The 137,199-nt window shown below is 45.2% G+C and overlaps 3 protein-coding genes across 5 annotated transcripts; 1 reads left to right on the top strand and 2 right to left on the bottom strand.

Moving 5' to 3' along the window:
- The first annotated feature begins 34,978 nt into the window (after nucleotides 1-34,978).
- On the top strand, nucleotides 34,979-46,870 carry GRM6 (glutamate metabotropic receptor 6). Its single transcript, XM_054583369.1, has 10 exons — nucleotides 34,979-35,491; nucleotides 37,862-38,078; nucleotides 38,378-38,513; nucleotides 39,068-39,222; nucleotides 40,349-40,489; nucleotides 40,588-40,788; nucleotides 42,347-42,492; nucleotides 42,574-43,197; nucleotides 45,670-45,981; nucleotides 46,673-46,870. The coding sequence occupies exons 1-10, from the start codon at nucleotides 34,979-34,981 to the stop codon at nucleotides 46,868-46,870; spliced, it is 2,643 nt and encodes an 880-aa protein (XP_054439344.1).
- A 12,326-nt stretch (nucleotides 46,871-59,196) lies between these two features.
- Nucleotides 59,197-86,543, bottom strand: ZNF454 (zinc finger protein 454). Its single transcript, XM_054583368.1, has 4 exons — nucleotides 86,469-86,543; nucleotides 82,461-82,587; nucleotides 82,013-82,102; nucleotides 59,197-61,102 (listed from the first exon to the last, which is right to left on the bottom strand). The coding sequence occupies exons 1-4, from the start codon at nucleotides 86,499-86,501 to the stop codon at nucleotides 59,769-59,771; spliced, it is 1,584 nt and encodes a 527-aa protein (XP_054439343.1). The 5' UTR covers nucleotides 86,502-86,543; the 3' UTR covers nucleotides 59,197-59,768.
- A 4,384-nt stretch (nucleotides 86,544-90,927) lies between these two features.
- On the bottom strand, nucleotides 90,928-111,200 carry LOC129078557 (zinc finger protein ZFP2). 3 transcript variants are annotated; one of them, XM_054583342.1, is made up of 6 exons: nucleotides 111,132-111,200; nucleotides 108,753-108,846; nucleotides 101,669-101,799; nucleotides 101,285-101,375; nucleotides 98,233-98,378; nucleotides 90,928-94,067 (listed from the first exon to the last, which is right to left on the bottom strand). In XM_054583342.1, the coding sequence occupies exon 6, from the start codon at nucleotides 93,988-93,990 to the stop codon at nucleotides 92,596-92,598; it is 1,395 nt and encodes a 464-aa protein (XP_054439317.1). In that variant the 5' UTR covers nucleotides 93,991-94,067; nucleotides 98,233-98,378; nucleotides 101,285-101,375; nucleotides 101,669-101,799; nucleotides 108,753-108,846; nucleotides 111,132-111,200; the 3' UTR covers nucleotides 90,928-92,595. The 3 variants fall into 3 exon arrangements, with proteins under 3 accessions (XP_054439317.1, XP_054439318.1, XP_054439319.1); XM_054583343.1 differs by having other exon boundaries at nucleotides 101,669-101,793; XM_054583344.1 differs by lacking the exon at nucleotides 98,233-98,378.
- Between the last annotated feature and the right edge of the window lie 25,999 nt (nucleotides 111,201-137,199).

Below are 137,199 nucleotides of genomic sequence, written 5' to 3'. Positions count from 1 at the left end.
TTGCCCTGTGCAACTTTTCTCTCTGGCTGTTCCTGAGATAGATCCTTTCAAAATAAACTAGTAACCTAATAAGAAAAATGTTTCTCTGAGTTCTGTGAGCTGCTCTAGCAAATTAATTGAACCCAAAGAGAGGGTCCCTTGAACCTCCAACCTATAGTTAGAAGCACAGGTAACAATCTGGACATATAACTGACATTTGAAGTGGAGATAGGGGCGTCTTGCAGGACTGAGTGCTTGATCTCTGGGGACTGAAGCGTCTTGTCTTCTGGGAGGCAGGTCAGGTTGAGTTGAATGGCAGGACACCCAGCTGCCATCGGAGAATTGCTTGGTGTGGGGAAAGAGCCTACACATTGGAAATAGAATAAGGATTATTAGGGTTTTATCATTTAAATCATATTTAACAAACTCTTCACTATACTTAGGTCAAGAGCCTGTTCTCATAAATTACAGTCAAACATTTTTAAAGTTTTAGTGTTTGTCTTTATCTGTGTAGAATTAATTTTGCATATGACATGAGGTGAGGACCCAATGCCATTCTTCCTCATTACTGCTGCCCAGTTTTCCTAAACCGCTCATTCATACTTCATCCTTTTCCCTATGATTGGCAATGCCAGTTTTTCCACATATATGGACATATATGTGGATTTCATGTGTATCTTCCACATATGTATAACATTTTGAGGACTCTATTACAATGCTCCTCGCACTGATGTCCAGAGTCACTGTCATCTCAGTACCATGAAGGGATTTACATGGACTTCAGCACATGGGTTCTAAAATTTATGTAGACAGTCAAAGGGCTAAGGATAATTGTAGGGTAGGTGGAGGTGGTCTGGCTCCCTCGCCCAGATGTGTGGGTAACTGGAGGGAGCAGCTCCTCACAACTTTGAAGGAGTCCGATAAAGCAGCGTTCCCACAACCGTGAGCCTGGGTGCGATAATCTGCCCTGTATCCTTGAGTAGGCTCGTGTGCGCAGCTCATGCTAGGTTACTTCACTTACTGGCCTGTAGCTTGCTTTGTTTAGGGCTAGTATTTAAGGGGTAGGAGCTTTGGATGAGGTGGGGAGTCGGGGCACCAACTTGGACGCAGGCTTGTGGCCTGTGTGATTTCCCCGGACACGGGTTTGTGGCTTGCGTGACTCTCCCGAATAAGGGCATGTCAAGCATCCCCAAGACTCCACACATCTTCTTCTGTCCACCTCAGCTCCAAGTGGACCCGCCCAGCCTAGAGAGGCTGCAACACAATAATCGAGCACTCTTTGAGAATAAGACAAGTGGCCAATCACGATGTATTACAAAGCCAGAGCAGGGACGATTGGAGGAGCAGAGCGTCTCTTGGGCGTCTCAGCTCCTCTCAGCCCCCTGGGCTGTCTGAGGGGCCTGGCTTTCATACTCACGTATGATGCAATGTTGCATCAGCCTCTGATTAATACGTTGTTTTGTGCCACCTGCATAAGCCCATGTTGATTATGTAGCTCTACTCTACTCCGCCTGCTCTGAGAGGGTGGAGTTACCCTTCCGCTCAAGCACCTGTTGTTTACCACGCTAGGCTGCACATTCTCGAGGAGGGGGATCATCTCCACGTCATCGTTCCACCTCGCATGCTCTACACATGGCTTCTTAGTTGACAGGACTGACACGTCTTCATTCAGTCCTGCTCTCCACATAGACCTATAACTAGAACCGAATCCCAGTAGCCCCTCAAGGTGAGGCACAAAGTTTTAACCTTCCAAAAGAACTATTGTGTTTTCTAATTTATAAAGATGGAAATAAGTGGGATGGATATTAAGGATGTGGGACAATGGTGGAAGGAACTTAAAGTTGGATCAGACTGAATTTATTGATATGAGCTCACTAAGCAGAGATTCAGCCACTAGTGTTACAGCTGAGCGTTAGAAAGGGCTCTAATGGTTTGTTTGGCTAAAATATGAACCAAAATGTGGTCCACAGTGAAAAAATTTAAAATGCCCCACCTGCCTTAGTTTGATGTAGGGGAAGGGACTTGAAGACTTAAGAGAGATTGGAATGTTAAAGTGGGTTTGTTGTTTAAGACCTACTCATTCACCCTGGGAGGGTCGAGAAGACATACTGTCCACCAAGACTGTGAGAAATAAATTTCTGAGGGGAGCCCAAGCTTCCTTTAAGAGCCTTATAGGCCGGACCTTAACAGTGGGAACTGTGGTCCCTGACCTGGGAAGCCTACATGCAGTGGGAGTCCTGATTCTGGGTTGGAGGGGCCAGATGGTGGCGCTCAATCGCCAAAGGCAAGGTGGGCGGGGTTCACGTGATGCGCGGCGGAGTCCAAGCAGCAATGGGAGCAGGCGGAGGCCCTGGCTATTTAATCATGCTGTCCCTAGAGGTCCAATGGCCAGGAATCCAACGAAACTCTCATTTCATCTGTATCAGCAGAAAAGTTCTATGTCAGGTGAACCAAAGGCCAACCTAAAACATAAAAATGGAGTCATGGCCCCTCAATCAATTCCCGGACGTAAGCCCGTTCACAGACACAGAACCTGCAGAGTGAAGGAGGGGCTGAGCCCCTGAGGCAAAGGCCAGGACACTGCCAGCAGCCTGCACTGCTCGCTGTTCCCCAGCTGCAGTGTTTCGCCTGGCCCAGCGTGCACGGAAGAAAAACAGCCACTGCGGGGACTGCTGCACTTGGCTCTGCACCGACACGAATTCCAGGATACGCGAAGGGTCGCCGCGGTCCCCGGGTCAGGGCAGGGGTCTGTGGAGTTCAGACGATCAGTGGATTTTCAGCTCAGGTCTATCTCACGGTGGGTCCGGGAGGTCCCTCTGATGCCAGGCGGCTCCCAGGGAGGCCAGAGGAGGCCTCAACACGCCCAGGTCCTTGTCGCAGAACAAGAAGGAATTCGAGAGCATGGCAGAAAGATTTAGCAAAGTGCAGTAAACTTATTAAAGTGATGGTACACACTCCAGAAGTGAGAGCAGGTGACCCCAGAGAACGAGATGCCCCAGGGGGGTCTGGGTGGAAGGTGTCTATAAACTGAGCAGGGAGGGGCCGAGAGAGTGGTCCTGGGTTCTGACTCTGGGGGGACCACCCTTTCACCCGTTACCAGGGCTCCTCTCCAGAGAGCAATTTCTTTTTTCGTCTTCTCTTTTTTGGTCCTCTCAATTACAGGAAACTGGGGAGGGGGAGGTCACGTCTGGATGTTCCAGCCAAGACACAGAGGGGAGGGGCAGAGCTTGAGGCCGTTGTTCCTGGCTCTAACGTTCCTGCCTCACCTCATCTTGCGCTTATTTTCCAAGTTCCGAATGTGCGACCGGAATGCGCATACTCAGCCGCTGACGGAATCCCCACATTGGTTCCTCCGCTTGCACAGCGAGGGTTGTTACAGCGGGAAAGGCCACGTGAAAGCCGCGGGCCTGGGGAACGGTCAACGGGCTGCAGTCTGGCGAGAATGGAAGTACCAATGGCCAGGCCCCCTTGCAAGATTTGGGAGCCATTGGTGTGGGATGAAGCCCCAGCATATGTAACGTCATAAAGTTACTCAGGAACTTAATGTGCGCTCAGGACTGAGAGCCCCGGAAGTGGTTCACACACGGCAGGACTGCAGCCCTCTGGCCTCGGCTGAAACGGCCAGCGGCCCCCCCAGAACGCAGCCGGGGCTGCAGGAAGGCGTTTCAATCAGTGGTCAGGTTCAGTGTGAGTTCACTGAAGGAAAACTTAAATACACGGAGCACAGGATCAAATTGTTCCTGACATTAACTGATTTTACAAGCTCGTACAAAACTTTATTTGATAACCTAATTAAAGTTGTTTAACCTCACTATTTCTAAAAGAGGGTTTTGCTGTAATAAAAAGAGGGACAACACGTAATCTCATATCTCCATTTGAACTCAGGTTTCAATACCACGAATATGGGTGACGGGGCGTGATGGAAGGTCTGATATCACGAGGTCCGACAGCAGAAGGAAGCGGGTGCGGATTCTGCACTGCCAGCGTAGCGCTGGGACCTTGCGCAGGTAGCTCGACGTCTCTGAGGCCCTAAAATGGAGACAATAATACATGTTTCTCAGGAGGCTGCAAGGATGAAATGCAGTGTCATAGTCAAAGCATCTTTGTTCTGTTCTTCGACACTGGAACTACCTGGGGTCACTCGGGGTTGCCCTAAAGATGCTCAGGGAAGGGAGGGAAGAGGCAGTGGGCACAAGCCCCACCTGGACTCTCCCGGGGCGAGTGCAGCACCTGTTCTACAGGAGGCCACCCTGAATGAGCGATCAATAGCAGGCGTTCCTCACTCGGAGGCTCCACCACCGTGGTCTGATACTTGCCATCTCTTTTCTTGGACTGTAAAGTGCTTGACTCTGTCTTGCTCTATTTTGAAGGCTGACTAGCTTGGCCTGTCGTCTTCCTACAGGAGGAGCCCTAATTAGCAGTTCCCACTCCAGGCCACTTCACAGGCTGCTGCCTAGCCATCAGCGGTGCCCAGGGAGGGGGCGAGGTCACGTGTCCCCAGGCATGCCCAAGGAAGCCCTCGGAAGGGAGTCATGGACACGGGGGGCTCCCTGGCGAGCAAGGGTTTTGCGTGGCGTGTCTAGCACCCTGCTGCGTGTCCCAGCCAGCAGGAGTTCATGGAGCAGCCGCCAAAACATCAAAATGCTCCCCCGGGTCCATCTGGTTAAATAAATGAATAAATAAAATACACATGGAACATTGTGGGGAGCGGGGGAAGCAAAATAAAACACCCTTTCTAGGTTGTGTTTGTGTGTGTAGCTATAACTCAAAGTCCCCACCAGAGGGCAGAAAGCTTAAAGATGATGGAATTTTTTTTTTACATGTGAATAAACCCATCGTTACAGTAACTACTTGAAGAGATAATTATAGATAGCTTTTATTGCACATTTCATAACTGCCAGGAGCACCCTTAAACACTTTCTATTATTTAATTTATTGATTGTATTCTCTTCACCTAGTTCATAGCACAGGTTATGATCAGGCAATTGTTAGCCTGTTTTTCATTTCTGTCCCTCCATTGGACGGGAAGTTGCATGAGGACGATGTCTGTTTAAGTTACTATTCTGTACTAACTAGTGAGTCTGGATCATTGTAGTAACTGAATGGTTGTTGTTGAATGAGTAAATGTGAGTGAATTGAATCTTAATCTCAAAACCAAAATGGGGCTTTTGTTATTATAGCACATTGTATTTTGTTATTAGCAAAACTCTTTCAAAATTTGTGAAATATATTTTAGGTATTTGAAATTAATTATTAAGTAGTTGCCTCACAGTGTTCTCTCAATAGCTTTTTTTAAATTTTATGTATTTATTTTTAGAGAGGGGAAGGGAGGGAAACATCAATATGTAGTAGTCTCTCGAGTACCCCCATGGGGGACCTGACCCATAACCCAGGCGCGTGCCCTGACTGGGAATCGAGCTGTGACCTCTCGGTTCCGAGTCCAGCACTCAATCCGCTGAGCCACACCAGCCAGGGCTCAATAGCTTTTATATCATTTATACGTTGGGGAAAATGTTCTTTTGTAGAGAGTGCTAGGCATTGCCAAAACTAAAATCAGTAAAATCCCTCTTTAGAAGAGCTTGTCCTATTAACTTATATTGATTAGAGGTATTTTAATTATTTGTGAAAAAAGGAATGCCACATTCCTGGAGGCCTGGCAGAGGTAAGTGCCACAGTCAAGAACCTAAGGGATGAGGGCTAAAGGGGGCCAAATATATGGTGACAGGAAATGATTTGACTTTGGGTGGGGGGCACACAATGCAATGTGAGGATCATGTATCATAGAATTGCACACTGGAAGCCTATATAATCTTATTAAACAATGTCACCTCAATAAATTTAAAAGAAAGAAAAGAAAGAACAGAAAGAATGGAGGGCGGCGATTCCCACCACACCCCCACTTAACTCTCCTGTCCTGCCTGGACCGTGGGACAGGGGACAGGGGACAGGGGACCGTGGAGGATGGCGGTGGGCTACTGTGGGCTCACCCCGGTCGGGGCTCCCATTGCGGCCTCGGCAGCAGGTGCGGTTCCATTGCGGGAGCAAACCGACCGCTCCCCTGGTGCCTCGAATGCAGCTACGGATAGAGGAGGTGCCATTTTCCGCGTCCCCGTCTGTGGAGACCACAGCCGCAGTCCGCTTCCAGCTGGCGAGGCCACGGCACCCCGTCACCGCCCTGTCCCCGGGGAACGTCCGCCCTCCAGCCCGTGTCGTCACTCGGGTCGCAGGGCTCTTGACCCGCATTGCCTCCCACCGGGCAGCACACTGTCCATTGCAGTGACGGCGTTAGGCCGTTTGGACCTCGTGAGCAGGAAGCAGCAGCTACTCTGGACTCACTAGCGAGACCGCTGTGTGCCGGAGAGTGGAAAATAAATCCGACAAGAATTCAGGGAACTTCTTCCTAGAAGTTCGGGGGTGCGGGATATTCTCATATATATCGCTCCATCTCTTCTATGGTGAGAATAAATTGTTGCATCTGGCCTTTCCTACAACCAGAAAAGGACACACAATGCCCAGTGGGCCTCTCTGGATTTTGTCTCTCATTTGGGTGTGTTACTTTGGCCCATTTACCAAGGGGCCCGAAAAGCGGCTGGTGCTGAGCCGGCCCGGAGCAGGGGGCGGCCCTGCTCTGTCCAGGCTGCGCGCCTGCGCTCCGCTTCCGGGCCGTGGGACCCGGCGGGTGCCGTGTGCTTCCCGTGCAGTGGAGGTAGGCGCGCTGTTGCAATGACTGTCGTGTTCTGATTTACAAGGAAATAAACGCTTGGCATGACTCATCACTGAGTGCAATATTTTCGGTAGGCTTTGGTAGATGACTTTATCAGGTTAAAGATCCCCAGATTGCTACATTTTTTAAATCGTGAATGGATATTGGATGTCATCAAATATTTTTCCTGCATCCATTTATATAATCATGTTTTTTTTCCCTTTAATCCGTTAATGCAGTGAATTATATGAATAAATTTTCTAAGTCATTAATCTGCTAAAGTGCATTTCTGGGGCAAACCAGACTTGATTATAATGTTTCTATGTATTTCTGTTTGCAAATGTTTTATTATAATTTTGGGGTCTATGCTTCTTAGTTAGGTTATGAACTCTATTTCTTGCCCCAGCCATGTATTTACTCTCATAAAACTCATTGCTAAATGTATTCTTTTTTCTATTCTGAAATTTTTTTTGTGAAGAAATGTGTTCTGCTGCAACACGTACTTCTGTATGGTGGATTAATTCCATTTGATGGGAGAGGTTTCTTGGTTTTTATAAGATTTTCCCCCAGCACATTAATATTTTACACTCCACATAAAAGGGTCTAAATGCAGATAAACCCACACAGCTGAGAACATTACAACTAAAGTAAATAGGACTGTTCCGACACCCCTTCGCTCTCACAACCTCTCAGCTCCGGGTGGCCCCGGCTCTTGCTCAGGGACACTGCTGGGTGGTCTTCACGACTCAGTGCCTGCACCCTCCACCAAGCCTCTGTCTCCGTGGTATTTCCACCTTCCTTCACAGGCAAAGTGCTCTCTCTCTCTCTCTCTCTCTCTCTCTCTCTCTCTCTCTCTCTCTCATATTTATGTATCTGATAAGACCACATCTTTTTAACTATGCTATTATTTTTTTAATACGAAGTGGCTTTTGTTAGTATTCTGGTTCCAAATCTGCTATGGTTTGAGTGGTTTGTTCAAATACTATTCTTCCCATAACACCAGTTATTTTTTGTTGGCATTTTTACTCAACACAAGAGTTTTCAGGGATATGTATACAGCGGCCCGGGAGAAACGCCTGTATTCATTCCTTGATTAATTTGTGCCGTTCCTCCGTACCTGGAGTCTCCAATTGCTGACTCTTGTGCCTGGTAGATATCAACATTGCTTTATCACAGTTTTCATTCTGGTTGCTGCCCGAATATCACCTACTTATACAGGTCTTCTGTATATCTAACTCAGTATCCATGTACAAAAATGTGAATTTGGACCTCCACCACACATTATATACAAAAATTAACTCAACATGGATCAAAGACCTAGATGTGTAATCTACAACTGTTAAAATCTTACCATAAAATCTAGATGTAAGTGTTCATGATCTCAGATATATCTCCTTGAATTAGTGTTTTGGGTTTCTTCAAATAAACACCCAAAAATGAGGTAGTTTTATTTATAATTTTTGGAGGTAACTCCATACTGTTTTCCATAATGGCTGCACCAGTCTGCATTCCTACCAACAGTATACTAGGGTTCCCTTTTCTCCACTTCCTTGCCAGCACTTATTGTTCATTTATTGATGATAGAAAATTCTGAAAGGTGTGAGATGCTCTCTCACTGTGGTTTTAATTTGCATTGCTCTGATGATTAGTGATGTTGAGCATTTTTTCATATGTCTGTTGAGCATCTGTATTTCCTCTTTAGAGAAGTGTCTTTCAGGTCCTCTGCCCATTTTTAAATTGAGTTGTCTTTTTTGGTATAAAATTGTATGAGTTCTTATATATTTTGAATATTTATCCCCTATCTGATGTATCATTGGTGACTATCTTCTCTCAATGAGTAGGTTATCTTTTCATTTTGTTTTTTTTAATAATTTTTTTAAGTCGTTACCTGCGGATATGTTTATTGATTTTAGAGAGAGAGGAAGGGGGGAGACAGAAAGACAGGAACATTAATAAGAGAGAGAAATATTGAGCTGTTGCCTCCTATATGCACATAATCAGGGATCAAACATACCACCTACGTATGTGCCCCAACTGAGATTCAAACCCAAAAGCTTCTGGTGTACCGGACGGTGCTCCAACCCAGCAAACTGGCCCCAGGCTGTCTTTTCATTTTATTGATGGTTTCCTTTGTTGTGAAAAACTTTTTCAGTTTGATGTAGTCCCATTTGTTTATTGTTTCTTTTGGTCCCTTCCCCAAGGAGATGTGTCCAAAAAATATTACTAAGAAAATGTCAGAGAGTTTACTGCCTATGTTTTTTTTTCTAGTTTTATGGTTTCAGGTTTTACATTTAAGTCTTTGACCCATTTTGTGTTTATTTTTGTATGTTGTGTAAGAAAATGGTCTAGTTTCACTTTTTTTGCTTGTGTCTGTCCAGTTTTCCCAACAGCATTTATTATATCGACTGTCTTTAGCCCATTGTATTGTCTCGCCTCCTTTGTCATCAATTAACAGACCATATAGGTGTGGACTTATTTCTGGGCTCTCTGTTCTGTTCCATTGATCTATCTTTATGTCAGTACCATGCTATTTTGATTGCTATGCCCTTAGAGTGTAGTTTCTTTCAGGTAGCATGATACATCCAACTTTGTTTTTCTTTCTCAAAACTGCTGTTGCATTTTGGGGTCTTTTGTGGTTCTATATAAATTTTAGAATTATTTGTTCTAGTTCAGTGAAAAATACTGTTGGTATTGAATCTATAGATTGCTTTGGGGAATATGGATATTTGAATGATGTTAATTTTTTCTATCCATGAGTGTGTATATGCTTTCATTTATTAGTATCTCTTCAATTGCTTTCTTTAATGTTTTATAATTTTCTAAGTACAGGTCTTTAACCTCCTTGGTTAAATTTATTTTTAGGTATTTTTATGATGTAATTATAAATGAGATTGTTTTCTTCATTTCTCTTTCTGAGAGTTCATTATTGATATATAAAAACACAACCAATTTCTGAGCTTTAATTTTGTACCCTGCTACATTACTAAATTCATTTATCAGTTCTAATAGTATTTTGGTGGACTCTTACAGTTCTCTCTAGATAGTATCATATCATGTGCAAATAATGGCAGGTTTCTTTTTTCAATTTAGATTCCTTTTATTTCTTCTTCTTGTCTGATTGCTGTGGCTGGCAATTCCAATACTATGTTGAATAAGGGATGTGATGGTGAATATTCCTATATTTTTCCTGATTTTAAGAAAAAGCTTTCAGCTTTTCACCATTATTATGTTCGCTATAAGTTTGTCATACATGGGCTTGATTATGTTGAGGTATGTTCCATTTATTCTCACTTTGCTGAATTTTTATCATAAATGTGTGCTGGATTTTGTCATATGCCTTTTCTGCATCTATTAATATGATTTTTATCTGAAATTTATCCTTCATTTTATTTATGTGATGCATCACATTAATTGATTTGCAGATATTGAACAAATCTTTCATCCCAGGAATAAATCCCACTTGATCATAGTCTATGATCTTTTTAATGTATTTCTAAAATCAGTGTGCTGCTACCTTGTTGAGGATTTTTGCATCTATGTTCATCTGGAATATTGTTCTGTAATTTTGTTTTTGTAGTGTTTTTGGTTTTGGAATGAGGGTAACACTGGCCTTACGAAATAAATTTGGGAGGTTTCCTTTCTCTTCAATTTTTTGGAGTAGTTTGAGAAGGATAGGTGTCAATTCTTCTCTGAATGTTTGGTAAAATTCACCATGAAGCCAACCAGCGCTTTGTATGTTGGGAGATTTTTTTATTACTGATTTAATTTTATTAATAATTATAGTCTGTCCAAATTTTCTGTTTCTTCTTTATTTAATCTTGAAAGATTTTATGTTTTTATGAATTTATGCATTTTATTTTAGGTTGTCCAATTTTTGGCATATAATTCATTGTGGTATCTTCTTACAATCTTTTGTATTTCTTTGGTGTCAGTTGTCACTTCTCCTCTTTCATTTCTGGTTTTATTTTTGGAGGTCCTCATCTTTTTTCTTGATGAATCTAGTTAGAAGTTTATCATTTTGCTGTCTTTTCAAAGAATTAATTATTGGCTTCATTGAACTTTTGTATTTTTTTCCTTAGACGCTTTATTATTTCCTTTCATCTTCTCACTTTAGGATTTATTTATTCCTATTTATTTATTTATTTATTTTAGTTCTTTTCAGGTAAGGTTAGATCGTCTACCTGAGATTTTTCTTGTTCCTTGAAGTAGGCCTGTATTACTATAAACTTCACTCTCAGGATGGCTTTTACTGAGTGCCATAGGCTTTGCATCATTGTTTTTTCATTATCATTTCTCTCAATGTATTTTTTAATTCTTCCTTTATCTTATTGTTAATCTATTCATTGCTTAGTAGCATGTTATTTAACCTCCATGTGTTTATATGTTTTTCATTTTTCTTCTTGTGATTGATTTCTTGTTTCATACCATTGTGACCAGAGAAGATACTCGATATGATTTCAACCTTCTTAAATGTATTGAGATTGTTTTGTGTCCTAACGTGGTCTATCTTCCATGTGTGCTTGAAAAGAATGTATATCCTCCTGATATGGAGTAACATGTTCTTAAAAAACCTGATTTCTGGTCAAGATGGTAATGTAGGCAGACATGGCTCGTCTCTTTACACAACCACATCAAAATTACAACTAATATATAAACAAACCATCACACAGGAATGTCAGAAATCGAGCTGAATGGAAGTTTGACAGCTACAGTATTGAAGAAACCACATCCATCCAGACTGGTAGGAGGGGCACAGGTGCGGAACAAGCTGGCCCCACACCCGCATGGATAAAAATTAGGGAGGGATACCCTGAGAGATCAGTTCCAGACCCACACCAGGCCCCCCAGCCCAGGATTCCAGTGCCAGGAGGATAAGTCTCCACAGTTTCTGGCTGTGAAAATCAGCAGGGATAGTCGGCGGAAGAGGCTTCTGGGGCCTGAAGCAGCTCCTCTTGGGGAACCCACACAGGGACTCACCTACTCAGACCTGCTCCCTCTGAGCTGCAGCACCGGGGTGGCAGCTTGAAGGGCACCAGTGGTGTACAGGGAGAGACTGAAGTGTGTGGCATGGGGCAAGCAGAAGCTGATGTCCCTTTGCTGAGCCCCACCCCCACAGAGCTGGTAAGCTGGTGCCATATCTGAGACTCGTCAACCTGGCAAACACTGTGTGACTCACCTTGGAGATTCGCACACGCTCCACTCCACCCAACTCCCAGGCCTACCCAAGCTGCTTTTTCCATAAGCATGGCTGGTTTGGCTCCTAATCTTATCAAACAAGACACAGTTGGGTTCAGTGAGTCCTAGCAGCAGCCAGATTAGTCACAGCTTGGCTTCAACTTGGAATCCCCAAGCCCAGCACAAGTAGCAGCCGTCTCAGATTGCTTTACAGCTCAGGCAGGGTACCCCAGGCAAATCACAGATGGGGGCTGACCTGGGGCTGCATCACCCAGCAAACTCCAGGGCCAATACATCCAGTGGACAGCTACAGACCACATCAGAATACCACCATCCTGACTCTGCACAGCTGATTCTCCACAGAGGGTGGATGTTGGTGGTGAGTGGTCACAGCCAGTCCTTGCAGCTGATTGACCTGGGTAAATCCCTCCCATTGATCTGCCAATAGCAACCAAGTCTCCACTACAAAAGGAGGGTGTACTCAGCCCACGCAAAGGGTGCAATCTGAGTACTCAGCTTGGGTGATAGGGAAGGATGGGCCACTGGACTCTACAGGACACCTACTACATTAGGCCATACTACCAAGACATGGAGTCATAGCAGCTCTACCTTATACATAGAAACAAAGCAGCCAAAACAAGGAGGCAAAGAAACATGGCCCAAATAAAAGAACAGGTCAAAACTCCAGAAAAAGAGCTATACAAAGTGGAGATAAGCAATCTATCAGATGCAGAGTTCAAAACACTGTTTATAAGGATGTTCAAGGAAATTAGTGAGGACATCAACAGCATAAAAAAAGACCCAATCAAAAAGGAAGGATACACTAATTGAAATAAAGAATAATTTACAAAGAAACAACAGAAGAAGGAATGAAGCCAAGAATCAAATAAATGATTTGGTACATAAGGAAGAAAAAAACAACTAATCAGAACAGAAGAAGAAAAAAGAATCCTCCAAAATGAGGACAGTGTAAGCAGCCTCTGGGACAACTTCAATAAGTCCAACATTCGCATCCTAAAAGTGTCAGAAGGAGAAGAGAAAGAGCAAGAAATTGGAAATCTATCTGAAAAAAGTGAAAGAAAACTTCCCTAATTTAGTGAAGGAAATAGACATGCAAGTCCAAGAAGTGCCGAGAGTCCCAATTATGATGGATGCAAAGAGGCCCACTCCAAGACACATCATTAATAAAAGATCAAAGTTTAAAGATACAGAGAGTCTCTTAAAAGCAAGAGAAAAGAATTTAGTTACCGGAAGGTTGCCAGATGGGAGGAGGAGAATGGATGAGGGTATTAAGAAGTACAAATAGGTGGTTACAGAATAGCCATGGGGATGTAAAGTACAGTATAGGAAAAAGAACAGCCAAAGAACTTACCTGCATGACAAAGGATATGAACAACAATGGAAAGATTGCCTAAGAGAGTTGGGGGTGCTGGGTAGAGGAGGGCAAAGGGGGGAAATCAAGACAACTGTAATAGCATAATCAATAAATATAATTTTTAAAACCCCCAATTAAATTATTCTGGTCCAGTGTGTCATTTAAGGCTGCTCTCTCCTTGTTCACGTTCTATCTGAATGACCTATGCATTGATGTCAACGAGATGTTAAAGCCCTCTGTAATGACTATATAGCTGTTGATCTCTCCCTTTATGTTCACCAATATGTGCTTTATGTATTTAGGTGCTCCTATGCTGGCTGTGTAAATGTTTAAAAGGATTACTTCTTCTTGTTGAATTGATCCCTTTATCATTATGAAATGTTCATCTTTGTCTCTTGCCAGTCTTTTTTTCACTTTCATTCGAATCAAATAACTTAGTTCATCCTTTTACTTTCAGTCTGTATGCATCTTGATTAAGTGAGCCTCCTACAGCATATGTGAGTCTTGTTTTATTACTCATACAGCTACCCTATGTCTTTTGATTGGAGCATTTAATCCATTTACATGTAAAGTAATTATTGATATGTATGTTGTTATTGCCATTTTATTATCCATATTTTTATCTTCTTTGTTTTCTTCTTTTTCTTCTTAAAGAAATCTTTTAACATTTCTTATAATACTGGCTTGGTGATTATGAACTCCTTTAGCTTTCTGGGTGAGGTAAGGGGTCTGGGATGCTCTTTATCTGCCCTTGATATTCTAAACAATAAATAGCTTGCTGGGTAGGGAGATCTTGGTTGTTGCCCCTTGCTTTTCATTACATTGAATAGTTCATGCCAATCCCTTCTGGCCTGTAAAGTTTCTGTTGAGAAATCAGCTGATAGTTCTATGTGAGCTCCCTTGTAGGTTACTGACTGCCTTTCTCTTGCCTCTTTTAAGGGTCTCTCTGTTTTTAACCTTTGGAATTTTAAGACGCATTATGATGTGTTTTGATGTATAACTCTTTGGATTCATCTTGTTTGAGACTCTGCATTTTTTAGACTTAGATGTCTATTTCCTTTGTCAGATTAGGGAATTTTTCAGTCATTATTTCTTCAAATAGATTTTTAGTCCTCTGTTCTCTCCCTTCTCCTTCTGGTACCCCTATGATGTGAATGTTATGATATTTGATGGTGTCCAAGAGGTCCTTTAAACTATTCTCATTTTTTAAAATTCTTTTTTCTTTTTGGTGTTCTGATTGGCTGTTTTCCAATTCCTTGTTTTTCAAGTCACTGATTCAATATTCTGCTTTACCTACTCTGCTGTTGATTCCCTCTATTTAATTCTTCATTGCAATTATTGTATTTTTTATTTTTGACTGATCTTTTTTTATGGTTTTTATATCTTTGTGTAAGTTATCAATGGGTTCATCTATTGTTTTTTTTTAAATATATTTTATTGATTATGCTATTAGAGTTGTTCCAATCTTCCCCCTTTGCCCCTTCTGCCCAGTACCCTTATTACCTCCAGCAACACCCCCAACACACACACCAGTTTATGTCCATGGGTCGTGTATATGTTCTTTGGCCTCTCCTTTTCCTATACTATTCTTAATGCCCCCCTGTCTATTCTTTACCTACCAATTATGGTTTTTAATCTCTGCACTTTCTGCCCCATTCTCCCCCTTCCTCCTCCCAGTGGATGATCTTCCAAATGACCTCTATGATTCTGTTCCTGTTTTGCTTGTTTGCTTAGTTTGTCTTTTTCTTTTTAGATTCAGTTGTTGATAGTTGTGAATTTCTTGCCATTTTAATGTTTATAGTTTTGGTCTTCTTCTTTTTAAATGAGTCTCTTTAACATTTCATATAATAAGGGCTTGGTGATGATGAACTCCTTTAACTTTATTTTTTTGGGGAAGCACTTTATCTGCCTTTCCATTCTAAATAATAGCTTTGTTGGATAGAGTAATCTTGGTTGTAGGTCCTTGCTTTTCATGACTTTGAATACTTCTTTCCAGCCCCTTCTTGCCTGTAAGATTTCTCTTGAGAAATCAGTTGATAGTCTTATGGAAACCCCTTTGTAGGTAACTCTGCTTTTCTTTTGCCACCTTTGAGGTTCTCTCTTTATCTTTAATGCTTGACATTTTAATTATGATATGTCTTGGTATGGTCTCTTTTGGGTCCAACTTGTTTGGGATTGCCTGTGCTTCCTGGAATCGTATGTCTAGTTCCTTCACCAAATTAAAGGAGTTTTCTTTCATTATTTTTTCAAATAAGTTTTCAAAATTTTGTTCTTCCTCTTCTCCTTCTGACATCCCTATAATTTGGATGTTAGTGTATTTGGAGATGTCCCAGAGGCACCTTATACTACCCTCGTTTTTCTGGGTTATTTTTCCTTCTTGATGTTCTGGTTGAATGCTTATTTCTTCCTTATGTTCCAGATCATTGATTTGAATCCCAGCTTCATCCACTCCATTGTTGGTTCTCTGGAGATTTTTCTTTATTTCACTTAGTGTAGCCATCATTTCTTCCTGGATCTTTTTTATTTTGTTGATGTACCCAATGAGTTCCTTGAGTATCCTGATCACCAGTGTTTTGAGCTCTGCATCTGTTAGGTTACTTATCTCCATTTCGTTTAGTTCTTTTCCTGGGGTTTTTTTTTTTTCCTGTTCTTTCATTTGGGCCATATTTCTTTGTCTCCTCAATTTGGCAGCCTCCCTGTGTTTGTTTCTGTGTATTAGGCTGAGTTGTTTTGACTCCTTGTCTTAGTAGCATGGCCTGTTTTAGAAAAGGCACCTGTAAATTGTATGGGGCAGAGCTTTAATCACCAGGGTGGAGCAACCTGCTTCACTGCTTTGTTGCTCTGTGCAGAAGGAGGGCTTGGAGAAGGGACAATGCTGCTGCCTGGCTTCTGGAGGTTTGCCTGGCACTCACCCTGTGTGCCTGGCTGCCTTCCAGCTGTTGCCCTACTGCTGAATACCAGAGAGTGTGTGTCTGCGTACATTTTAGGTCCATGCAGGCCCTTTAAGTGGAATCTCCTGAAACTCCAACAGTTTCTTCCACCAACATTGAGCACTCTTATGAACATTTTTTTTAAATATTGACTTTATGTTTATTGTTTATGCTGTTACAGTTGTCCCAATTTTTCCCTCATTGCCCTCATCCATTCAGCCCACCCCCCCTTCCAAAATCCATCCCTGTACCATTGTCCATGCCCACAGGTTCTTCATATATGTTTTTTGGTTAATCCCTCCACCTTCTCTCAAACAGTCCCCACTTCCCTCCTCCCCTAAATATTGACTTTTTTTCTTAAGTGTATTTCATTCATTATGTTATTACAGTTGTCCCATTTTTTTCTCCCCTTTATTCCCCTCTGCCCTGCACCACCCCTCCCTCCAGCATTTCCCCCCAATTTAGTTCATGTCCATGGCTCATACATATAAGTTCTTTGGCTTCTCCATTTCCTATACTATTCTTAACCTCCCCTGGCCTATTTTGTACCTACCATTTATGCTGCTTATTACCTGTACCTTTTCCCTCATTCTCCTCCCACCCCCTCCCCACTGATAACCCTCCACGTGATCTCCTTTTCTGTGATTCTGTTCCTCTTCTAGTTGTTTGCTTAGTGTGTTTTTGTTTTCATTTTTTAGATTCAGTTGTTGATAGGTTGTTATCATTTTATTGTTCATAGTTTTGATCTTTTTTTTAGATAAGTCCCTTTAACATTTCATATAATAAGGGTTTGGTGATGATGAACTCCTTTAACTTTACTTTTTGGGGGAAGCACTTTATCTGCCCTTCAACTTTAAATAATAGCTTTGCTGGATAGAGTAATCTTGGATGTAGGTCCTTGCTTTTCATCACTTTGAATACTCCTTTCCAGCTTCGTCTTGCTTTCTTTTGAGAAATCAGCTGACAGTCTTATGGGAACTCCTTTGTAGGTAACTCTCCATTTTTCTCTTGCTGCTTTTAAGATTCTCTCCTTATCTTTAATCTTGGACAATTTAATTATGATGTGTCTTGGTGTGTTCCTCCTTGCGTCCAATTTCTTTGGGACTTTATGAACTTCCTAGACTTGCACGTCTAGTTCCTTCACCAGATTGGGTAAGTTTTCCTTCAGGTGTTGCAGCCTGTCTAGATCGAGCAGGTCCACTTGAGACTCAGATAGATGGAAGAAAATGTGCTGAGCCATGAGGATGCTTGACATGCATTTGTTTAAGGGTGGGCGAGCCACACAGGCCACAGGCCCATGTCTGTGTCTGCATACGCACTAAGAAGCCCCTACCTTCTTAAGTACTAGAAGGAACAAAGCCAGCTACAGGCCAAAGTCTTAGGTAACATAGCATGAGCTGCACGTGCAAGCTAATTTCATGTAATGGGAACCATTTATCAGACACAGTCTGAAGGCTGTGAGAACACTGCTTTATCAGACCCCTTCACGGTTGTGAGAAACTACTTCCCTTAGTTACCCAGACACCTGGCTGAGGAAGCCCGACGGCTTCCACTTACCCTACAATCCACCTCATCTGGGTTCCTCACCATACAATCTATGTGAGGATATCTTCCACAAAGTTTCTTTGGCGAGGGGGGCAGAGCCCTGTACCCATAAACCACAACAGCAATATAGGCTACAGCAACAGGCAAGTGACACGCAAGCACTGCCACCCAGGACAACAAGGACCCATCGCCATTGAGTGGTTAGGGATGCTCACGATTCCTGCAAAGGATTGCCTGTCAGGTGTTCGGTGGCACAGGTCTCAGAGGCATTATAATGCCTGTAAAGCTTGACTCACATTGTGATGGACATCGGGAATGTATACACAGCATTCTGCTCCTACTAGGGCACACACCCCATCTTGGGATGCAGTGAGCATATCTAAAGCTATACAATTCTGCAAGGCTATTTTTTTTCATTGATACACTTCCTCATTTAACAGGCTTAAGGAATCATGTGTTGCATTCAGCACACGAGCAGTGTGCAAAGCCAAAGCAGTTATCTCAGTTTCAGTAACTATGGAAGCAGCTTGAGGAAAAAAAACAACAAAGGGATAGTACCACCAGGGATTAGGCTTTACCCAGTGTTGCACTTTAAACGCTTCCCAATTTGTTGGCCAGCTTACAAGAGTTTTCTGAACTTGAGCAGGTGAATAGGGCCATTCCCAAGTAGAGTGACCAGTCCAGTTTCTGGGCAGGTAAGGCCACCCATGTGAGCCACACACCCAGAGGGCTCTGGTATGAACTGCAGCCTATGCACCCTCCTCGCCTCCCAGAAGTGCTCCAGGGCCAGGACACAGACCTGTTGGAGCCCGGCCCACCTGGGCTTGTCCTTCGGGGCCCTCAATGCAGAGGGGAGCTGGTCCAGCCAGCTCCACGGCTGCAGCGGTGAGCCACCCCGAGCCGTCCCATACGGAGTAGCCACTTAGGGGCTGGGACCGGTCATGCTGCTGCTTTGCCCCAGCGTAGACATCAGTCCAGGCAGCATTCCCCAAGGGATGTCCACTGTCCCACTGGTTCTGGAGCCAAGTCCGATTTGAGACAGAAGCAGGAGAGATGAGCCTGGAAGCCCAGAAGACGTGCTCAGGGGGATTCTCATGCAGACCCAGCACGCTGATTAGTGGGCCGCTGAGGCACAGGTGTGAACCCCTATTAGTGTTATTCTGTACCCTAAGGGCAAAAATACAGAGCAGTTAAAGGCACCAGTAAGGGCAAGTCATGACCCTTAGGTAATATACAAGGGAGCTTCTGGTCAGCCAACAGGACGGTGGCTGTCAGAGGAGGTCTTCCTGGGCGCGAAGACCCGACCTTCTGTGCCTCCATGGGAGGCTCAGCACCTATTTGCAGTAATAGGGGAGAACTCATGATGGGCCATAGGGAAATCACAAAGGTGCCATGAAGCAGCATTTCATGGTCGGGCTGGCCCTGGTTGTGTCACCTTTAAGACTGAGGGCCAGGTCCCCATCACCCAGGGCACTATTTGCAAATTCCCCTCCACCCCTTGTCCCCAAGGGACAACAAAACCACCCAACGCATGTGAGGGGCTTTTATTTCCCAAGTCCAGGTCCAAGCGGCTGTTTGCCCTTGCTCCAGATTCTCTGGAGCGGGCAAGAGAATCCTTCCCTCCTTCCCGTGCCTGGTTTCAGCAGCGTGTCCTCCGTCTGCACCTGCAGCTGAACAGGAGCTGCAGTCAAGGGGAGAAGTGCTTCCACCGGCGCAGGCTCTCCCTCCAGCTCCTCTCACTCCCAGCCCAGAGGACAGTCCGTAAGCATTGCATCCATCCCCTCAGCGTGCGGGTGGCGGCTACGGCTCGCAGGCCCTGCTTTAAGAAACCACCGTGCCATTCAATCATCCCAGCAGCTTGGGGCTGATAGGCCACATGGAATTCCCAGTCACTCTGCAGGCCTCGAGCCCATTGCTGTACCAGGACCCCAGTAAAATGCGTCCCCTGATCACCTTCAGTGACTAAGGGCCGCCCATAAGAAGCACATCACCGCTCAGGGGCAGCTGTTGCTGCTCTCAGATCTGGGTGCCACGTGGGATAAGCAGCTAAGAGTCCGCGGCTGTGTCCACACCTGTAATAGCGTCCTTATATCCCTGGGAACTGGGTGGGGGCCCAGTGACATCCACCTGCCACTGGGCCAGCAGTACCTGTCCCCATACCACCTGCCCACCAGCTCCCACAGGCCTCCGGGGATGCTCCCAAGAGCAGACAACACAGGTCTCACAAGCTTCTTGTACCTCTGCTAAGGTGACAGGTAACCCCCAAGTTTTGATAGTGGACCACATAGTCTTTTGCCCAGCATGTGATGGTATAGCCACTGAGCTACTTCTCTTCCTGAGGGACTGGCAGGTATTGTTTCTAGCCACCGCACCTTGGATAGAGTGTCAGCCTCATCATTCCCAAGGGAAGCAAAAGGTGCATGTCCAGTAACACGGAATACAATGATTTGTTCTGGTGGCCTAACTCCCATGAGTCTTGCCACAAAGCCTGTCCCCACAAGGGCCTGTGCTAACCATCCAGCTACTTGTACACCATGTAGAGATCCATCGTGTTAGCGCCCTGTGCACCGCCTTATCTGTACATGCAGACAGTCAGGGGCGATGCCTCCTTAGTAGCCACGAGCCACACGGCTCAGAGTTCCGCCCACTGGCTGCTCTGACCCACGCCAGTGTCAAACCAGGTTGTGTCTGTCTCTGGTTGAATGTCTGCAGCTGTCCACATGGCCAGCTACTGGACCCCTCTGTGTACCATGCATCTGAGGGAATAGGTGCCTGCCCTTCGTGGAAGGGGCTGGCTTCCATCTCTTCCATAGGGACAGGAACAGTAGATTTTTCATCTACATAAGTGACAGGACCTAGCACTTCCTGTAGCTCAGCCCATGAGCGGCTAGTGGACAGAGTACGCCTTTGTTGCAGATAAGCCCCCCACTTAGCCAACATGGGCATCTGAGATGTCCGACTACAAGGCTTGGCCACCCAGTCCCGGACCCACCCTGCAATGGGATGGGTGGTCCTGACTGTCACGGGGGCGGTTCCCGTTACACTCTCCATGGCCAACAGGGCAGCGTAGACCGCAACCAGCTGCTTTTCAATCATGGAGGGCCGTACCTCTGCTCCCTTCCATAGTTGGGACCAGAAACCCAAGGGCTGACATAGCCTTTCCGATCGCTGCCACAGACCCCATCCAAAGCCTTCCTGTGGCACATGCACACCTAGCTCATGGGGTCTAACAGGATCCAGAGCATGCAAGGCCTGGGGGCACTTAATGATGCACTTTATTCCTTGGAACGCTTGTCCCGAGGTTGGGGTCCAGCCCCAGTTTGCTCCCTTCTTCACCAGAGCATACAAGGGATGGACGACCTGGGTCAGGTGAGGCAGGGAAGCTCTCCAGTACCCAGTAGGCCCCAAAAATATCTGGAGCTGTTTCACAGCGGTAGGGGTCAGACATGCCTGCCCTCTATCCATCACTGCATCAGGGATGACTTTTGTCTTACCCGAAAAGACAGTCCCTAGGAATTTGACAGACATTCCAGGCCCATGCAGCTTGGTGTCGCTGACGCCCCAGCCACGTGACTTCAGGTGGGACAGCACTTGCGGCACGGCTTTCTCTGGTTCTGCAAGAGAATCGCTGGTTAGCAGAACATCATCAATGTGATGGGACGGGCGCACTTCTGGAGGCCATGGCCACTGAGCCAGGCCCTCTGCCACAAGCGCGGGACAGACGGTCCGGCTGTGCGCGTACCCTTGAGGGAGCCCTGTAAAGGTCCACTGTCGGCCATCCCAGGTGAAGGCAAACTGATCTTGACTCTCCAGAGCAAGAGCAACGGAGAAAAAGGCATTTGCTAAGTCAGCTACAAAGTGGTTGGCTCCCAGCTCATAGTTAGTAAGTCCACCAAGTCCATCACCGAGGCGCCCGCTGCATGCAGTGCGGTGATGACCTTACTGAGCTCCCGGCAATCAACTGTCATTCTCCAAGTGCCATATGGCCACACAGGAGAGTTAAAAGGACTCTGAACTATTCCCACCTTCTCCAACTCTCCTATAGTGGCAGTAATTTCCTCATGTGCCCCGGACAATCAGTGTTGTTCACTGCAGTCACCCACCATGGAGGTGGCAATTGCACGGCGGGGGTTGGAGGGCGGTGATTAGCATGTCCCCGCAAAACGGTTTTTACCACTCGCACCCGCAAGTGAAACTCTCCTGCAGTGGTGTGTAGCCACGGACCCTGCAGTACATCTGCACCCAGAGTGTGCTCAGGAATGGGGGACACATACAGCGTATTGACGGAGGGGGGCGGCAAACGCCTGATACCCAGAGAGAGCTGTACAGCCTTTACCCTCACGCTTTGCCCCCATAACCATCGACAGAGAGCTCAGGCCCTGAAAACTTCTCAGGGTTTCTATGTAACGGGTATATTCAGCTCCTGCATCCAAAAGAGCTAACACTAGCTGAACGTTTGCGCAGGGCCAATGAATAACCAATTTGGCATGCAGCCTTTGGCCCCCACCCTTCCCCTGAAGATGGGACCCTTAGCCTCTCCCCGAGCCAGAAGTCCAAAGGATATCTCCTCCCGCATCTGAGGGGTTGGTGCAGCCAGATGATCTTCCAGCCGGACCACTCGGGCTTCTCAGGGTTCTCGGGGCACACTCCCGGTTCCCCCGTCAACTTTTTCTTCTTCTGGAAGCGTTGGTCAGCTCGAAGCTGCTTCCAGAGCTCTAACAGGTACACATTCGGCTTCCTGTCCATCTTAGTGGAATCGACTCCAGCCCGTAAAGATCTGACCACACTTGTGTTCTGGTCACCCGCCCGAGGACGCTGTTCGACTGAGGAACAATGGAACTCTGAGACGCTGGGCGAACAGCTTTTGGCGGCGGCAAGACTCCGCCTCCCCCAGAACGGCCACTATTGGTGTGGCGTCATTTGTGCGACAACCGACAAACAGCGAGAAAATCGCCATCAAAGAGCCAAAGGAGGCAGGAACGGGGGTGAGTGTGCTGGAGCGCAAGACCCCACATTCCAGCTGTGAAACATTCGTCGTCAGGGCCCTGTGTATTGGGATTGAACATGGCCTGGCGCATGCCGACTCCTGCAGGATTTGCACTAAGTCCACAGAGGCCTGCCATTTGCTCACCATGCCTGGCATGTCACCCGCATTTGCCCAGAGAGTACGGATAGCCCGCTCCATCAAAGAATGGGAGCCCTGCCCCGACCGTGCCTCCGTCTGTTCTGCAGCCGCTGGCGCAGGGAGAGGTGTGTTGCGATGGACGCTAACTTTTCCGTCTCAGAGTCAGTGCCCACGATACCGTCCACCCCAGGTCCCACAGGCACAAGAGCCGTGCAGCTAAGGGATCCCCCGGTCCCTGGAGAAACTGATTCGCAAGATCGACCAATTTGGCCTGCGTATAGGGCCGATATGTGGAATGCTCTGTCATCCGCAGGGACCAGCGGGATGACCGCCAGGTGCCATAGGCCGGTGCATCTGCATCTTCTGTACCACCACAGGCCAGCTTTCCAGGAACTCGGTCCCACGTCAACGTCATCTTCCTCTGACTCCAACTCGTCCGCTGCAGCAGGAGATGGGGGTCGCATCGCTGCTCCGCTGCTCGCAGACCTTCTCCCAGGGCACCGATCCCGGCTTCCTCTCATCCAAGGAGCTTCCATAGTTTCGCTGCATTGCGAAGCGCCGCCTCTTTCTCAGCTCGCAAAGCTGAAAGAAACACCTAGCCCATGCCCCCCTCCCCAGTGGCAGGGCTGGGCCACTCCAGGGTCTCCGCAACCTCCCATAGGGCTTTCTCCAAGGTGTCAGGTGTGCCACTGACATCGAGCCCCTCCCTGGGTGGGGCCTATGATGCCAGGAGGCTTGCCACTGGGTGCCACATCCCGGTAGCAGGCCACCTTTCAAGACTGCCCTCAGGAGAGCCCGAGACTCCATTTCCTACCGTGAGAATCCTGCCGACTATGCCAAGTGTGTTGCAGCCTATCTAGGCCGGGCAGGTCCACTGGAGACTCAGGTGGACAAAAAATCCGCGGAGCCATGAGGATGCTTGACATGCCTTTAATTCGAGGGAGCCACACAGGCCACAGGGCATGTCTATGTCTGTGCACACACCAAGAAACCCCTGCCTTTTTAGGTACAGCTCAAACACAGCCAGCTACAGGCCAAATTCATAGGTAACAAAGCATGAACTGAGCATGCGAGCCCACTTCATGTTATGGGAACCGTTTATCAGACCCAGACTCAAGGCTGTGAGAACTCTCCTTTATCAACCCCCTTCAAGGTTGTGAGAAGCTGCTTCCCTTCGTTACCCAGACACCTGGGAGAGGAAGCCAGCCTGCCTCCACATACCCTGTACTTCACTATTTTTTCAAGTAAGTTTTCAATTCCTTGCTCTTCCTCTTCCCCTTCTGGCACCCCTATGATTTGGATGTTGGAACATGTAAAGTTGTCCTAAAGGTTCCTAACCCTCTCCTCGTTGAATTCTCGTTTCTTCATTGTGTTCCAGTTGAATGTTTATTTCTTCCTTTTGTTCCAAATTGTTGATTTGAGTCCCAGTTTCCTTCCCTTCACTCTTGATTCCCTGTATATTTTTCTTTATTTCACCTTGCATAGCCTACACTTCATTTTGTGTCTGTACTCCGTCATTTCTGTGAGCATCCTGATTACCAGTGTTATGAACTTTGCATGTGATAGGTTGGCTATCTCCTCATCACTCAGTTGTTTTTCTGAAGTTTTCATCTGTTCTTCATTTGGGCCATATTTCTTTGTCTCAGCGTGCGTGCTGTGTTGGAAGGGGTAGAGCCTTAGGTATTCCCCAGGGCTGAGGCGACCCACTTCACTGCGTTGTGACGCTGTACATGGGGGAGGGGTCAGAGAGGGAACAATGTTGCTTGCTCATCTCTAGCCTCACTTTCAGTCACTTCCCCTGCTTCCCACAAGCGAACTGAATTCTTTGAAGTGCTGCCCTGGTGCTGATTCCCAGATGGGTGGGCTTGTGTACATTGTAGGACCTTGTGGCCCTATCCAGTGGACTCTCTTGTGAGACTGGCAGTTTCTCCTGCTGCCACAACCCCCACAGATTTTTACAGCTAGAGGTTTTTAGGCTTTATTTTCCTGTGCTGGAGCCCTGGGTTGACAGCCTGTCCTGCTCCCCTTGTTGTTCCCCCTGGCTTATCTGCACGCAAATGTGCGACCACCCCGTATGCCAGCCACCACCTCGCCCACCCTGTCCCCCAGCCACTGCCTAGCCATGCGTCCTCTACCCACCCCACCCCCAGTTGCCTGTATCCGCCCCTCCTACCGGTCTGGACGAATGTTTCGTCTTTAACTCCTTGGTTGAAAGACTTCCATACAGTTCGATTTTCTGGCAGTTCTGGTTGTTTTTTGTGTTTAAATTGGTTGTTATCCTTCTTTTGGTTGTGCAAGGAAGCGAAGTGTATCTATCTATTCCTCCATCTTGGCCAGAAGCATATAAACAGTGTTTTGAACTCTGTATCTGGTAGATTTCTTGCATCCATTTAGTCTTTATTTATTCAGTTTTTTAAAACTTGGGACTTGTGTCTTTATCTCTTCATTTTTCTGCCTCCCTGTGTTTGCTTCTATGTATTAGATTGATCTGCTGTGTCTCCCAGTCTGGGCAGGATGGTCTTACATAGTAGATTTCCTGTGGGGACCAGGAGCTCAGTCTCCTTCGCTACCTGAGAAGGATACTCGAAGGGTGTCCCTTGTGTGTGTTGTGTTTACCCTACTTAATTGCTGTTGATACAACAGTGGGTGAGCTTGACCCTCAGGCTGACTGGCTGTGAGGACTGGCCACGACTGCAGTGGATGAGGTGTGGTTTGAGGGCTGGCCCTGCAGACTGGGATTCATCTTGGTGGGGCTCTGGGAGCCTACTGAGTCCATCCTTTGGGTGTGTGGGTTCTGGGGCCTTTTGAGGGCCTCTGGGGCAGGCCCAGGCCTGGTGCTTCCTGTGCTCCGCCCTGGGCCATCAAGTAGGAGTTACAAAGGTTACACTTGATATTGTAGCTGCCTGTGCTGGTCTCGGAGGTGCCTAGGAGAGGCTACATTGTGTAATGAGCCTGGTTGCCACCAGTGCCGGGTTGGGGGCCAGTAGCAAAAGGTGCAGGGCATGTGGAAGCCGTCCACGGCTTCTTTGGGGTTCAGGGACCTTTTAGAGATTTCAGGGAAGTTTGCAGGGTGAGCTGGGGCCGGCTGCTTGTGAGGAGCAGCTGACGAAAGAGGTTCTGGCCTGTGCAGAAGTTTGGGGAGGTGTGTTTTCAGGGAATCACCAGGGTAGGGCAGGTTTGACGGAGACACTGATCGGGTGCTTACCTGTGCCTGCGGGCTGGGTGAGGGGAGGGATCAACAAGGAACAATGATGCCTGGCTGCGCTTCTGCCCTGGCCGGCACTGCCCCTCCAGCCCTTGCCCTAATGCCAGACAATTAATGTCTGCCCCATATGGTGCTTTCGAGCTGCTACTTCATGCTAGAGCTCAGAATCAGTGGGTCCTTGAGTGATTGAGTCCACGCGTGGGCCCTTTCACAGGAATGCCTGGACTCCAGCAGTCTTTCCTCTCACTCAGTTGGAATCCCCACTGATTTTCACAGCCAGATGTTGGGGGACTCCTCTCCCCAGCACTGGTGTCCAGGTGGGGGAGCCTGGTGTGGGGCTGGGTCCCCTCACTCCTCAGGTGGGATCTCCACAGCTGAGATGTTCCTCCCAACTCAACTGCCACACGTGGCTGTGGGACCAGTGTGTTCTGTGTTACCCCCCTTCTTCCAGTCTTGTTGTGGTTTCTTCATATCTTAGTTGTAGAATTTCTGTCCAGCTGGTCTTCAGGGGGTCCTCAAGGGTGGTTTTCCTATAACTTAGTTGTAATTTTGATGTGGTCATGGGAGGAGGCAAGCACAGAATATACCTACTTTGCCATCTTGGTCAGAAGCCCTGTCTTCTTTTTAAACATAGGCATTTGTGACAATAAATTCACTCTGAGTACTGCTTTTACTGCACCACATAAATTTGGTATGTTGTATTTTCATTTTCATTTATCTCACGTGTTGGTATACTTGATGGTATCCCACCAGTCTCTGGGGCTCTGCTCCTTTTTCTTCATTTTTTCCCTTTTCTTCAGACTGGACCACCTCAATGGTCCTATCTGAAAGTTTGTTTAATTTCTCTTCTACTTGCTCAAACCTACTGTTGAACCGCTCTAGTGAATTTTTCATTTTCATTATTGTACATTTCAGCTCCAGATTTTGTATTTGTTTCCTTTTTATAATTTTGATTTCTTTGTTGACGTCCCCTGTTTGGTGAGACAGCCATTCTCATGCTTTCCTCAGTTTTTAGATATTTTTTTTTAGCTCCCTAGACATATTTAAAATAGCTGATTTAAAGTTTTTGTCTAGAAATTTCAATACTTGTGCTTCTCGGTAAATTGCTTTTATTTTCCTCATGTGACTGGGCCATTCTTTCTTTGCCTGTCTCATGATTTTTTGTTAAAAATTGGATATTTAAAATATTATAACATGATAACGTTTTGGAATTAGATTCTTCCCCTTCCCAAATGTTGTTTGTTTAGTAACTATTTTAAACTAATTATGTAAAGTCTGTTTTCTCTGTGGTGTGTTGGTAAATACAGTGGTCAGCTAATGAGGGCACAGAGATTTCTTTAAAGGCTTGGGACTAACAAATCTTCCTGTCCTTGCAAAGAGGCCTGTCTTCAACACTCAATTATGCAGCTGACAGCTCCGTCTTAGCCTTTGCTTCCTGCTTCTACAGAGCCTCGGGTTCAGCCAATGTGAGAGCTCAAGGCTTTCTTCTGTCTTCCTTGAGTGTGAACACAAGCTCTGCACGTGTGTAGCCTTCTAGAGCCCAAGGAGGGTGTCAGCGCCTTTCAAAGCTCCAGTGGATATCTCATTTGTCAGCTTTTTCTTTCAAGCTGTTGTGGTTCTCTATTTTTTGTACCAGCTGTTGTCCATCACCTTAGTCAACCTGAATATTGTGACATTTGTTTACAAATTTTTGACAAACACTCTCCAGGGAGAGACGTTTAGCACTAGTTAAGCACTAAATCAGGTAAAATAAAGACGATTCTTTCAAGTGGGGTCTTCCAAGAAAGCACAAAATAATCAAATAATGACAGCTTTGTACCCTTATATTTAGGTGTGTCTCTTATAAGCAACTTAAAACTGAATTTTGTTTTACTCAAACTTAAAATTTGTCTTTTAACTGAAGCATTTAGTCCCATTACATTTATTTTAATTATTGACACAATCTAATTTATTTCTCACATCTTACTTCTGCTAATTGTCCTACCTTTTCCATGTTTTAAAACCTTTTAATTGTGAGAATAACATACATTTTTAAAATATAAGATTGTAAATAGAAGTGCAATGCATTAGTATAAATCAAACACTGGTATAATCCCTCAACACATAAGTATCCTCACTAACCACTTTCCTAGTACAATTGTTTTTTGCATTTCTTTGTGGTTTTACTACTGAGTTTGCATTTCTAAATACTGGGATTTACTTTGTGTGTTTTTTACTATTATATAAAATGAAATCACTGTGTATGTAGTTAACAATATGTAAGATTACTCTGTCATTATGTACAGTTTTAGTTCATTTACTTTTCCATATAATATGCCATTCAATTGCATGAGTATCACAAAAGTTTAGTCATTCTACTGTTAATGCACTTTTGACTTGTTTTAATTTTTTCTCTCTAATGAATGATGATGATACTTTGAATATTCTTGTTCATACATCTATGCATTTATTTCTCTAGGGAATATATCTAGGAATACAACTGCTGAGAAATACTGCATGTATATCTTCAGCTTTAGTCATAATGCAAGTTTTAGTTCTAATACAAAACTGTGTTCTTGAGGGTTATACCAATTTATTCTTTTATTAATAGTGTATGAAAATTCCTATTATTCCCCATCTGCATTAACACATGGGATTTTCAGTTACCAGTGGAACTTCTCTGCTCATTATGGTTTTAATTTCAACATGTCTAATTTTTAATGAGATTGAGTATCTTTTCACATGATTGTTAATATTTTGATCTCCTCTTTTGTGAAATGACTCAATTTTTTTGCCCATTTTTTCATGGGTAACTGTCATTTTATTATTGATTCACAGAAGTTCTGTCTACATTCTAGATACTCGTTCTTTGTAGGTTATGTCTCACTCTGGCTTGCCTTTTCACTCTCCCTCTCGTCTTTTCCTCTAGTTTTATCTTCTAGAGAAAATAATGTAATGAACCCCCATAGACCTATCACCTAGCTTCAACAATCATCAACACTTTATTCTTTTTATCCTGTGATAAATAAAGCTCTTAATTTTAGAGTTGTTGAATTGTAGTTTTCTTCTTTATTGTTAGTGGTTTTGCATTCACTTCAACACATCCTCCTCTAAGGTCAGGAAGTGCTTTCACGCGCGACCTTTCCCCGGCTCCGTGGTCTGCACTTCCCACTGGGCCGCGGCCGCACGTGGAGCTGGGCGTGGCCTGCGCAGTGAGGCCGGGCCCGGGGCCACTCGCTCTGTGTGGACGGCTCCGCAGGGCCGCTGCTTGCCAGGGCCTTTGGCAGGCCCTCCAGACCGCGACCTAGGCCTCGTAGTTGGGGTTCCTGACCGAAGTCGATACGAAGAGTGGGGAGCCCGCTCGCACGCCCCCGTGGCCGTCTCCATGCCCGCTAGGACCCTGAGCCTGGCCCCGCGGGCCGCTGGGGCTGTTTTCATGCCACATCAGCAAAGCTGAAGCGTTATGACCGACGCTGTACAGTCTGCGAAGCCCACACTATTTACTGTCCGGCCTGTATTCGTTTTCTACTGCTGGTATAACAAATTGCCACAAACTCAGAACAACGAATTTATTTTCTTACAAAGTTCTGAAATCCACTGGTGGACGTCAAGAGGCCAGCAGGACTGCGTCCCCTTCAGAGGTGCTGGAGGACAAGCCACTCCCCTGCCGGTTCCAGGTTTCCGAGCCGCGCCCTCCACGCGTGGCTCAGCGCCGCATCTGCAAGGCAAGAATTTAGCATCTGCAGGTCTCTCCCTGCGTCCATCTTCACATCACCCTCTCTCCTCCAAGGACCCCATGATTACAGGGGACCCACCAGGATAATCCAGCGTCGTCTGTCCCTCTCAAAAGCCTCAGTTTAATCACATCTGCAAAGTCCCAGTTGCCACGTGAGGTAACCCCACAGGCCCTGGGGGTTAGAGGTGAGCAGGTGTCGGGAGGGGCACTGTTCAGCTGCCACACTGCCCTTTAAGAAAAGGTTTTCTGCTAAGATCGCGCCTTGACACTGTGTGTATTATGGAGGAATTTCCATGCTATCTAAGTTTCCCAAATTAAAAAAAGTTTCCTGACTCCTGTCTGAGAAAATTCTAAGATTCATTCTGTGGCCTTTTCCACTTTGATTTCTCCAAGTTTGAAGAAAACGTGTACCCTAGTTAAAGTCTTTGCCATTAAAAATACAATTAAGCAGTATCTCTGAACTAGGAAATCTCTGATATTTAGTAAATACAAATTTTAAATGAAGAGTTTTTCAAGTATATATGACACCTAGCATTCCTCATTGCCTTGTGGCAAAGCAGGCTAAAACACAGCCTTATAAATGAATCTTTGGTGCATTTAAACATGTTTCAAAATTCCTCCTTTATCAAAACTGTGAACCCCAGTGTTTATGTTCATATTGATCTTCAAATCCATGGAGACCATGCAGAGTGACACAATAAAAACCGCCAGCCTCACACAGCCGCCCCCGTTTGGTTTATTTGTCGAGTGCTCTGTGCTTTTTTACTCAGGGCAAGATTCAGATTTGATCAAATTACTGTAGGGTTTTCCCTCTGAAAATACCCCCTCTCTGCTTGTATAATGTCATAAAGAGGCAAGCCTGTACCCTGGGTAATTTAGGAAGAGAGACACATTCTGATCCAAGTTCCAGAGATTTGTGTGTGTCATTCCCAGCTAAGCCTGCACCAGATGTGGGCGTCAGGGAGCTGCCGCGGCTGCGCGCGGGGAAGCTTCCTGCTCCATGGCCACAGTGCTCCGCGCTTGGGGTCAGTGGAGAGGAGCAGGCGCTACGCATCCAGGTCGTTCTAGGGGGGCCAGAGTCCCGCGGTCCAGCTGCCGGCTCCGCTGGACCGAGTCTGTGCTCGGTGTGTGCTCTTTACCTCTGGCACCTCATAACCAATGTGATCAGTTGTTACTGTCTGAAAGCAAAGGCCTAGCAGCCTTGGACAAAAGTTCCATTTGCAAAGTCTTTTACCTGGTGTCATAGGCTGGTTTGTGTGCCGAAGCCCAAAAACCTCAGAATGCGACCTTATGTGGAGACAGGGTATTTACAGAGATAATCGAGGTCATTAGGGTCGTCCCAAGTCCAATATCAGTGGCAGCCTTATAAGAAGAGGAGCTTGGATTCAGACACGTGGAGAGAGGGTAGACCACGTGGAGACACAGGGAGAAGACAACCATCCACCAGTTAAGGAGAGATCCGGAACAAATTCTTCCCTCACGGAACCTGTCTCCGGAAGGAGCCAACCCTGCCAGCACTTTGATTTCCAACTTCTCGGCCCCAGCGCGGTGCAACAGCGAGCATCTCCGTCAGCCCCAGCCGGCGGCTCACGCTGCCTCAGACGTGTGCCGAGAGTCCCCTGCTTCCAAAGGAAGTCAGTGTCGGTATCCTCAGGAACCAAAAACCTGCATGTTCAAAATAAACAAGTTGCAGGCTTCCAGGGACTGGTGGGTGGGACACGCTGGCCCATGGATGGGACGAGCTGGCTCCTGGGGGCCAGGGGCCAACAGGAAGCACAAAGGGAGGTGAGGCTGGGGCTTGGCCAAGCCGCTCCCTGCGGTGCATCTTGCTGCCGTGGAGACGAGCCTGCTGCCCTTGGGAGCAGCGGGGGCTCCTCTCTCGTGTAGTGGAGGCGACGGGAGTGTTGGGTGAGAGGCCTGGGGAGGGGCTGGCGTGGCAGGGCAGCGGCAGGGTGGCAGGCCCCTCAAGGCACACCTGCAGGACGCGCAGAGAGGGTGAGCGGGACATTCTCAGCCACGGATGCCACGCTTTGGAGCGTCACTGGGCCAGACCCCATGGCACGTGCACCATTTCTCTCACCACACCAGGCGGAATGTACCCAACAACCCAGTCCAGGGCCAGGCGTGGAAGCTTACCGTCAAACAAACCTGACGACATATTACTGCCAATTAATTGTGTAATAAAAATCCCGTGGTTGTTAAGTAGGGGGGCTAGTCTAAAAAATGTATTTAACATCCAGCTCTGATTAGAAATGCGGAAAGCATACCTTTAATTTAATTGGACCTTGTCCACTGAAATAGCAAGAGCTGAAATCCTGGACTCGGCAGTGAAGGTCATTGAGTTTTTGACCTCAGGTTGTCTGAGCAGCCCCACGCCCCTTGTGCTGTGTGGCCTCAGAGGAGTGGCCACCCCTCTCTGCCTCAGGTGACTCACGAGCGCCAGGTGAGCGGTCACCATTTGCTACTGCATGGGGCTGAATTAATCGTGATCATGTTTCTTCCTTCCTCAAGCCTTGTTTCTTGGCTCTGTGCCCCCCACTCTCCATCCTTCTGCCACCCGCGTGGCCACCCGCTCGCAGCAGCCTCTCTGCTCAAACTCCCGGCTGAGGCATTGGGACGCTGGGGCTCCATCCTCGCCCTCTGGCCGGTACCCTCTGCACACGTGAGGTCCATCACTGGAGACTGTCTACCCACACACCCGCTGCTGCCGCCTCCGCTTTGTCTCCAGCCCCAGCCTCTTCCCTCAATTCCAAGCTCAGAATCCAACCCTAGGCTTGACATATGCCTTCAGATCTCAAGGGGGATTCTCGACATTTCTATGTCCCAGACCAAACTCTCGGTTTCTGCTCTCCATGGCTCTGTTCTGTCTAGGTCCTGGCCCTCATGTTCTTGGGGACACTGCCCCCCACCCCCAGGGGACCGCACTACTGTGCCTCCTCTCTCACCTCCCAGCTGGTTCTTCCCTCGCCCGGGGCCCACCCACTCCCCCTTTCACCTCCAGCACGCGGGTAGGACCCTCTCTCCTGCCTCTTGCCCCTCAGTGAAGGCTTCCGCCCCGGCTCGCTGGTGGTCCGTCCTCACGCGGAGCCACAGGGAAGCTCTGATCCCGTGACTTGGGCCCTGCTTCTGTGGCGTCAGCTGTGGCCCCGTCTGACTAGTCCCCAGCGAGCAGGGAAGGGCTGCAAGGGGCTGTGTGAGCCCAGCTGCCAGCCCACACACCTCATCTGCCAGGTTTGCAGTTTTTTACCATATTTTGCTGTGTATAATGCACACTTTTTTCCCTCAAATTTTTCAGGGAAAAATAATGTTGCACATTATACATCAGTAGTCCTAATTCCATATCTATATAAATGTTTTTAATTCTTTTATTTACGCTTATACATTAAAAGAGTAACTCCAGAAAGCAGCAGCGATGTCCATATGCAAAATAATACCCTGGAATATGATACTGTTTTATTTCTAAATATAAATAAATAAAAATTGAATTAAAACATTAAAACAAAAGATTTGTTTTCCTGAAAGTTTGCGCCAAACACATGGGTGTACATTACACACAGCAAAATACGGTAAATGTCCCATCCTTGACAGCTTGTAAAATGGGTACAGCCACGCTTGACCCAGGCCTCTGCCAGGGAGCGGTGCTCGGACAGCTCTGGGGGCAGGGACAGCAAGTGTTGGGGGAAGAGAGGAGGGTGACGTGGCTTTCACTGGCTCCCATCGCCAGCTATGGCCAAATCCCTGTGTCGCCCTAATCCTCCTTAATGGAGCCCCAGCCAGCTCAGGCCCCGCAGGACGAGCCTGCTGATCCCGTGGCTGAGAGCTCCCCACCTGGCTCCAGTGTGCGCTTGGCTCTCGGCCGCAGAGAGCCAAACCCGGGGCCTCAGGCAGGCAGGATGGCAAAAGTATCTTTTGACCACATCCCCTCACCTTCAGCCCTGAGTGAGGAGATGGGGCAAGTCGGGTACAGAGAGCCTCACACGCTGTGACTCGTTGCTTCAGACCCCAGCCCAGGGAGTCTTTATAAAGGACCGGAAGAGGGAGTCCTTCCGGCTCCCTGTCAGCTGCAGGAGGAGGGGGCGTGAGCGGCAGGGCGAGCTGGCCTGTCCCCTCCCTCTGTGTGGGCTGCTGGTCTCACACCCACTGAGTGCAAATCCTGATGCTCACACATACCAACTGCGTGACCTTGGGCAGGTCACTCGAGGTCTCTATTTCCACACCTGCAAAATGGGCTGATGGTAAAGGCCTCTTTGCAAGATCATTGTGGGCGCATCAAGCAGAGTCCTTGCTCACCTTAAGGGTCGGCCTGCCCACGGTCACTTCCCGCCCAGCCCTGTCCTCCTCCCGTTCAGGTCCACGCATCCGCACAGCCTGTGTTCCTTCCCCTCCCACCCATGGGTTTACTGCAGGGTTTTGCAAGGACAAAGTCGGCAAGTACCTTAGGCAGCTGGAGCAAAAAAAAAACCCAAAAAACTGATGGCCAGGAAAGACAGGAAGAGAGAGGCAGAAAAGGATAAAAGAGAGAGACAAAGGAAGAAAAATTTTCAGAGAAAGACAGAAAGAGAGGAGGGGAACCAGAGAAAGGTGATGGAGATGGAGAGAGAAACAAGGAGACCAAGAGACAGAGACCAGCAGCGGTGAGTAGGAGGCGACCCGAGGGAGTCGGGTCGGACCCTTATCCAGGGACCGGACGGAAGCGGACCCAGGGAGCGGGAGAGGGAGGCAAAGATGTGGAGAGAGCCCTTTCTGCACACACCCCTGCTGCGGGCGCGGGGGTGAGGGTGGGGCGGGCCTCCGCCCTCAGGCGGCCTCTCAGCCCTCCCCACAATCCTTAAATCCTCTCTTGCTGGGGGCCCTTCGCGTCTGTCATAGCTGCGTCCTGACCCGACAGCAGCTGGCACAGGTGAGTGTGGTGACAGAGGGGCGTCTGGGTGTGCGCTGGGGATGCGCCCCCGGCAAAGCGGCCCAGGACTGTCGGGAAGGGACAGGGCTGGTGCGCCCGAGACAGGTGCCGGGGCAGGGGACCCAGGTGATAAGGTTCAGTGGGTGTTGGGAGCGGCCGGGGAGGGGGACGCAGGGGGCGGTTCTGGACCGGCTCAGCCAACGTTTATTGAGCGCCTCTCTTTCCTAGGCTCCGGGGTTCGCCTTTCCCCAGTTCTCCCCGGCCAGGCGCTCAGAGCGTTCTCCGGTTCTGTTCCCGCCCGCCCTCCTTCCGCAGCCGGTGAGCCCATGTTCCGGGCCCGGAGGTCCCCGGAGCCGGCGCTGCTGGCACTGCTGCCGCCAGTGCTGGCGCTGCTGCTGGCACCGGCGGGCGCGGCAGGCGCGGCGGGCTCGGTGCGCATGGCGGGCGGCCTCACGCTGGGCGGCCTGTTCCCGGTGCACGCGCGGGGGGCGGCAGGCAGGCCGTGCGGGCCGCTGAAGAAGGAGCAGGGTGTGCACCGCCTGGAGGCCATGCTGTACGCGCTGGACCGCGTCAACGCCGATCCCGCGCTGCTGCCCGGCGTGCGGCTGGGCGCGCTGCTGCTCGACACCTGCTCGCGGGACACGTACGCGCTGGAGCAGGCGCTGAGCTTCGTGCAGGCGCTGATCCGCGGCCGCGGCGATGGCGACGAGGGAGCCGTGCGCTGCCCCGGCGGTGTCCCCCCGCTGCGCGCTGCGCCCCCCGAGCGCGTGGTGGCTGTCGTGGGCGCCTCGGCCAGCTCCGTGTCCATCATGGTCGCCAACGTGCTGCGCCTGTTTGCGGTGAGGGCTGCGGGCCGCGGTCAGGGTCCATCCCCTCACTCCCGTCCTCGCCCCTGGGGTGACGGAGGTCTAGTCTCCTTGCAGAAATCACTCCAATTCACAAACAGTTGCTTCAAAGAGACCCTGTGGGTCCGGCCAGACGCCAGCCTGAGCCAGGTCCGCCCCAGCACCGCACACAGCCCGCTGTGTGAATGAGGAAACCGACTTCGTGAGCCGACGGCTGGCAGACGAGCAGGGCACACTGGGCTTTAGACCCAACTTGGCCACGTATTCCGGTGCATGGAGGTCCTGACTCTGGACGCTGTGGAGCGCTCCCGGGGGCCAGGAGCAGGTTTCTCCTGGCACCAGGGCCCTCCCGCCAGTGGAGCAGGGCAGGCCTGCGAGGACTGGCACTTCCTCCTCTTTTTGGATCATCATTCAAATTCAGCTTCAAATGCCTGTCTCTTAAGGGGCGGCAGTGGGGCCTCCTCTCCAGAGCGCTCACTTGCTGTGACCAGGCCTGTCCCGGAGGCTGCGGCAGCCCGCTGGGCCCTGGGCCCCTCCTAACGGCCTTCGTGGGAGGCAGCACCACCCTCGCAATCTAAGGCTCAGCGATTCCGGGAGCCCTCGGAACCGGGGATTAGGGGGCCTTTGGCGTTGGGGGGGCGGGGGGGGCTGTCTGCCCATTTACTGGAGTACCCCTGACCCTGCCTCTCTCTGCAAAGAGCAGGGCTTTGCTTCCATCGGCGGGGCACAGCCCCTCTGGGTCCTCCGTTTCTCTGGTTCTCCCAGGAGTGGCCTCTGTGTCAGCTCCACAGCCCTAGGTGCAGGTGTTCCCTGGGACCCCTCCCACCCGGGCCCCCTCCCACCCTCATACCCCTCCTGCCCCAGTTTCTGCTGGGCGGCAGCATGGCTGCAGAGCGCACAGGTGTACCTTCCAGTTGGCACGGAGAGAGGTTGTGTGGCTGCTCGGTGTGTGTGTGGCGGACAGGGGTCTTTGCCTCGCCAGCCTATGTCTGGTCACACCTGTGGGCTCTGTCTCCCTCCCTGCCTGCTGCTCGGTTTCTGTCTTTCTCCCTCTAGGTCGAGAGCAGCATCTCAAAGTCCGGGGCCTCCAGGGTCTGCGCAGGGACTGTGGCTGAGTGAGCAGGACCCTGTGCGCCCAGGGCCCGCTGCTGCCAGCGCAGCCCAGGACTGAGGCGCCGCTGCACCCTGAGACTTTAGACACTGGCTATGAATTTACACATTAAAAAAGATAAAGGCGCAGTGCCCAGAGTGCTGTCACAGGCCTTCTTGGCTTTTTTGCAATTCCTGGTCCAGAAACAAAGATGAGAGTTTCTGAGTTTACTTCCCAACCTCCTGTTCTCCCAGGCATTTTAATTTCCCTAAGGAGGGCCAACCTGGAAGGCTTTTCTGAAGATTAAACCAAAGTGTCGAGAGTGCCCAGAGCAACCGCGGGGTCCAGTAGTGGCACTGCGGCCAGCAGACCTCCTCTGCCTCCTTTTCTCTGAACCCCGCTCCTCTTTGCCTTCCTTGTCTTTCTCCCTCTCTCTCCCTCCTTCCTCTCTTCCTTCCTCACTCCTTCCCTCTTCCTCCTGCTCTGCCCTCCCTTTCCCATAGGCTTTCGCCCTCTGGATTTCCTTCCCGTCCTGCTTCAAACAACCCTGTCCTCCCTAGGCCAGTCCAGCTCCATCCTTCCGGAAACTTCCCCTTCTCTGAGCCTTGTCCAGCTCCCGCTTGATGCTTTCCTTGTGACTGTATCCATCGTGGCTGTGGTTCTGATGCGCCTCCTGTCCGCTAGCCTCCCTCCCCTGGCTCCTCACTTCTGCCCCCGCCTTCCCCTCCCCGCCGAGGCCGCCGGCCTTCTCCTGGGTCAGCGCAGCTCCGCAGTCCCCGCCACAGTCAGTCCCCGAGTCGCTCTCAGGCGCGCAGGCAAGCCCGGGTCCAAACAGGCCCCTCCCTCAGGCCAGACACAGCCTCGGTCCCGGGGCCCCTCCCCCACTCCGCTTTCTGACCTGCCCCTCCTGGGGCTGCCCCCACCCACACAGACTGCCCCTTTGTGTGAAGTGAGGCAGGGTCTCGTCAGGGGCTGACAGGGGCCTCCTGGGCAGACAGAGCTGGGCCTAGAGGCTGGACCGGCTGCAGGCGGACCGACCGCTCCTCCGCGCTGACACACCCTGCCCAACCGGATGGGCCCCTGCGTCCCTCACGCGTCCCCTACTCGTCAGACCCAGTCACCCGGGCCAGGTCTTGCCCCACACCTCTGGCCACTGCCACTGGCGCTCAGCTGCCCACCCCAAACCCTCCATGACGCCCCTGCTTTCTGGGCGCCCGTGACCGCTCACCGGGGGCCGCTGCCCCCACCCACAGCTCGGCGTCCTTCCCCTCCAGATCCCCCAGATCAGCTACGCCTCCACAGCCCCTGAGCTCAGCGACGCCACCCGCTACGACTTCTTCTCCCGCGTGGTGCCCCCCGATTCCTACCAGGCCCAGGCCATGGTGGACATCGTGCGGGCACTGGGATGGAACTACGTGTCCACGCTGGCCTCCGAGGGCAACTACGGCGAGAGCGGGGTTGAGGCCTTTGTGCAGATCTCCCGAGAGGCTGGTGAGCTGGGGCAGGGCGGGGTCGGAGGCGCCACGGGGCCTGCGCAGGGCTGGGCCGGAGGCCCTGAGACAGGGCGCTGCTCTGCGGCGGGGGGCCTGGATGGTGTCTCCTATGGGCAAGCGTCCCGTTCCTTTGGAGGCCTCAGCCCTGCCTCGTGGCCTGGCAGGGGGCCCAGGCTGGCTTCAGCCCTGCGGACCCGTAGCCCAGGCCTCTGAGGATCGCCCCCACGGTCACGCACAGAGGCAGCCCAGTGCGGGGTGGAATGGATGAAAGCTGACTTTGGCATCCTGAACACCCAGGGGGCGTCTGCATAGCCCAGTCCATCAAGATCCCCAGAGAACCAAAGCCAGGAGAGTTCAACAAGGTGATCAGGCGACTCATGGAGACGCCCAATGCCCGGGGCATCATCATCTTCGCCAACGAGGACGACATCAGGTAGGACGGGCAGCGCCTCAGCCGCTGTTCTCCGGAGGCTCTCCCTGGGCCCTGCCTGGTCTTCTCCCACATCCCCCTGCACCTCCTCCCTCCTTCCCCTTCCCTCTCCCTTGCTTCCCCTCTCTGCACATGGTCCCTGCTGCCGTCTCTGCCTGGTGCCCCAGAAATGAGCCAGGCCTGGTCTGGGTGGAGGTGCCCAAAGTCCAGCCAGTGCAGGAGGCCTGTGGGCCACTCTAAGTACAGAAAATGAACGTCAGGGAAGGAAGCCTGGGGGCGGGGGCAGCGGCAGCAGGAGGCTCTGCAGGACGAGGGAGGCCCTTCTTCCGGGCGGCGCGAAGCGGGTCACAGTGCACGGCACAGGAGGACAAGCCGCGGCCAGGGGCCAGCCGGACGCTGGCCGTCCGAGAAGCCCAGGGCCAGGGTCCTGAACGCCGCACACCACATTTTCCCTGATAAATGGGGGTCTGATGAGCGATGTGGAATGGGATGGGTGGAGAGAGGTCCGTTGGAGGAAGATCTCAGGCCTTTACGGGCCCCATCCCTGCTCCCACCAGGAGGGTCTTAGAGGCTACACGCCAGGCGAACCTGACAGGCCACTTCCTGTGGGTTGGCTCAGACAGCTGGGGAGCCAAGGCCTCCCCCATCCTGAGCCTGGAGGACGTGGCTGTGGGCGCCATCACCATCTTGCCCAAACGAGCCTCCATTGACGGTGAGTGCAGAGGTGCCCACTCCACCTCGTCCCCCGCATCCTCTCCACCGTGGCTCCTGGGGCATTCACTTCCCCTGTCGGGAAAACCACACTGTGGTCCAGGCCCCTGCTGAGAGCCCCGGGAGCCCTGATCCTGAGGGGCGGTCAACGCACCCCTCGAAGCGGTGCTTGCATGAGCTGGCAAACAGGGAAGAGCGCACCCACCGTACAGGGAGGAGGATCATTAGCTGGTTTGTGGGGTTTTTGTTTTATTTTTTAATTTAACACACGTATTCCTCGTTCCGTCAAATGCACTGTGATTTCAGGGTGAGGGTGGGAGGGAGAGAGACTGAGGACATGGAACACACTGTCCAGTTGCTCGAAGTAATGAGGTCTCCCCTCCCCTCCCACCATCCCACCTGTGAATGGAAGAATCCAGCAGGGTGTCCACTTCACAACAACTTGATGAGGGACTTCAGGGCTCTTTGTAAAGCTGGGCTCCAGGCTTGGCCACTACGAGGAAGGCAATGGCACAGAAGAGGGCGATGTGGCACGGCCGAGGTGCACAAGGTGGGCACGATGCTGTGCCGCCTGCGGGTGGCCATGCCCGTGGCGGCAGCCGTGACGCCCAGCTCCACCAGGAGGAGGAGCAGCTGAGCCCAACACCCACCCTCATACTCTTTCTCCCCCTCAGAATACTTTCAGTTGCAAGTGGTGAACTAGACTGAGAGTAGTTTTAGCAATAAAAGCATTTCATCACAAGACTTCAGGTTTGGGGCAGTGAGTCACTGATGGTCTCAAAGCCCCGAGCCCTGTTCCCCCTCCTGCTCCACCACCCTCGGTGGCTGCTGTGTGCTTCTGTGCTCATGGCAGCCCATTTACAACGTGGCTGCTGAAGCTCCACCCATTGCATGCTGGCCAGCAGCACCCTACCCGGGAAAGAAGGTGCACATAAAAATCAAGTAGTGAGGCTCTGAGTTTGCATCAGGATGCAAATTCCACCCTGGAACCCTCAGAGGCCTTTGAACTCATGGGCCAGAAGTTGGTCACATGGCCATTCCCAGGTGCAAGAGAGCGAGCGGTGAAGGGACACAGGAGAACGGTGGCTGGCTCGGATGGTGGCCACCCTTCTGCCGCTCCCTGTCAGGGTTTGACCAGTACTTCATGACACGGTCCCTGGAGAACAACCGCCGGAACATCTGGTTTGCAGAGTTCTGGGAAGAGAATTTTAACTGCAAACTGACCAGCTCAGGTGCCCAGTCAGACGACTCCGCCCGCAAATGCACAGGTGAGAACCCAGGGAGGTGAGAGAGGCAAGGGAGAGGGTGGGAGGCCAGGGTGGGCATCGGGGGCCCCGCACACCTCCTCTGGGCATCCCTAGGACAGGCGAGGAACGCATCGGCCGGGACTCCGCCTACGAGCAGGAGGGGAAGGTGCAGTTTGTGATCGACGCCGTGTACGCCATTGCCCACGCCCTACACAGCATGCACCAGGCGCTCTGCCCTGGGCACACGGGCCTGTGCCCGGCCATGGAGCCCACCGACGGGCGGACACTGCTGCGGTATATCCGGGCAGTCCGCTTCAACGGTGAGTGGTGCCGGAGCCCCTATGCGAGTCCTTTGAAACGGGTTTCTCTGCAGGACCTGGGACGAGTCAGGGCCGAAGAGATGGGAGAGGCAGTGCCTGAGAGCTGGGGACTTGAGCCAAGCTCTGGGGGCCCCTGTTAACTCTCGTCCCTCAGGCTTCTGCACCTCTTGCCCCACTTGAAAAACACAGACATTGGGGAAGCTCTCCGTGATTCCTGCTGCCTGGAACTCTCAGCAGGTCACATACGACTCGCGTCCCCACTGTGCAGCGCTCAGAGGTGTCTGGTCTCTGGGGACAGGGCCAACGGTGCGACCCCAGCTGGGCCCCACACCGCCTAGGCAGGAGACGCGAGTCTGGTGTGTCCCCGGTGCCAGCAGAGGGCCTGGCACATGACCAGGGCTTCTGAAAAGGCCCAGATGGACTTGGCTGTGCCCATGGCTTGTGGGGAGAGAGACGCTTTGTGTACATTTGCTCTCCTTTAGCAAATTAACCCTGTATTCTTCCACCAAATATTGAGCACCTTTTCTCTGCCAAGCTCTCTGCTGAACAGCACAACTGAATTTCACTCCAGAGCAGCTCTACAAGCCGGTAGAACAAGCTTCTAAAAGGAAGAAAGCTGATTGTTCGAATTAGTACAAATTCCATGCCAACACTCAGGCTCGTGGTTAAGTCTGAGCTCGTCCTTTCATCTAGACCATTCAGCTGTCTTTTTCCTTTTTGAATTGTGCTAACACACACTCGACGCAACACAGCACATTCACCGCTGTAACTGCTTTAAGGGTGCAGGTCAGCCGCGTGCACTGCTGTGCAGCCGAGCGCCAGTGTGCTTTTCATCGTGCAAAACTGAAACGCTGAGCCCCTGAAACAACAACTTCCTCCCTCCTTCCCAGCTGCTGGCAGCTGCCCTCCTGCTCTGAGTCTGTGAGTGTGACAGCTCTGAGGGCCTCCTATGGGTGGAATCATGCCGCATTTGTCCTTTGTGTCTGGCTTATTTGACGGAGCACAATGTCCTCGAGGTTCATCCAGGTTGTAGATGTGTCTGAATTTCCTCCCTTTTTAATGGCTGAATAATAGTCCATTGTATGGATGTATCACATCTTGTTTATTCATTCAGTCTCCGTGAACGCTTGGGTTGCTTCCACCTTCGGGCTGTTGTGAATATGCTGCTATGAACATGGGTGCACAAATGTCGCTTCGAGTTCCTACCTTCCATTCCTTTGAGTTTATACCCAGAAGTGGAATTGCTGGGTCACGTGGTAATTCTGTGTAGTTCTCTTGAGACCACCTGCTGTTTCCCACAGTGGCTGCCGTTTCACGTTCCTACCAGCATGCACAGGGTACCAGTTTCTCTGCGTCCTGCCTGATTCTTGGCACTTTCTGCTGTTCCGAGGCGGCTGTCCTCATGGGCAGGAGTGCTCTCTCACTGTGGTTTTGGCTGGCATTTCCCTGGTGATGCTGAGCATCTTTGCATATCCTTGGTGCCGGGCCTCGGGCCTCTCCAGGAGTCCGGCGGGGACGGGCTGGAGAACAGGGTGAGGACGCCAGGCTCTCCCTCCAGGCAGCGCGGGAACCCCGGTTGTGTTCAACGAGAACGGGGATGCGCCCGGGAGATACGACATCTTCCAGTACCAGGCGGCCAACGGCAGCACCGGCGGAGGCGGCTACCAGGCGGTGGGCCAGTGGGCGGAGACGCTCCGGCTGGACGTGAGTGGCCTGGGCTGGGCTCTGGGGGTGGGAGGCGGCCTCCAGGCCGGCGGGCTCTCAGGCCCCGTGTCCGGGTCGCAGGTGGACGCCCTGCAGTGGGCAGGAGACCCGCGGGAGGTGCCGCCGTCCCAGTGCAGCCTGCCCTGCCGGCCGGGCGAGCGGAAGAAGATGGTGAAGGGCGTGCCCTGCTGCTGGCACTGCGAGGCCTGCGACGGGTACCGCTTCCAGGCCGACGAGTTCACATGCGAGGCCTGCCCGGGGCACATGCGGCCCACGCCCAACCGCACGGGCTGCCGGCCGACGCCCGTGGTGAGCCTCACCTGGGCCTCGCCCTGGGCCGCCCCGCCACTGCTCCTGGCGGCGCTGGGCATCGCGGCCACCTCCGCCGTCGTGGCCGCCTTCGTGCGGCACAACGACACCCCCATCGTGCGCGCCTCGGGCCGCGAGCTCAGCTACGTGCTGCTCGCCGGCATCTTCCTCGTCTATGCCATCACCTTCCTCATGGTGGCCGAGCCAGGGGCAGCCGTCTGCGCCGCCAGGAGGCTCCTCCTCGGCCTGGGCACCACGCTCAGCTACTCGGCGCTGTTCACCAAGACCAACCGCATCTACCGCATTTTCGAGCAGGGGAAGCGCTCCGTCACGCCGCCGCCCTTCATCAGCCCCACCTCGCAGCTGGTCATCACCTTCAGCCTCACCTCTGTGCAGGTGGGTCCCCAGGCTCCCAAGGGCCAGGGCAGGGGGCCCTGACCGCCACTCAGAGAGCCACCCTTCTGTATGGGAAACACGTATGTGTGGCCTCAGGAAACAGGGCCCTCGCGGTCTCCCGGAAGGGGGGCTCCGGGAAAGGCAGCCACTCCCCCACTTTGTCCTGGAAGAAAAACAGGTCAAAAGTGGGAGCGGCAGCGTTGGCATTAGCTTCATAAACTGAGCCTGCTCTTCCACGACTTGGCTCCCGTGCAAACATAGAGCAGAGAGATATCTGATGGATTTTCCAAAAGGAAAGAATCTGTTTCCAGGGAGGGAGTTACTGCAGCCCAAGCCTGGGGAGAGCGGGCGTGGCTGTGGCGCAGGCGTCCTGTTCAGGAAGGGCCAGCTTTCAGCGTGTGTGCGGCAAAAGCAGAGCGCCTCGGGGTCTTTCTCTAAAACAGCGATACCACAGCTTTGGGCGCGACTCTGTGGTCTGGGAAGCCCTGGGTGTTTTCTGTGCAAAGGGTGCTAAGGGAAAGGTGTGTGGCATTTGCAACACTGCAGAGCCAGCCCAGTTTGCAGGGCCAGCAGACAGCATGCTCTCCCTCCAAGTGAACCCTCCGCCCACCGAGCCTCGCATGGACCACGTTTGTTCCCACCCACAGGCGTCATGTGCACACTATTCGCAGCTGGAAGATGCTTTGTGCACATGCAGGGCGTGTGCTTCCTCTATCACAGCCAAAATCTCAGTGCCCAGCTCACCCCAAAAAGGCATCTCGCTGCCTCCCCGCCTGAAACCCCCACGCAGCACTGAGGGATGCTTAGACTACATTCAGTGCCCTTCCGGCTCACCTAGGGACTCACTTGCAACTTTATCAAAACGGCAGGTGTGCGATGGTCCCTCGTGGTTGTCTCAATTAGCCTCGCCTTCACGGCTGGTGCAGCCGGCCGCGGCGGCGGCCCCTTCTGTGACCGGCTTGCTCCTACACTTCGATCATTTCCTGTTGTTGCATAGCCGTTACTTAACATGTGTTGGATCGTAATTCTTTATCAGCTACAGGTGCTGCAAAATCAGTGCGGTACACTTCAGTTGTTGCTCCTGCACACCACAGGCCTTGCGTTTTTGTTGCCTGTGGGAAACTTCGTTCCCCCACCTGGAGCCTCGCCCTAAGAAACCCTCCGTGCTGCCTTCCCGGACAGTGGGTGGCGTGACATTTTACTAGACCCTTGTTCGTGAAGTGGCTGCCTTTGGGAGAATCACAAAAAGTGTTCCTTCTGGTCGCACACATTACTATAAAGCGCCCCCTCCTCCAGATCACGCAGCCCCGCCCCAGGGCCACACCCCCAGCGGCCCCCACCCCCGCGCCCTTTCCCCAAGTCTGGCTGCCCCGGGGAATGGCCTGTGTGAGTGGCTGGCGGCCCTTCCAAGGCTCTGACTTGATGCAGGGTTTTTTTCTTTTTTTAAAGGTTTTATTTATTTATTTTTAGAGAGAGGGGAAAGGGGGTAGAAGGAGAGGGAGAGAAACATCAATGTGTGGTTGCCTCTCACGCACCCCCACTGGGGACCTGGCCCGCAACCCAGGCAAGTGCCCTGACTGGGAATCCAACTGGCGACCCTTTGGTTCGCAGGCCCCACTCAATCCACTGAGTCACACCAGCCAGGGCGTGCAGGTGTTTTCTTTCCTGCTCCCAGCTTCCCTTGGCTCAAGGTCATGTCCCCTGTCACTGAGGAAATTCAAACATCCATCTCCTCACTGTTAGGACCTGTGTCTTCCTCTGATGACCTCCCGCTCGCTGCCCAGCATCCGCGCCTCACCCTCTCACAACGCTCCCTGCGGGGCCTCTTCACTGGGGCTGTGCAGTGCATTCGCACGTGGTTTCATCGCGTCCTGTGCGACAGTCCTCTGGATCTGGAGAAGGAGGGGGTCCTCAGGACTAGGTTTGCCTCGCTGCTGGACGAAACCAGCTGGTGCTTCAGGCTCGCAGGGCAGAGGTGGAGCTGCCTCATTGGTGGCTGCGGCGAGACACCTCTGCCAGGCCTGGCCCATAACCAGTGGTGCAGGCGCCACTCCCCCGCATGCTAGCATCCTGTTCTTGCAACAGGTTGTGAGGATTCCCCTTCTCTAGATGGACGAGACACATTTAGGATCACATCCCAGATTCTGCTGGCAGTCAGGGCACCTGGCAGGGCTCAGTAAACACCATTGGTAACGAGCGAAGTACGGGAAGGGAACGTCTAGGGGCCCCTCCCCAGCCAGTCCTGACGCTGCCAGCGCGTGCCTCCACGGCAGCCGCCCCTCTGCCCTGGACCGTGTCACAGGCCTTCCCCAGGGACCCCTTCCTGCAGGGCCCTCTCCTCTCCGGGACGGCTCTCTCAGGCCTAAGCCTCCCACCCGGTAGGTCAGGGGCCTCCAGGAGGCCCTAAGCTGCCGGAGAGCTCAGTTGGTGGCCAGTCTGAGCATGCCCCTGCCATGCTGTTGGCTCCTGTAGGTGGTGGGAGTGATGGCGTGGCTGGGGGCCCAGCCCCCACACAGTGTGATTGACTATGAGGAGCAGCGGACGGTGGACCCGGAGCAAGCCAGAGGGGTGCTCAAGTGCGACATGTCGGATCTGTCTCTCATCGGCTGCCTGGGCTACAGCCTCCTGCTCATGGTCACATGCACTGTGTATGCCATCAAGGCCCGTGGTGTGCCCGAGACCTTCAACGAGGCCAAGCCCATCGGCTTCACCATGTACACCACCTGCATCATCTGGCTGGCCTTTGTGCCTATCTTCTTTGGCACCGCCCAGTCAGCCGAAAAGGTCATTTCCCTCTCCCTTTGGTTTCGCTCCCTCACGTGTTTCCTGCCTGTCCATGTCAGGGAAGGGCTCGGTTGTCCCAGCAGCTGGGCCACACATGGGAATGATGGCCTGGTTGCTTTATTCATTCATGCACTTAAATACACGTTCACTTGTTTGTCTTTCCCTTTGCCCTCTGTTTGTCCATTCTCCCACGCTTCTAACCATCAATCAACTCTTCATTCAATTACTTCTTTATATACTTTCCGTCTGCCAGTCCATTCATTTATTGGCCTATTTGCTTGATTATTATTTGTTCATCTATTTGTGTGTGTAGTAGAACATGTGTTTATTCATCCACGCGTTTGTGATCTCACTCCTTTATTCAGTCTCAGTTTGTCCATTCATTTGTACATGTGGAAACATGTCCATTCATTCATGAACATCCTCTAGCCCTCTTAGGCATATGGACCATTTCCGCAGGTGTCACTCTCTGTGAGTGAAGCCCTCTTCCCTCAGCCACAGGTCCACCAGCGCCATGTCACTCACCCTCCATCCCGCCTACACCGGAGCCACCTCTGACTCCCACTGCCTTCAGGTCACAGGGCCTTGGCTTATGCAGGTGTCCTTTTCTGAGTGCTCATTCCCAGGCCGCGTGGGGTGGGGATGGGAGAGAAGGGGGCTCAGTCCCACCCGGTCCCTTTCCGCGGCGCAGATCTACATCCAAACCACCACACTGACCGTGTCCTTGAGCCTGAGTGCGTCGGTGTCCCTCGGCATGCTCTACGTACCCAAAACCTACGTCATCTTGTTCCACCCGGAGCAGAATGTGCAGAAGCGAAAGCGGAGCCTCAAAGCAACCTCCATGGTGGCAGACCCACCCCAGGGTGAGGACACAGAGGCCCCCAAGTAGAGAGGGGTTGAAGGGATGGTCGCTGCCTCTCTCTCTCCTCTCGCTGGCTTCGCCGTGGGAGCTGGGAGGAGTGACTCAGGAGGCCCCGCCCCTGAGGCCCCGCCAGGACCGGCCCGCGGCCAGTCGTACCCCTGCGTTTGTGCACGTGCTGGCGGGTACCTATTCCCCACTGCAGGCTAGACTTTCTGCTCGCCGCGGGAACGGCCACGGAGAGGCTTCTGCTCCTGGTGGGGACTAAACGCACACGCTCTGGTCTGAAGCTGAGGCGTCGCAGTGTGAGATTTTCACCCCTAGGTCGGCGATCGGAACTCGGGGGCTCGGCTGCGTGTGCGGCTGTGTGGGCCCCCGAGTGACATGCAGGCTGGAGTTGGGGAGCAGCAGTTTCCACACGAGCAGAGGCGGGGTCTGTCTGCTAGACGTGGCACAGAGCGATGAGCCTTGGGAGAGGACCCTGCGAGGGAGGGTGGGCCTGCCGGGGAATGCGGGAGCGCGGAGAGACAGGGGGCCGCGGAGTCACTCGTGTAAGGGCATTTTCCTTGGAATCTTGTCCTCCGGGACCCGAGGGTGTCACGCTCAGAATACAGCTTTCGTTCCTGCCCATCTGTGCTCCCTCAAATGACCCCTGACCCCTCAGAGAGTCAGATGCACCAATGTGGTGGGGGTGGTGTGAGAACAAAGGGACGAGGCCCATTTGCCCTCCTCGGTTGCCTGTCAGGGGTGTGTGCTGGGAGTTCGGGTGGGGCCAGTTACAGGGACAGCTGTGTCCATGCTGAGGACTGATTCCAAGTGCATAACATAGGACGGCTCTGAAAACTCTTCTTTCCCAACATGCACTGCAAAGTCCCCTTCACAAGGCAAGCGCAGGCATAGGGAGGAAGACGCTTACACCCACAGATGCATGGATGTTTATTTTTCAGTAATTTTTATTTTTACGAACATCTTTATTTAAGTGATGGAATTTTTTAAAGTATGTTTTATTGATTATGCTATTACAGTTGTCCCAATTTCCCCGCCTTTGCCCTTCTCCACCTGGTATGGCCCTCCCACCAGCATTTTCCCCCCTAGTTCATGTCCATGGGTCTTGCATATAAGCTCTTGGGCTTCTCCATTTCCTACACTATTCTTAACGTCCCCCTGTCTATTCTGTACCTACCATTTATGCTTCTTATTCCCTGTACATTTCCGCCCATTTTCCTCCTTCCCCCTCCCAGCTGATAACCATCCATGTGATCTCCGTATCTATCATTCTGTTCCTGTTCTAGTTGTTTGCTTAGTTTTTGTTTTTCAGATTCAGTTATTGACAGCTGTGAGGTTGTTGTCATTTTAATGTTCATAGTTTTGATCTTCTTTTTCTTAGATAAGTCCCTTTAACATTTCATGTAATAATGACTTGGTGATGATGAACTCCTTTAATTTGACCTAATCTGGGAAGGGCGCTTTATCTGCCCTTCCATTCTAAATGATAGCTTTGATGGATAGAGTAATCTTGATTGTAGGTCCTTGTTGTTCATCACTTTCAATACTCCTAGTCAGCCCCTTCCTGCCTGCAAAGTTTCTTTTGAGAAATCAGCTGATGGTCTTATGAGAACTCCTTTGTAGGTAACTCTCTGTTTTTCTCTTGCTGCTTGTAACATTCTCTCTTTATCTTTAATCTTTGCCATGTTAATTATGATGTGTCTTGGTGTGGTCCTCTTTGGGTCCAACTTGTTTGGCACTCTCTGTGCTTCCTGGACTTGTATGTCTTTTTCCAAATTAGGGAAATTTTCTTTCATTATTTCTTCAAATAAGTTTTCAATTTCTTGCTCTCCCTCTTTCCCTTCTGGCACCCCTATAATTCGGATGTTGGCACTTTTGGAGATGTCCCAGAGTCTTCTTATTCTCTCTTGTGGTTTTCTTTTTTTTAATTTTTGTTTCTTCATTCTGTTCTGATTGAATGTTTATTTCTTCCTTATGTTCCAAATTGTTGATTTGAACCCCAGCTTCCTGCCCTTCACTGTTGGTTCCTTTGGATTTTTCTTTATTTCACTTAGTGTAGCCTTCATTTCTTCCCTTATGCTTTTGCTATACTCAGTGAGATCTCTAAGCATCCTTATCACCAGCGTTTTAAACCCTGCTTCTGATAGGTTACTTATCTCCATTTTGTTTAGGTCTTTTGACTGGGGTTTTCTTCTGTTCTTTTATTTGAGCCATATTTCTTTGTCTCAATTTGGCAGCCTCCCTGTGTTTGTTTCTGTGTGTTAGGTAGCGCTGCTTTGACTCCCTGACTTGGCACACCTGTTATGTTGTATGAGGCAGAACCTTAGGTATTCACAGGGCGGGGCAACCCACTTCACTTTGTGGCTTTGTATGTGGGGAAGGGATCAGAAGGGGGGCATTGTCACCGCCTGACTACTGGAGGCTTGTTCAACACTCGCTCCACTTCCAGTCACTTACGCAACTGGTGCCCCTCTAGCTGCTGCCCTGGTGGTGGTTCCCAGAGTGGGTAGGTTTGCATGCATTCTAGGATCCTGCAGGCCCTTTAAACAGACTCTCCTGAGAGACTGGCAGTTTCTTCCACTGCCCCAACCCCCATTGGTTTTTACAGTCAGAAGTTATGAGGCTTTATATTCCTAGTACTGGAACGCTGGGCTGCACAATCTGGCCTGGGGCTCACTCCCCAGGTATTCCTAATGTGGGACCAGCCGTTCCACTGGCTGCCGCCGCCACCTCGCCACCACCTCGCCACCACCACACCATGTCCTCTCTGCCCCCACTCCCTGGCTCTGCCCGTCCTACCCATCTGGAATGAATATGGCTTCTTTAAATCCTTGGCTGTTGAACTTCCATACAGTTCGATTTTCTGGCAGTTCTGGAAGTTTTTTGTTTTGAGGTTAGTTGTGAACCTTAAGGTTGTGTGAGGAGGCAAAGCGTATCTACCTATGCCTCCATCTTGGCTAGAAATCCCCTAAGTGATGGAATTTTATTTTCTTGAGGTAGAATTGAAATTTAAAGTGGATTCTTCTTACTAGTGTGAATTCCATGGTATCTAATGTCTGGAACTGACTTTGAAGATCAACCACACTTTGTACAACATAGAGACTATTCCCTACACAGAGTCTCCAATGCATGATGGTTCTAACTAGGTGTTTCTGCATTCTTGAAGTTGATAAGGCTTCTCCTTAGGGTAACACACAGGTTCTCCTTCCTCACACATGTTGCATTCCCAGGGCTTCTTTCTCTACTGTGTTAATTGTGAAGTTTCATATATTGGTACATGTTTTCCAAAATTCATTATTCCACAGGGCTTTTCTCCTATGTAGGTTTTCTGGTGTACAGTGAACTGTGCTTTCTTGTTGAAGTCTCTTCCATGTGAGAGCTTTTATAGGGTTTTTTCTCCTGTATGAACTTGTAGAGTCAATGAGCTCTGACCTCCAAATGAAGGTCTTCCTGCATTTACCGTTTTCTTGGCGTTTCTCCCAGTGTGAATTCTCTGATGTGCTCTGAGTCTTGGCTTCTGGTTGATCATGCGTCCCCATTTGTTACATTTTGAGGTTGTTTCCATTCTGAACTCCGAGACTCAGGATTCAGATGATTTCTTAGCAAAAGCTTTTCCACATTGGAAGATGTCTCCCTGTGAAGTGAAGTTTCTGACTCTTGAGTCCCAGTATCCTGCTAAAGACTTCCTTCCACACACCCCCCACATTCATCCCTCCAGTCCCCGATGTGAATTCCCACTGCACCGTGAGTTCTGCTCTCTTCTGTGGCGTTCTCACATCAGCCCACTGCCTGTGGCTGCACAGCATGAGCCCCTTGTGCATGCTGTGGGCGTCCTTCCTTCCTGAAGGCATCGTCATGTTCACTGCACTCATGCAATCCCTTTCTGAATTCTCAAATGTATTCAAACGTTTGACGCGTATGAGAGGGCTTTTCCACCTTCCATGTGTACGTGAGTTCTAGCCCTTTGATAATTTCTTTGCTGTTCAGTGGGGTTCACAACTCTCTGATGGTATTCCTCTATTTGCATGCTTAGTTTTGCGTTGTCTAGTGTCCAGTCAATCACTTTGAACTGCTGAATAAAGTTGCTTTCAGATCTGCAGAGCTCAGAAGGCACTCTGCCCGCATGGCTCTCTGAGGTGGAATGAAAGTTGAGCTGTACTTAGAGGCTTTCTCACACTCATGGCCCCCAGATGATTTCTCCCCAGCATGAATTACACGGTCCAGTGGAAAGGGGTCCTGGATTGGAGGCTGATTCACATTACAATCACAGTCCCTCTCTGCAGTATGAGTTCTTCAAAAGAGAGTAAGACTACATTTGGACATGTGTTTGCTTACTTATTTGTAAGGTTATTACCTGTGTACAACGTTTTGTGACTTGCATAGGAGGGCCTTTTTATACTAATTATATTCTTATACCTTTTTATTAGTGTGATTTTGACACATTTATTACATTTACTACAGCAGCTTTGTCACATTTATTACATTTTGTATTCTTTAGAAATTTCCCCCAAATTCACCACACTCATTGCCTCTCGCTTTATTCAGTGATTCTTATTAAACACATGTAACTTTCCCCCAAAGTGTGACTTGGGTTTTCTGTTGTTTTAAAATACAGTTCTTGATTTGCAAGACTCCTAAAATGGAATAAATGCACAATTCCAAGTGAATCTTCCCACCATCGCTTTCTGGAATGAAACCTCATCAGGAATACTCTGTTATAGTGACATCTTTGTTTCCAAATATGAAAAATTCCCAAGTGTAAGTATTTTCCATCCCTTGGGCTTTGAGAGAGAAGCCTGCTTCGCTGTGGACAGAAGAGCAGAGTACCGACAGCAACGACAGATAGGCTGGGTGTTTGAGAGACGATCTTCCACCCTGTGGAGCGCAGGGTAGGAACCAAGCTGGGATAAAGCTCTGAAAGGGAGCAACAGAGCGGGAGCCCTGGAGGGAAAAGGCAGGCAGGGTGCAGGAAGGCAGATTTGTCCAGGGTCTAGATTTGGACATTTGGAGCCTCATCGCTTTGTTCCTGGATTACTGTGGCAGGATGTCAACTAACTGGTCTTTCTGCCTCCTGTGTCCTACAACCAACATCATTGCAAGGCACCAGCCCCCACCCTTGGGGGAACGTTGCTATGGGCCCTGCCCTGTGCTGGCACCTGCATCTGGCTGTGATTTGGTCTCGTATTTACCTGCAGGTTCAGAAACGGAAATAGCAGGAAGGCTACGTTAGGCCAGAGTATCATGGCCCCACGTGCTGTTCCCTGATATAACATGGCAGATTAGGTATCATTAGCTTGTTCTCCCAGAGCTCTTGTATATTGAACTGGCCCACAGCATCAATTTCTGAGTTCTTTTTCCCATTCGGACTTGCCAGGCAGGGAAGTTTTCCAGGATCCACAGACTTGGTCCTGCCCCTGCTGCTGTATACTTCCTGCACCTAATTTTTACCTCTTGAAGTTGTACAATGTTGAGGTTAAGACTTCTTGAGATCAGTTCCAGCTCTGCCACTTGCTAGATGGGTGACCTTGGGTGAGGTAATTGGCCCCTCACAGTCACCGACGGCCAGAGCCTCCTAGCAGCCCCCCAGAGGTGCCCCATCACTGTCGCCACTTCCCTCCCACTGACTCCCTAGCCCTACCAGTCGCTGCCACGTGGACCCAGCACATCAGGCCAAGCCCTCAGCTGGCTGGTCCCAAGACTCCATCTCAGATCCAAGACCCCATTTCCTGAGCCCCGCAGACTTCTCATCCACTGTGGTTCCAACAAATGTCGTGGGAGGTTCCTCTGTGCTGCATCAGTCTACATGACAGACAAGGACTGTTTCCTTCCTGGGACTTATGTCCTAGTGGTGGATACAAGCAATAAACAATATATGATACAAATAAATCCATTACATAGTCTGTCAGAAGAGGACAAGCACTGTGGAAAAAAGAAAATATTAGAGCAGGGTAAGGAGAACAGGGAAGGTTGGCGGGGATGGACGGCCATGTTAGACAGAGTGGTTCAGTGTGGGGGCCATTGACAGGTGGCATTGGGAAGGGGTGGGCAGCGAGCTGTAGGGTCATTGAGGAGAGGGGTCCAGCAGGTGGAGTGGCCAGCTCAGAGGCCTGAGAACAGGGCGCGACTGGTATGTCTGAGGACCTACTAAGGAGGTCGGTGTGATTGGAGCAGAGTGAGGGACGGAAACAATGGGGAAAAGGGAGCAAGCGTATCAGTCAGGGTTCTCCACAAAAACAGCACCAGTAGGGCATATTGATGCTCTGGCAATCCCAGTACATAGACAAAAGGAGGTACAGATCTCTCTCTCTCTCTATGGAGAGACACCTATATCTATACATCTCCTATTGGTTATAGTGTATTAATTATATAGGAATATATTCATAGATATAGGCTGTGATAATACATGGGGGGTGTGTATGATACGAAGGCAGAATATGATAGATAATCTATATAACATCTATCCTGTACCCAGTAGAGATGATATATAGATATGGATGATAAAGATATCGATATATTCACGAGATGTAGTTTAAGGAGTTGGCTCCCCTGAGAGCAGGGGCTAGCAAGTCTGAAATCTATAGAGCAGATAGCAGGCTGGAAGCTCAGCTAGGAGTTGACGTTACAGGCTTGAGGCAGAATTACTTCTCTTCTGGGAGACCTGGATTTTTGCTCCTGAGGCCTTGGATGAGGCCCACCCATTGAGGAAAATTACTTCTCTCTTCTTTGCTTGAAGTCAACTGGTCATATTGTTAACCATATTTAAACTGCACAGTGGTTAGTGGTTGATTAAATAACTGAGTACTACAGTCTAGCCAAGTGGACACAAGAAACTAGGACATGAGGTACTAGGGGACTGTCATGGGGAGCCTGCAGGTCGCTATCCTAGGCAAAGAAGGAGATGGGGGGGGGGAATGCTGGAGGACTTGACGAGCACACTGAGATGGTCTGACCTGTTTCAAAGGACCACTCTGGCCACTGTATTATCATGAAAATAAAGGAAAAACTTCATTTAAGATGAAGGAGGGAAGCCCTGAAGGGGGAGCTCTCACTCACCATCACTTAGACACGAAACAGGAGGAAGCTTGCTGGACACACCCAGAAGGAAAGACTTTCCCTCACACAGCAACAGCCCAGCCAAAGAGGAGCCATCACCACACTGAGCTCTTCCAAATGGCCCCTCATGCCTTCCTCCTTGCCTCTCCCCTGCACTTCCCACCTGCCTGTGGTTCTCCACTTTGCTCGTTCCAAACCGCAGTGCCTCTGTAGTTCCTGAATAGATGAGTATTGTTTGTGAAATAACAAATTCTCTTATTTTTTAAGGCCAACAATATCTTAGAAACATCTTTTGTGCATGTGTGTTTTCAGGGTGTTTGACGTGCATTCATTGAAATAGTACTCAGTCATGTGTGCACCAGCCTTCTTAGAAACACTTTCGATGTTGCTTCATGTCTGGGGAAGGGGATAAAAAGGAAGAGAAAGGAGAGGTGAGTGAAAAATGACAGCCAGGGAGACCAGTTCTCACAGACCATGGCAGTCCAGCTAGTGGTTAAGGGCTTAGTCTCTAGGATCAGAAGCCCCTTTTCTTATTCTAACACTGTGATCTTGGGTGAGTCACAGATTCCTCATCTATAAAGTGAGCATGAAAACCATATCCAGCGAGAGGTCATCATCCAGCAAGGTCATCGTCCACCCCCACACACCTGAGATTTTGTTTAGGTTCCACAGCACAAAGTAAGTAAAGTTTACTGTACCTGGATGATAGTAAGAGCTTCAGATATGACTTATGATGTGAACATATCTAGCACGGTAAGCATAAAAACCACTAGAAAGAGTAGGGAAAGTCTGGATTAAAGAAAACCTGAAAGATGAGGCACACTATGGGATCATGACTTGCCAAGGAACCACCACTGACAGACACCTCCCTTACTCAGGCGTATCGTTGCAACAGCTGCATAACTGGACTCTGAGGAGCCAGTCTCTCCCTAATTTCAGGAATCCATAACACTTGCCCACCACAGAGCCTGTGCAAATGGGGCCGAAGTGCACTCCCAAGCCAGGGGGGAGCTTATATAGAGAAGTCCCATCCCCTGGTCCGTGATTAGTCTGTTCTCATACAAATGAGGACTCCAAATCCTCACATTTTGACTGGTCCAAAAAGCACTGCTCTAATTGGCCAAAATAGCTGCTCTAATTGGTAATGAGGCTATAGCTGCACAGCTTCAATTGGACAGGGAGTCTCAATCCTATTGATTGAAATAGGATTCCAGGAACTCCTCTATAAGGGCTACCTCAGACAGGAACACAGTGCAGGCAGTTAGCCTAGTAGGGGAGGCAAGCACTTTAGAGCTGGCTTCTCCCTTAAATGTGGCTTGCATGGGCGGCCCATTTAGCAACAGCTCCAGGCTGTCTATAAATTTGAGCCCAGTTAGCCACGAGGCTCCTTCTCAACAGGTTCATTTGTTCTTGGGGTCAACAAAGCCTTTCATCAACCTTCAAGAGGGGGTGGTAGAAATAGCCACTTATAACTGTGATTCAGTTAATATACACAGGGTGCTTACAGTGTCTGGCACAAGGTATGCCCTCAAATGTTAACTCTTCTCCCCAGAAATACAGATGCAGCTGGAACACTATGGTGTCTGGGGCCAGGGAGGTTTGGACGGCCACGTGTGGAGCTAGGACCAGAAGCACAAATCTGCTGTGTCTTAGTTATATCTGAGTAGGGAAGCAGGAAGCACAAATGCAATGTGTACAACTTAAACACTGGGTACTTTCTCATTTATTTTCAGAAAGACACACTGACAAATACTTTTATGGCAACAATTTTTAAGATAATGATATGTGGCATACAAGGTAACACACAGAACAGGGAGGGTGTCTACATGACCAAATCCTGGCACTTGCAGAGAATGACGATTTGCACAACAAAAAAGTCCTCGAGCGATGGGAAAAATCAAGCTTTGTATTTCTTTCCCCTTCACAAACTGGTATAAAAATATTTAAAGTAAAAATATTACCAAAAATATATTGAGCAGGAGTTGAGGTTGACTAGGAAGCAGGGACCCTTCTACGGCAGGTGGGAGAGCTTTGTTTGCATACTGTCCTGCCAGCAAGTCCAGCGGTGTACAGGAGGCCACCCAAGTGCATGGGGAAGAGGAAGGAGAGGACTTAAGACAGCGGGAGGCTGCCCATTCTTACATGAAATTGATGTTTAAGGGAACTGTTTTCTCAACCTAAGGCATGCATGCAGTTCAGGGCTATTTTATTCCAAGTAACTTTTGAGACCAAGCCTGCTACAAAGTTAAGGGGCCATTTTAACCGGCGACCTTTGGGTTGGCAGGCAGGCACTCCATCCACTGAGCCATACCAGCCAGGGCCCAAGGTGCCATTTTAGAAGCAGTTGCTGAGCATGCAGGAAGGCAACATCTTCGGGAGATGTTGCTGTTGAAGCTAGGCAAACAGGTGGGCAGGGAGCACCAGGTGCAAAATCAGCTGCAGGTGAGCTGAGACCTGACAAGGGAGGGTTGGAGGAATTTACAAGGGGAAACTTGAAGCAATTTCTCCTTGAGAGCAGGCAGTTTCAGTGGCTGTTCATGGGCAGCCATAGACACTGAAGAATGTAACCAAGTCTAGAGGCTACTCTACTCAAACTCTGACACTGGGCAACGAGGAGAGCACTGGGAGAGGTGGGCCAAGGTCCATTTCTCTGGCTCATAGGTTAGCTGCAGTCCAGGTGAGGGAGTGGGGAGTCTGGTTCACTCGTAAGTCCGGCACCTCCTCTGCCATGTGCATGTCCAAGGTGTGCTGGGAAGTCTTCTCAACTAGGTGGGGCAGGGGTTAGTGGGAGATGGGCTGGACGTGCTGGGGGTGGCACATACTGGCTCAGACCCTCTAACCCTGAAGGGGTCCCATGGGTCCTCACCTCTCAGTCAGCGTCCATGTGGCCTATCAGCAAGGCTAGAAAAGTGAGGTACAGGATGAACTGTTCCTAGGAATCTCTAACGCCTTGGGCATAACCTGGCTGAGGGTGGGTAGAGAAGTGTCCCTCTCAATCATTGCCGAAATTTTGCCTGACACCCTGGGATCAGTTGGCAGAGCAAAGGTGGCTCAGAACCTCTACCCGAGGGTTCTCAGAACGCGCTTCTAGGGGTCAGCCAAAGGTAATGCTCAGCAGGCCGGACTGCCCAGGCAGAACCACACTTCTCCAGATTATCAAAGGACAGAACAGCCCCAGGGTAAATGCTGACTCCCTCAGTTGAGGTCACACAGTAAGATGTCAATCACGTGGCAGAATATAATAAAGCCACAGCTGAAGGCCTAGTCTAAAAGTATTGCCATAAATACATCCAGTTGGCTCAGACACATCTAAGAGACCATTTACTTACTTTGTGCATCCACAGAGAGAGGTAAGAGGTCTAATTTCATCAAGACCCAAGCCTGGCATGTGACGGGTTCAGGGAAATAGACTGCAAGGTCAAGTGGAGAGCCTTCTGACTGCACTGGTTCTGGTGGAAGAAGAGCTGTCACTAGGGTGAATGAAACCCTTAAATTGGCAGCAGGTCTTGGCCCCAGCTGAACTGTAGGCACACACTGAGTGACAGTAGTTTTCATTAAACACAAAAACATAAAGAACAAACTCCGCTCAGTCAATGTTTCTTGATGATTCGAAGTAAGGGGGTGAGAGGGGGACCCGGTAGGCCATGTGGACAGCTTTGAAGGTAGGTATCTGTAGCGGGGAGCACAGCAGTGGAATCTGAAGTTTCCAGCCACATGAGGCTGTAAGAAATATGCTCAGGGCACAGATAGTCCCAAGTAACCTTCTGAAGTGCTGCTTCACCTGAAGCTTCATAGGAAGAATGTATGAGTCACTGTTTATCTGACAGGGGATGCCTACAAATGCGCTTTATTAAATGGAAGCAGAATTCAGAGAACTTGGGCTTTCAGGCAGCAGGAAGCTTCAACTCTGTTTAACCTGGAGTCCACTGAGTCCACCATGACATGGAAGACCCTCTCTGCCCTGGGAGCTGAGATACAGCATTCAGAGGGGTCTGCAGGGTGCCCAGCTTGATGGGGTGCACCTCCACAAACCAGGAGCCTGCCACCCTCTACCCAGACCAGGTCTCCTTCCTCTCCCACCTTTATGATGCAGGGTGTTCCAGCCTGCACTGGTGTGGGTTCCCATTCTCTGTGGGGGGAAGGGACATGCCACCAGAAGCTGTATGTGTGAAGACACCACAGATATTATTTTATCCCTGTGATTTCTATGACAGCACTGAAGGATGAAGGTGATGAATGATCTGTACCTGCAGGACTAGAGTGTCACTCAAACTTTTGGTCACAGACACTGCTCCTGCTGAAGACTGTCATGGTGCTGTTGACCACTTCTTGATTCATGGAAACTCAATATGCTGCTCACCACTGTCAGAACTGGACAGTCTTAGGTAGTGGGATACCCAGATGGAAGAGAGGAAGTAGCCACTTTCAAATGCAAAAGCAGAAATACAAAGCTCTCTGCTTTTCCTGTGAACACAGAGTTAATACCTTCAGAAACCTGGACAAATGCAGGGCAAGGACCAGGATGCAGTTCAGTATTCTGGTTGTAACAAATAAACTCTAATGCAGGGGCCATTGGAGATTGCCCAGCCAGAGGAGAGAGAATGGGCCATGGGCTCTGCTTCTCCTGCCTGTGGCACATCAGGAAATGGCATCACAGAAGTGGAGGTGATCTCAAACACCAGCAGGTGGTTGGAACTGTCCCACCTGAGGCCACACTGCCCCTCCCTGCTGTGTGTAGGGTAACTGCAGTACAAACAGTTGGAGGGTAAAGTTTACACCGACTAAACCCCTACTTTAGGTATCACCCCAAGGTCAGAGTCAAGCTGAGGCCCAGAGGAACTGGGTAACTTGGGAATTCTGATTAGTCTCTGCGTCCCAGGCAGCATTTCCAAGTTCTGAAAGCTGGGTTTGGGGCCATATCCAGAATCACAGACTGTGTGTCAGGTTGGATCACTATACTCCCCAAGAACAAATGGCTAATAAGTGACATGGTGTTACCAGTTTGGGGTTGCTGAATCAAAAGAGGGACACACCATTCAAATGAAATGTCCTAGAGAGAAGACAGGCAGAAAGCCAGTGGGTACACAGACCAGGGAGATCTGACAAAAGACGCATGAAGCAGAAGGCGGGAAGCAGCGCTTCAGTCAGTCCTGGCTGACGCTCGAGAGGATGCACGCTCTTTACTCTCGATGTCAGCAGTATGGGCAAGAACAAAGGGTTCCGCCAAAGGTGGAAACCCTCTCACATATAGAATCAAGTAAAGTGAAATGCTTGTAGACCATTTTCTTACTTTTTTGTTCCTTTGCTTCTTAACTGTAATTTTTATGATTTTATAATTTCTTTTTTTTTTCTTTTTGACTTTCATACACTCAGCCTGCTCATGGCTCATCAGAGCACCATGGGCACATGGACCTCACTGTCCTACACATCTTCTCTGGGTTGGTGTCCAGCCCCTTCCCCCCTTTCTCAGCTCTGCATTGGGTCATATGGTTAGTTGTCCCTAATGGGGTGTGAATGGAAGTGATGTGTGTGAATTCTAAGCCAAGGGGGGCTAAGAAGTATATAATTTCTCTTAATAATCAAAATGTAAATTTGATAAATTTCTAAGTTGTTAATGAAGCTCCATATTGGTGTTTATACTTGGCAATTCAGACTAATTATACAGTAATGCTATTCAGGTGGAGCAGTTCTGACCAAGAGGAATGTCTGACATTCTGAAATTCTCAAAACCCACAATACTGTGAAGTTTGACTTTCAGGAATAAAATGACTATCTTGACATAAGCTTTCACGGTTATTTTCTGGCATGGATTCTCTTACCTTCAATTATTCATACACTCAGTCTCAAAGCTCTTTTCTATGAACTGCAATCACTTTTCTCCCATGTGATGTTTCTGATGCTGAATGAGGTTTGCAGTCTGGCTGAAGGCTTTCCCACACTTACTACATTTGTAGGGTTTCTCCCCTGTGTGCGTCCTCTGATGCTGAGTAAGGTGTGTGCTTCGGATGAAGGCTTTCTCACAGAGTTTGCACTTGTAAGGTTTCTCTCTAGTGTGAATTCTTTTGTGTTGAGTAAGGGCTGAATGGTCACTGAAGGCCTTCTCACATATATTACATGTATACGGTTTTTCCCCAGTATGAATCCTCTGATGTTGGGCTAGGGCAGACTGGTCCCTGAAGGCTTTCTCACACAAACCACATCTGTAAGGTTTTTCTCCAGTATGAATCTTCCGATGTCGAGCAAAGGATGAATTATCTCTGAAAGCTTTCCCACACTCATTACACTTATAAGGTTTCTCTCCAGTATGAATTCTCTGGTGCTCAGTCAGGGAAGAGTTTACCCTGAAGGCCTTTCCGCATTCATTACATTCAAAGGGCTTCTCTCCGGTGTGAATTCTCTGATGCTGAAGAAAACTTGTACTCTGATTGAAGGCTTTCCCACATTCATTACATTTATAGGGTTTCTCTCCACTGTGAATATTCTGGTGTTTGGTAAGATGCGCCCTGCACACAAAGGCTTTGTCACATATGTCACATTTAAAAGGTTTCTCTCCGGTATGTATTCTATGATGGTGGGCAAGGTGTATGTTTCGGATAAAAGCTTTTCCACATAAGTTGCATTCGAAAGGTTTCTCTCCAGTGTGAATTTTCTGATGGTACGTGAGTGAGGAGCTCACTGAGAAGGCCTTGCCACATTCCTTACATTCATACGGTTTCTCGCCAGTGTGAATTCTTTGGTGATGGATAAGGTGTGTGCTCTGGTGAAAAGCCTTCCCACATTCTCTACATTCATACCGTTTCTCTTTAATAAGAGTTTTCTGATTCGAATTAAGTTTTTCAGTATGAATTTTCCTATGTTTATTAAGGGTCGAACTTGTAGCGAAGACTTTTCCACACTCAGTACATTCAAATGCTTTTTTGCTAGACTGTAATCCCTGACTTTGAACAGAAGATGAGCTCATGGTGTGGCACCTCCCAGATCCAACCCATTCCTGGGCACTGTCCACACGTGAGGTTTGCTGGGGCGTGAGCACCCCTTTCCGCAGCTTCACCTCCTGGCCTCCGTGCTGCCATGTCCATGGGCCATCACGCGTCCAGAGACTACTGCTAGTGAATCTCCCCTCCACCATCCACTGATCCAACTCTTCTTCAGGAATATCTGCCTTGAGCGTAGATTTCTTACTCATAGGGAGAGGTATCCAGTCTGAAAGACATCAAAAATAAAAACGTCTGTTTTATCCTAGCAAAACATCTAGTTGGGATTAAGTTGATGAGCCTGTTTAAAATGTTAATAAGAAATAGTACTTTTGAAGATTTCTTGAAGAAAAGAAAGGGGAAGAGAGGTGAACAGAGGACAAAGCAGGGAGGGGTTGATCTAATGCATAACATGTTAAGCAGGAGATCTTAGGACCTTGACTCCAGAAGTCGTAGGCCTGGGCTGGGATCCTGAGTATAACAGTTATTTTATTTGTAATTACAGAGAAGTTACCTACCTCCTAAGCCACAGGAAAACCTACACAGACCACACTATGCCAACAGATAAGAAAAAAAATGTACCTTATTTATTTTGATGATATGGACTTTATAACAATCCAGGTGTGACCTTAAGAAACCACTGAAACTAGAAGGAATGAGTGTGGCAGAAAAAAATTCAGCTCCAGAGTAGCTACCAAAACCAGTATTTTAATGCTTTATACATTCACTTGAGCATTCAGATGGGTGATAAAAAGTTAAGCTACTCTTAAGGCTGTGTGAAGGACCTCCTGCTACTGATGAGGATGTGACGTCTTCAAAATTATATGAATAATGTGACATCTGTGAGGAGAATGTGCAATGAGGATGTAATGTAAGCACAGAGTCAGGAATGTACCCATCACATCTCAGAGGGCAAGGCCCTGAATCTAGGGAAAGGAGACTACTAGTCAGTAGAAGGGAACTCTGCTTCTGGGAGAGCAACCACATTCCCATGAATTATATGACAAACTGATTCCTCTCTCCAAATACAAATTTCACACTTAACAACTGTCTCACTTGTGTTCGTGGATACCTTAATATTAACAAGTAGAGTTTTGAATTGCATAGTAGCTTTGTGTATGTATTTGTGAATATGTGCCTTTTATGTTAAGTTTACTTAAGACTCTATACTAAGACATGGAATAAGCATTAGCTACTAAACACACATAATGCAGATTATGGGAAAGTGCTTTCAAGGACAAGCATCCCTCATTACCTTTTTCCCCTACTCAATCAAGAAAATCTACAAAGAGCTATAACATTGTTGTTGTTGTTGTTGTTTAAAACCTCTTTAAAAGTTATCTGAATAAGAAAGTTAAATAGGTGTATTTTAAGGCTAAAAATCCTGGTGATCTCAGAATATATATTTGAGCAAAGAATGGTCAAAATTAAACACCAGCATTGCCAAATCTCAAAAACTTAAGAACTGACTTTCACTGGCAGATCAATATTCCTTGTGGAAAACAACTGGAAAATTTGAAGTGAAAAAAATCTGTCTAAAGTCATCCCAATGACTTTAGATGTGACTTGGGGTCAACTTGATAGACCAATTTTGGGGAGAAAAGGGAAATACAGAGAGGTGATTCCAAAACGTAGTGTTTTTAATCTCAAAGAATTTGCTGAATTCTTATGCTTCTCAGGGCAAGAGACTACAGCTAAGCAGAGATTCAGAATTTTCTATAGTCTTATACTACTATGGAGTCAAAAACTGGAGTTTGGGGCCTTCCAAGGAAGGGGGATAAGCATAGTTAATGTGTGAAGGCTCTCATTTGGGACTGAAACATTTGCATCACAGGGATTCCAGAAGATGAAAAAGTGAATGGAAACTTTATTTAAAGAAATAATAGCTGAAAACCTTCCCAACCTGAGGAAGAAAACATATCCAAGAAACACAAAATACCAAACAAGATAAACCCAAAGAGGTCCACACCAAGACATACTTTAATTAAAATGACAAAAGTCAAAGATAAAGAGACAATCTTAAGGGCAACAAGAGTAAAGCAACAAGTTACACACAAAGGAAGCCTCATAAGGCTATGAACTGATTTATCAGCTGCAACTTTACAGGCCAGAAGGAAATAGCAGGACATCTTTCAAGTGCTCAAAGAAACCTACAACCTATAATACTGTATCTGCCAGGATTATCATTCAGAATTGAGGGAGAGAGAAGGAGTTTCCCAAACAAGCAAAAACTAAAGGAAAAACATTCCAACGTCTGAATCATAGGGATGCCAAAAGGGGGAGAGGGAGAGCAAGAAATTGAAAGTTTATTTGATAAAATAATGAAGAACTTCCCCAATGTGGCAAAGGAAATAGACTTCCAGGCAGTTCAGGAAGCTCAGGGAGTCCCAAAGAAACTGGACCCAAGGAAGCACACACCATGGCACATCATAATTACATTACCCAAGACTGAAGATAAGAAATCTTAAAAGCAACAAGAGAAAAGGAGACAGTTACTGACAAAGGAGTTTCTATAAAACCATTAGCTGACTTCTCAAAAGAAACCTTGCTGGCAAGAAGGGGCTAGAAAGAAGTATTCGAAGTCATGAAAGGCAAGGACTTACATCCAAGATCACTCTATCCAGTAAAGCCATCATTTAGAATGGAAGGGCAGAGAAAGTGCTTCCCAAATAAGGTCAAGTTAATGGAGTTCATCATCACCAAGCCATTATTATATGAAATGTTAAAGGGACTTATCTAATTAGAAAAAGAAGAAGATTTAAACTATGAACAGTAAAATGACAACAGACTCACAACTATCAACAACTGAACCCCCCCCCCCACAAAAAACCCCCACAAGAACAAACTAAGCGAACAACCAGGACAGGAACAGAATCACAGAAATGGAGATCACATGAAGGGTTATCAGAGGGGAGGGGAAGGGGGAGAATGGGAGAGAAGGTACAGGGAATAAGAAGCATAAATGGTAGGTACAAAATAGACATGGAGAGGTTAAAAATAGTATAGGAAATGGAGACGCCAAAGAACTTATATGTATGACCCATGGACATAAACTAAGGGGGAAAATGCTAGTGGGAGGGAGGGTGCAGGGCACAGGGGAATAAAGGGGAGAAAAAAATTGGACAACTGTAAAAACATAATCAATAAAATATACTTAAAAAAACAAAAAACAATTAACAAAATGGCAATAAGTATATACCTATCAATAATTTCTTTAAATGTAAGTGAATTAACTGCTCCAATAAAAGACATAAGCTAACAGAATGAATTAAAGAAGAAGACCCATCTATATGTTGTGTACAAGGATTCACTCAAGATCAAAAGACACTGACTGAAAGTGAAAGGATGGAAAAATATTCCATGCAAATAGAAACAAAATGAAAGCTGGGGTAGCAATACTCATAGTCGAGAAAACACAAAATTTTTAAAAGAACAAACAAGAATATTACATAATTATAAAAGGATCAATACAAAAAGAGGACATATCAATCATAAATACCTATGCAGCCAAAGGACCATCAAAATATACAAAGCAATTATTAATGAACATAAAAGGAAAAATCCACAGGAATATAGTAATAGTAGGGGATTTTTAACACACCACTCACATCAATGGATCATTCGATCATCAAGACAGAAAATTAATCAGGAATTAATGGCCTTAAATGTCATGTTAGATCAGATTCACCTAATAGATGTTTTAGAACATTTTATCCAAAAATGCAGAAAACACACTTTTTTTCAACTACACATTCTCCAGGATAGATCACGTATCAGGCCATAAAACAAGCCTCAATAAATTCAAGAAGATTGAATTCATATCAAGTATCTTTTCTGACCACAATGGTATGAAAACTAAAAAGCAGCTACACGAAAAAAAAACTGGAAAAAAAGTGACACAAGCATGTGGAGATTTAACATCCTCTTATTAACCAACCCAAAGAGGAAATCAAAAACTATCTTGAAACAAATGAAAATACAACTGTTTTAAATGTATGGGATGTAGCAAATGCAGTTGAAGAAGGAAGGTCATATAGGCCTACCTTAAGAATCAGGAAAAATCCCAAATACATGACCTACCTCTGTTCCTAAGGGAACTAGAAAAAGAACAAACAAAATCTAAAGAAAACAAAAGGAAGGAAATAGTTAAGATCAGAGTGGAAATAAAAATGGGAATAAAAAATAGAAAAGATCACTAAAACTAAGAACTGGTTCTTTGAAAAGATAAAATTGAAAACCTTCAGCCAAACTCATCAAGGAAAAAAAAAAGAGTTCAGATAAATAAAATCAGAAATTAAAAGAAAGTTAGAACCAACACAACAGAAATACAAAGAATTATTAAAGGATGCTACAATTATATGCCAACAAATTTGACAACCTAGAAGAAATGTTATAATAAATTTTTTTTAGTATGTTACTTTCTAAGACCGAATCAGATAGAAATACAAAATCTAAATAAACCAATTACTAGCAAAGAAAATGAAGTGGTAATCAAAAATCTCACAACAAATATAAGTCCAGGGCCAGATGGCTTCACAAGTGAATTCTACATAACATTCAAAGAAGAAAATAATGCTTATCCTTTGTAAACCATTTCAAAAAACTGAAGAGGCAGAAATGCTTCTAAACACATTCTATGAAGCCAGCATTACCCAAATAACAAAACCAAACAAACACATTTAAAAAAATTACAGACACAGCTTGTGCGCCTGTGACCTGCGGGGCTGAGTGCAGACTGTCTGGGAGAGCCTTGAGGAGAGACTGGAGACAGTGGCGTTGGGGAAAGAACGGGAGGAGGAACCGGGGAGTCCCGACTCCCTCCCCGTTCGGTAGTCTCCATTGTGGGCTGGAAAGGCGCGACCCCAAAGAGGCAGAAGCGGGGCGCGCATGAACCAGACTGCCTGCGATTGAAACGCAGTCCGCACAGGGGTTGGATCCTCAGCCGAAGGGGTCACAGAACTGCCCAGAGGCCCCTGAGGGGAGACTAGAAACGGAGGCATTGGGGAAAGAACGGGAGGAGGAACCGGGGAGTCCTGACTCCTTCTCCTTGCCGAAGTCTCCATTGCGCGGGAAGAGGCCACACCCCCAAAGAGCCAAAAGCCAAAAAGCAAACATAGACACCCCCAAAACACCCAGAGCAGGCACGCACACTTGCGCCGAGTGACTGGCGAGGGTTGGCGAGCGTGTGTGTGACCCACCCGGGCTGGCAAACGCTTGCACCTGCCGGCAAGGCCTCACACAGACTGGCACCCATACGGCCTGCGAGGGATTGCACAGAGGGGCAAGGGCAGGCGTAAATTGACCCGCCCGCCGCGATTGCAGAGCGGCCCACAAAATAAGTAGAGCTGCCCAGAGTCCCTGGAGGAGAGACCAGAAACAGGATTAACCGGAGAGCTGATTTCCTCCCATTTCCGTAGTCCCCATTTGGCGAGGGCAAGCAACGCACCCAAAGAGCCAAAAGCGGGGAAAACACACAATAGAAGACTCTAAACTGACCAGTGCCGCGAAGCTCGCGTGCCAGGGAGGTCAGATGAGCACGGGAGGTCGCGAATAAGCCCTCTGGTCTGGGGCAAACACATGCGAGCCCAGGCAGGTGGGGGACCCTGCCGCGCTGGGAACGCGCTCAAGGAGCTCTCGTGAGAGCGCAGAGAGATCCCAAAAAATAGCCCAGCCCTGACCGAAGGGGTCACAGAGCTGTTCCAAGCAGGAGTCAGACACAGGCATTAGACTCCTGAAAGGCTCAAACAAACAACCAAAGGCCCTATAGGGTCAACAACTGACATCATCAGAGGCAAGCCCAGAAAGAAAAGCAAAGGACAAAAATACTTAACAGACTCTCACAAAAATGGGAAGAAAAAGAAGTTCTCCCCAAATGAGTGGAAAAGGGGACTCCCCACAGAGAGAGCTCAATGAAATAGAGGCAAGGGAACTATCAGATATGGAATTTAAAACAATGGTTCTAAGGAAGCTCAATGAGCTCAGCCAGCTCAAAGAGAACTATGAGAAACTGCAGAGAAACTATCAGGATCTTACAGCAAACTATATCAGCCTGGAAAAGGACATAGAAACTATCAAGAAGACACAAGAGGATATGAAGAATACCATTTCTGAATTGAAGAACACAGTAGAAGGAATCCAAAGCAGGCTGGATGAAGCTGAGGATCGAATCAGTGAGATGGAGGATAAGGTAGAAAAAAGCTCCCAGAAAGAGCAAGAAATGGAAAAACGGCTCAAAAAGAATGAAGAAGCATTTAGGGAAATGCAGGACAACCTGAAACGCAATAATATCCGTATAATAGGGATACCAGAAGGAGAAGAAGAGGAGCAAGGAATAGAGAACCTCCTCGAAAAAGTAATGATGGAAAATTTCCCTAATTTGAGGAGAGAAAGGCTCTCATGGATCCAGGAGGCACAGAGGACCCCACTCAAGAAGGACCCAAGGAGGTCCACTCCAAGACACATCATCATTAAAATGGCAAATGTCAAAGACAAAGAGAGAATCCTCAAGGCAGCAAGGGAGAAGGAGAAAGTAACATACAAGGGGGCCCCGATACGCCTAGGAGCTGACTTCTCAACAGAAACACTCCAAGCCAGAAGGGAATGGCAACAAATATTCCAAGCCATGAAAAGCAAGGGCCTACAGCCAAGGCTGCTCTACCCAGCTAGGCTCTCCATTAAAATAGAAGGAGAAATACGGAGTTTCCCAGACAAAAGAAAGCTAAAAGAATACATCTCTACCAAACCAGCACTCCAAGATATGCTAAGGGGACTGGTTTAAGCAGATGAAGGAAAAGAATGAGACGGAGAGGAACACAAGTATAAAGAGAAAAGATGAGTAAGTTTCTATCAGTAATATCTCTCAATGTGAATGGACTAAATGCCCCAATCAAAAGACACAGGGTAGCTGAGTGGATAAGAAAACATGACCCACACATATGCTGCCTACAAGAGACCCACCTCAGAGCAAAAGACCTACACAGATTGAAAGTAAAGGGATGGAAAATAATATTCCAAGCAAATGGACATGAGAAAAAGGCTGGCGTTGCCATACTTGTATCAGACAAAGTCGATTTCAAAGCAAAGGCCATAAAGAGAGACCCAGAGGGGCACTTTATCATACTTAAAGGAAGAATCTATCAAGAAGACATCAATATTGTAAACTTATATGCTCCCAATATAGGAGCCCCCAAGTTTATAAGGAAATTGTTGGATGACTTCAAAAAAAGATATAGATAGCAACACACTGATAGTAGGGGATTTCAACACCCCACTGTCCAAAATGGACAGATCTTCCAAACAAAACATTAATAAACATATCGTGGAGCTGAATGAAACACTGAATCAAAGAGACTTAACTGACATATATAGAATCTTACATCCCAAAGAAGAAAAATACACATTCTTTTCAAATGCTCATGGCAGTTTTTCAAAGATAGACCACATGATAGGACACAAAGCAAGCCTCAGTAAATTCAGGAAAATTGAAATAATACCAAACTTTTTCTCAGACCACAAGGCCTTGAAACTCGAAATCAAACTCAAAGAGAAACTTCAAAAACTTGGAAACTCATGGAGACTGAACAGTACACTTTTAAACAATGAATGGGTCAATAATGAGATAAGAGAAGAAATCAAAAAATTTCTGGAAACAAATGAAAATGAACAGACAACTGTCCAAAACCTATGGGACACAGCAAAGGCGGTCCTGAGAGGGAAGTTCATAGCAATACAGGCTTACCTTAAAAAGATAGAAACATTTCAAATAAAAGACCTAACACTACAACTTGAAGAACTGGAGAAACAACAACAAATAAATCCCAGAGCAAGTAGAAGGAAGGAAATAGTCAAGATTAGAGCAGAACTGAATGACATAGAGACAAAAAGAACAATTCAGAGGATCAACCAATCCAGAAGCTGGTTCTTTGAAAAGATTCATAAAGTGGACAAACCTTTAAGCAGACTCATCAAGAATAAAAGGGAGAGGACCCAAATTAATAATATCAGAAATGAAAGAGGAGAAATAACAACTGATACCACAGAAATACAAATGATCATCAGAAACTATTATGAACAATTATATGCCAAGAAATTTGAAAATCTGGATGAAATGGACAAATTTTTAGAAAAGTATAATCTTCCAACACTGAAGGAGGAAGAAACAGAAAGCTTGAACAGACCGATAACAGTTGGGGAAATTGAAGCAGTCATCAAGAAACTCCCAGCACACAAAAGTCCAGGGCCAGACGGTTTCCCAGGAGAATTTTACAAAACATTTAAGGAAGAGCTAACCCCTGTCCTTCTCAGACTATTCCAAAAAATCCAAGAGGAGGGAAGACTGCCAGACTCCTTCTATGAGGCCAGCATCACCCTGATCCCCAAACCAGATAAAGACCCTACAAAGAAAGAAAACTACAGGCCAATTTCGCTGATGAACATAGATGCTAAAATCCTCAACAAAATATTGGCAAACCGCATCCAGCAATACATTCAAAAGATTATCCATCACGATCAAGTGGGATTCATCCCAGGGATGCAGGGATGGTTCAATATACGCAAATCAGTAAACGTGATACACCACATAAATCAAAGAAAAGACAAAAACCACATGATCATCTCGATAGATGCAGAAAAAGCATTTGACAAGGTACAGCACCCATTTATGATCAAAACACTCAGCAAAATGGGAATCAATGGGTTATTCCTCAACGTAATAAAGGCCATATATGAAAAACCTACAGCCAATATCATACTCAACGGGCAAAAACTGAAAGCTTTCCCACTAAGATCGGGAACACGCCAAGGATGTCCGCTCTCACCGCTTCTTTTCAACATCGTATTGGAAGTCCTAGCCACAGCGGTCAGACAAGAGAAAGAGATAAAAGGCATCCAAATAGGAAAGGAGGAAGTAAAGCTATCATTGTTTGCAGATGACATGATAGTGTACATAGAGAACCCTGTAGACTCTACCAAAAAACTCCTCAACCTAATAAGTGAATTTGGCAAAACAGCAGGATACAAAGTCAACATTCAGAAATCAAAGGCGTTTTTGTACACCAGCAATGCAATAGAAGAAGAAGAAATCAGAAAAAATATACCATTCGATATAGCACGAAAAAAGATAAAGTACCTAGGGATAAATTTAACCAAAGACACAAAAGACCTGTATGCAGAAAACTATACAACATTGAAAAAAAGAAATTAAGGAAGACACAAATAAATGGAAGCATATACCGTGCTCATGGATTGGAAGAATTAATATCCTTAAAATGTCCATACTACCAAAAGCAATTTATAGATTCAACGCAATCCCTATTAAGATACCAATGACGTATTTCACAGAAATAGAACAGACATTTCAAAAATTTATATGGAACCATAAACGACCTCGAATAGCTGCAGCAATTTTGAGAAAGAAACACAAAGTAGGAGGGATCACAATACCGGACATCAAACTCTACTACAAAGCCACTATACTCAAAACAATCTGGTACTGGCACAAGAACAGACCCATAGACCAGTGGAACAGAATAGAAAGCCCAGAAATAAGCCCAGGTCTCTATGGACATCTAATATTTGACAAAGGGGGCAGAAGCATAAAATGGAGCAATAACAGCCTCTTCAACAAATGGTGTTGGGAGAGCTGGATGGCTACATGCAAAAAATTGAAATTGGATCATCAGCTGACACCATACACAAAAATAAACTCAAGATGGATAAAAGACTTAAATATAAGTCGCAACACCATCAAAGTCCTAGAGGAGAACATTGGCAGGAAACTCTCAGATATCCCATGCAGCAATTTTTTCACTGATATGTCTCCTAAAGCAAGGGACATAAAGGAAAGAATAAACAAGTGGGACCTCATCAAAATAAGAAGCTTCTGCATGGCTAAAGAAAACATCAGCAAAATGAAAAGGGAGCCAACCATTTGGGAAAATATATTTGCTAATGATACATCAGATAGAGGTTTGATCTCCAAGATATACAAAGAACTCACTCGACTTTACTCCAAGAAGACAAACGATCCAATCAAAAAATGGGCAAAGGACCTGGGCAGATGCTTTTCTAAGGAGGAGATACAGAGGGCCCAGAGGCATTTGAAAGGATGCTCAGCATCACTAGCCATTAGAGAAATGCAGATCAAAACCACCATGAGGTACCACCTCACACCGGTCAGAATGGCCATCATAAACAGATCCACAAACAACAGGTGCTGGCGAGGCTGTGGAGAAAAGGGAACCCTAGTCCACTGTTGGTGGGAATGCAGACTGGTGCAGCCACTATGGAAAGCAGTGTGGAATTTCCTCAGAAAGCTGAAAATGGAACTGCCTTTTGATCCAGCGATTCCCCTGCTGGGACTATACCCTGAGAACACCAAAACGCCAATACAAAAGAACCTATGCACCCCAATGTTCATAGCAGCACAATTTACAATAGCCAAGTGTTGGAAGCAACCTAAATGCCCATCAGTAGATGATTGGATCAAAAAATTATGGTACATATACACAATGGAATACTACGTAGCAGAAAGAAAAAAAGAAGTACTAAACTTCGCAACAGCATGGATGGAACTGGAGAGCATCATGCTAAGCGAAATAAGCCAGGGGGTGAAAGACAAATACCATATGATCTCACCTATAAGCGGAACCTAACCAACAATGCAAAGAAGCAAGGCAAATATGGCCAGCAACACTGAAAGGAAAAGAAATCAACAGAGACAAGAGGGAAGGGGGGGGCAGGGAAAGGGAAGGGAAGGGGAAAGTCAAGGAACATATAGCAAGGACTCATGGACAAAACCAAAGGGGAAGAGCTGAGGGAGGGAAGGTGGGAGGGGGCAAGGGAAAGGGGGGGGGGGAAGGCAGAGACAAATGTATTTAAAAAGTAAATAAATTAATAAAAAAATAAAAATAAAAAAAAAATAAAAAAAAAAAAGACAAAAAAAAAAAAAAGAAAAAAAAAATTACAGACCAATATCCTTGAGAAACATAGATGCAAAATTCTCAACAGAACATTAGCAAACTGGATTCAACAACATTTTAAAAGGATTATATATCATAACCAAGTGGGTTTCATCCCAGGAAAGCAAGAATGGTTCAACATCCATAAATCAATCGATGTGATAAATCACATTAACAAAATAAAGGATAAAAACCATATGAACATCGTAATAGATACAGAAAAAGCATTTAACAGAATTCAGCATCCATACCATAAAAACTCTAAAAAAAAGGTGGATATAAAAGAAACTTAAATCAAAATGATAAAGGTTATATATCACAAGCACAGAGCTAACATCACACTCAATTTTGAAAAGCCAAAAGTTTTTCCTCTAAGATCAAGACAAAAATGCCCACCCTCATCACTATTATTCAACATAGTATTGGCAGGTCTAGCCAGAGCAATCGGACAAGAAAAAGAAATAAAAGTCATCCAAATTGGAAAGAAGTAAAACTCATTATGTGCAGATGACATCATACTGTATATAGAAAACCCTAACAACTCCACCAAAAGACTATTAAAACTAATAAGTTAATTCAGTAAAGTTGCAGGATACAAAGTTGATATACAGAAATCTGTTGTATTTCTACATGCCAACAACAAATGGTCAGAAGGAGAAGTGAAGAAAGCAATCGCATTTACAATTGCATCAAATTGTGTAAAATATCTAGGAATACATTTAACCAAGAAGGTAAAAATATATGTACTCTGAAAACTATAAGAAATATATTGAAGATAATACAAATAAATGGAAGGATATACCTTGGTCATAAATTAGAAGGATTAATATTGTTAAAATGTGCTTATTACCTACAGCAATATATAGATTCAATGCAATCTCTATGAAAATACCAATGGCATTCTTCCTGGAATTAGAACAACTAATTCTCAAATTTATATTGAATCACCAAAAAACAAAACAAAACAAAACAAAAAAACAAAAAACGAATAGCCAAAGAAATCTTGAGGAAGAACAAAGTGGGAGGTATCACACTACCTGATATCAAACTATACCACAAGGCTACAATTATCAAAGCCGAATGGCACTGGCATAAAATCAGACATACAGATTAATGGAATAGAGAGCCCAGAAATAGATCCTAACTTATGTGGTCAACTAATCCACGACAAAGAAGTCAAAGATATATAGTGGGGTAAAGACAGTCTCTTCAAAAAGTGATGATGGGAAAACTGAACAAAAACAAGCAAAAAATTTAATTTGGACCATTTTCTTAGACCATAAATAAAAATCAACTCAAAATATATTAAAGACTTAAATGTAAGACCTGAAACCAGAAAAACCCTTGAAGAAAACATAGGCAGTAAACTCTCGGCATTGCTCTTAGCAATGTCTTTTTTAATATAATCCTCAGGCAAGGGCAACAAAAGCAAAAATAAACAAATGGGACTACATCAAACTAAAAAGGTTTTGCATAGCAAAGGAAACCATCAACAAAATGAAAAGACAATCTGCTGAATGGGAGGTCATATTCACCAATGATACATCCGATAAAGGATTAATATACAAAATATATAAGAAACTCGTAAAATTTAACACCAAAAAAAAAAAAATCTGATTAAAAAATGGACTACGGCCTGAATAGACATTTCTCCAAAGAGTACATACAGATGGCCAACAGACATGTGAAAAGATGCTCAGCACCACTACTCATCAGGGAAATGCAGATTAAAACCACAATGAGATATCAGCTCACACCTGCTAAAATGGCCATGATCAATAAATCAACAAATAAGTGTTGGCGAGAATGTGGAGAAAAGGGAACCCTTCTGCACTGTTGGTGGGAATGTAAATTAGAGCAGCCACTGTGGAAAACATACCGAGGTTCCTTTAAAAATTAAGAATTGAACTATCATATGACCCAGCAATTTCTCTTCTGAGTACTTACCCAAAAAATATGAAAACAGTCATTTGTAAAAATATACACACCCATATGTTCACTGCAGCTTTATTCACAGTGGCCAAGACAAGGACACAATCTAAGTGTTCACTGATGATCAATAGATGAAGAGGTGGTCCAACAGATTGAGACATAAAAACAATGAAATAGTGCCATGGCAACAACATAGATGAATCCTGAGAGTATTACACTAAATAAAATGTTAAATGGGAAAGGACCAAAAAATGGACGAGTTTACTCATATGTGGAATATAAAACCAGAAGTAACAAACTAACAAAAGAAACTCATAGATACAGACAATAGAAAGGTGGTTACCATGGGGGAAGCAGTGGTTGGGAGGGCAAGAGGGTAAACAGGGTCAAAAATATGGTGACAGAGGAACTGGACTCTCGGTGATGAGTATGGAATAGAGGATACTGAGGCCAAATTATAATCCTTGTACCTGAAAATTATGTAATGTTATGATCCAATGTTCCTTCAATAAATTTAATTTTTTAAAAATTTTAATAAGCTTTTTAAGAAAAAGTCAGAGCTACGGTTAGGAAAACAGTTATCTTTAGGACAAAGGAAACAGAAGCGATGGGGGGTGGGTTCTGGTGCACAAGTAACATTCTATTTCTTGAAAGAGGTGCTTATTATACAGGTGTATTTATATTATAAACATCTGTTGAGTGTATACTTATGTCTTGTGTATTCTTCCATGTTAGTATTACTTCAGAAAAAACTTACTTTAGTCCTGGCTGGTGTGGCTCAGTGGATTGAGCACCGGCCTGTGAACCAGAGGGTTGCTGGTTCCATTCCCAGTCAGGGCACAGGCCTGGATTGCAAGCCAAGAGGCAACCCATCGATGTTTCTCTCACACATCAATGTTTCTCTACCTCTCTTTCTTTCTCCCTTCCATTCTCTCTAAAAATAAATAAATAAAATATTAAAATCTTAAATTCAGGGGAGTAGATTTCAAAAATAATAATTGTTTTCAACAAGACTAACTGCCTACAAGCTTTCATTTCCAGCATCTTTGGAGAGCTATGTCTACGGAAGTCTTTTCTTTTTTTCTTCTTGAGATTTCATTCATTCATTCATTCCTTCATTTTTTAGAGAGAGGAGAAAGGAGGGAGAAAGAGAGGGACCGTTTGCCCTAACCAGTGTGGCTCAGTTGGTTGGGCATCATCTGGCAAAGTGAAAGGTCGCCAGTTCGATTCCCAGTCAGGGCACATGCCTGGGTTGTGGTTTCACAGGTCTGAGGGCATGAAAGAGGCAACCAATTGATGTTTCCCTCTCACATCAAAGGTTTTCTCCCTCTCTTTCTCCCTGCCTTCCCCTCTCTCTAAAAATAAATAAAATCTTTTTAAAAAACAAATATTACTCATGAATACTGATGCAAAAATTCTTAAAATGTTAGCAGATTAAATCAAGCAATATTTTAAAAGGATAATATATGAAGATTAAAGATCCACAGAGGCTCCACCCCACTCAACTTACAGGCCCACCCAACCTGCTTTTCCGTAATAATAGCTGGTCTTGGCTCCTATATCCTATCAAACAAGACACAGCTGGCTTCAGTGAGCCCTAGCAGCAGCCAGATTAGAGCCACAGCTTGGCTTCACCTCAGAATCTCCAAGCCCAGCACAAGGAGCACCTTCTTAGATTGCTTTGCAGCTCAGGAAGGGCACCCCTGGGCAAAACATAGGTGGGGGCTGACCTTGGCCTATACCACCCAGCAATACCCAGGGCCAACACACCCAGTGGACAGCTACAGACCACATCAGAGCACCACCACCCTGCCCCTGCACAGCTGATCCTCCACAGAAGATAGAGGTTGGGGATGAGTGGTCACAGCCAGTCCTTCCAGCTAACTGGCCTGGGTAAATCCCTCCCATTGATCTGCCAAAAGCAACCAAGGCTCAACTGCAAGAGAAGGGTGTACTCAGCCCATACAAAGGGCACACCTTGAGTACTCAGCTGGGGTGATAGGGGAGGCTGTGCCACTGGATCCTACAAGACACCTACTACATGAGGCAACGCTACCAAGACACGGAATCAAAGCAGCTCTACCTAATACACAGGAACAAACACCGGGAGGCTGCCAAAATGAGGAGACAAAGAAACATGGCCCAAATAAAAGAACAGATCAAAACTCCAGAAAAAGAGCTAAATGAAATGGAGATAAGCAATCTATCAGAAGCAGAGTTCAAAACACTGTTTATAAAGATACTCAAGGAACTTCGTGAGGACCTCAGAAGGATAAAAAAAGACCCAGTCAGAGACAAAGTGTACACTAATTGAGATAATGAACAATTTACAGGGAAGCAACAGCAGAATGGATGGAGCCAAGGATCAAATCAATGATTTGGAACATCAACAACCAGAAACAGAAAACAACCACACAGAACAATAAGAAGAAAAAAGAACCCAACCCTGGCTGGTGTGGCTCAGTGGACTGAGTGCCAGGATGTGAACCAAAGGGTCGCTGGTTTGATTCCCAGTCAGGGCACAGGCCTGGGTTGCAGGCCAGGTACCCAGTAGGGGGTGCGTGAGAGGCAACCACACATTGATGTTAGAAAGAAAAGAAAGGAAAAGAAAAAGAAAAGAAAAGAAAAGAAAGAAAGAAAGAAAGAAAGAAAGAAAGAAAGAAAGAAAGAAAGAAAGAAAGAAAGAAAGAAAGAAAGAGAGAGAAAGAAAAGGAAGGAAGGAAGGAAGGACTAGATTGTTTAAAAATAGAAAAAAGAATCCAAAAAAAAAAAGAGAGAGAGAGAATAGTATAAACCGCCTCTGGGACAACTTTAAGAGGTCCAAACTTCACCTCATAGGGGTGCCAGAAGGAGAAGAGAAAGAGCAAATTGGAACTCTATCTGAAAAAATAGTGAAAGGAAACTTCCCTAATTTAGTGAAGGAAATAGACATGCAAGTCCAGGGAGTGCAAAGAGTCCCAATTATAATGAATGCAGAGGTCTACTCCAAGACACATCATTATTAAAAGGCCAAACATTAAAAATAAAGAGAGACTCTGAAAAGCAAGAGAGAATAAATTAGTTACCAGAAGGTTGCTGGCTGGAATTAGGGGGGAAGGAGAATGGGTGAAGAGGTGAAGGAATTAAGATGTACAAATAAGTAGTTACAGAATAAACATGGGGATGTAAAATACAGTATAGGGAATAGAAGAGCCGAAGAGCTTACATGCATGACCCATGGGCATGGACAATGGTGGGGGGACTGGCTGAGGGAGTGGGGGGTGCTGGGTGCAGGGGGGCAACGGGGAAGGTCAGGACAACTGTAACAGCATAATCAACAAAATATAACTTACACAAATAAGTAAAAACCTCAACAGATGAAGTGGAGGATAAAATTGAAAAAAAATCTGTCAAGAAGTATATCAAAAAAGCATAAAGATGAAAATTTTAATAAAAGGAAAATTAGAAGACCAGTCCAGGAGCATTCCATGGACAGAAAGAGAAAACTGAAGGTGGAAATCAAACAGTAACAGAAGAAAATGTCTCGACTGTAACTGAAGAACCAAAGGGCAGGCATTTTATTTGCTTTTTCAAAAGAACAATAACATATTGTTTATTGATTTAAACTGGGAACAATTCAACAAATTCTGAGCACACGTTAGGTACAATGCTAGCCATTATAAAAAAACATAAAAAATGAGTTAGCTTACAAAAGAATAAAATGTCTAACAACACAGTGTGGATTAAAATGTTCCTTTGATAATAAAAATATTTGCACTGCCTTTTAATTCTAAATTCTCCAATCAAGTCCAAAGCCAAAGTATTTCCAACCAAATGCCTAGAAATTTGACAATGGTGAAGACTGAATAGTAACTTTAATAACTCTCTCTCTCTCTCTCTCTCTCTCTCTCTCACACACACACACACACACACACACACACACACCGACAATTTAAAGAAGATCCCAAAGCTAAAATACAAATTTGCTGTCCTCGAAGAGAGAAGCATAAACTGTCAACATGAACCTGGAAGAGCTGAGGTATAAATTAATATATAAAAACTTCACTTAAATTTTACTGAATGTTTATAGGCTTTAAAAAAAAAAATGTACTATTGCCCTGACCAGAGTGGCTCACTTGGTTGGGCGTCATCCCTCAAAATGAAAGGTTGCCAGTTCAATTCCCAGTCAGGGCAAATGCCTGGGTTGTGGGTTCAGTCCCAGGTTGGGGCATGTACAAGAGCTAATCAATTGATATTTGTCTCTCACATTGATGTTTCTTTCTCTCTCCTTCTCCCTCCTATCCCCTCTCTCTAAAAATAAATAAAATCTTTTAAAAAATAAAATAAGTACTATTAAAACCAATAGGGATAAGTTAGTTCAACTCCCTGTCATGGTGGATAAGCAGTCACACAAAATGCAAAGGGCAAGCATGTTAGATGGGAAGGCCTCACCAAACGATCCAGCAGGGCCTCACAGAAGCCCAGTGGATACAAACAGAACCATGCCAGGTACCTCCCTTGGAAACTTCAGAACACTGGAGTACAAGGAGGAGCTCCTGCCCATTTTTGGAGAGGGGAACAGGCCACAGCTCATGAAGACTCAATGATTTTGTATTTCACAAGAGTAGATTAAGGTCCAGAAACCAATCAATGTCTTCAAAATTCAGAAGGAAAAAGATTTCCAGTGCTGAATTCTATCTAATCACACTACCCAGAAAGTGTCAGGGCACAGAAAGACATTTACAGACATGATAGGCTACGAAAAACGAACTCACACACGGCACACGTTCTTCCTCAGGAAGCTACTGCAGGATGTGCACCACCAAAAGAAGGGAGCAGACGAAGCAGGAAGGCCATGGGGACATGCAGCCCGGGATGGGGGGCTCCGCAGTGGGGTGAGAGCTGGGTGCCAGCTGCTCTAGGATGCTGCAGGCTCAGCACATACGGTCCAGAAGAGGCTTTTCCAGGAAAATGAAACTGTCACCTTGCCTGATGAAGCTGAAAGTCTTGCAAAGAGACGTAGGCCATTGGAGGAGAGCTGCGATTAACTGAAATTAAAAGAAGCTATGAAGAACCAGTGGATGCTGGGAACAGATTGCTTAGGGAAGCAAAAGCTGTCATAATTGACCACGGGGACCAGTGGTGAACAGCGCTTGAGGATGTAAACACCGACCACTGCTGGGACCAGAACGACTCTACAGCTCTGCTGGGAAGTCAGGGAAGGAGAAGGCGGTGAGTTTCACCCTCAGTTTTTATAGGAGGAATTCAATAAATAAGGCCTAAATCTGAAAAGTCAAGGGGTAGAAATACAAACATAGGACTTGGAGACATGGAAGCAAAAAGACCAAATAATCAGCTGCAAGAAGAGGAAGCGCTTAGTTCTGAAGATGGGAGAGTATGGAGGGGGAGGGCCAGGGGCCGCTGTTTTCCGTAACGAACATTGCAGTTTCATTAAACCGAATCCATGTATTACTTTGACAAAATTTAATTCTAAAAATAAAAAAGAACAGAATAAACTCTAAAAAAGTCAAAGGAAAGAAATAATGGAAAGCAAAAATTAATGAAATGGATCAAGATAAAATAGAAAAGATCAGCTAAGTCAAACATTTATTCAGTTACAAAGTCTACTAAGAAAGCAAACCTCTGACGAGACTTACATAGAAAAAAAGACAAAAGTAAATGAATATTATTAGAAATCATGCTTTCACGCAACAAATACACTCTGGGAGCTGGGGTGCTGAGGACACCAAAGCAAACAAGACCAAGTCCTTCCCTCATGGGTCTGAGGGCAGAAAGGAGTATTGAGCAGGACAGAGAAGGCACTAAAAGAAGGGTCATAAAGATAAAGACTGATCTGGTCCCGTTCATAATTAAGAATTTCTGTTGGTAAATAAAAAGATAACTTATAAACTGAAATACAGATTAACTGATTGCTGAATATATAAAACTCCTAGAAATGAGAAAGAAAAAGATAACTATAATTTAAAAATTTGGCAAAGAATATAAATATTTAAGTTATAGAACACAAATAAGCAACATATAAAAAGATGTTCAACTTCTCTAGTAAACAAGAAAATGCAATTTAATACCACAATCAGATACCATTTCTCAAAAATGGGACTTGGAGAATTTTTAAACATCTGAAAGTTCCAAATTTTGGCAAGAATATAAAGTAACAGGAACTTACATCAACTATTAGTATAATTTGGAACGAATCTAATCAGCAATTTGGGAAAATCTAGGAGAGTTGAAGAAGCATATACCCTTAAACCCAGTATTTCTACACCTCTGAATACACTAAAGAAAGTCCCAAACAAGGCCCACGTGTATAAAAGGAAGAATGTACAAAATTCAGGTCAGCACTATTCAAAATAGCAAAAAGTCTGGAAACCTCCAGGTCTATCAGCAAGAGAAGGGATAAATAAAGGGATAGTCATGAAAGGAATATCAAAGTGCAGTTAAAAAAAGATGTAAAGCTACACATCTCAACGTGGATTTAAAAACGGATGTTGTGGGAAGGTATTTATTGTACAGTGCACAGACCTCAGGCTTCACAGGAACAAGCTGCTCAGAGCTGTGGGCAAACGTGGCAAAGCCGTGGAGAGCAGCACAGAGCTGCTGGGGCCGAGGCGAGCTGCGGCCCCTGGAACAGCAGCAGGAAGGTGGGAAGGGGGGTGCACACCAGGCTGCATGTGTGCCTCCATGTCCTGTTTCTTAAGCTGGACAGTGGGGTATGGCTGTTACTTCTTTATTCTTCAAGCTGTTCAAAAATACTACCTATCCTCTTTTGTATCTAGGATATACAGTATTCAAAATATACTTTAAGGTAAGAAAAGCAAATGACAATGCTAAGTGTGGAAATAAAATTGTCTGTCAGAGAAATAAGTAAGAGCTGGCTCTGGCAGGTGTGACTCAGTTGGAGCATCATTCCATAAACCAAAAGGTCACTGGTTCAATTCCCAGTCAGGGCACATGCCTGAGTTGTGGGTTTGGTATCCAGTAGGAGCATCTACGAGGCAATTGATCAATGTTTCTCTCTCACATCATATTTCTCTTCTCTCTCTCTCTCCCACTCCCCTCTCTCTCCAAAATCAATAAGCATGTCCTCAGGTGAGAATGAAAAAAAAAAAAAGAGCTGGTTCTCTAAAAAAATTCCCAAAACATTTGAGAGAAAAATACGCAGGTAATGGGAGAGCGCATAGGCCATGATGCCAGAGGGGTAGGACAGTGACGGAGCTTCCTGTTTAACTGCCCCTTTGCTGTTATAACACTGCTTGTGTAATGCAGAATGAAATACTAAAATGCCTTAGTTTGGCTGTAATAAGAGATACAAATTCAGAACGATACTGGAGTTAAGACGTTTAGACTCTCTAACAGATTAGGTCCTAGACATTCTAGCGATATAGTTGTTTTCTGTAGGATATAAATTCCTGCCTACTTCACTGGGCTACTGTGAAACATCAGTTAACAAAAGCTTTTTAAAAGCATGTAAACTGTAGAGTCTGCAGACGCAGCAGTGATAGTGAAAGGCCGTAACGTCCCGCTTAAGGCAATGCGCTCCCGGGAGCGTTGCCGGGCAGAAGAGGCAGCCCTGCTCCTGCGCGCAAGCTCCCAGACCGTGGGCTCCTCGAGGCAAGTGACAGCCACTAAACGGTCACATGCCCTGTGTCCTTAGGCAGCAAGTCTGTACCACCCACCAGGTGCCATGCATTGAGCTGGGCGTGACCCAGAAGTGCCCTCGCAGTGCTTCTCAGCCCCGTGCTAGTCGCAGAAGGTGGAGAATAACTATACGCAGGCTGAATGCGTGTGTGCGTGAATGAGCAGAGGCGGCGGCGGCTGAAGGAACGCGCGAGGTTCAGCTGGAAGAGCGACCTCGGGGGCGCACAGGGACTGGCCCTCGACCTTGAAGAAGCCGGCCTGCCGTGGGCGCCCCAGGGAAGCCCCTCCTCCCTGGGGAAGCGAGGGCAGAGACCACACTGTCACATGCTGAACGGGCCACGGGACCTGGTGGAGCAGCTGCCCAGGTGGCATGTGAGGTCTTTCCCAAACTGGAGACGATTCGTCCGGGCCAGACAGGGAGAGAAGAAAAACCCCGAGGGGAGGGGCTTGGGAGGCACACATCGCCACAAGGAGCGGGCGACATATGGCTGTGGGACAAACGTGGCAGCAAGGTCTGAGGCTAACAGAAAAGAGGAGACGCTCCTTTCTCCGGCCACAGGCCTGGCACGTTTGCTGAGTCCCCTTGGCGCCCCCCACACGCAGGGCCTTACCCAGGCAGAAGCCTCGTGAGGCGACCTCCGCTGTCCATTCTTCCCCTTTTCCCAGCTGACCAAATGGATCTGGTTTGGGTCCTAGGAGCCCTGTTTTTGAGGGGGAAAAACGGACCACATCTGTTCGTGCTACAGAAAAAAACCACCGCGAGATCAAGATCTAGTCCTCAGAACCTCCTGGAAAAGGGGACCGGGTAGGAAGGCCCGCGGTAGAAACCACTTAAGGATGAAAAGTTGGCTCAGGCCCAAGGCACAGCCTGTTCCCACGTCCTCCTACTCAACATAGGCTCCAAGAGTCCTGTGCCCAGGACACCAAGGACAGGCAGGTCGCAGACTTAAAAGTAACAGGTTCAGCCAGCCTGCACCCAGCTCCACCTGCTCTGTGCTGCCAGTCGGAGGCCCCAGAGAGCTGTCGAAGAAAGGCGAGCCTGCGGGGTGGCGCACTTACCCAGAGAGGCCAGGTGGCTGCAGTTCTCCAGCATCACGTCCCTGTACAGGCCCCGCTGCGCGGGGCTCAGCTGGGCCCACTCCTCCTGGGTGAACAGCACCGCCACGTCCCTGAGCGTCACCGGTTCCTGCAATGGGAAGCCGCTCCAGTTGGCCCGGGGCCACCCCTTCACAGGGCACATTTTACATGCCCAGTTTAGGTCTGTTGAATGGCAACCAAACAACAAAGAATTTGAGGAGAAAGTCGCTGAAGAGAAATGTTGGGTTGCCCAAAAGGTCTGTTTGTCTTTTCTGTGAAATAAAAGACATATTATTCATTTTCACCAATAACTTTATTGGTGTGGATAGTTTGAGTATGTTGTCTACATCCCGCATGGTAGAACGTTGACTGTTCTCAATTAATGTCTCAATTTGATCGCTATCAACTTCAAGTGATCTACCTGCTGTGGAGCACCGTCCATTGAGAAATCTCCAGCAAGATGGCATACCCCGGGTCCCACATTCGCAGGCAGATAAACCAGGAGGAACTGCTAGGGAACAAGACAGACTGTGCAACCCACAGCTCCAGTGAGGAAACTAAAGCTTCAAAACCTCGAACTGTAAAAACCTGTGGGGGTTGCAGCAGTGGGAGAAACTCCCAGCCTCACAGGAGAGTCCATTGGAGGGGCCCATGGGACTCTAGACATATACAAACCCACCCACCTGGGAATCAGCACCTGAAAGGGCACAATCCACTTGTGAGAAGTGACTGAAAGCCCCGCAGAATGGCAAGCAAGCAGCATTGCTCCACCCTGACCCCTCCCCCACATACAGCCCGACAACAAGGGGAACTGGGTTGCCCCACCCAAGCCAATACCTAAGGCTCCGCCCCTTACAACATACCAGGTGCTCCCAGACAAAGAAACAGGGCCTAAATGAAAGAGCAGATCAAAGCTCCAAAAAAAAAGAACTAAGCAATGAGGACAGAGACAACCTACCAAATACAAAGTTCAAAACACTGGTAATCAGGATGCTCACAGAAATGATTCGGTACAGTCACAAAATACAGGAAGATGTAAAGGCTATACAAAGTGAAATAAAGAAAAATATACAAGGAACCAACAGCGAAGGGAAGGAAACCAGGACTCAAATCAATGATTTGGGACAGGAGGAATAAATAAATATTCAATTGGAAAAGAATGAAGAAACAAGAATTCAAAAAAAATGAGGAGAGGCTTAGGAACCTCTGGGACAATGTGAAACATTCCAACATCCGAATCATAGGGGTGTCAGAAGGAGAAGAGGAAGAGCAAGAAATTGAAAACTTATTTGAAAAAATAACAAAGGAAAACTTTCCCAATGCTGGTGAAGGAACTAGACATGCAAGTCCAAGAAGCTCAGAGAGTCCCAAACAAGTTGGATCCAAGGAGAAACACACCAAGGCACATCATAAGTAAGTTACGTAAGATTAGAGGAGAGAATCTTTTTTTTAAAAGGTTTTATTTATATATTTTCAGAGAGAGGGGAAGGGAGGGAGAAAGAAAGGGAGAGAAACATCAATGTGTGGTTGCCCCTTGTGCGCCCCCTACTGGGGACCTGGCCCGCAACCCAGGCATGTGCCCTGACTGGGAATCCAACCAGCAACTCTTTGGTTGCCAGGACAGCACTCAAACCACTGAACCACACCTGCCAGTGGAATAAGGAGAGAATCTTAAAAGCAGCAAGAGAAAAGGAGAGTTACCTACAAAGCAGTTCCCATAAGACTATCATCTCACTTCTCAAAAGAAACCTTACAGGCAAGAAGGGGCTGAAAAAAAGTATTCCAAGTCATGAAAGGCAAGAAGGAGCTGAAAAAAAGTATTCCAAGTCATGAAAGTACATCCAAGATCACTCTATCCAGCAAAGCTCTCATTTAGAATGGAAGGGCAGATAAAGTGCTTCCCAGATAAGGTCAAGTTAAAGGAGTTCATCATCATCAAGCCCTTACTATATGAAATGTTAAAAGGACTTATCTAAGAAAAATAAGATCAAAACTATGAACATTAAAATGACAACAAACTCACAACCATGAACAACTGAACCAAACAAAAAAACTAAGCAAACAACTAGAACAGGTACAGAATCACAGAAATGGAGATCACAGGGAGGATTATCCGGGGAGGGGGCAGGGGGAGAATTGGAGAAAAAGGTACAGGGAATGAGAAGCATAATTGTCAGGCACAAAACAGACAGGGGGAAGTTAAGAATAGTATAGGAAATGGAGGAGTCAAAGAACTTATATGTATGACCCATGGACTTGAACTAAGGGTGGAGGCGGGTAATGCTGGAGGGAGGAAAGGTACAGGGCAAAGGGGGATAATGGGGAGAAAAAAGACTGGGACAACCGTAATAGCATAATCAATAAAATATCTTTAAAAAAAAAAAAGAAATCTCCACCATGAAACACATTTCATCAAAGCACCATCTCCAAATAATGCACCAATCTTTTTTTGCATTTTCACCTTTCTTGAAATAATAAAGCATAATATGCTGAAAATGCTGCGTACGTCCCTCCATCTTCAGTGTTAAAATGGCTACACAAAAATTCACCAATTTTGATGTTTTTTTAAATGCACTGATGACGGCTGTTACCATACCATCTAACAAAATTGTTTCGAATGAAGTGAAAAACAACTAGCACTACTAGAGCTATCATACAGAAGAAAACAAACTTTTTGACCAACCCTCCACCGCAGTGGAGACCAGCCACAGAGAAAAAGCGGTGCCTGAGACGGGTCCCAAGGCACAAGTCAGAAACTGGGAACAGGAGGCTGAGTAGCTGATAGGCCATCACTGGGATAAACTCAGCACCTTCAACCAGCTGCTCATCCCTTTCAATTAATTCTGCCAAAGTGTCCTGCCGTGGACAGGGTGCAATGTGAAGGAGTTAGAACAACTTTACTAAACTCATCAGAATGTATACACGTGAATGAATGCTGTCCCCTTCGGAGAGCGGCCCATACCCTTATCCTAATGATGCTGGCTCTGCTCGAACCCTTTCAGTAAATTATTGAAATTGAAAACATAATCTTTTATAAAAGTAAAAAAGTATTTGTAATTACAGTTGACATACAATATTATACAGTGATTAGACATTTATATGACTTACCAAGTGATCCCCCTGATAAGTCTGCTACCCATTTGGCACCATACACAGTTACTACAATACAGTAACTAAATTCCCTGTGCTGTACATTTTACGTGCCCATGACTATTCCGTTAACTGCCAATTTTTACTTCTTAATCCCTTCACTTTTTTCACCCATTCCCCAAACTCCTTCCTAAGCATCAGTTTGGAGGTAATTGATCAGTTTGTTCTTTATTTCTGTAATTGTTTTGTTTGTTCACTTATTTTGTTCTTTAGATTCCACATAAGTAAAATCATATGGTATTTGACTTTCTGTGACTGACCTATTTCACTAAGCTTAATACCTTCTAGGTTCTTCCATGTTGTTGTCAATGGTAAGATTTCATTATTTTTCATGTCTGAGTGAGTAATTACCCATTGCATATGTGTGCCACATGTTTTGAATGATTTCATTGGTTTGCAACAGTCCTCTGAGGTAAAAAGCCACATGTCATTATTTAAATAAAAAAGAAAAAGTCCAGTAAATCACACTTCTCCAAGGGTTCTGGTCTCTCCTCTCGATTCCTGTCTTAGGCACTGCCTTTGACCACTTTACACCCCTAATATGACTTGCTAGTGGGAAGAGTGCAGGTTTCTATTTTGGACAAACCTGGGTTCCAGTTCCAGTTGTCACGTAAGTGACCTCTAACCATTTCCTTAGCCTGAATGACACCCACTGAGATGAGCCTGACATGAGGGAAAGGGGAGAAAGCAGCAACTGAGTCAGGCTTCTGCATGAGACTAGATTAGGAGAAAAACTCCTGGTCAGGGAAAAGCAACATGCCACGCTCTCCAAACCTCTACGTTCAAATCTTTGAAGGCAGTTCAGTGTGTGGAAGAGCACTCCCCTGCAACCCCACTCACCTGGACCGTGGTGGGCAAGTGCCTGACAGCCATTTCTTCTCCAAGCCGAGTTGGAGTCCTCGGGTGGAAACTTGCACACACCTGTTGTGGGGACAGGACTGGATCAGAAGCTAGCACACAGCAGTCCAGAGTGAGGCTGTGAGCATTCGCATCCTGGGGTCCTGCAATACCCCAGCCCTGAATTCGTAGTCCCTGACTACTCCTAGTTCTCTGCCTTCTGAGAGCATGTCTGCTGGCCCCGCGGGAAAGGGACTCACTCACCATTCGGCCCGCGCCCCCGCCCATTTCCCCTAGCATCTGAGTCAAACCCTCTGCATCTCCCCTTCCACAGCGTAAATACACTGCCCTCCCCTCGCAGACTGCCCTCTCCAGCCCTAGCTCTCACGCCCTCTGCCCGCCCTTAAGTCACGCTGGACCGCTGCCCAATTCTGGGAGGGAAGTGGAGGAAGTGGAGGAGGGTCGTCCTGTTTCTGCTCAAAGGCCGGATCTTCACAGTCAGGCTCTCAAGCCAAGCCCTTCTCTGGCCTCAGGCCTGGCCGCTTCTGGGGCCCAGTCTGGGTGACCCAGAGAGGAAGGTGTAAGAGCAGCGTGCTTCTGTGTGAGGGGCGGGGAGTCTTCCTCACACCGCGTCCCGCCGTCGACCCTGCAGCCCTCTGGGGGGCTCCACCTGCGTCCACAGCCCCACCCGGAGCACCTCCTATCCCGGGGAGTAACCGGCTCCCCGGTGCACGCCGAAGACCTGACCCTCCTCGTCCGCGGGCACTCGCACGCTCGGCCAGAGCCTCGACAGCCCACACCTGGTCGTCCCTTTTCTCTTGGAATCCAACCTCAGCCTTAGACCCTGGGAAGTTGGGGCAGCCGAGCAGCGTCCTCCAGCTCGGAGCATGCTCCGGACCTATTGGGCTCTCCCTTCCGTCCTTCTCCCCGCGTGCCACCGCCCACGGCCGCTCCCGCTCTCCCGATAAGGCTCTGGCCACCATGCCTGGTCACCAAAGCGCTGCCCTTCGAGGAGCCCCTGCCGGCGACCACAGATCGCAACCGCCACATCGCCGGCAGAACACAAAGAGCTGGAGTCTGCAGCCGGGTCTGAACTGCGCTTGCGCATTGCCTTGGGCTCCGCGGAGCTGAATCCCCACAAGTTCCAGGGCTGCGCCGTTCAGCTTCCAGGGCCACTTCTCGTTCGGCAAATCCGCTGCGAGAGCCCGCAGCCGCACGAGGCAGACAGAAGTACCGCGCTCCGGAGCAGACAGCACCCCGCCCCGAAACCCCGCCCCTCATCCTCCGCCAGGTCTAGACGCTTTCATATGGCAACTACATTTCCCAGGGGCCCCGGCGCGGCGTGCCGGTCCACTCTGCATATAACTCCCCGTGTGCTAACCGGGAGCGGCGGCTTTGGTTCCGCTCTGGTCTGGCTGCGACTCGGTTTCTGCCTTGAAAAGCAGCCCAAGAATATAGAGATTAGTAGGTCAACGGTCGGATAAAGGAGGGTTAGTGCGGCGGCGCGGCGCGTGATCCGGTGAGGAGAACGGATCAGGAACGGTTCCGGAGGACGGAGTAGGACGCAACCAGCCGAAAAGGCGCGTTCCAGACGGAAGACGGCGCGGAGGACGTGAAGAGGCGGCGGTACCGCTTGTCGGCCCCGGGGATGCAGATGACAGCAAGTGTGGCCAGCGGAGGTTCGGCGAGTAGTGGGGTGCGGGGCGGGGTAGTCAGGGGCTGAAGGACGCCTGCTCGGGACGTGGCCCCGGGTACCGCGCTTGGGAAGTGTGGAGCAAGTGGAATAGACTTGGCTCTGGGCAACTTCTCAGGAGAGGACGGAGCGTGGATGCCCAGGCGGCCGGCCCTCCTGGACCGCTGGCTGGTATCTGTTCTTGCCGACAGGACTTGCCTTGGACTTGGAACACGTGTGGAATACGTATTTTCAGGAAGATGAGAGGGTTTTAATTTTGTCGGTGGTGAAAAAATTCGTGTGACCTGAGGTTTGTCAGGAAGCAGTGTCAGTGACTGACATGGCACTGCCGCATTGCGGTTTTTCGAAGGCTTCATTGTGTAGCCACTCGGAGCACTAATGTGCCAGGTACAGCTCTAGGGGCTGAAAACCCTGCGCTTGTGCAGGTTTAATTCTGTTCGGGAAGGAGGGCAATAAAAATATCAGGTACTTATGACAGTGAAGCTGCTTTGAGGCTTAGATCGTGACAAAGGTTGGGGATTATTTTAAGAAGCGTTTTGGGGCGTTCTCTGGGAAAATAACCTGAAGCAGAGATTGGAACACAGTGGGGGGGGGGGGATCTGACCGCGTGGGGAAGGGCCCTCGGAGCGGGAGGGGACAGGAATGCCTCCAGGCCAGTGTGACTGGGGAGGGCCTGGGGAACTTGGGGGAGGGGAGGCAGGCCCCAGGGTAACTAGAGCCTTGAAGAACGCGGCAGGATTTAAGCTGTGACGGGAAAAAGTTGCCGGGGTTGGCTGGGCACACTGACGAAATCACTGGTCGGCTGGAGGGGAGACAGGCTGCCCGGGGCCAGAGGGAACACGAGGAAGCCAGTTAGGAGGCTATTACTCCCTGTATTATAACCTTTTCACAAGTTATGTTTCGAGCACCTAGTCGTTGAGATAATTAAGGGTTCCGGAAGCCATGCTGAAGGGTTCAGGTAGTATTTTCCGGTACACGGGAGTGATGACATTTGTTGTGCACTAACTACACACTGGGCACTTTGATAAGCACTTTATTTCAGTTACCTAATGGAGTCCAAAGCTATGAGGTTGGCCCCACTGACAATGAGAAAACCGAGGCACCAACGTTAAGTGCCTCGCGAAGGGCTCTAGCACACGGAACCAGGAGTCCGGCATCTGTTGATGGAGGGAAGGTGTAAAGGCTTGTCCTCATTACTTGCTGCCCAGGATGGCTGAGAACTGACATACAGGGTCTCAGGCTTCCAGGACTCCTGAAAAAGCAGTGAAACCTCCATTGACCTGGTCCTTGCGTCCTAGTGCTCCCTCAATGGATTAGCATTTTACTGCTTTTGAGCTACTGCATCCATTTTGGGCTTCAATAACTTCATTCCTCCTCTCCCCCTTATCCTGTGCCTTCCCCTTGAGCCTTTACTGCGCTGCTGTCTCATCACTTTCATCTATTTTCTACTCACTTCTCCCTGCCTCCTTTCCTTCCCTCCATTTCTATCTCTGAGATGAGGTGAGGAACAAGAAAAACAGGTGAAGAGAAAGGAGGAAACAGTGTAAGGGAGAGATTCAAAATCTGTGTCTGACGATACAATTTAACTCAGCGTTTCATTCCGCCTTCGTCTTTAGTGTTCAAACTCCATGACTAAAACTTAGAGGTCACATAGCCCAAAGAGACTGAACTGCCCAAGGTCCCAGCACTGAGTCCTCCATTGTCCCCCACAAACATGATCTGCTTCCACCATTGGTCACCGCCTCTCCCAGTGAAGAGGATTCCTATAGACTCTACCTGTGCTCCAGATCTTATTTTCCCACTTTGAGCTGCACGTTCCCTCCTTTAGACTGTCCACACCTCTTTCAGGTGATAAACATGCACAATTCTTCTACCTTAAATCATGCATTCTCAGCAGACTGCTGGCTGGTTAAGTCAGCACCTTTCTCAAACCACATTCCTTTGCCCGCCTCTACTGTGGAGGTTGCAAAAGGAAATGCTTATTTTTATCAGTCTCCTTTGCTACTAGCCTCCATGTAACACAGATGTGGTCAAGGAGATGCTGGCAGAAGCCTGCTGAAGGGCTGCTGGGAAAACCTCTGATAGAAGGCAGAGATGGTGCCAGTGCTCTCTGGTCCATTTTTTCTTGCACTGGATGCAGACATGTGACCATGATGGAAAAGCCATGACACTCAAGGCACTGAACTACTTTGTCTCTGTACCAATGTCACCCACCTCCGATTTCTTGTGTGAGGGAATAAATCCCTCTCTGTAGGCCGTTGTTACCTGGGTGTTCTACCATTGTAGCCAAAAGCTCTTATAAACATACCTTCTTTCAACCCCCGTCTCCCTCCAGTTACCTTTCTACACTCTCCTTTCCCAGTCAAGCTACTAAGTCCTTTTCAACCTTTAACTCGCTCTTCAACCTAAAATTTACAGAGATTATCAGTAACCAAAACCAAAGGCCATTTTTCTATTTTTACCTTACTTTAACTTTATGTAGCATTTGAAAATATTAACCATTCCTGTCCCTACACTAAAATTCTCCTTTTACTTCTATGACACCACGTGCTCCTGATTTGTTTTCCCCCCTCAGCTTCTACTAATTCCACCTCCTCCACTTGACCCCATTCAGCAACAGTACAGTAGCCCCCCCTTATCAGGGGGTATGTTCCAAGACCCCCAGTGGATGCCTGAAACCATGAATAGTACCAAACACTATATAAACCCCATTTTTACCCATAAATACATACTTATGATAAAGTTTTATTTATAAATTAGGCACAGTAAAAGATTAACATAATAAAAAAATAGGACAATTACAGTGTAATGTGAGTGCGGTCTCTCTCTCAAAGTATCTGACCGTACTGTACTCACCCTTCTTGTGATGATGTGACATGATACAATGGCTTTGTGATGACAGGGAGTGAGGTGACAATGTAGTGCGATGGCATGAGAGTTCCTCACGCTACTCAGAATGGACAATTTAAAACATGAATTGTTTATTTCTGGAATTTTCCATTTCATATTTTTGGATGCAAAGGTAACTGTGGGTAGCTGAAACTGTGGAAAGTAAAACTGCAAATAAGGGTGGGGACTGCTGTGCTCCCAAAGCACCCTCACACCATTGCCCTGCTACTTACTCTATGGCCTGTTAGGAGTCCTCACTTGGGTATCCATAGGCGCATCAAATGCCCCCAGATGGAACTCGTCATTGCCCCAACAAAATTGGTCAGCTTTATATTTTTAATTATGGCACACCTATACATCCAAATAAGAAATTCAAGTGCTCACATTTAATCAGTTACCACATTATCTATATAATGTCTCATTTTTGCTTGAATTTTTCCTCTCCCATCCCACTGCCACTTTCTCAGTTTAAACCTTAGAAAGCAAGATATATTCTTTGATTTTTCTAATCATCTTAGCACGTTTAGCACTTATTAAATGTGTGAAATAAATAAAATTTCTTCTACTATCATATCTATAGAACTATAAAATCTCCATGAGATTGTTTTGAATATATTTTGAGTTACAAAAATTTTAATATGTCCAAGTTTCATGTCTATTAGTGTTTAGCCTATTCTCCTTTCCACTTAAATAGTGAGAATATGATACAAAGATATATATTTGGATCCTGTGTAACGGCTATATTGAAGTTATATTGTTTTCTAAGTAATTAGCTTATTTAACAACAGTTTAATGGCTGCTGAGGACTCAAAACAACATGCTACTGCATTAGGATTTGTACAATTATTCCCTCATCTGTTAGCAATCAGCCTGCATTTTAGGGAAGAAAATAACGCAAGGAGAAGGGGGAGCATGGAGGGAGAAAAAGATTTGGTAGAGCTAGAGAATTTTAACTCACAACACCCAGGAAAACCAGATTGTAAAACAGGGGCATCTAATAACATATATAACATGGTAGAAGATTAAGCATGTCCCCACATTAATTATATTTATATGTTTGTTGCTTTGTAGAGCTCCCAGGCATCCTGAAGACCTTCTAAATTCAAAATCCCTCACTTACCAAATAAGGACACTGTGACCTGGTGAGAGTAGGTGACTTGTCAAGTTAGTGACAAGGTCAAAGTGCATTCCAGGTCTTTGGGCTTGCCCAGTTAAGCACTCTCACATTTTCTCTCCAGTGTGAAGTCTCTGGTAACCAAAGGAGAATCTGCAGTATGATAGCAACGAAACTTATCTTCAGCATGAATCCTTGGTGTTTAGAATATTAGCTACTTAAAATTCCTGATACAAAGTTTTACTTTCTGAATCAATCAAGATTTTCCACTTCATGATTTCTCTGCAGTGGTCTGTATCATCTGATATGGTGTTTAATATACATCAACCAAAAGATTCCTAAAATCTTTACATTTATTTGGTTTCTACATTATATGACTTATCTGATTATCACTGAAAAGTTAATCATGGTAAAGGGCCTGATGAAAACTTTCCTCATGTATGAGTTCTCTGATGTCGTGTAAGGTTTGTACTCCGACTGAAGGCTTTCCCACATTCATTACACTGATAGGGTTTCTCTCCTGTATGAGTTCTTTGATGCACTGTAAGGGACGAATTCTTAATAAAGGCTTTGCCACACTGATCACATTCATAGGGTTTCTCACCAGTGTGAATTCTTTGATGCTCAATAAGGTATGCACTCTGGCTGAAGGCCTTTCCACATTCATTGCATTCGTAAGGTTTCTCTCCAGTATGAATAACCCGATGTACAGTAAGGGATGATCGCCCAGTGAAATGCTTTCCACATACAACACATTCATAAGGCTTCTCTCCAGTATGAATCCTCCGATGCTGAGTAAGAGATGAATTCTTACTGAAAGCTTTTCCACACTGATTACATTCAAAAGGTTTTATTCCAGAATGAAGTCTCTGATGTTCTATAAGGTATGTACTTTGGCTAAAGGATTTCCCACATTTGTTACATTTGTAGGGTTTTTCTCCAGTGTGATTTCGTTGATGCAGGGTAAGAGTTGAGCTCTTACTAAAGGCTTTTCCACATTCACTACACTCATAGGGTTTCTCTCCAGTATGACTTCTCTGATGTACAATAAGATGCATACTTTGGCTGAAAGACTTCCCGCATTCATTACATTCATAGGGTTTTTCTCCTGTATGGGTTCTTTGATGCACTGTGAGATTCATACTTTGGGTAAAAGCTTTCCCACACTCATTACATTTGTAGGGTTTCTCACCAGTATGAATCCTTTCATGTTGAATAAGGGATGAATTCTTGCGGAAAGCTTTTCCACACTCTTTACACTGATAGGGTTTTTCTCCAGTATGAGTTCTTTGATGAACAGTAAGGTTCATGCTTTGACTGAAGGTTTTCCCACACTCATTACATTTGTAGGGTTTCTCGCCAGTATGAATTCTTTGATGTACAGTAAGGGAGGAGCGTTCAATGAAGTGTTTCCCACATACATTACACTTATAGGGCTTCTCCCCAGTATGAATCCTCTGGTGCTTAAGAAGGGATGAGCTCTGGCTGAAGGTTTTCCCGCATTCATTACATTCATAGATTTTCTTTCCTACAAGCATTCTTTGAATCTTAATTAATTCAGAATTTTGTTTAATATCTTTTCCATGTGAATTCTGATAACAAGACCTTTTTACCATAGGAATACTTTGTTGTATATCAATGACTGAACCCTGACTGGAACATCTTTCAAATTCATTACCTCTACATACCCTTCTCTCAGTGAGAGTTTCCTTATGGGTAATTGCCACTTGGCCCAGATGTCTATCCTTGTTCTTCTGTTGCCCCTCTAACCAATTATCCGGTTCCCAGGTTTCCCCTAAAGAAGAATGCCAGAGACCTTCCCTTTCCATTATTACCAGATAGGATAAGTCTTCGGTAATGTTGGGCTTTGGAGTTGTCTTTTTGGTTTCAAGTCTTGTCTCCTAGTCTGTAAAAAATAAAAAATTCAAATGGGCATTGGTTTCTATGCTGGGAGACTCAAAACTACATAAGGTGAAAATGAGAATAAAATTGAGCATATGGCACATGAGAGTTTTCAAAGATGAAAAAAGAGTGAGCCTATGCAAGCAGGACAGACATTGTAGTAACTGACCACTGGACAAGGAAAAATAATGAAGACAGAACTAAAGGAAAATATACAGAAGACCTGGGATTGGAAGAGGCAGATCAGAAAGCCCTGCCATGTTGTACTTAGTGTTCCTACCAGGCATTTGTTCCTGCCTATAATTCTGATTCTAAATCTTCAAAATTATCACAGTGTGAGACAGTGAAGATTGCCAGTCCTGGAGTCCAAACCCTGGCCATAAATACTTACCATCTTAGCTAGTTACTTGTTTCTCTACGCCTGAGTTTTCACAGATATAAAATGAGGATAAAAATAATCTAATAAGGATAATGTATATAACTTGCCCTTTGGGAACACACTTGTCTGGAACATTCTTGAAACGCAAGCTCTTAAGGGAGGATAACACAATCCAAAATTTCAAGTAGGCTGTAGGTTTCTCACAGAAGTTAAGAAAGTCCTAGAAGACCCTATGTTTCCTAAATACCTATTCCTTAAAGATGAGAATTGATGGCAGGGGCAGGCAAGGGAGAGTGCTGAACTGCTTCAGAGGGGGCTAAAGGAAGGACCTTGTAGACACTCACACTTTTATTTTCTCAGATCCCATTTTTTAATCCCAGACAAAAATGGCCTAGAGGCAATGAGAGGCAGAGGACAGGGAACTATAATCTGAGAATCTGCCTGTCAATTTTATCAAAGTCAACAGAGCAGTTATCAACAGTGAAGCAACAGACCAAAGACCTGTGGACAGGAGGCTTGACTGTGAAACAAGGGTAATGCATTAACTGGACCTGCTCCTTACAACCTGACCTGTTTACATTAAAAAAGACAAAAAGTGGAAAGCCAAGCAGATTCCACTTCCAAAACAGACACACCATCAAGTCACCACAGAGAGGACCTATGCAAGTATGAAATTAACAAGCAACACATGAATTAGAGGTGTCCACGTGCCCCACTTCACTCTCATGTCTAACTGAAGTTATCCGAGAACATGTAAAGTGCCACCCATGATCCATCCACACTGTTAGACAAATATAAAGTCCAGACAGAACTGCCTCCATCCAAAGATAAATGATACACAGAAAATACCAAGTTTGGAAACTATGTAGACTCCGCAGGGCACCCTTTTGGCACCCCTGGGCTACACTGGAAGAAAAAGAGTTATCTTGGGCCACACTTTTAATACATTGTGACACATAATCACAAAAAGATCTCATAATGTTTTCAGTAAATTTATGACTTTGCGTTGGCCGCACTGACAGCCATCCTGGGCCTCAGGCTGGACACCCCTGCGCTGTAGAGGGTTAAGAAGTAAATTTTTAAAATAATAGAATGAGAAGAAAAAAAGCATTAAAATCAAAAGACATAACTTTTTTTAAAAAGTTACATACTGGGACATTGTTACAAAGAGATTTGTAACAATGACCCACAAAGAACTAGAACCTAGACTTGGAAAAAAAGGTCTATGGAACACTAAACCTACTAGAAAAATGGACAAAGGACTCAAATAGGCAATTAAGAAAAGGAAGTCCACTATTAAGTATACACATCTAGGTAAATCTAACTTGAAAAGTTATTCCATGATTCATAATTTTAAAAGTAGCATTGCACAACTGCAAAAAATTAGAAACATAAATATCCATTATAATAGAATGGATAATTAAATTGTCAAATATTTATACAATGGAATAATTAACAACAGTGAATGTTATGGATTTCATATTTGTATCTCCCCAAAATTCTTATGTTGAAGCTAAATTCCGAATAGGAGAGTTAGGAGGTGGGGTCTTTGGGAGGTCATTAGGTCATGAGGGTGTAGCCCTCGTGATGGGATCAGGGCCCTGTAAGAGGAGATCAGAGGGCTGTCTCTCTGCTCTCTAGCACGTGAGGACACAGCAGGAAGGCAGCTGTCCCTGAACCAGGATGCAGGCCCTCACCAACAACCCCGCCACACTGGCAACCTGATCGCAGACTTACAGCCTCTGGAACAGTGAGAAATAAATGTTTGACTTTTAAGCCTCCTGCCTAAGAAATTATTATAGCAGTCTAAGTAAAAGTTAGTAAGGTATAGCTATACATATCAGTATGAACAAATAAATAACTTAAAGTCACAGAAAAAAAGAGTCCACTTAAAGTTTGAAACAGATTAAAAATAAACATACAGCTTATAGGTTAATTTATGGATGGCAATACTTTAAAAGAAAAGGGAAGAGAATTATCACAAAAGTGAGAGCAGTGGTTAGGTCCATGGAAGAGGTGAGAGTGTGTGAAGGAGAAGGCGCACACAGAGCGTGGCAAGGATACCAGTAATGTCCTGTTTCCGATGTGGGTCCTAGGCATTCATTAGCCTTTATCGTTATTACCTGTAAGGAGCAGCAGTATGGCATGATGTTTAAGACAACAACTCCAGAGCCACACTAGCTGCCTCGAATTTGCGCTCTATCACTGTCAGTTGTGTGACCTTGGGCAGATCACTTAAGTTGTCTGTACTTCAGTTTTCTCACCTGTTAATTGGTCCCTATCTCACAGTGTTGTTGTAAGAACAAGAGTCAGTTAATATTATAGCATTTACATTAGAAAAGTATGTAGATTTTTGTTAAATAATATGTATGTTACACATTCTTCTTTATGAGTAACATTTTTAAAAAAGAGAACAAAGTATTTTCATTGTTTGAAAATATTAATCATTTTAAGTTTAAGCATCATTATGTTATACTACAGAAAACTTAATAGAAAGATTTATTTTATCTTCATGCAATTTAGAGACCTAATTTAAAAGTTAATTCTGAAGACCTGCTCCTTAATAAAAAAAGTCAGTTACTTACAAATTTTTTAAAAATTGGTCAGTGTGACTCAGGAATTCAACTTGGCTAGTACTCTATACATGTACAGAGAAAACCAAAACACCTTCCTAAATATGAAAGACTCAGTAATTACAGCACTTTTAAAGCTTTCCTGAAATATTACTTATTCAATTTACACAAAGATTAGCGTTAGAGTTAGGGTTGACAAAGTAGCTGAAGTAAGGACCTTAGGGGCTGAGGAGGAACTGCAGGCCTAGTGAAAGGAGAGCCCCCGGACAGAATGTGCCGTGCGGATGCTTCGGGCAGGGCTGGCCGCCCTGGGCAAGGATGAACAAGCTCCTGGACACTCCTACATTTATTATAGTCCTGTGCATCAATTTTCCTATTAATGGAAGCAAAGACATTTGTCTACTAAACATTAGTGAAGTTCATGTTAGCATGAGGTAGATAGGGACACTGTAACAGTATATAAATTCAGTATAAAACAGATATAAATTTTCTGTGTCATGTATATACATATGTATTTACACAAACACATATACATAGTAACCCAGCACATCTCTGAGGATGATACAAAATCATGTATGAAACATAAACAACAGGTTTCTGGTTCAGCGGTAGTTAACAGTAGCCTCAGAGAGAGCTTTAAATGTTATAGACTGCCTAACTGCACCTTATTTTTTAGGGATGATGTTTGATAATACATTTCTAACATTTTATACATGTTTTTAACTTTTGTTTCCTTCAAGACTGAACCTCAACTGATTTAAGTCTAATGACCACTGATTAAAGGCTAAAAATTTACTGTTTTCCACATCACTAATAATTTCTATCTTTGTTTCAATATTAATAGGTTTACTAGCCATCACACTCTCTCCAGAAACAGCACTTCTAAATTTACATTTTATACTCGGCTTTGAGTATAAATAACAAAATCTAATGAAGCACTCAACAACTGTATACAGGAAAACTTTAGCCCAGAAACAGAAAACAATCGCCTAAAAAGAATAACAGGCAGGATGGTGAAGTTCTCTTTTCACTAAATATACTGGGAAACAAGAAGTCACAGCAAGGCAAGGCAAGAAAATAATGATTTTTTTTTTGTATAATTAGTATTGACTCCAAGATAAAAACATATGTAACGAAGAAGCCTGTATTCAGATCCGGACATGGGATCCCTCCTCCCTCAGTTTCTGTCTCCCCAAGAAAGGGACTGAGATACCCACCCCGTGGGACTGTCGTGAGGAGCAACATCCGATGACGGCCGGGCAAGAGCTGAGCACAGCACTCAAGCGACGCCGTCTTGTCTCGGTTTTGGACAGCACAGTAAGACAAAATGGTGACTTAATCCAGCAGCAACACGGAAGAAAACCTGGAAGGAAGATCTGCAAGTTGCTCATCATCCCATGTCCTGGGCTCCACGCTCTCGCTGCACTCAGTGTCTCCTTTGTAACACATACCTCCGCTCTTGTAAATACAGTCAAGTCTCTTCCTGGGTGAAAACAACCCGGACCCACTCTACCTCTGTCTTCGTCCAGTCCCCGCCCTTTCTTCCTCTTCCTCAAAGCTAACCCGGCTGGCGCGCAGTCTGCTGTCAGCCACAGCCTGCCGCCCTCGCCCCCGAGGTGCTCCTCCCAGGACCACACGCCGCTTTTCTTCCCCTCTTGGCGCCAGTGCACGCGCCCTCTACTTTTCTCTCTTCCTTGGCCCAGTTCTCCCCAAACTCCCTCCTCCTTCTTGGACCACTCTGTCGCCTTTGCTAGAGCATCCTAGGCTCCTAGCCCAACGTTTTGCTCTTTAGGGTTCCATCCTCACTGGTTTGCCCTATTGTTCACCCTTCCTGATTATTAACAAGACAAACTGATATAAATGTCACACATATAACTCTCAAATCTATCTTTTCATCTGACTTCTAAAAATTCTACTTGACATCATTCAATATTCACTCAATAATCATATAGTAAACACTTCCTCTGGTGGGCAATGGGCTACCCAGAGGGTATAAAGAAGAAGCAAGCACAATCACGACAATTCAGTGAGCCTACATACTAGTTGCTGCCCAGACTTCCAAAGAGACAAGGAAAACAGCATGAAATGCTGTCACAAACAAGTGAAGAATCTGTAGGATGCAGCCCGATGGAGAAGTCTGAAGACAAGTAAAGAAATGGGAGAGGAAAACAAAGTATCAAGAATACATAAGTTTGCCTCTGCTGCCCCCCAAAAAACACCAAAGTGACGATGGACTACTGAAAAAAACCTATATAAACCCACCAAAATATAGCATACAAGGGAAAAAATGCTACCCGCACAAATCCAAATAACTTAAATATCCTCATACAGACAAGGGAGGTTAATGAATGCATTAAAATAGACAGCTATTTATTGGGTTGGCCAAAAAGTCCATATGGCTTTTTCCATAAAATACGAGACACATTTTTCATTTTCACCAATAACTTTGTTGATTTGGATATTTTGAGTATGTCAGCTATCTCCTGCTATTGGCTTCTAGTGAGTAGAGGCCAGGGGTGCTGCTAAACATCTTCCAATGCATCAGACAGCCCTACAGCAAAGAGTTATTTGACCAAAATGTCAATAGTACCAAGAAACTTTGCAAACCACTTTTGGCATGTTTCGTCAGCCATGGCACCTTCCCCATACACTGCACAAATCTTTTTTTTTTTCTTTTTTTTTTTTTTTGCATTTCAGTCGCTTTGGATATAACCATTCTTGAAATAATAAAGCATGATACATTGAAAATATTGTGTATCGTCTTCCATCTTCAGTATTGAAATGGCCACACAAAAATTCACCAATTTTGATAGTTTTTTTTTTAATGCACGCTGATACAACAGCTGTCACAATACAATCTAACAAAATTGTCTCAAATGAAGTTAAAGACAACTAAGCACTACTAGAGCCACTGTACAGACAAAACTAAATGAACTTTTGGCCAACCCAATAAAAGAAGGAACACGCAGAGAATGAGAAGGCTCACAGAAATTTTTAAAAAAGAAGAGACCGTAGAAATAATTTTTTCACAGAAGGACTGAGAGAAAGCTTAAGAAAATCCTCACATCTCCCTGCACTCTTCCCTTCGAACACCACCAGGCCACCCCCGCAGGTAGGTCTTTGCGCCTGCTGCCCCCTGTGCCCACAGTGCCCCCCATCAGTCACCTCAGAAAGGCCTCCCCTGACTGCCCCTGCAAAAACTGCGCCGTTGGCCCTTCCAGTTCCTGACACCACGTCTCTCCGCCCAGCGCCAGGGCTCCGCAGCACTCGTTTCCTCCTACCCTCCCGCCCTCCCTCTCCTGCCCCGCCACCCCCTGCTCTTTCCCTTTAGTAACTCGCTGTCCTCCTCGCTAGACTCCAAGCTCCACAGGGAGACTGACAGTTCTGCTTATTGCTGTATCTGCAGGGCTAGGGATAGGGCCTAGTGCTCAGAAAACATCAGCTGAATAAATAGGTGATTTATAGAAGAATAAATACAAATAGCCACAGTAACCAAATCCACACAAATCAGTCATAAAGGCAATTAAAGCTCACAAAGAGATCATTTTATACCTAATAAACATTAAAAAGCATAATATCCAAAGCTGTGCAATATATAGCAAGAGCCCTAAAAATGTAAGCATCCTTTGACCAGTGATTCTTCTAGGATCCCGTTCCTTAGAAAGCTTACTGGAAACCAGCAACGGTGTTCATTAGATTATTCTCTTTCCTATCAGTATGTTCTTTCATTGACTTTTTTTATTGCATTATATAACCATAGCCATATACTAGTCAGAGATCAAAAATTACTTGCCTATCTCATAATTTTAAAAATGTATAAAAAGAAGTGGCGATCAACACTTTGAAGCTGAGCAGAGCAGATATAGAGGTGTAGAACACAGCTGGCGTCATTTTCATTTGTCTTTAAATGAAGACTGCAAAACTAGGTTACAACACGGTGGAAGAGAAATGTTAGTTATCTGGGAAAGGAAGCTGTAGATACAGGTTACGGCTAAGCAGACAGGCCCGTGCCAGAGAACAGAGAGAATAAAGCAGAGTGAGAGAGAAGAGGAAACACTCGCTAATATTTACTGCCTTTCTGAGATGTCCCAGGTAGCGCAGCACTCATCTCCCCCACACTGAGTCACCAAGGTGAGGACGTGCCACACTTGGGAGGAGGCGTTTGAAGAGAACACACATCAAACACGCAGGTCTCCCCAAGAGACATAGAGATCTCTGGCGTGACTTCTTCCCTGGTGATACCCTCAAGTAACGAGGCTGACACTTTACCTACAGAGATGCCCCTGGAAGTTCTTTTTCATCAGGCTCGGTCCTTCTTGCGCCAGCTGAGAAGTCACATCTGGTTTGGAAAGCTGATGCCCTGCTCGGGAAGAAAGACACTGAACTTGGGTTCCGAACTGAGTATAAAAGCCCCTTCCAGCACGGGACCTCATCCCTTCCCTTCAGGGCTTCTGAAACAAAGGAGGCGGGCTGCTGCGTGTCCCATTTTCCAGTTCTCTACAGGAAAGACTTTTCACCTGGAAAGAGGACACCAAGCAGCTACCCTAAAACAATGCCCCATAGTACTCAGGGCTTCTAGTGCAAACGCGTCAGTCTCACAGGTTGTGCGAGGGGTTCCCTACGGGAAGGCGAGGTACAGAGGGAAGTCCTCACCCAGCAAGAGTGCGTTCCAGTAATTCTCCGGCGTCCCGTTCCCACACAGCTTCCTCGGAGCGCAGGCTAGAGGCATCCACTCTTCCCAGGTGAAGTCCACACACATCCTTGAGTGTGGCTGACTCCTGAAACTATAAAGTCCTGCTCAACATAGGAATACACCAACAAAACCCTCTGAGCAAGTGACAACAATCAGCCTCAGAAGGGACAGGACAGATCTGTGTGAGAAAACACGTGTCATCCTCCAAAAGAAACTAAACATCTGCAACATTATGAAGACAAACAGAAAGTGCTCCGGGACATAAGGACAAGGAGCCGCGCGGACAGCATTGAGGCCACTCTGGGCACCACTGTCCTGATCGCCTCCCATCCACCCCATGGAGAAGTAGGGGTCCCCACCCTAGACAGCACAGGACGACCAAGCACCCAGGCCTGGCTGGCCCAGAGGAGGCTCCCAACAGCCCGCAGAGGACACCGCGCTGCGCAGCTGTGCTCGGAAACTGTCCACTAACTAGCAGGACGGTGGGAGGCAGGCTTGACAATGACGAGAGGGCGAGGTAACCTTTGGTTATGATGGGAAGACATGACTAGTCTATTTGAACAATTTCGTGGGTTGGTACGGAGGTGAAACCCATCAGGGCGAGGGCTGGGAGGGGTGCGCCCGATGGGGCCGACAGGAGCGCCAGCTGGGCGGGGAGCCCTGCCGCTGGAGGGGGCCTATCTGGCAAGAGCAGGGGAGCTCCTGGTTGGTCTCTGGAGCCCAGGGCGGCTCGCAGGTGCCAAGACAGCACATGGCACTGCAGGTCTTACAACAGAGGCGGGAACCCCAGTTACTAGGGAAAAGCGTGCAAACGGGACCAATCTAGACGGTTGGTCTATGAGAGAACCAGTAACACCCAGCTTGGCTTGAATGGCATTTCAGATTTATATGCCCATTTCGGCCTTGTTCTCTAGCCCTTAGACTAGGCAATAAAATGAGCACTGAGTATCTGTTTACCAAGTGTGACAGTTAATTGTAGGCCCACTTGATGGGTCTACGGTGGGCCCACGCGGCTGGCAAAGCTGCACCTGTGGCTCTTCCTGTGTGGGAGCTCGTCTTTGAATGAGCAGCCTGAGGAAGGAAGATCGGCCCTCTCCAGTGAGGGCGGGCCTGGAGGGGGCGGGAAGGTGGGAGAGGGTGGATTTCCTTTGCTTGTGTTGAGACGGCCACATCCCCTGCCTCAGACACCAGTGCCCCCACTCTGTGAGCCTTCAGGCTCGGACCAGGACTTACACCGTGGGTCCCTGGGACCTGAGGTCTCCGGGCTTGCGGTGCAGCTACAGAGCTGGCTCTGCTGAGCCTGCGGACGGCAGATTGTGGGCACTTTTCAGCCTCCTTGAACCAACCCCTCCTAATCTCTTTCCACATAACCACACATACTCTTTTGGTTCTGTTTCTCTGGAGAACCCTGGCTGATATGAGGAAGAGCAAGTCATCATTTTATAGATGAGGAATCTGATCAAAAAGGCTACACGACCTCTCCAAGATCACACAGCTGGGACCTGAATCCAAGGCCACCCAGTTCCACGTCCGTGTAAAATGAGAAGGCCAAGAAAAGAATGCTAGCACCCCCGCCAGCAAGAGAGCGGGAGCCAGACCGAAAGGGAGATAGAGGGAGATTCGGGATCGACAGGCGAGGAAAGAGTCTCAAGGAGAGGAAGAGGCCAACACTCTCAGGCGCTGGACTGGGCCAAACAGGACGAGGACTGAGAGGAGAGCTGCGGATGTGAGAATGAGCTAATTCCAGCCGAGCGGTGAAGGCAGGACTCACCCTGCAGTGCGTGAAAGAATAAACGGAAGAGAAGGACTCAGAAGCAGCCAGTGAGGTTACCTAAGGCTTCTTGTGAAAAAGAGGAGAAATAAGACTGTTCCGAAAAAGAGGAACAGGTAATGTAAATAAAGTGACAGAAAAGGTTTTCATTGCAGGACAGAGAACACTGTAATATGTAAATGGGCAAAGGCGAGAAGCGTAGGGAGAAGAAAGAATTAAAGAGACCAGAGAGGGGAAGGAACCGATTCCAACCCGTGCAGTTTGCATCCCAGGGGCTACGAGCTCCGCGAACAGCGTCAGCACCAGGCACACAGTCACCGTCTTTCTTCCCACCTCATTCCTGTCTCCCAATGTTTACTTAAACAATGTAGCAAAAGAAAAAATGTTAAGAATCTCTGACCAATATCATCAAGAAAAGTAAAGGTAGCTACTAGGATATAAATACATGGCAGAATTCCCACTTCAGGGAAGGAAAAAAGGAACCGAGAAAAATCATCAGCTCAACGATGTAAAGGAAGGAAGGCAAAGTGAGATGAAGGAAAGCAGGGTCCACACTGCTAAGGCTGTCCCCTGAAATGCAGGGTACCCTGGGCTGCAATCCCTCCTTTGCTCAAATAAACACCTTATTCGTTATAATAGCCTAAATTAATTTTGTTAACAAAAAGAAACAAAAAAGCATAATAACCAGAAACATTACGTAACCAGAAAAAGCCCTGACAGATAAATGGGTTGGCTTTCTCTATTAGAAGGAAAAAAATCTAAAATTTGTTGAAAATCCAGCTATATGGCACATGTAAGAGACAGAGCTAAAACACAAACCAAAAAGTTAAAATAAAGGGCGGGGCAGTTATGACAAGATATAACAGGCAACTGCAAATGAAAAATTGGCAGGGAGAACACAAATATCAGATAAGGCAGAATACATGTGGAAACAAAACAGGAACCCCTAGTTTGTGAGAGAAGATACAGAGCAGAAATATGGCATTCTCTCTCCAAAAACGTATCCACTTCTTTAACAGACTGCCTTGTTCGCTGAATATATTGGGCAAGAGTAAAAGCTCACACTCAGACTCACACGGACTGTCTCCCTCACTCGCCAGACTCTCACGCCCTGCGCACAGAGCCCTCAGCGGCCCCGGAGCGTGTCCCTCACTGGCCGTGACCTGTGCCGTGGGCCCGTCTGGTTCAGGGAAGCACAGGAAGGCATTTCAAAGGCTAAGGTGAAACCTGACAATATCATTCAAAAATATACGTGTTGTTAATCCTTTATTGCTGGTAAACGGTATCCGCTGTCCACCCACCGGGGCGCTCATCTCCTTCCCCCCTTTCCACTTGGCCCTGGCTGCTCCCTCCCGGCTCTGCAAGAAGCGCACGCGGGCTCACGGCGCTTGGAAAAAAGCAGCTTCATGGCTCTACCTCATTCACGTAAGCTAAAAACACAGGCCTGTGGACAGAGTTATTCTTTAAAAAGGTGGCGTATCAAATGAAATAAATAGGGATACTTTAAATGATGATAAAAGTATAACTTATAAAGAAGATACGAATGTGTAGTTTGAGGCACCACAGCCGCTAAATGTCTTCACATAGAATTCTTAGCAATCTATTTCTTTGCTTTTCTTGCAAAATCCCAATCATGGTTAAATCCCAATCACAACAGCAGCAGCAACAAAAAATGAAACATGGCAAAATACACCTAACAGGAATATGCAAGATCCTCATGATCACAGTTAATAGAAGCCATAATGAAGATCTAAATAACATGAGGGGTAATTTTTTCCTCAGTAGGAAGAATAAACATTGTAAAGATGATACTCTTCCTCAAGTTAATATCGATTTAATGGAATGCAAATCAAAATTGCGTATTTTTCTTTTTAACTGTTACTTTTACAACTTGATAAAAGTTAATAAAACTTGACAGTTAATAAAATTCAACTATAAGGACAAATGTGTAAGAACAGTACAGTCACCAAAATTTGGAAAAGAAAAACAAAAGATGGGCTTTGTAAAATAAGCAAATAAGTTCTAAACAAATAAAGTCGCCACGGAACCACCGCAGACACAGGGGCCCCGGCTCTGCCTTCTGCGGGGCTGCCCAGTCCCCACGTCCCCATGTCGCCCCCGGCCGTGCCGCCCCGCACGCGGCCAGCTCAGCCTCACAGCGCCTGAAGGAAGGTCTCCTCTTCACTGCTGCCTCCCTCCCAGAAGATCTGGAGGCGGGGACTTGCCTGGCTCACTCCCTGCTCTCTTCCCAGCATCCAAAGCCCTTGTAGCAGGTGCTTTAGCATCTGCTCAGTGGAAGGGTGGAGGATGAAGGCCTCACCTCACCAGGTTAAATAAAGTTAGGCTCCAGCCGCACATTATGTACAGTAAATTCCAGAGAGCTAGGATGTAAGTTTAAAATGATAAAACAAATAGAGAGCACTGAAATACATTTATATATAATCTTAGGGTGGAGAAAGCCTTTCATACATGATTCCAAAGCCAAAGAGAGAAAACGGAAAGTTTAACTGAATAAAACTTCAAACTTATTTGTAGCAGAACATAAAAGAAAAATAACAGGGGACAATATTGGCAATTTCTGGCAAAGGATGATTAATACCCACATTTCAGAAAAGGCTTCTTTCACATATAGACCACCCAACACAAAAATGGGCAAAAGATGTAAGAGAGGTATTTAAAAGAAGTAGAAAAATGCACATCCATACTTATTTTCAGGGGTTTGAGACTTGGGAGTATATTTTATAGCTTTAAAAATATTTTTTACAACTATAAGCCCAATACTTATATTAAGAAAAAGATATCATTTGCTCTGGCCGGTGTAGCTCAGTTGGTTGGAGCAGCGTCTGGTAGACCTAAAGGTTGCAGGCTCGATCTGCCGGCAGGGCACACGTAGGAGGCGGCAACCAATCACTTTCTCTCTCTCCCCGCCCCACCCCCCAACACAGCAATGAAAAAATGTCTTCAGGTGAGAATATATATATAACTTATAGACAAACACAAGTGACACTTTAACAATTCACAGTCACACCACCAGTTACTAAATAGAGGGAAAGATGAAGAAAGGAAAACAGCGCTAACTCTGCACCGGTGCATCCCAGATCGATCACTGAACTCTGCAAAAGCGACAAGGTGCCCCAGCCAGGTGGCTCAGTTGGTTGGAGCGTCATCCCATACACCAAAAAGGCTGCAGGTTTGTAACCCAGTCAGGGCACATACTTAGGTTACAGGTTCGCTCCCCGGTCATGGCACGTACAGGAAGGAACCGATGGATGTTTCTCTCTGTCTCTGTCTCTCTCTAAAATCAATAAACACATACCCGGGTGAGGATTACAAAAAGAAAGTGTCAAGGTCATCAAAAACAAAGACTGAGGAATTGTTCCAGATTAAGGGAGACTATGGAGACAGGGCAGCTATCAGCTGTGATCTAAACAGATGAAGGCCGCCAGTGGCAAAGTATGAGTAAGATTTGTAGATTGGGTACAGTACTGTATCAATGTGAGTTTTGTCATTTTGGTTACGTAAAACAAGGGCCTTGTTTTTGGGACACACTGAAGTATTAGGAAATCAAACCAGCGGCTGCCTGAACGCAGGCATGGACCGGAAGGGGCTGGGGGTGAGAAAATGTGAGAAAATGTTCCACAGCTCCACTGGCGGGGGCGGGGGCGGGTGCATATATTTGTCAAAACTTAATGAATGAATGATAAGCTCAAAAGGATTACCTGTGTATCAGATAATTATACCTGCAATAAAGCTGATTTAAAAATTTGACACTATTTTAACTAAGTAAAATAAAATCAAGGCTAGTGACAACAAAACCACAACCTTCATCAACCAAAATATTCTGAATGCTCCCACTTTAACTTATTCCTTCTTTAGAAACTTCCTTTCTCTAACACCCATTTTTGTGAGTTGTGTTGCCTTTTATAGCTGAGCTTGATGATATCGGGGAGAGAAAGTAATACAACAGAAATCACAACAGCTAATACTTGTCTCGGTGAAGCCTTCTTAAAACCAGCTCCTGCGGTACATAAACAAGCGGCACGTGTAAGAGAAGCCTCACGCGTGATCTCATGAGCACAGAGAAGACCGTGAGTCCCTCAGGACTGCCGACACAGTGAAGTCAGCCTAACCTTAAAAAGAAAAACATTAAGCAAAATGTACGGTCTCCTGGGCCAAGTCCCACTGATGTCTTAGTTCCTTTTCGGGGGAAGCAGTAACTCCAGGTTCTAGTAAAAAGTTGCAGGCTTTATTTTAAAGCAATCAAGACAGGACCGCCAAGGTTCCTCTCCTCACACACTGCCTCCGTCCCATGATTTTCTCCAGCGAGAGGACGCCGCTTCTTCCTGGAAAAGTGCTACGCCAGCTCCCTCATCACGCTCCCGCCACTCCACGCCACCACCTCACTGACACACAGTTTCCTCCTTCCCGGCTCCTGGCCCCAAACGGCGCACCTGACTCCCCACTGCCAGTCAAGGCCTCGTTCCGCTCCACCTCTGAACTCTGTCAACACCACGCTCTTGCTGGAATGGTGCTAAGGGTGCCTCCACCCATCTAGGGCTTCAACATCCCAGGAACCACGCCGGACACTTTTTACTGACGTGACTTCATTTGAACTTTCAAAAAACTTATGAGGTAGATAGTATTAAATGGAATACACCATGTGAAATTCTTACCAACGTCACGTAAGGGGCATACCCTCAGTTAACCTGTTATTTCTATCATCACGACGAGGAACTGATGCTTCAGAGAACTCAAGTCACTTGCCTAAGACAATGCAGGTATTAAATGGTGAAGTCAGGATTGAAACGGGACATTCTAACTGCATTGCAGCGGATCCTCTCCCGTTACCCCCACCCCGCCCCACTTCTCCCGGTGGCCACGCCGGTCTTCCCCTTCCCCAGGTCTTGGAACACTGGCAGGCTGCGCACCCACTGCACCTGTTCTTACCATGTTGTTCACGTGCAATCATCATGAGTGTACCTGGTAGAGACATGACTTTTTGTGTTCCCTGAGAGGCCCTAGCCCTCAAGTACCAGGACCATCTCTCCTATGATGTTTGTTCCTTTTCTGACACTGGAACAGCGCCATGAGCTCAAGAGGCCAGACGAATGAGGAATTGACAGGCGAGAACAGAGCTGAAGGGAACTGAGGGGAGCTCTGCTGAAAACAGCCGACACTCAGAGACCGCAACAGCCCTTCCTCCTCAGCGAAGCCCACCTGCAGCACAGGGGCAAGGAATGTGAGAGAGTGTAGAGATTGAAAAATGAGCTCACCTGAGCTCCCGATGGTGGAGGCCCAGCAGCCATTGCCTTCTCCTTCCTTCCCAAGGGGTCCTTCCTAGGGCGCGGGCGGGAGGAGGGGGCCGAGCTGGCAGAAAGAAAAGAAGCCATGAGAAAGGAGACTTCCTCAACAACAAAAAATACTGACAGATAAAGCAAATGACATGTGTACATGATCTACATAAGGAAAACTGTGATTTTTATTTAGTAAGCTTATTTTACTTATTTAGTAAGCTTATTTGGCATATATATGTGTGTGCATGTGTGTATCAAAAGTGAGACATACAAATTACACTAAACTAATAATATTTTAAAGTTAATTACGAAAAAGACGATTTTTTAAAAATTTGTGTTGCATAACAACAGCCACAACATTTTGAAAAGGAATTGTGATGAGCAAGAACTTGCCCACCAGATAGTATGAAGCTACTACAATCAGAGCAGAGTGCTACTGAGCAGCAGAATCACTCGTTCACCAGATGTACTGTTGACAACCCACTGTGTACCAATCATCTGTTCGTATTATTAGGCTGATGTGTGATCATCGTGACTGTACCAGGCAGAGATGTGACTGTTCGTGCTCCCTGAGAGGCGCTGGCCCTGCTAGCACCTCTGGGTGGAGAGATGAATGCAGTCGCAAACAGGTAATTCCTCTATTCTCATGTATGTTATCATGTAAAGGGGAACAAGAGTCAATGGAACCATAAAACTCCTGCCAACACAAACAGTTCAGAAAAAAATTATATGTAAGAATTCAGGACATGAAAAAAATGAACTTCACATCAGTGAGGAAAGGATGAATTATTCAATAACTTGGAAGAAGGGCTTACTGTTTGGGAAATAAAAATTTGCACATAAAATGCAACTAAAGAACTAGAAGAAAATGCAAATGAGCATTTCTGTGACCATCATAATGGACTAGAAGGCGTAATGATGCCAAAGTCCCAAAGGTGAAGGCAAGGTTTTCAGGTCTGACCATATGAAAATGTGACATTTCTGCACAGCAAGGGAACACACCTGTGTATCAGATAAAAACATCTAAAACAAAACGCAAATAGCATAAAAATATTCATTAGTATTCAAAACGTATATTTGAACAAGCCTATCACTTGCACCTCTCAGAAAATTAGAGGACAGTAAGCCAGGTTTGGTATGAGTCACTCCGGCATGGTTACATTGCAAATGTTATCAACTGCTACCTTGCTGGACAGAATACAACAAGAGGTATCAAGAGCGTTATAGTAGAGTAGGGCCCAGAAATTTCACTTCAAGAGATTTATAGAATGAGACAAGAATGCAGAGGTTTATGTAGCCAGGCGGCCTACATTGTTTATAATACTGAAAACAAAACCTGAGAAAGAACACAAAGGCCTAAAGAAAGGATTAAATACAGCAGAGACATGCTTTTCCTCACACTCATTAAAATGACAACTTATTTTTAGAAATTGGTATAAGCAGGTGTTTTCAAAATATTATATTTTTTTAGGTGTATTCTCCATGTTGACTGAGTGGTACTAACGTGGATAAAAACATTTATTTTTTTAAAAAACCATGAAGCTTAAGATTTGTTCATTTTAAACCCCTTACCAAATGTATTTCATAACTCATTTTTAAAAGCAAATGGACAAAAGGATACTAATATCCCTATCTTTACGAACAAAGAGTTTCCATGTTCATACACACAAACCCTCCGACATGCAAATAATTTTTTCCTTTTTACTCCTCGGAATTTTCTAGTTGTCCTATAGTGAACTTTGTGTTGTAAGAAGGGGGAAAAAATGGTTTTAAAAAAAATTAGAAGGAAGAGGAGGAACGGATTCCCCGAGGCAGAGAACCTGCAAAGGGTTGGCCTCCCATTCCGACGGAGAAACGGGACACGGCGAGCCCACGCCGCGCCCCTCTAAATCGGTAATCAGCGGCGCGCACTGAAGTGCGGTTTACACAAAGGGCAAGGGCTGGAGCCTGGAGCCCCGCACCCGGGCCAGCATCCCCGACTGCCAAGCGGGTCCCTGGGAAAGCCCGCGGCGGAAGGAACCGAGGATCCCTCTCTGGCGCACGGACCCCGGCCGCCGCGCTACCCCGCCCTCGCAGCTGCTAAGGCAGGTGGTGGAAGGACCGCGTCCGGTGGTCCTCGGCTCTCGGCGCCCCTTGCTCCCCAATGCCCCGCCTCAAACCGGCCCGCCTCCCGGCGCCCGGAGCGAGCAGGGGCGCCCGTGGAGCAAGCGGCCCGGCACTGCGCACGGGTACGCAAGACGCGACCCCAGCTCCTCCGCCGCCCACCGCAAGGCCGTCGGGGTTCGTCCGGCCCAGGCCTCTGCCCGGCGCTTACCACCCCGCCAGACCCAGCGCATCTAGCCGCAATCCTGCACTCACCCTCTCCCAGCACCCAGCACAAGCAGGAGAAGCCAATGCGGACGTCGTCCCGCCCGCAACCTCCCAGGGACGCCGGACTACATTTCCCACAAGGCTGCGGGGCCTTCGCGCAAGCGTTGGAGTGCGCAACCGCAGTCCGGAGCAGAGAGGTGTTGCGCAAGCGCAGGCCCGAGTAGGGTTGGAGAGGGATGGCGGTCCGGTTCTGGCGATCTGATTCTGGCCCACCGCCGGGCCGATGGACTGTGTGGGCTCCAAGAATGGGTCCCGTGGATGTGGCATTGCTGCTCGTCAAGCTGGGAACGGTCTGTACCGAGACCTTACCCCGACAATCCTAAAGAAGCCCCTCCTTAGTGCCTCACGGTGCCCGATCCGTGGGGAGGGGAGGAGCTTACAGCCTTAGCTGAGCATCACTTTCCTCCTCTGCAATGAAGGGAGTCCAGGAGAGTCCCGTGCAGAGTTGTCAGAAGGAGAAGCGATAGAAATATCTGGGGTTCCTAGTGGGCACTCCATGTGAATAGTGGTTACTGAACCGGTACCCCTAGCTCAGTGTCAAGTTCTAAGGACTTCAGGATTATCACTATACAGAATGCAGACGAAATCTCCAGTTAAATGTCTCCAGAGTTGGTACATTCAGCAAGTTCTGCGGCTGGAACTTGGAGAAGTACATGTCTCATGGGGCAGATCGATATGGTAATTTAGAGTGTAATATTTAGTTTTCAAAAAAATAACTGCTGGTTTCCTCTGCCTGTTTCTGTTGCTGGGACAAAGACTTAACCCTTGACCAAACTTTAGACAGTTTTCTCTGGGCCCTCTTTTCTACCAGCCTGGTCCCTGGACCCAGTTCTTGGCCTATGGAGCTCAGTTTTAGCAAGGGTCCTACTAAATCAGTTTAGGTAGAATCCCCATTCTTAATATCTGTTCAAATTCCTAATCCCCTATTCTTGATGTCTAAATCTTTGATCTGCCTATAACAAGGATCCTGTCAGGTGAGTTTAGCAAGAACACCCCAAATTTGCTGTCTACTTCTGGTAATTTTCCATCCACTGACCCTCTTAATCTGCCTGTTTGCTGTTAATCCCCAGTTGTCTTTGCTGTATTGGGAGTTGAGTTTGGTTTTATTGAAGTCTCTCTCCTTTATTGCAATAGTACTAAATAAAATGTTTTTATCATCTTTAACTAGTGCCTAACTCTTGAACTATTTCAAAATATTGGAAAATAGGAAAGTCTTCAGAATTCATTTAATCAAGCTAAGGTAACCTAGACAACACCAAACAAACTAAAAAAAATATATCACTGCACTAACACAAATACATTGACCTGAACAGTTTCTCTAGGATTACAAGGGCATTCTAACAATAGAAATTACATGAACATAAGACCCAAGATGGCCAAGGAGTAAGTGGAAGGTACAGTTAACCACCCCCCACCCCACCAAGACCAATCTGGAATTAGAACTAAATTGTAGACAAGAAATTATCCTGAGTAATCAACTGAACACTAGCTGGGAGAAGCCTTATAACCACGGACAGACAGAAGAAACCACTTTACCGCAATGTGACTGGTAGGGAGTGCGAAGGAGGCATGAGAAATTTGCCTGGTTGCACTCCCATGGACAGCAGCTGAGCTCTGGACAGATATTTCAGTGTCTGGTGAGTTGCCCCTGAGAAGTGTGGGGTCTAAACCCCAAGCTGGGCTCCCCAGCCTACAGCACCAGAGCCAGAAAGAACCCAGATGACATCCAGCTGGGAAAAGCAGGAGGGTTTATGTCTCAAAGGGAGAGAAGGCTAGAGACTCAGCGAGCCTCTTAAAGAGCCAGTGCACAATATTTTGTTTCTAGCCACTTATCCTGGGCTCCGGCAGAGGGTGGGCAGAGTGGATTAGAGAAATCATGAGGAGAGTTGGGCTGGTGGCTCTGGGGAAAGAAATGAAGGAACAGATGCCAGGATCCTTGTACTGAGTCATTCCCCATACAGCAGAGGCCACCTTTCTCAGGCAGAGCACTACACTCTGAGTGGCAATAGCCCCACCCACAGTAATCCTTCTGCCGTGCCCTGTGGAGCTTAAGACCAGCTGCTGAGGAATACAGTTGGAGGAACCTTCAGTGATTAAGCCTAACAAAAAGCCCTCAGGCAAAGGCGAATCAGCGGGACTTCTGACACATTACCTGACCCTCTCCCTGGCCAGTGCTGGTAAAAGCTAGCCTTGGAGCACAGCCTGGTTCATTCTGCACTCATCCAGGCCCAACAAAAGAAGCCACAAGCTGTGGATCGTAGACAGCTCCAAACAGGTAGCACAGAGCCAGACAAAGGCGATGCCTGATGTAGGTCTGCCCGAGAGTCTTTGCAGATCAACTTAATACATAGAAACAAACACAAACAGACAGCAAAAAAATGGGAAAACAAACAGGCCCCAAGTGAAAGAACAAAAGATTCTCCAGAATAAGAACTAAGTTGTTGGGGACCACTTTGTGTGGTATTGGAAACTGTAGCCCTGCACAAGCAAGGCCTTGAAAGATGCCTGTAAGTCTCGACCAGAATGCCGGGAATGCAGGAGGCAGACATGATCTGATGCTAGCACCAAGGGTTCCCGTGGGAAACCAGGCCTGAAGAATGCATTGTACCCTTTGAAGCTTGCTTTGCTTCGTAGAGCTCTGTTAATATAAACCAGATGTTTAAGCTCCAAACAGAAGGAATGAATTCCTGAATTCAGGAGCCATGCTTTAATGGCCACATGGTGTCAGCATTTCTAACAGACCCTGATCTGAGGCAAGTCTCTGTGTTCCTTCCATTGTTATCTATGAACCATATCTGTTTTCTGTAACTATGGCCTTTAGGCATTGATTGATAAGCTTTGCATGCATGCTGTATACCCCATGCATGTACTGATTCCAGTAAAAGTCACTTCAGGGAAGGGTTTGGGGCATTCTCCACTAGAGGGAATTGCCACCCCCTTTCCCGCCAGACAAATTGTGTCTGAGATGACTCATTTCCTCATCCGCGACCGGGAGAACTCCTCAGGACGGGATTCCCCTCACTAAATTAATTGGAGGCAAGCAATTTATCAGATAATAGAATTTAAAGTAATGATTATAAGGATGCCCAACAGCATGAGAAAAGACATAGAAACCATAAGAAAGGACCAGTCAGAAATAAAGAATGCAATATTTGAAATAAATAATGCACTGGAAGGAATAAACAGTAGGTTAGAAGAAGCAGAGGATTTAAACAATGATTTTAAAGACAGGGTAGAAAAAAGCTCCTAAGCAGACCAGCCAAAAAAAAAAAAAATTAACAAGGATAGTTTAAGGGATCTTTATGACAATATGAAGCGTAACAACATCCACATCATAGGAATACCAGAAAGAGAGGGAAGTAAGCAAGGGATCAAGAACCTATTTGAAGACATAATGATTGAAATCTTAACCTGTTGAAGGAAAAAATACACAAGTCCAGAAAGCACAGAGAGTCCCAAACAAGATAGACCCAAAGAGGCCCACACCAAGACACATCATAATTAAAATGGCAAAATGGCAAAGCTTAAAGACAAGGAGAGAATCTTAAAAGCTGCAAGAGAAAAGCCGTTGGTTACCCACAAGGGAGCTCCCATAAGACTGTCATCTGATTTCTCAAGAGAAACATTTCAGCCAGTAAGGATTAGCACAAAATATTCAAGGCGATGAAAGCAAGAACCTCCAACCAAGGCTTCTTTACCCAGCAAGGCTATTATTTAAAAGTGAAGGAGAAATAGTGAGCTTCCCAGACAAGAAAAGCTAAAGGGGCCCTGGCTGGTGTGGCTCAGTGGATTGAGCACTGGCCTATAAACCAGAGGGTTGCCAGTTCGATTCCCAGTCAGGTCACATGCCTGGGTTGCAGGTCCAGTACCCAGTAGGGGGTGTGCGAGAGGCAGCCACACATTGATGTTTCTTTCCCCCTCTCCCTCCCTTCTCCTCTGTCTCAAAATAAATAAATAAAATGTTTTTTTTAAAAAAAAAAGCTAAAGGAGTTTGTTACCATCAAATCAGTATTGAAACAACTGTTTAAGGAGAAGGAAGAGGGTGAGTGGGAGGAGGAGGAGGAAAAAGACACACAAGTCCAGAAAGCACAGAGAGTCCCAAACAAAAGGTACCCAAAGAGGCCACACCAAGGTACATTATAATTAAAATGTCAAAGCTTAAAGACAAGGAGAGAATATTAAAAACATAATTTAAATGACAAAGCTTAAAGATGAGGAGGAGGAAGGGGAAGGGCAAGAAACCCAGAGAAAAATAATTAAATAAAATGACAAATATGTATCCATCAATAATCACTTTAAATGTAAATGGATTAAATGCATCAATAAAAAGACACAGGGTAGCTGAGTGGATAAGAAAAGAGGACCCATATATATGCTGCCTCCAAGATCCCACCTCAAAACAAAAGATATACACAGACTAAATGTAAAAGGATGGAAGAACATATTTCATATGAATGGAAAGAGCAAAAAGCTGGAGTAGCAATTCTTATATCTGACAAAATAAACTTTAAAACCATGGATATAAGAGACAAAGAAGGATACTACATAATGATAAAAGGAACAATCCAACACGAGGTTATAACTCTAGTAAACATTTATGAATCCAACATAGAATCACCTAAATGTGTAAAGCAAATCCTGATACACATAAAGGGAAAGGTTGGCAAAAATACAGACGTAGTAGGGGATTTTAACACTCCCTTGACTTCAATGGATAGATCTTATAGACAGAAAATCAACAAGGGGACAGTGACCTTAAATGACACACTAGATCAAATGGATTTAATTGATATCTTCAGAGCATTTCACCCCAAAGCAGCAGAATGTACATACTTTTGAAGTGCACATGGAACTTTTCTAGTATAGACCACATGTTAGGACACAAAACAAGTCACAATAAATTTAAGATTTAAATCATAGCAAGCATCTTCTCTGACCATAATTCTATGAAACTAGAAATCAATCACAAGAAGAAAACTGAAGAATATACAAAGACATGGAAGCTAAATAACATGTTATTAAACAATGGATGGGTCAACAATGAGATCAATGAAGAAATCAAAAGATACCTTGAAACAAGTGAAAATGAGAACACAACAACTAAAAAAAACAAACAAACAAAACAAACAAACAAACAGTGGGACACAAGGAAAGCAGCCCTGCGATGGGAATTCATAGCATTAAAGGCCTATCACAAGAAACAAGAGCTCAAATAAACCATCTAACTTTACACTTAAAGGAAACTAAAAAAGAAGAGCAAATGGGGCCCAAAAAGAGTAGAAGATAGGAAATAATAAAGATCAGAGTAGAAATAAATGCTAGAGTCTTAAAAAACAATACAAAAGATCAATGAATCCAAGAGCTGGTTCTTTCAAAATAGAAGCAAGATTGACAAAATTTTAACCAGAATCATTTAGGGGAAAAAAGGACCCAAATAAATAAAAATCAGAAATGAAAGAGGAGATGCAACAGATGTCACCACAGAAACACAAGAGACTGTAAGAAAATATGAACAACTAACTATATGCCAACAAAGTGGACAATATGGATGAAACTGATGAATTCCTAGAATCATGAAATCCTCCAAATCTGAATCAGGAAGAATTACAGAATCTGAATAGACAGATTACACCAACTGCAGTTGAAGCAGTAATCAAAAAGCTCCCAACAGACAACAGCCCTGGACTGGATGGCTTCACAAGTTAAATTTTACCAAACATTCTGATAAGAAATAACATCTCTCCTTCTCAAACTATTCCAAAAAATCCAAGAGGAGGTATAACTCCCAAGCTCATTTTATGAGGCCAGCATTATCCTAATTCCAAAACCAGATAAAGACACTACAAAAAAGGAAATTATAGGCCAATATCCCTGATGAATATAGATGCTAAAATCCTCCACAAAATATTATCAAACTGAATACAGAAATGCATCAAAAAGATCATACACCGTGATCAAGTGGGATTTTTCTCAGGGATGCAAAGTTGGTACAATATTCACAAATCAATAAATGTGACACACTGCATAAACGAAATTAAGAGTAAAATTACATGATCATATCAATAGATGCAAAAAAAAGCATTTGATTAAATCCACCCCCCACTTATGAAAAAAACTCTCAGTAAAGTAGGAACAGAGAGAACATACTTAAACATAATAAAGGCCTATATGGCAAGCCCACTGCTAGAATCATACTCAATGGGCAAAGACTACAAGATTTCTCATTCAAATTGGGAACAAGATAGGGATATCTGTTGTCACCTTTCTTATTTAACATAGTACTGGAAGTCCTAGACACAGCAATCAGACAAGAAGGAACAATAAAAAGCATCCAAATTGGAAAGGAAGATGCAAAATGGTAATTATTTGCAGATGACACGACACTGTACATAGAGAACCCTAAAGATTCCACCAAGAAACTACTAGAACTGATCAATGAATTCAGTGTACTAGCAGGATACAAAATTAATATCCAGAAATTAGTTGCATTTTGTATGCCAATAATGAAATATCAGAAAGGGAAATTTCTAAAACAATCTCATTCACAATTGCTTCAAAAAGAATAAAATACCTAAGAATAAATTTAACCAAGGATGGAAAAGACCTGTATTCTGAAAATTTTAAGACACTGAAGAAAGAAATTGAAGAAGATACAAATAAGTTGAAACACATACTGTGGTCATGGATGGAAAAAAATTATATCATTAAAATGTTCATGCTACCCAAAGCAATCTATAGATTTAATGCAATTACTATCAAGATACCAATGATGTATTTCACAAAACTAGAACAAATATTTCAAAAATTTATATGGAACCATGAAAGACCCTGAATAGCAACAGTGATTTTGAGAAAGAAACAAAGTTGGAGGAATCACACTACCTATCATCAAACTATACTATAAGGCCATAGTAATCAAAACAGCATGGAACTCGCATAAAAACACACACATAGATCAATAGAATAGGATTGAGAGCACAAAAATAAATCCACGTCTTTAGAGTCAATTAATATTTGACAGAGGAAGCAAACACATACAATGGACTAAAGATAGTTTATTCAATAAAAGATATTGGAAAAATTGGACAGACACTTTCAGACAAATGAAACTAGACCACCTTTTATGCCACACACAAGAATAAATTTAAAATGGGTTAAAGACTTAAATGTTACACTCAAAGCCATAAAAAAACCCTAGAAGAAAATATAGGCAGTAAAATATTTGGCATTGCTCATAGCAATATCTTATCTGATATATCCCCTCAGACAAGGGAAACTAAAAAAAAGCAAAAAAAAATTGGGCTACATAAAACTAAAACCTTTTTGCACAGCAAATAAAACAATCAACAAAATAAAGACAACCCTCAGAATGGGAGAACATACTTGCCAATATATCTGACAAGGGGTTAATATCCAAAATTTATAAAGAACTCATACTAGTCAACACCAAAAAAAACAAAATAACCCAATTAAAAAATGATCAGAGGACCTCAACAGAAACTTCTTCAAGGAGGACATACAGATGGCCAATAGACATATATAAAGATGCTCAACATCACTAATCATCAGAGAGATGCAAATTAAAACCACAATGAGATATCACCTCACACCTGTCAGAATGGCTATCATCAATAAATCAGCAAGTAAAAAGTGCTGGCAAAGATGTGGAGAAAAGGGAACACTAGTGCACTGTTGGTGGGAAAGTAGACGTGCACCTACTGTCAAAAACAGTATGGAGTTTCTTCAAACACAGTGGAACCTTCGTACTCATCGTTAATTTGTTCCAGAACTTGTGATGACTGCCAAAAATTACAAGTACCAAGCAAGCAATGAATGATAAAGCATTTTCTTTTGCAGTGTGGCATCATGACTCATACAATTTCTAGCAAAAGCAATGAGTCCCAAGTAAGCACCAAGTGCTGAAACATTTTTTTCTTATCAAAATGCAAATACAATAAATCAAGTACAGTGTTTGACAAGTTCTGAAGGTGACGAGTACCGAGGTATGACTATAATTAAAAATTGAACTGCCTTTTGACCCAGCAATCCACTTCTGGGAACATATCCAAAGAATCTTGAAACACCATTTTGAAAGAATGTATGCACCCCTATTACATAGCATCATTATTTACAATAGCCAAAATCTAGAAACAGCCAAGTGCCCATTAGTAGATGAGTGGATAAGAAAGTTGTGGTACATTACACAATAGAATACTATGTGGCCATAAAAAAGAAGGAAATCTTACTTTTTGTGACAGCATGAAGGGACCTGGAGATTATCATACTAAGTGAAATAAGCCAGTCAGGGAAAGACAAATACTATATGATCTTACTTATATGTGGAATCTAATGAACAAAATTAACTGACAAAGTAGAAACAGAGGCATGGACACATGGAACAGACTGACAGCTGTCAAAGAGGAGAGGGGAGAAGGGACTGAACGAAAGAATGTGAAAGGATAAGCCAAAGAACATATATGCATAACCCATAGACACGGACAACAGTGTGGTGAAAGCCAGAGGGAAGGGGGAGGGGTCTGCATGGAGATGGGCAAAGAGGGGGAAATTGGGACATCTGTAATAGTGTCAACAATAAAAATAAAGTTAATAAAAATGAAAATTTGGTCCTGCCTGGTGTGGCTTAGTGGATTGAGCACTGGCCTGAGAAGCAAAGGGTCGCCGCTGGTTCCATTCCCAGTCAGGGCACATGCCTGGGTTGCAGGCCAGGTCCCCAGTAGGGTGCATGTGAGAGGCAACCACACATTGATGTTTCTCTACCTTTCTTCTCCCATCCATCCTTTCTCTCTAAAAAATAGACCAATAGATATAGATAGATAGATCTTTTTTAAAAATGAAAACTTGAACAACACCATAAGCAATTAAACCGAATAGCCATCTATAAAACAATTTCCCCAACAGCAGGTTATATAACCTCAAGGGCACATAGAAAATTCTCAAGGATAGACCATGTGCTAGGCAATAACAATTTTTTTTTAAAAACCTCAGTAAATTAAAAATATTGAAATAATACAATGTATGTTCTCCCACCACAGAGAAATGAAATTAAAAATAATAAAGAAATATGGAAAACACAGATATGTGAATATTAAACTACACACTCCTTTAAAACCAATCAGTGGATCAAAAAACTTTCTTTTTGCTTGCATTCTTTCTTTTATCTAATTTGAAGTCATGTTTATTCTATTACAGTTGTGTCAATTTTCCCCCTTTACCCCCCTCCACCCATCCCACCCCTACCCCCAACTCCCACAGTCAATTCCCATTCCGTTGTCCATGTCCGTAAGTCATTCATACATGTTCCTTGTCTAGTCCCTTCCCCTTCTTTCCACCACTGTCCTCTTTCCCCATCCCCTCTGGTCACTTTCAGTCTGCTCCATGTTTCCATGCCAGTGGTTTATTTTGTACGTTAGTTTATCTTGTTGAATAGATTCCACTTAGAGGTGAGATCATATGATATTTCTCTTTCACTGACTGGCTTATTTCACTTAGCATAATATTCTCCACTTCCATCCATGTGGTTGCAAAGGGTAGAAGTTCTTTCTTTTCTTTTCTTTCTTTCTTTCTTTCTTTCTTTCTTTCTTTCTTTCTTTCTTTCTTTCTTTCTTTCTTTCTTTCTTCTTTCTTTCTTTCTCTTTCTTTTTCTTTTCTTTCTTCCATCGTTCCTTCCTTCATTCCTATTTTAAATGCAGATTGACTTTATTTATTTTTAAATCAAAGTAAATTATAAAATATTAAAAATTTTAAAACCATTATAAAGTCTCAGCAATTAAAACAATATGGCACCAGCACAGAAATAATCAAATAGATCAATGAAATACAATGAACATTCTAGAAACAAACATATATCTGTCTAACAATGTAATATATGATTAAATTGAGATTTCAAATCAATGGGGAAAGTAAGGTTTATTCAACAAATAAGGTGCATGGACCACTATTGCTTGAAATAAAACAAATATAGAGCCCTATTTCACACATTATACAAGAAATATTCAGGTGAGTTAAAAATCAATGTGTAGAATCTAAGGAGTTTTAGGAGAAAATACAAACTAATATTTTTCTTACCCTGAGGTAAAATATTCAAACCCAGAAGCTATAAAGTATTGACAAGATGACTACATTAAACATTTAAGACTATATAGTAATATACATTAAAAAAAGTTAAAGGACAAGTAATAGAACAGGAAAATATTTGCCACACATCTAAAAAAAGGGGGGGTAATAGTTAGTTTTTCTTTTTGTTATTTTTTTAGGGAAAAAAATTCTACAAATCTTTAATCAATAAATGGATAAAGAATACCAAAATGTCATTTAAAGATTTTTTAAAATAATAGAAATGGGCAAGAAATATACAAAAACAGATTTAGTTTCAACAAATAATAAAGGAACAATTAAAATAACACATCATTGTCACAATCAGATTAATACATATTAAAAATATTGGTAATATCAAGTATTGGCAACAGTGAAAGGAACTGGGTATTCATAGACTTTTTCCTTCATCTTAAAGCAGTCCCTTTAGCATATTTTGCACTGCTGGTTTGTTGGAGGTGTATTCTTTTAGCCTTCTTTTGTCTGGGAAACTCCTTATTTCACCTTCCATTTTAATTGCAAGCCTTGCTGGGTAGAGCAGTCTTGGTTGCAAGCCTTTGCTTTTCATTACTTGGAATATTTCTTGCAACTCCCTTCTGGCTTGCAGTGTTTCTGTTGAGAAGTCAGCTGCTCCCTAATATGTTACTACCTGTTTCTTCCTTGTTGCCTTTAGAATTCTGTTTGTCTTTGATATTTGCCATTTTAATGATGATGTGTCTTGGAGTGGGCCTCATTGGGTTCCTCTTGAATGGGTCCCTCTGTGCTTCCTGGACATGCGTGGCTTTTTTTTCCTCCACAAATGAGGGAAGTTTTCCATCATTACTTTTTCAAACAGGTTCTCTATCGCTTCCTCCTCCTCTTCACCTTCTAGTATCCCTATTATACGGATATTATTATGTTTCTGGTTGTCCTGAGTTTCCCTAAATGCCTCTTCATTCTTTTTTAGTCTTTTTTCATTTCCTTGCTCTTTCCAGGAGCTTTTTTCTACCTTGTCCTCCAGCTCGCTGATTTGATCCTCAGTTTCATCTAGCCTGCTTTTGATTCCTTCTTCTGTGTTCTTCAATTCAGAAATTGTATTCCTCATTTCCTCTTGCCTCTTGTTGATAGTTTCTATGTCCTTTTTCATGCTGATATAGTTTGCAGTAAGTTCCTTGTAGTTTCCCTATAGTTTTTTGTAATTCTCTCTGAGCTCAGTGAGCTTCCTTAGAGCTGTTGTTTGGAACTCAATATCTAATAGTTTACCTGTTTCTATTTCATTTAGTTCTCTTCCTGGGGATTCCTCCTTTCCGTTCAAGTGGGGTGTTTCTTTGTCTTCCCATTATTTGTGAGACTCTTCTTTTTTGCTTCTGCTTCTTAAGTTGATCTGTCTTGATTTCCTGACTTTGTTGTGTGAATTTCTATTGTAGGAGACCACTGTTTTTACTTTCTGGATCTGCCTCTGATGATGTCAGATGTTGTCCCTGTCTTACCTTCGGTAGTCTGTTTGAGACTTCCAGGAATCTGCTGTCTGTGGCTATCTCCTTCAGCTTTTAATCTAGTCACTCTGCACTCAGCAGGTGGCTTAGACAGCTCCAGGTGGGGCGGAGTCCCTCCTGGTGGTGGGGTTATTGGTCCTCTCACACTGTTGTCACTCACGGGAGTGGTCTCTGCTTGAGCAAGATGGCTGCTGCTGCATAGGAGATGAGTCAGCAGTGGGATCCCGCCAGCTACTCTCTCAGTTCTCTCCTCAAAGCCTCCTTCCCCAGTCTCTCCTCAGACTTCTCTAGCCCACTCTGCCCCTGTCTTTACTGAAGACCAGGGTAGGTGGCTGCAAATAAAAATTTATGTGTTGGACCTTTAAATAGCTCATTGCATCTCCAGCCTCCTGTGTCTGGCAGAGAGCAACCCTGCCGCTCTTCACAGCTGGCTGTTATCTGTGTACTTTTTGGGCTCTAGTGCTGTAGGCTGGAGATCCCCACTTTTGGTTTAAACCCCACTCTTCTTGGGGAGGATCCAACTGGCCCTTTTAATATCCTTCTGGTGCTGCCACCTATGGGCACCCCTCCTGCCTTCCTGAGTCTCTACCGCACTCCTTACCGGTTAGATTGCACTAAAGTTGATTCTTCTGTCTCCAAGGTTATAAGACTCCTCTCTCACTATTGTTCAGTTGTTTGTTCCAGGTTATTTCTCCACAAATTAGTAGTAATCCCAGGTTGTTCCTGGGAGGAAATCAGTGTGACTTCTACTCACTCCTCCACCATCTTGATTCTCCAAAAACAATTTTAAAATATTAGAAAATATTTTGTGTTTGTGCTTCAAAGTATACCATCAATAAGTGAAATAATTAACACAATTGGAAAAAATTGCAAATCATATATATGTATCTAATAAGGGACTGCTATCTAGCACACACAGAACTCACAACTCAATAATAAAAAGATAAATAACCCTATTAAATAATGGAAAGGATTGGAATTGTTTAAATAAAAACAAATCTACCTTTTCTGATTTAAAATTTTTTAATGTGCAAAGGACCTTAATTGGCATTTCTCCAAGGAAAATATACAAATGGACAAAAAGCACATAAGAAATGCTCAACATCATTAGCAATGAGGGAAATGCAAATCAAAACCACAATGAAATTTCACTTCACACCCACCAGGATGACAAAATAAAAACATCAGAAAAAGAAGCATTGGTGAGCATGTAAAGAAATTGGAAGCCTCATACATACACTGTTTGTGAGAAGGTAAAATGGTTAAATATGTAATAATAGGATGGAACTGGAGAGCATTATGCTAAGTGAAATAAGCCAGGTGGTGAAAGACAAATACCATATGATCTCACCTATAAGTGGAACTTAATCGACAAAACAAACAAGCAAGCAAAATACAACCAGAGACGTTGATATAAAGGACAAACTAACAGTAACCGAAGAGAAGAGGGGAGGTGGATAACAGGGGAAAGAAGGGGAAGGTTCATCAAGGAACACATACAAAGAACCCATTGACAAAGCCAACAGGGGGTAGGATTGAGTGTGGAAGGTGGGGATGGGTGGGGCAGGGGAGAGTGGTGGGGGAAAAATGGATACAACTATAGTTGAACAACAAGAAAAGACAATTGAAAAAATAAATAAATGAGCCTTTATTGTGAAAATTTTAAAAATTGTTTTGGTAATACCCCACCAATATAAATAAATACACATAAATAAATAAATAAATAAATAAATAAATAAATAGGTAGGTTCTCAAATGGTAGAACAGAGTGAACATGTGGTCCAGCAGTTCCACAACTTGTATATAGCAAAGAGAAATGAAAATATATGTTCACACAAAGCCTTATAGACAATACTTACTGACAATAAGTAAGCTCTGCTTCCTGACAATAAGTAAAAGGTGGGAAAATAGCCAAAAGGTGGGAAAAACTCAAATGTCCATCAAATGACAGATGGGTAAAGAAAACATGGTATATGCATACAATGGGTTATTAAGATATAAAAAGGAATGATATTAAGTGTACAAAATGGATACAAAAAAGATATAATGCTATAACATGGAATGAACTTTGAAAATACTATGCTAAGTCACAAAAGACCATATATATGATCCCATTCATTTGAAACCTCCATAATAGACAAATATACAGAGCCATAAAAGATGAGTGGTTGCTTAGGGTTGGGGAGTTTATAGGGGAATAGGACAGTGATAAGCGTGCAGGGTTTTTGAGGTGACAAAAATGTTCCAAAATTGCCTGTGGTGATGGTTGTGCATATCTGTGAATATACCAACACTATGGAATTATAGTTTTTAAATTGGTTAATTAATTGTAAGGTATGCAAACTATATTCAAATAAAACTTACAAATTAATGTACAGATTTCCATGCAAACATTACATTTTATTATTCTAATAAATTCACAGAGTGCAATCCCAAGGTCATATGGTAGTTGTCTTCTTTTGGTCTTAGGTGGAAATCACTTAGACTTTCACCATCAAGTATTATGTTTGTTGGAGTTTTCCCTTATGTGTTCTTTATCAAGCTGAAGAAGTTATGCTCTATCCCTATTCTTCTGAGATGTTTTACTATGAATGTTAGATTTTGTCAAATGCTTGATCTGTATTAAATTGTATAATCATGCAATTTCTTTATTTAGCATATTAACATAGAGGATTACATTGACTGGCTTTCAGATATCAAAACACTCTTGCATCCATGGAATAAACTCCACTTGGTCATGATGGAGTGTATTATATATTATTGGACTATATTGCTATTATTTCATTAAGGAATTTTGTGACTATACTGGTCAGTTTTTATTTTCTACTGTCTTTGGTTTTCATATCAAGGTAATACTACCTTATAAAATGAATTGAGAAGTGTTCTCTCTTCAATTTTCTAGAAGAAAATGTAAAAAAAAATCATGTCAGTTTTTCTTTAAACATTTACTAGAATTATTTAGTAAAATAATGTGGACCTAGGGATATTTTGGAGGGATATTTTAATTATGAATTTAATTTCCTTAATATACAGAACTATTCAGATTGCATTTCAGGGAATTGGTCTACATTATCTAAATTTTCAGGTTTACATGTGTAGAAATCTTCATTGTTTCATGTCCCTTTATGAAATGCTTGGTCAGGTGTTACTGCAAGAAGAGATGCAGGAGGGGTTCAGGGGGGGAAAACAAGGTTAATTGTACTCAGAAGCCCTATAGACAGGCGGCATGGCATGCCTGCAGGGCAACAGGAGAAAGGCACCAGGATGATCAGGAGACAGAAGACAGAATGGAGTGGGAGGTTTAGGCCAAGGCTTTTTTTTTTTTTTTAATTTCTGCAGGAAAAGCAAGGCAAGGCAGGTTGAGCAGTTTAGAATTGGCTGGTTTGAGTAATTTCAACAGGCTCTGGACCATAGAGGTAGTCTCTATTGCCTGACACTTGGCCCTGGAATGATTGCCAGAGAAATATTGCCCCCTGTGGTATACAGGCTAGAGAGAAATATGGCTCTGAATTGGTTAGTTTGTACACCAAAGGCATTCTCCCAGCTGCACCATTTGCTATCTGTAAGATCTGGCTGACACCAAGTCCAGTCTCTTCCTAGGCAGAAAGATTTTGATTAGGGATATCAAAACACTAATACACAGCTTTATTTGCAAAAGTCTTAATTTCTTTATTTTTGTCACTTCTCTTGCTCAGTTGTTTATTTTTTGTTTCTTTTGTTTTTAAATTTTATTTTATTGACTATGCTATTACACTTGCTCCAATATTTCCCCCTTTGACCCCCTTTGCCCAGGACCCCTGTTCCCTCCAGCATTACCCCCTCCCCAGTTCGTGTCCATGAGTCATGCATATAAGTTCTTTCACTTCCCCATTTCCTATAGTATTCTTAACATCCCCCTGTCTATTTTGTTCCTACCAATTATGCTTCTTAATTCCTGTACCTTTTCTCCCATTCTCCCCCTTCCCCCTCCCAACTGATAACCCTCTAAATGTATCATTCTGTTCCTGTCCTAGTTGTTTGCTTACTTCGTTTTTGTTTTTCTTTTTTAGATTCAGTTGTTGATAGTTATAAGTTCATTGTCATTTTAGTGTTCAGTTTTTATCTTCTTTTTCTTAAATAAGTCCCTTTAACAATTCATATTATAATGGCTTTGTGATGATGAACTCTTTTAGCTTTACCTTGTCTGGAAGCACTTTATCTGCCCCTCCATTCTAAGTGATATCTTTGCTGTATAGAATAATCTAGATTGTAGGTCCTTGTTTTTCATCACTTTGAATACTTCTTGTCGGTCCCTTCTTGTCTGCAAAGTTTCTCTTGAGAAATCAGCTGACAGCCTTATGGTAATTCCTTTGTAGGTAACTCTCTGCTTTTCTCTTGTTGCTTTTAAGATTCTCTCTTTACCTTCAATCTTTGCCATGTTAATTATGATGTGTCTTGGTGGGGTCCTCCTTGGGTCCCACTTATTTGGGACTCTGTGCTTCCTGGACTTGAATGTCTATTTCCTTCACCAAATTAGGGCGGTTTTCTTTCATTAGTTTTTCAAATAAGTTTTCGATTTCTTGTCTTCCTCTACTCCTTCTGGGAAGATGATTTGGATGTTGGCACTTTTGGAGATGTCCCAGAGTCTTCTTATTCTCTCCCCATTTTTTTTGAATTCTTGTTTCTTCATTTTGTTCTGGTTGACTGTTTATGTTTACCTTATGTTCCAAATCATTGATTTGAATCCCAGCTTCCTTCCCTTCACTGTTGGTTCCATGTAACCTTCATTTCTTCCCTTATGCTTTTTTGGTACTCAGTGAGTTCTCTGAGCATACTGATCACCAGTGTTTTGAACTCTGAATCTGATAGGTTGTCTATCTCTGTTTTGCTTAGTTCTTTTTCTGGGGTTTTGTTCTGTTTTTTCATTTGGGCTATATATCTTTGTCTCCTTAATTTTATAGCCTCACTGTGTTTGTTTCTGTGTATTAGGTAGAACTGCTTTGACTCCTTGTCTTGGTGCACCTATTACACTGCAAGGGACAGAGCCTTAAATTATTGCCAGGGCAGGGCAACCCACAGCACTGCTTTGTGGCTCTGTATGTGTGGGAGGGTATGGAGAGGGGACAATGCCACTGCCTGGCTGCTGGTAGCTTGCTCAGCACTCCCCTTCCCCAGTCACTTCACCTACATCCTATATGCAACTGGAGTCCCTGTCGTTGTTGCCTTGGTCATGGTTCCCAAGTGGGTGGGTTTGCATATATTCTAGGACAATGCATCCCTTTAAATGGACTCTCTTGAGGGATCAACAGTTTCCCCCACTGCCTCAACCCCCACTGGTTTTTATGAGGCCAGAAGTTATGAGGCTTTATGTTCCCAGTGCTGGACCCCTGGGCTGGTTGGTCTGGCCTGGGACTGGGATCGCTCTCTCCCAAGGTATCCCTCCAAATTTTAATCCACCACACATGAATGTGGGACATCCCATTCAACCAGCTGCTGCAGCTGCTGCCTCACCACCATCACAACACATTGTCTCTACTTCAGCTCTCTGGCTCTCCCCCACCTACCCATCTGGATGAATATGGCTTCTTTAAACCCAAGAACTTCTGGCCAAGGAGGTGGCTTAGGTAGATACACTTTGCCTCCTAACATAACCAAAAGAAGGACAACAAAAACAAAAAATAACCAGAACTGCCAGAAAAGCAAACTGTATGTAAGCCTGACAATGAAGGAGTTAAAAAAGAAACATTCGTTCAGACTGGTAGGAGGGGCGGAGATGGGCAACTGGGGCAGAGAGGACACATGGCAAGGCAGCATCTGCTGGACTAGGTGGGCCCACATTTGCATGTGGATAAACCAGGAGGAACAAATCCTGAGGAGCAAGACAGACTATGCAACCGAGTGTTCCAGCAGGGAGAAAGAAACTCTCAAAACCTCTGGCTGTAAAAATCTGTGGGGATTGCAGTGGTAGGAGAAACTCCCAGCCTCACAGGAGAGTTCATTTGAGAGACCTAGAGGGTCCTAGAATGTACACAAACCCAGGCACCCAGGAATCAACACCAGAAGGGTCCAATTTGCCTGGGGGTAGCAGGGGAAGTGACTGAAAGGTGGTAGAGAGCTGAGAAAGCATGACTATTCCCTCCCTGACTACTCCCCCACATACAGTGTGACAACACAGCGACATGGGTTACCCTGCCCTGGTGGATATCTAAGATTTCACTCTTTACAACATACCAGGTTCATTGAGACAAAGAAATATGGTCCAAAAGAAAAAAAAGATCAAAATTCCAAAAACATAACTAAGCGATGAAGAGATAGCCAACCTACCAGATACAGAGTTCAAAACACTGGTAATCAGGGTGCTCACAGAAATGGTTGACTATGGTATCAAAATAGAGGAAAAAATGACAGCTATACAAAGTGAAATAAAGAAAAATATACAGGGAACCAACAGTAAAGGGAAGGAAACTGGGACTCAAATCAATGATTTGGAACAGAAGTAAGAAATAAATACTCATCCAGAACAGAATGAAAAACAAGAATTCAAAAAAAAAAAAAAAGAGGAGAGGTTCAGGAACCTCCAGGACAACTTTAAATGTTCCAACATCCCAATCATAGGGGTGCAAGAAGGACAAAAGGGAGAGCAAGAAATTGGAAATTTATATGAAAAAATAATGAAGGAAAACTTCTCCAGTCTGGCAAAGGATATTGACTTCTAGGAAGTCCAGGAAGCTCAGAGAGTCCCAAACAAACTGGACCCAAGGAAGTATACACCAAGACACATCATAATTAAATTACCCAAGATTAAAGAAAAGGAGAGGATCTTAAAAGCAGCAAGAGAAAAGGAGACAGTTACCTACATAAAGAGTTCCCATAGGACTATCAGCTGACTTCTCAAAAGAAACCTTGAAGGCAAGAAGGGGCTGGAAGGAAGTATTCAAAATCATGAAAGCCAGGGACCTACAACCAAGATTACTCTATGCAGCAAAGCCCCTCATTTAGAATGGAAGGTCAGATAAAGTGCTTCCCAGATAAGGTAAAGCTAATGGAGTTCATCATCAGCAGGTCCTTATTATGTGAAATGTTGAAGGGACTTGTCTAAGAGAAAGAAGATGATCAAAACTATGAACAGTAAAATGACAACAAACTCAAAACTATCAAAAACTGAATCAAAAACAAACAAAGCAAACAACTAGAACAGGAACAGAATCACAGAAATGGAGATCACATGGAGGGTTATCAGTTGGGAGGAGGAAGGGAAGAATGGGGGAAAAGGTACAGCAAATAAGCACAATTGGTGTAGGCACGAAATAGACAGGGGAAGATTAAGAATAGCATAGGAAATGGAGAAGCCAAAGAACTTATGTACAACCCATGGACATGAACTAAGGCGGGGGCTGTTAGGAATGCTGGTAGCGGGGTGGATGCAGGGCAGACAGGAATAAAGGGGAGGAAAAAATGAGACAACTTTAATAGCCTAATCAATAAAATATACTTTAAAAATAAATTAAATAAAATAAATGCCTGGTTGTCAGGCTTCCATACAGTTTAATTTTCTGGCAGTTCTGGTTTGTTTGTTTGTTTGTTTGTTTGAGCTTAGTTGTGATTCTTCTTATGGTTGCGCAAGGAGGCAAAGTGTGTCTACCTATTCTTCCATCTTGACCAAAAGTCCCTTAACTTCTTTCTTTTTGAAGTGCTATTTTGTTTGATATAGTATTTGGGGATGGTAGTTTATTATTCCTCTCAGCACTTTGAATATATCATCCCACTCACTTTACATCTGTAGTACATCTTACTAAGAAATCTGCTGGTAATTCCATAGGAGCTCCCTGGTACTTGAGAAGTCACTTTTCTCTTGCTACGTTGAACATTCCACTTTTGCCTGTGGCTTTTGAATATTTTTTTATAATATGTTTTGGTGTAGCTCTTCTTGGATTAACCCTGGTTGGAGTTTGTTGACCTTCTGAATTTCTATGTCTGTTTTGTTCCTCAACTTCAGGAAGTTTTGACACTTATTTCATCATATTGGCTCTCAGACCCTTTCTATCCCTTCTCCTGCTGGGCTTATATAATATGTATATTAGCACTCTTGATGGTGACCAAAAAGTTCCTTAGGCTCTCTTCACTATTCACTCTTTTTAATTTTTGCTCCTTTGACAACAATTTCAAGTGAGCTGTAGTCACTTGCTGAGTCTTTCTTCTATTTGATCAAGTATGCTATTAAACTTCAGATACTGTGTTCTGCACCTCCAGAATTAGGTTTTTGTTTAAAGTTTCTCTCTCTGATGATATTCTCATTTTGTTCATGCATTAGTGTCCTAATTTAGTTGTCTGTGTTCTCTTTCAGCTCATTGAGCATCTTTTAAAAAGTTATTTTTAATTATTTTTGGGTAGTTCATAGATCTCCATTTCTTTAGAGTTGTTTTCTGGAGAATGAGTTTGTTCCTTTGATTGGGTTGGTTATTTATTTATTTATTTATTTATTTATTTATTTATAGCCAGTGACCATTTGTTGAGATTTGGTCATTTGAAAAAACAGCCCCTCTCCCAGTATTTATGGATTGGCTTTATACAGGGTAACACCACCAATCAATTTGGCTAGAGATGCTGAGGACATTTCAAATCTTTTCTGGAGACCCATCCTCTCTGGAATACTGTGTATAACTTCCAAGTTAAAGAGGTCTGCCTGCTTCTTCTTTGGAGACTGGAATCTACTGCTTCACTTGGTGCCTATCTATGGTATCTTGTTGGTGCTGTAACAAGCCACAGCATTTGCCTCTATTCTCAGCAACACCCAACCTGGTTTCAAGCTGCCATTCCAATCAGTGCTCTGAGTTAGGTGAGACAGAAGCTAGTTCCTCAGGCCAGCCCCCCAAAAGTCGGACTATTGGGCACAGTCCATTTTTCTTCTTTCCTTCTGAGGGAGAAGTTGAAGGTTGGGGTTTTGTCTGGGATGCAGCTTCCTGTGTGGGGCAAGGAGGGTGGCTAAGGTGAACACTGCCAATGCATTTCTTATTGGCTTTGGACTTAAAGATGCTTAAACCTGCGGGGGGACCTTGACCCGCAAAGTCCCCTGGAGCCATGGATGAAATAAAACTACCAATGCATGATGTGCATGGGGAGAAAAGGCTGGCCAATCCCTCAGAAGATAAGGGCCCTGATCTCCCTTTTCCTTAGGCTTTTATTGAGTTCAACAGGTAAGGGAGCACACAGCATGCACATGTAACTCATCAATCCATTGATACATAGAGCTGTTACATAGTGCTGATCAAAGGAGAATAAATATTGTTCAGAAGTAACAATTGCAAGAACATAGGGGTCTCTTTAAATCAGGGTCTGTTAGACAGCATGACGCTAGGCAGTCTGGACAACCCTATGCTTGGTAACTAAACATCCAGTGTACATTAACTCAGTTACCTAGAAGACATTATTCTTAGCAGGACAGGCTTCAAAGGAAACAATGCATTATTTTTCTTCAGGCCTGATTTCCCCAGGGGGCCACATTGGTTACTGCCTGCTGGCCAGCATTTCTGATTTTCCAGCTGAGCCTTGCTTAGGTGGGGCTACAGTCCCCAATACCAGGCAGGGTGGTTCCACACATAAACCTCTTAACTGCTTCCTGGAGTTCTCCAAAAGCAATTTGTTCCATATCATGTTGTTCAGTTGAAGTTTCTGTGTGAGAATGAAAGTCTGGGGCTTCCTAATCCCCTGTCTTGCTGATCTCATTCCCTTGGGCTTGTAGTTATTTTATTTCAGGGCTTGAAAATTGTTAAACTTCTGCAGTTTCTCTTGAGAAGTCTGCTTTCATTCAAATTATTTTTTCCTTTATAGAAAAGATGTTATTTTTCTCTCTAACCTCTTTTTATTTTTTCTTTGACTTTAATTTTCAAAAGTTTATGTGTTGGTGAGAATTTGTTTTGGATTTTTGCTTTTTTGAATTTACTCACTTTCTTGAATCTGTAGGTTTATGTCTGCCAAACATAAAAATTTTCAATCAGTACTAAAAAAACTTTCAGGCACGTCTTCTTTCTCCTATTCCTTCTGAACTTGGATGATACGAATATTAGATCTTTTGTTATAGTCCCACAGGTACCTGAGGTTTTGTTCATTTTTTTATGAACAATCCTATTTTCTCTATGTCATTAGGATTGAGTTATTTACATTGTGCTGTCTTCAAGTTCATAGATATTATTCTCTGTCCACCCATTTTTGCTCTTGAGCCTATTAGTTATTTCTAAAAATTTAGGTTATTGTATGTTTTTAGGAATCTAAATCTAAATTTCCACTTGTCTCTTCTTTATCTTGTCAATTTCTTCGCTGGGACTCTATTTTTATTTATTTCAAACACTTTTATAATTGCTCATTGAAGTATTTATGATGGTCATATTAAAATCTGCCAGGTTATTCTAATATCTTGTCATCAATTTGTTGCTATCTGTTAATTGTCTTTTATGTTGTTGTTATTGTTCAAGTGATCTTCCTGGTTCTTGGTATAATAAAAGTCTTTTATTGAATCCTGGACATTTTGGGTATTATGTTATAAAACTCTGGGCCTTTTTTGTACCTTCTACTTCATCTGACTTGCTTTGATACTGCTCTAGGAGAAGAGGAGGTGCCACCTTATTATGGCCATGTGGTTAAAAGTCTAGTCTCCCCATTTGGTCTCCCTAACGTCCAAGGAGGTAAGGGTCTCATTTTTATTGCTTGGTGGGGACAGTAGTTCTAGCTCCTCACGAGGCCTTCACCCATTTGACTGTGGCTGAGAGAGGTAAGAGTACCTTGTTACTGCTATTTGGTCTCCAGTGAAACCATGGGACGGGAAGGTGACCTAATTACTGCTGAGCAGTAGTGAAAGTTTTGACTGCATCAGGCTTCCTCTGTTGTCACCCTAGCAGGGAGTAGGAGGGGTTCTTACTTACTATTGAATGGGGGGTGCCCAGGTTCCCCACATGGTCTCCGCTATTATTGCTGGGCTGGTGGGTGTTACTACCACCCAGCATGTCTGAATGTCTTAGCAGTTGGCATTGTCTGAAACCACTCAGCAGGGATTTATGGCCTCTCCTTACAACCTCACAAGGGCAGAAGTCTTTGCTCATCACGCTGCTTTTGTTGGTGTGTGTAGGGACCAGTTTTTTCCATGTTCTTTGGCTAGAGCAGAATGGTTATTGTCTAAGATTTTTTGTCTTACTAGAGTACCCCTTTCATGGTCTTTTGCCTAAAGAAACCAGGCTTTTGTTGGTGCTTTCTCTGTGTGTGTGTGTGTGTGTGTGTGTGCGCGCGCGCGCGTGTGTGTGTATGTGTGTGTCTATTGATGTTTCTGGCTTCCCAGCTTCTTCAGCTCCAAGTGTGTGATATGTGAAGCAAAGGGAATCACCATATCATTCCTCCTGTCCTGTGGTTTTTATCTGGCCTGTCTTCTCTCCACTTTTCAGAGTCTCCTTATGTTTGTTTTCTATCAACAACATACAGGGTTTTTAGATGTATTAGTGGGAAATAGGGAAAAGTATATCTGTCTACTCAATCTTCCTAGAACAATTTAATTTTTAGGTCAAAAACTTTAGTTCATAATGTATAACCTAATTATTTATTTTATCCAACACTATAGGCCAATATTGTTACTAAGAATATGATTGACATAAATAAAAATTTCTTTCTAGTTCTTTTTGTCCTCATCTCAACTCATCTTGGTGTTTTTACACAAAAAGGTGTAAGAGGAATATTTACATTTTTTAATAGATCTACCCCATTAGGAGCCAAAAGCAGGGCATGAAACAACACAGTGGAACCTCTATAGTTAAAAAGACCAGAAACTATATAACTTGAAGTGGAATGGGGGCAGGAAAATATACAAGTCTCTTGACTCTCATAGACAGTTATCTCTCAAAGTAGAAAAAATGTTATAGCTTTTAGAAATCATATTCCTGAAACAACTGATACAATAACCTGAAGTGTACTGACATACTCAACTATATTTTCTGATTTTGAAAGCATAATTGCACTTTAATTTTGAAAAAATAACATTGTCAGCATCTGTGGTATTTGGTAAAAGGCCAGGACAACTGTCAGGCACCGATATTAGAGCTATCCTCCATTTTTTGTTTTGTTTGGTTTGGTTTTGCTAAAATCCTCAACAAAATTCCCCCTGTTCTTTTTTAACTTCTCACCAAGAACATTTTTCACAGACTCTCCCAAACTCCTACTCCCAAGGCCCTGTCATTCAGTCAGTTTTTCAAGCCAAAAATTATCAAACCATCTTTGAACCTTATGCCCCATTGGACATTCTTCACAAAACAGTCTTCAAATTGTCCATTTCCTCCTCAAAAATATTCAGTGATTTAATATCTAAAGGATCATATATAAACCTCTAGAGTCTCAGACAGTATATAGTATATAATAACCTAGCTTTAGCTTACACTGAAAATACTTTCTTTTTTTTATTTCGTTCTACCAGAAGCCCTCTGTACCCACGAGGCCTGTTTCCCTACTGGTCCATACAAATGTATTTACTCTCCCTCTGAGCCTTTTGCTCCTTTGGTACCCTGGTCCTTGCCTTCCCCGTCCCCTGCAGGTATCGCAATTCCATCCATTCTTCAAATTTAGATGATAAAAAAATTCTCTCAGTTCTTATAACACAACTTGATCACTTCATCAGGTTTCTATACATTAAGAAAGAAACCTGATCTTATACACACATACATGTGTATAATACATCATGACCAAGTAGGATTCACTTCAGAAACACATCAGTAATTCTCTATTAAAAATAAAATGGGAAAAACAGTATGATCGTTTCAGTCAGTGCAGAAAAAGAATAACAAAATACTGCTCCCATGTATGACAAAAACACCTAGCCCATTAGAAATACAAGGAAATGTCCTATATTGATAATGGATAACCACAGATTAAAGCCAACATCATATTAAATGATTTAAAAAATGGAATGTTATCATTTGCATTCAATATTGGACTGCCCCGTGTTATACAGTACTATAATACAAGAAAAAATTTTTAAGGTATTACAATTAGAAAACAAAAATAAAACAGTCATTATTTACAGATGATTGTTTTTGCAGAAGACCCCAAAAGAATCTGCAAACCGGCTATTAGAAAACATTGAACTTAGCCCTGGCTGGTATGGCTTAGTGGATTAAGTGCTGGCCTATGAACCTAAGGGGCGCCGGTTTGATTCCCAATCAAGGCACATGCCTGGGCTGTGGGCCAGGTCCCCAGTAGGGGGTGCTTAGGGTGCTCAAGAGGCAACCACACATTGATGTTTCTTTCCCTCTCTTTCTCCCTCCCTCCCCATCTCTAAAAATAAATAAATAAAATCTAAAAAAAAAAGGTAGTTTAAAAAAATAAAATAAAATTTATATAGGAAAGCAAAGAAACTAGAATAGTTAAAAGCAACATTGAAAAAGAATGAAGTGAGAATAATTAATCTACCCAATATTAAGGCCAATATATAGCTACAGTAATCAACACTGTAGGATGTGGGTGGAGGGGAAGACACACAGATCAATGGAACAGAATAAAACACCCAGAAACAGACTTACAAATGTGTGCAATTGATTTCTCAAAAAGGTGCAATCATTTTTGAAAAAGGTACAAAGGAATTGAATGTCCATAGGCAAAAAAAAAACAACAACTAACCTTACATGTAATACAAAAATTAAAAAGGATCATGGACATAAATGGACAATGTACAAATATAGCACTTTTAGATAAAACCAGAAATAATTCTTTAAGATCTAAAGGTAGGAAAAGAGTTCTTAGACTTGACACCAAATAAGCAGTCCAAAAAAGGAGACATTTTTAAAATGGACCTCATCCAAACTAAAACTTTTATTCTCCAAAAGACATGGTTAAGAATATGGAGGGGGGAAAAAAACCCTAAAGACTAGGAGAAAATATTTGCAAACCACATACCAGCCAAATGGCTACTAAATGGAACATATAAAGAACTCTCAAAACTCAACAATATAAAAACAAATAATACAATTACAAAATGGACAAAAGATCTGCACAAACATTTCACCAAAGAAGGTATATAGAGGGCAAACATGCACAGAGATAGGATGAGGAGCCCCCCAAAGAAGGAATTATCTCCTGCAGGGCGGGCCCCTTGTAGTACAGGCTTCCCCCCTAGGCGAGTGTTCTAGGAACCCATCTGTATCAGTGCACCAGCTGGCATTGCTCTGAGAGGCCGCATTCAGCTCCAGTGAATTGTTTTTGAAGACTCAAACACATTTGCCCATTTCATGATGGGTGATTTACAAGCACACGTGCCCACACCCTGCTGAGTGTTCAGCAGTTTTTAACCAAAATGGCCTGACTGCGTGCCCCACCCTCCCTATTCACCTGATCTTACCCCAAGTGCCTTTTTTTTTGTTTCCCCAGAGGAAAAAAGTTCTCAAAGGAAAATATTTTGCCAATGTGGAGGAGGTGAAACAAAAAAATGACAGAAACACTAAAAGTCATCAAAATCAATGAGT

Source organism: Pteronotus mesoamericanus, unplaced genomic scaffold (genome assembly GCF_021234165.1).
Source record: "Pteronotus mesoamericanus isolate MK-2021 breed Mesoamerican mustached bat unplaced genomic scaffold, CSHL_Meso_final contig_730, whole genome shotgun sequence".
NCBI lineage: Eukaryota > Metazoa > Chordata > Mammalia > Chiroptera > Mormoopidae > Pteronotus > Pteronotus mesoamericanus.
This window is presented reverse-complemented; position numbering and strand designations above follow the sequence as displayed.

Bases quoted from the DNA above. Each gene is read 5' to 3' on its own strand.
- ZNF454 (XM_054583368.1), bottom strand. From the start codon at position 86,501: ATGGCTGTCAGGCACTTGCCCACCACGGTCCAG. The intron at 82,103-82,460 runs GTAAGTGCGCCA...CCTCAAAAACAG, and splicing joins CAGCCACCTGGCCTCTCTGG to GGCTCCTAGGACCCAAACCA. The intron at 61,103-82,012 runs GTAAGGCCCTGC...GATGTCTTTCAG, and splicing joins CTCACGAGGCTTCTGCCTGG to ACTGGATACCTCTCCCTATG.
- GRM6 (XM_054583369.1), top strand. From the start codon at position 34,979: ATGTTCCGGGCCCGGAGGTCCCCGGAGCCGGCGCTGCTGGCACTGCTG. The intron at 38,514-39,067 runs GTAGGACGGGCA...TGCTCCCACCAG, and splicing joins GCCAACGAGGACGACATCAG to GAGGGTCTTAGAGGCTACAC. The intron at 42,493-42,573 runs GTGAGTGGCCTG...TCCGGGTCGCAG, and splicing joins CGGAGACGCTCCGGCTGGAC to GTGGACGCCCTGCAGTGGGC.
- LOC129078557 (XM_054583342.1), bottom strand. From the start codon at position 93,990: ATGGAAAGGGAAGGTCTCTGGCATTCTTCTTTAGGGGAAACCTGGGAA.